General features: G+C 47.4%; 15 protein-coding genes and 1 long non-coding RNA gene across 23 annotated transcripts in view; 7 read left to right on the forward strand and 9 right to left on the reverse strand.

The window, feature by feature from the left end:
• The first annotated feature begins 11,583 nt into the window (after positions 1-11,583).
• Positions 11,584-13,355, forward strand: LOC120951802 (suppressor of fused homolog). Its single transcript, XM_040370732.2, has 2 exons — positions 11,584-11,829; positions 11,905-13,355. The coding sequence occupies exons 1-2, from the start codon at positions 11,687-11,689 to the stop codon at positions 13,157-13,159; spliced, it is 1,398 nt and encodes a 465-aa protein (XP_040226666.1). The 5' UTR covers positions 11,584-11,686; the 3' UTR covers positions 13,160-13,355.
• A 107-nt stretch (positions 13,356-13,462) lies between these two features.
• LOC120951852 (uncharacterized) lies at positions 13,463-19,450 on the reverse strand. Its single transcript, XM_040370826.2, has 4 exons — positions 19,250-19,450; positions 15,909-19,097; positions 15,620-15,832; positions 13,463-15,550 (listed from the first exon to the last, which is right to left on the reverse strand). The coding sequence occupies exons 2-4, from the start codon at positions 19,062-19,064 to the stop codon at positions 13,655-13,657; spliced, it is 5,265 nt and encodes a 1,754-aa protein (XP_040226760.2). The 5' UTR covers positions 19,065-19,097; positions 19,250-19,450; the 3' UTR covers positions 13,463-13,654.
• Positions 19,451-19,762: 312 nt separating this feature from the next.
• LOC120950348 (membrane-associated tyrosine- and threonine-specific cdc2-inhibitory kinase) lies at positions 19,763-23,698 on the forward strand. 2 transcript variants are annotated; one of them, XM_040368322.2, is made up of 4 exons: positions 19,763-20,400; positions 20,492-22,053; positions 22,128-22,639; positions 22,709-23,698. In XM_040368322.2, exons 1-3 carry the CDS (start codon positions 20,335-20,337, stop codon positions 22,558-22,560), a joined length of 2,061 nt encoding a protein of 686 aa, XP_040224256.2. In that variant the 5' UTR covers positions 19,763-20,334; the 3' UTR covers positions 22,561-22,639; positions 22,709-23,698. The 2 variants fall into 2 exon arrangements, with proteins under 2 accessions (XP_040224256.2, XP_040224257.2); XM_040368323.2 differs by having other exon boundaries at positions 22,128-22,634.
• Positions 23,699-23,749: 51 nt separating this feature from the next.
• Positions 23,750-25,387, reverse strand: LOC120950349 (short-chain specific acyl-CoA dehydrogenase, mitochondrial). The gene is made up of 2 exons (XM_040368324.2): positions 25,199-25,387; positions 23,750-25,056 (listed from the first exon to the last, which is right to left on the reverse strand). Exons 1-2 carry the CDS (start codon positions 25,230-25,232, stop codon positions 23,876-23,878), a joined length of 1,215 nt encoding a protein of 404 aa, XP_040224258.2. The 5' UTR covers positions 25,233-25,387; the 3' UTR covers positions 23,750-23,875.
• A 98-nt stretch (positions 25,388-25,485) lies between these two features.
• Positions 25,486-27,457, reverse strand: LOC120947679 (cytosol aminopeptidase-like). The gene is made up of 2 exons (XM_040363219.2): positions 27,082-27,457; positions 25,486-26,999 (listed from the first exon to the last, which is right to left on the reverse strand). The coding sequence occupies exons 1-2, from the start codon at positions 27,289-27,291 to the stop codon at positions 25,551-25,553; spliced, it is 1,659 nt and encodes a 552-aa protein (XP_040219153.2). The 5' UTR covers positions 27,292-27,457; the 3' UTR covers positions 25,486-25,550.
• A 176-nt stretch (positions 27,458-27,633) lies between these two features.
• On the forward strand, positions 27,634-37,915 carry LOC120947681 (TBC1 domain family member whacked). 2 transcript variants are annotated; one of them, XM_049607605.1, is made up of 5 exons: positions 27,634-28,597; positions 34,424-34,508; positions 34,544-34,867; positions 34,982-35,346; positions 35,440-37,915. In XM_049607605.1, exons 3-5 carry the CDS (start codon positions 34,577-34,579, stop codon positions 35,972-35,974), a joined length of 1,191 nt encoding a protein of 396 aa, XP_049463562.1. In that variant the 5' UTR covers positions 27,634-28,597; positions 34,424-34,508; positions 34,544-34,576; the 3' UTR covers positions 35,975-37,915. The 2 variants fall into 2 exon arrangements, with proteins under 2 accessions (XP_049463562.1, XP_040219154.1); XM_040363220.2 differs by having other exon boundaries at positions 34,424-34,867.
• Positions 37,916-38,152: 237 nt separating this feature from the next.
• LOC120947678 (phagocyte signaling-impaired protein) lies at positions 38,153-43,010 on the reverse strand. The gene is made up of 8 exons (XM_040363218.2): positions 42,765-43,010; positions 41,615-42,332; positions 41,419-41,539; positions 41,058-41,333; positions 40,789-40,984; positions 39,536-40,716; positions 39,204-39,456; positions 38,153-39,131 (listed from the first exon to the last, which is right to left on the reverse strand). Exons 1-8 carry the CDS (start codon positions 42,811-42,813, stop codon positions 38,953-38,955), a joined length of 2,973 nt encoding a protein of 990 aa, XP_040219152.2. The 5' UTR covers positions 42,814-43,010; the 3' UTR covers positions 38,153-38,952.
• A 321-nt stretch (positions 43,011-43,331) lies between these two features.
• LOC125906489 (uncharacterized) lies at positions 43,332-43,771 on the reverse strand. The gene is made up of 2 exons (XR_007451860.1): positions 43,681-43,771; positions 43,332-43,558 (listed from the first exon to the last, which is right to left on the reverse strand). It is a non-coding gene; the product is annotated as an uncharacterized LOC125906489 (long non-coding RNA).
• Positions 43,772-43,989: 218 nt separating this feature from the next.
• On the forward strand, positions 43,990-49,609 carry LOC120949637 (N-acetylglucosaminyl-phosphatidylinositol de-N-acetylase). Its single transcript, XM_040367058.2, has 3 exons — positions 43,990-44,750; positions 44,814-44,907; positions 48,769-49,609. The coding sequence occupies exons 1-3, from the start codon at positions 44,000-44,002 to the stop codon at positions 48,938-48,940; spliced, it is 1,017 nt and encodes a 338-aa protein (XP_040222992.2). The 5' UTR covers positions 43,990-43,999; the 3' UTR covers positions 48,941-49,609.
• Positions 45,034-46,184, reverse strand: LOC120949639 (uncharacterized). The gene is made up of 2 exons (XM_040367063.2): positions 45,579-46,184; positions 45,034-45,496 (listed from the first exon to the last, which is right to left on the reverse strand). The coding sequence occupies exons 1-2, from the start codon at positions 45,646-45,648 to the stop codon at positions 45,108-45,110; spliced, it is 459 nt and encodes a 152-aa protein (XP_040222997.2). The 5' UTR covers positions 45,649-46,184; the 3' UTR covers positions 45,034-45,107.
• LOC120949638 (uncharacterized) lies at positions 47,349-48,062 on the reverse strand. Its single transcript, XM_040367060.2, has 2 exons — positions 47,943-48,062; positions 47,349-47,825 (listed from the first exon to the last, which is right to left on the reverse strand). Exons 1-2 carry the CDS (start codon positions 48,010-48,012, stop codon positions 47,437-47,439), a joined length of 459 nt encoding a protein of 152 aa, XP_040222994.1. The 5' UTR covers positions 48,013-48,062; the 3' UTR covers positions 47,349-47,436.
• Positions 49,610-51,224: 1,615 nt separating the features above from the next.
• On the forward strand, positions 51,225-71,888 carry LOC120961488 (phosphatidylinositol transfer protein alpha isoform). Of its 3 annotated transcripts, none has more exons than XM_040385212.2 (9): positions 51,225-51,319; positions 52,922-53,114; positions 60,523-60,553; positions 66,077-66,188; positions 66,292-66,443; positions 67,414-67,491; positions 69,711-69,820; positions 69,883-70,062; positions 70,169-71,888. In XM_040385212.2, the coding sequence occupies exons 2-9, from the start codon at positions 53,098-53,100 to the stop codon at positions 70,305-70,307; spliced, it is 819 nt and encodes a 272-aa protein (XP_040241146.1). In that variant the 5' UTR covers positions 51,225-51,319; positions 52,922-53,097; the 3' UTR covers positions 70,308-71,888. The 3 variants fall into 3 exon arrangements, with proteins under 3 accessions (XP_040241146.1, XP_040241144.1, XP_040241145.1); XM_040385210.2 differs by having other exon boundaries at positions 51,243-51,426; XM_040385211.2 differs by lacking the exon at positions 67,414-67,491 and adding an exon at positions 68,546-68,623 and having other exon boundaries at positions 51,243-51,426.
• Positions 71,889-74,209: 2,321 nt separating this feature from the next.
• Positions 74,210-77,963, reverse strand: LOC120961487 (cryptochrome-1). The gene is made up of 5 exons (XM_040385209.2): positions 77,460-77,963; positions 77,020-77,354; positions 76,280-76,941; positions 75,210-75,458; positions 74,210-75,123 (listed from the first exon to the last, which is right to left on the reverse strand). The coding sequence occupies exons 1-5, from the start codon at positions 77,608-77,610 to the stop codon at positions 74,883-74,885; spliced, it is 1,638 nt and encodes a 545-aa protein (XP_040241143.1). The 5' UTR covers positions 77,611-77,963; the 3' UTR covers positions 74,210-74,882.
• Positions 77,964-78,883: 920 nt separating this feature from the next.
• LOC120950066 (secernin-1) lies at positions 78,884-81,736 on the forward strand. The gene has a single exon (XM_040367804.2). The coding sequence runs from the start codon at positions 79,025-79,027 to the stop codon at positions 80,138-80,140; it is 1,116 nt and encodes a 371-aa protein (XP_040223738.2). The 5' UTR covers positions 78,884-79,024; the 3' UTR covers positions 80,141-81,736.
• Positions 81,737-92,777: 11,041 nt separating this feature from the next.
• The window catches only part of LOC120948986 (cardioacceleratory peptide receptor-like), a 52,052-nt gene continuing 6,700 nt past the window's right edge, over positions 92,778-138,129 (forward strand). The window contains exons 1-4 of one of the 4 annotated variants that reach the window (XM_049605195.1): positions 92,778-93,193; positions 95,612-96,123; positions 118,210-118,974; positions 119,868-119,975. In XM_049605195.1, coding sequence (XP_049461152.1) covers positions 118,810-118,974; positions 119,868-119,975 — 273 coding nt within the window. In that variant the 5' untranslated portion in view covers positions 92,778-93,193; positions 95,612-96,123; positions 118,210-118,809. The remainder of the gene's footprint in view (positions 93,194-95,611; positions 96,124-118,209; positions 118,975-119,867; positions 119,976-138,129) is intronic. The other 3 variants (XM_040365899.2, XM_040365900.2, XM_040365901.2) reach the window with 3 other exon arrangements.
• LOC120948987 (procathepsin L-like) lies at positions 99,824-103,926 on the reverse strand. The gene is made up of 4 exons (XM_049605196.1): positions 103,244-103,926; positions 102,989-103,141; positions 101,342-101,632; positions 99,824-101,180 (listed from the first exon to the last, which is right to left on the reverse strand). The coding sequence occupies exons 1-4, from the start codon at positions 103,580-103,582 to the stop codon at positions 101,004-101,006; spliced, it is 960 nt and encodes a 319-aa protein (XP_049461153.1). The 5' UTR covers positions 103,583-103,926; the 3' UTR covers positions 99,824-101,003.

The raw sequence follows: 138,129 nt of genomic DNA on the forward strand, positions 1-138,129 counted from the left end.
ACAAGCGCTCTCCTCTCGGTGTAGGGTGGTGGTATCGTTGGTAACGTGTATTGCGCTACCATGGATTGTGCTTTGGGTTTGCAGTATGGGCTAGAGTGGATTCAAAATGGTCTCTAAACATTTACTGATGTAATATCGATGTTACTTAAACGGACACTATATATAGTTAAAGTTACTTGTCATGTTTACTTTTACTCTTATTTTAATTTAACCTCAATTTAAACTACGGATATTTAAATCTATACAAAGATTCGTACAGCTCGTAACCATTTTCCTCGAAAATTTATAATATTTTCCTTATTAATTTGCAAAGAAGTGGCTTCCTTTCACTTCATACCGAGCATCGCTAATGTAATAATCCGTTTCATTGCTTTGCAGCCCTAACCTAATCATATCAAAACGTCAGCCACCGCCGGACACCACCGGACACTGCACTGCACACTTCGGTCGGTACGCATAGCAACCGCACGGGCTACCTGGAATGCAGCTCAACCGTCCACAGCGACTAACGAAGCTTGCCCGAAAGGAGACGCTTTGCTGTCGCTTTGCTCGCAGGACGGCCAACACATACACGACACGCGATTATGATAACATCTAATAATCCTCTTTGGCCAGTCTCTCCAGCAACAAAGCTGACCAATGTCCACCAGATGCTGTCCAGTGTCCATGTCATACTGGCCGGGGTCCTGGCGACCAGCGGTTTGCAAATGAGTAAAACGGTACGTTTTTAATGAATTCATTAGAGAGCGCTCGTTAGAGAGGATAGCAAACTGTGTACATTCCACATGATTTACCGTGCTCCAAACACTCCTTCACAGTTTAATCCTGCAGAGTTGCTTTTTCTTCCTCGCAGCTACCTACACAGCATTTCTTTGACCGGTGAAGGCAAAATAACGTGGTCGCAAAATATTTAATATGTTTGTTCAGCAATGAATGCTCGCAGTACAGCGCAAATTGAACAACAATTGAGAGACCAATCGTTTCCGCGCTTTACCAATGTTCGGGACTTGCTGTATTGAAGTATTTTCCCTCGAATGAGCTCCCTAGCAGTGATACAAACGTTGGAATTATTTTGCAAAATACGCTTTTGCTGAGCATTTTCTTCGCTGGCATTTTATATCGCTCAATGCAAATGAATGGAATGCAACGGGATGGGAGAGTGAATCAAAATGCCGGCCTATTGGCATCACGATGGCTCGAGTTTGCTTATTTTTTTTATCGATTTGAGTTGGATTACACAATAAATACCAGAAAGGAATAATTATAATGCATCTGGTATACGTTACGCGTTACTTTATGAGTAACCTTAACTCATCCCGTAATTATACCCTTTGGCTGTACTGGTATAATGCTAAAAAACCTGGCTGAGATCTGAAAGAATCAATAGAAAAACCAAACATAGCCGTTTTTTTAATTTTCTGAAATAGTGTTCTGACTTTAAGTTGTTTAATATGCATATGAAGAATACAATTGAGAGCTACAGACTAAAACTATTGACTAATGGGAATTATCATTCAATGTCAGCACCATAATGGTCAATATCGTCAAGCTACATGGTATTTTTTTTAAAGAAATAAAGACCGAATTTCAGTAAACCTCATGTTTTTCATGTCTGTTCTTATATTTAAGGATGATTTTCCCGAGGTTTTTCTCAGACATCGGCCTGATTTTGTTTTTCAGGGGCATAGTACAATCAACGATGTGTAAAGACATTGCCCCTATAAGTAGATGATGATGAGTCCCGCCTCTTATCTCGATATAGCATTGAGTGGTACAATCGTTCCTTATCGAGGATATCGCAGCAATAAATCTGATCGATTATTGTGTTATCATAAGTTAGTAATTTGTTTATTTGTTTAAACAAAATAAATAAAACAAATAATCAAATAATAAGTGGTCAGGGTCAGTCGCAACGCATGGTGCTTTCGCTTCTCTTGTATAAGAAGTCTAAGAAACTGTTCAGAAAGTCGCAAAGTTTGAAAGTAGGTGGAAATTAGGCATTTGACTATGTATGTATATTACATTATACTTAGTTCTTCATTAAACTAGCAATCTGTCATTCAGAGCTCCAAACAAACAGATTTGAACCAACAAATTGTAGCGAACCTATCCTAAAGTGAGCCCTCCGACACGACGCCATAATTTTGCTGCCTGATGTTTGAATGAAATAGTGGACATTCCCAGCAACGATTATCCTTTTTTTTCGTCACGCATGACACAAAAAAATGCCCATAAACGGCAATGCCACAATACTCAAAGCACTAAAATAACTTTTCAATTAGTGAATCCTCGCCCCAAGTTCTGTTCCCAGGTTGAACGTTTTTGGCATTTATGTATGCCATTGCCATTGCCGCTTACCCCACGCATACCCGTAGATGATCGCGCGCAAGTAATTGGACACCATACCGAAAGGGAGCAGTGAAATTATTAATAAAATTTCAATTTTTGGACCAACCCCCCACCTCAAAACTCTCTTCTCTCCGATCATCCCCCGTAACAGGCTGCCCTCATGCCAGATTTGTTGATTCTCAGTGTAATAACAGATTGGGGGGCGTTTTTTTTTCGGGAGTAAAACAATATCGCTTCATGCCATCGCATCTCGGGTCAAAGTCAGGTTGAGTAGCCACAAAATTGCCATTTTCTCCAAGCCCTCCACCCCACCCCCGTTTCAACCATTGTTTTTCCGTTTTTGTTTGAGGATACACACACACAGCGGGCAACGTTTTCCCCCTTTTTTGCCCGCTCGGTTTCATTTGTGGGTGCCCCCCGTCCAATTGGGATGAATTGTATGCCCGTTTGATATTTCATCCATCGAAATGGTATTCATCTCGTTAAGAGAGATAGAGAGATCAACACAGAGAGAGAGAGAGAGAGAGAGAGAGAGAGACCAAAACATGTACATAGATTAAAGGATCTGCCCGAATCTGGGAGTAAGGTAGACTGAAGCGTGGAAAATCGGGCACCATTTAGAACGCCATCCAAATGATGATGATCCGGGAAATATTTCCCCATCCATCCCTCTGTTTCATCCTTTTCTCTTTCGTCCCACAAATAGACAATGATTGTTTTTGTGCGGCGTTCCAAAGTTTTGCTCTCCCCTTGGTGCCCTGAAAATCCTCGTCCTCGTCACCGTCTTCCTCCTTCTCCTCCTGATCCACCTCCTGATTCGTCGGGTGTGTATGGGATTTTATTGCAATTATTATTACCATAGCAAGCCATGGAGAAAATCTTTCCGCTCTCCCCTGGTTCACCAACGAAGAGCGAGAGCGAGTGAGAGAAAGAGGGGAAGAGACGGAGAGTGTACGCCAACCACACACTAACGAGATGGAAATGAAAATGTTTCTTTTGATTCATTTGTTAATTTTTCTCTTTGATATTTTAACTGAGCACTTTGGCACTGGTTCGGGGCGGCTACTGCTGGACGAGGGCCATCGTACCTTTGCTTGCTCGTTGGTATCATTTTCGTAGGCAAGGCAAGGCACTCGGCAATGTCCTAGCTGCCCCGGCAGATGGGGAGCCCGGGGAAAATGGTTATTATTATTGCAACGACCCACGAGCGGGGGGGGTGGGGCGGGGGGGGAGCAGAGATACTGTTGCTGGGCCCCATCGTTGTTCATCAGAGGGAAAATAACAATTGTTTGAAGTGGTTTGAAGTGACCTCTTCGGGGGGGGATTTGTAAACGATCGTTAGATGGGATGGGCTAGAGTAATTCGTTTGCTGCTATGAGGATTATGAAATAAAAACCCGCCAACCGGACCGAAGCCCTGTCCGAGGCTTGTCCTAATTGGTAATTGAATGCAATTTATACACAGCATTGTTTGAAGGCAATTATAATGCTTATACAAGAGTTTTGATATTGCATTCTCTCTGTATAATGACTAATCACTGTTGGAATTGATGGTGAAGCTAATAGGAAAGCAATGGGCGCATGACGATCGACCTTTGCTTTGGCAAGTAATTAGAGACAATTTTAAAACGAAATTTCAAATCACATCAATGGCATACGTTGTTAATAACGAAACCTTCGGGATAAATCTAACACGCAAGAATAGATAAACAAATGTTGGTTCCACTATATCCATTGCAGCCCGTTACGCATAGTTTTCTGATCGGAATCGACCATCGAATCATCTGCTCCCCACCGGGACTTAATCAGTATGGATGGAGAGGGGGGGGGGGGGGAGGCTGATAATAATATTGCGCCCACTCAATATCGCTCAAGCAAGTGAAAATTGGCGGAAAACTGGCTTCACTCTGCCCATTATCATGCTTTCGTGCATCGTTCGCTCACGGAAAAGGTGGAGCCTGCTGCTTGCTACCATCATGCGCGCAATTTTCGCCCTGAAATCTACCCACAGTGTCCCACGGTATCATTATTATCGTTCGCTTATTATGATATAATAAAATCCTCTCCACCTCACACACACACACACAGAGCCACGGTAGCAGAGCTTATTATTATGTGCCGTACCGTTGACTCCATCCCATTAGCGTACACGGAGGGCCAGAGGGTTCCGCGGCCGATGCGGCGAGACCGGGCGATAAGCAAAGCCCTTCCAAAGGCTCAACAAGAACGCTCCGGATGGATGGCGAAAGTTATAAATTATCCATTGATGGTGACATTATGGTTTGGCCGTTTGTTTCGGCAGCACCATTGGCACCTTGCAGGGACAGCTCCCGGAAGTCTCCGGGAAGAGCCACAAGGGAAGGGAACAAGGACCAGGACAGGGTAATTAATTAACGCATTAATTAAAATTTGCTTCCGAGAATGAGCGAGCAAACTCGCGCGCGCACACGGTGATGCGGTGATTATTATTGTTATGGCGATAATCCTGACTATCTCGGGAAGCTCCGTGATAACACCCCCGGGGAAGGGTCACACAAATGGAAGGAGGAGAGGAAAACTCTCTCTCCCTGTACATCTCTCCCGAAAGAGGCTAATAATCAGGCAGCCAGAATAGAGACGGGGAAACGGCCCCCGGTGTCATTCGCGTGTCACCTAGCGGCCGGAGAACCGTTTCGCCTTTGTTTTGGGCCCGGCGTGTTGTTAATACTGCCTGCCAGTGACGGTGGTGGTGGTGATGTTGTTTGAAGCGAAAAATGAATGGCTAAATTCATGGCGGCGAACGGTAGCGAAGCGTAATGGCGTAACGGACCGGCGGGAAGGTGTTGGTTATGTTTTGCCATAATTAATATCGAAAGTTTAATTAAAATTTTATAGATAATTCCCGACCTCCCGGGGTATTGGGGAGGTGGTGGTGGTCTGTGATAGGAAAGTCTACGGGACCGAAAATCAACCGAAAATTTAACAACATGCTAAACGGGAACAATGCGACCCTGCTTTGCCCTGGGTTGAAGAGGAAATTGTGCGGAATTTCCTTGCTAAATGTGCATCATAAATATGTCAATTGATCCTTTTTGACTGATTCTTATTCTACCTTTTCTCTGGAATACAGTACCATTACCAGTTTGTGGTGTAATCTGAGGGTCTTTGTTCAATTAAAATTTTCAGACAACATTATTTGGAATCAAATCGGTGCAAGAATGACGTGGTCAATTTGTACTAAACAGGTTCAACAAATGGGTCATAAATTTGGTGGTTTTGCACACTAAATATTAATTATTAAACAGTAATCGTATAGATAGTAATCATATTTTTATCATTTTTTCTGCTTGAAAGGTTTGAAAAGTTGTTTTGTATTTTAGAACTCATATGACAAATAGACTCAATGTGCTCCGAGCAAAGTCAAATTGGAAAAAAAAGTTTATCTCCCACTATCTCGCATATCTCGTCAATAAACTGTAATTGAAATCAAACAAAAGACAAACTTCACAAATTGCACAAATGCTTCGTCGGCAACAATTCAAATTTGTTCAAAAGTGATTACGATTAATATTTTCGAAAATAAACAACCCCTCCTGCCAGGAAAATGCATCACCGAGAGGAAACTATCGCTGTCCTTCCACAAAAACGCGCTACCACCACCAAACCGGCTCGAGGAGCCACTCGAAACTAATAATGTCAATATAAATTGCCGGGTGAATAATGTCCACCACTCATTGAACAAACCGGCAGCCAGCAATATGTTTAGCGTGATTGTTTGCCTTGTACACCCGCAGTGAACCGTGCGCCCCCGTTAGTTAGCTAACCGACAATCCTGCCAAGCGTCTTCACCATAGCACACTGCGATTGGGTCCCTTTTCACTGTGCGCACACACACACACACACACACATTAAAAAGGACGATGACACCCCTCTCGAACAATAAAACCAGTGCGACCATCCGAGGATACGACGGAACGAGGGACAAAGAACAAGCGGAAATGTCGGTTCCGGTTTGCAAAGCCGAAAGCGAAGGTACCGGAGGCTACCGCAAAAACGCCATCAAGTGTAGCGGGAATGGTAGGGAGAGAAAGAGAGAGAGAGAGAGCTTTGATACAACGCGTGAAGAACGAAGAATGCCGGGGACGGCATCACAGAGGGGTCGTCGTCGTCGTCGTCGCAGAGGGGTTTGTGAAGCGGGGTGAGGTTGGAATGTGCGTTATTAAAATATTTTGTCAACCGAATGTAGCAAATCCAATAATGATGATACGACTAATTTGGCCGTAATAGGCCGTAAATCGTAAATGATCATCCATCCGCGCGGATCAATGGGACACGGGGCAGCAGGGGACTGGTAAGAATGGGTGGGAGGATGGCTGATTGTGTAGAATGGATGGTGAATTTTCTACGCCGCCCGATCGGTAATAAAACGCCACGGCCATTAAGAAAGGTTGACAGCGGTCAGGTGCTGGGAGAGGGTCGCCCCCGGGTCGCACGTCCATTGTTGGGTGCACGGGAGCTGTGGTGGATCGATTTAGGATTTAGGCGTGTTGAATCGATTCGAATTCAGTGCAACGAATCGAATCAATCATTGCACAAGGGAAAAGGGAAATCTCACTATATAACTTGCCTTTCTTATTGAAAGCTTATTGGAAAGCTATGCATGGTTTTCATATAGTATTCCAATTCTGTGAGACGAATGACACAGCTCCAGATGAGTAGAATCGTACATTGGAAACAACAAGTTTCCATGTTTAATTACCTCGTGCGTTACGAATTAAAGATCTAATATCAATAATGTTGTTAAAGTGCTTTGAATCGCACGATCGCACGTGATTAGTTTGATATTAACTGTTTAGATTGCAATAAAAAGACAGCCAACAGTGTAATCAGCACCATCCCAACAGCTTCAAGTGTCTCCAGACACGATTATTAAACGCGAAAATTCCCACCCTATGTTTGGTGCTGTTTGTTTGTCCACCAACACTCCACACTCAATTGTGCCAGAGATTTGTGACATTATTAAAAACAACAGCAGCATGCACAACACGGGCCGTGCCGTGCTGAACAACAGTAACAGGTACACGCCTAATCCGCTACTCGAGTTCGAACATCAAAGTAACCCGCTGCATGCGTCCAAGCGCGCACGGTGTGTGTGCGCGATAAGCGATGGCACGCGTACGCAATAGAACTCTGTTCCGCGTTACGCAAGCGAAAGAAGCGAAAAGTCAGTTCTCTGCTTTCGGAAAACGGTATTAAAGGAAGGACTTTCACAGGATAGAGGAGAGGGGGGTCGGAAGTGAAGTTTAATGGGAAATTTATTGCCCCTTTTGCAGGCTGTGCAGCATTCACGGCGCTAAACGTCGGACACCCCCGGGAACACGTGTTCTCGAGAGAGCGCGATTGTAATCGGGCAGGGGTATCCCGGCACACTTTTCACCCTTGGGTACTAACTATCACTTTCCAGCTGGCTGGTGTGACAGTGAAGATTTCAGTCAAACAAACCTAAAATAAAAAAAGAGGGACAGGTTTCACGCACGTGCATTTTGTCGGCGTGTCTGTGTGTGTGTGTGGGTTGGTTGTGCTAAATCCGAATCAAATTTAAAGCACACAAACATTGCTTACACGCCGGGTGTACCTTCTGCGAAGGAAGGTGCTTGCTTGGGTTGGGTGGGCCACTGTTGCTGGTGCGCCGTTTGGGTAGGACACCCATTCCTGCCAGCGGACACACGGCACGACGGTGGAATGTTTCGTTGCCGCGCTTCGTTCTCCCGGACAAAGGAAGGATGCACGTCATACGGATTGCCGGATCCATGCCCGTTCACATTCTTTTCCCGATTCCGGTCCAACGAAGGGCTGTAACTCTCTCCCCTTCTCCACTTTTTTTTTTATTAAATTTCATTTGCCTGGCCTGTCTAGTGCGAGCCCCTTGCGCGGGCTATTTTCCCTTTTTTATTTGTCGTTGTTGGTTTTTTTCCTTTTTTTCACTTTTGACTTTGTTCCTTCCCTTCGCGTACGGTGGGTGAATTATACACGAGCACCACTGCGCTCATGACTGGAACGGAAGCAAATATTGTCATCATCATCATCATCACTAGCACCACCCATCGTCATGATCATTAGACAGAATTAGATTAAATTTACATCCTTTAAATACCGTTCGCTGCGCAAATTAGCAGACTTGGTGTGGAAAATAGACCCCTTCATGCCTCACAAATGCTAATCGTTCGTGACTTCAGCAGCACACCGCCCAACGGGTGACTTGCTTCTTTATTTTAAGCGTAGATAATCATTATCACTACCACCTCGTTCGAAGGAATGGTGTGATTTGCCCGCTAGATTACTAACATCTACCGCAGGATAGGATGTGTCTCCTCCTTTAAATGGGACATAAATCTCAATCTTCCTCTCCCGATTGCTCGCTCGGCTGTGCCGAGCTTCTTTGTGCAACAACCTGACATTCTGATCATCCATCTAATGCTGGCTAATTGTAAACCACGAGCCACATCAGCCAGAGGCAGCAAACCAGACTGAAGGTAAAGGTGTGAAGGATACATAAGGGGGAGTGTGTTCCTTGCCTTCAACTTGCCCAAACCCAGCAAAACATTCCATTCGGAAACAAATTATTTCTACATTTATTCATTATTAGCTCACATAAATCAACGTGCATTGCCTTCGGTAAGGGATGTGAATTTAAATCACAACAACAAGCCCACTTTATGGTGCCAAAGGCCAGAAACTCCCACAACCAGTACCGGGTGGAGATAGCGCTCTGGTGAAGCATTTCATTTCCATCCAATCTGTCCAATAAACAACTTGAAGGAATCCACTAACGCTAAATAAGCACATCCGTTCGGATGCTGTTGGAATTTTGAATTTCATTCACAGATTTAAATCGTGCAAAAGCAGTATGGCTTACGCTCAATTGGTTCTGGGGGAGCATTTCGATCGGAGCGGTGTTGAAGCAAGTGAATATGTATAATGCATTCCCTGTTTTAAAATAACTTGTTAGTTTTAATATTTTTATTTAACAAAAAAAAAACTTCAAATCTCGTTACATTTTCATCACATTTTGCTTATCAAACTTTGTCTTTTCAGACCTGCTTAGACAGCAAAATAACCTTTCGCGGATAAAAAGAGCGATAAAATCAAAGCCCAACATCATTAGAAGAGAGAGAGAGAGAGAGAGAGAGAGAGAGAGAGAGAGAGAGAGAGAGAGAGGCGGATAAGTGAAAGTCATTGCCAATGTTCGCTAAACACACTCACGTCGCTGATGGACCTACGGGACCACCGCGCAGGATTTCGTTGCCTTCTTTTAGCAAGCCGCAGAAAAACGGGATGCTCCTGCTCTGCCGTCCCCACCCCTCCATGCCACCATGCCACCAGCCCATTCCAGACTAACGGAATTTCACTTTCCACCCGCTGTTTGGCGCAAAATCTCATAACGATAAATCGCTCCCTCTCCCCCAAAGAGGAAAAGCCAACATCCGGGGAAAACCCCTAACGCGCACCAGAAGGTTGTGTGTGTGTGTTACATTGCAGGAAAAGAAGAGTAAAAAAAAGGTATACCAACAAATAAACGGGAGGAATAAGGCGGGAGGTTTTGGGTCGGGAAGTTAAATAGCCATTTTGTGAACGGTTGATGGGCGCTGCGGTTCTTGGATCTGGTTTGTCGGGGCCCGCGATGAACATCGCCCTTCGCAAAGGTACTCGCGCGCACTGTCGGTCGAATCGTTAATAGATTCGCCCGGCTCGCCTCCGGAATGCCTTTCATCTTTGATCCGTGCGCCATCTTTTTCCCCGTTTTTTTTCTCCTCTAGATATGTGTTTTTGTGCCTGCTCCTTGCGCCTCGAGTCGCCGGAGTTTTGGGGGAATTTAGTGTTGTGCTCTAGACCTGGACGATGCACGGGCATGGAGTGCAGCCATAGGGGGAGGGTAAAGGTTTGATGGCTTACAGTGCAGGGAAAGCGGCACGAATAATCCAGCCCTAAAAAAGTAACATCTCCATCGAGTTTGGCAAGGATGTGAACTGTTTGGAGGGAAAGCAGTGATGGGGATGTTTGTAAAATCTGCTTCTTAACTATTAAACTACCATTTTAGTTTGAGTTTATGGCTACTTTTGAGGGCTGCCAAACATAATCGTCAGTGCTGCAATATAAGAGGCCAGCATTTGGATTAGAATCTATGAAACCTGACGAAGCTCTTTGTGATAATCAATGTACAGAGGCCGATTCTTTGGTCTGACGTAGTTCGCTCCCATCTGGATCTTTCAACCGTATCAAGGACGATTACATAGATTCGTTTTATACATTTTTAAAGCCTGTTTAATGTAGGGACAACTGAAAAGATTTCGTTACCTCAACTTCAGGGAACCATTTTCCAATTTATAATGGCTTAGGGTCCATGCAACCAGTCAACTTACGGCTTAAAACCTAATTTGTCTGTCTTGAGTCCAAATCAAGTATCGCAAGTGCCACAAATTCACTAAACGGGATCTAAACGGCTCAAGCACTCATCCTAAAAGGCATCTTAAAAGACTTCGTTTAGCATGACTGATGCATTCTGGTGGCGCCATCTGTTGTTGGGATAGCCACACAAGTGTTGCTTTCCTCGCTTTCTCCTACCTTCTGTACTGTTGTATGGTTTCCCATTGAAGTTATGCATCGCTAGAACTAGAAAGGCGATACAATTGTTTAAATACTAAACTTCAATGCCAACTAACTATCAGAACTGATGCAAGTGAGATTTAAGTTATGGTCGATGGTGTTTATACCCACGTATCTGCCCACACGACCACTCTCACAGCGTTTTAGAAGCTGATGTAAAGGCCAAGATTAGATGAAGTTAGGCAAATATATTGTAAGAACAGGACAGCATAATGATGAGTTATAAAACGCCATCTATTGAGCAAACTAGTGAAGCTATGGAGCATTCGTTTTTTTTTTTGAATGGATTTTTTATTTTCCAGTCAATTAAACTTAATCTGTGGTGCATTTGGTAACAGTTTTTGTGATTGTATTATTGTACCAATCAATTATAGAACAAAATCGATCGGCTTTAGCAACAACCCTATTTGAATCATTCAATTGAAACAAATTATACAAAATACCCTTCCGATAGTGTAAATTTCCCTTCCATATTACCCTTGCTTATTTGACCCCTATTTGATCACAATTGGACGCCTTAAAAATGCTGCTTGGGAACAAATGTGAATTGACGTTTCCGTTGTTGTTTTTTTTTCTCATTGAACGACGCTTGTTTACGTTTAGTTTGCATTCCTTTGCAGCTTTGGTTCCGATTTTAGTTTAGATTTTCCGTTTTCTTTATCTTTCTAATTTGTAATTTCCATCACGCCGCTGCAATGGCAGCAGCCGCTCCAGAAAAGGAAACTGCGCTCAAAAAACGCATCCTACCCCGCGGTTTACAGAAACTCATCGAGCAATGTTTGAAAATTTACCCCGACCAAACGAACCCGCTGCAGGTGACGACCGTGCTGAAGTATTGGTAAGCGTGTGAGGGCGAGACCGGTTGGGGAATGAACGCCACCAACCATTTCTTTCCATTTACTACTACCCACAGGCTCGGCGGACAAGATCCGTTGGATTACATCAGCATGTATCACAATGCCGGCGATCCGGAGCAAAACATCCCGCCCCACTGGCACTACGTAAGCTTCGGTCTGTCCGACCTACACGGCGATGGGCGGGTGCATCTGGCAGACACTTCCGGCGGTCTTGAGCCACGCTCTGGCATGGGCTTTGAACTTACCTTCCGGCTGGTAAAGTCCCCCGACGCGGCGGCCAACGAGCGGCCACCGACCTGGCCCGCGAACCTGCTGCAATCGCTCGCCAAGTACGTGTTCCAGTCGGGCAATCGGCTCTGCACCGGCGACAACATCCCCTGGCGTCGATCGCTCGACGGAAGCAAGGACAGCAACACGGCCATCCAGCACATGCTAATAGCGGAAGACCCTCAGCTCCCGCGGACGGAAACCCCGTTCGGTTGGGTGGACTTCCTGCAGATCGTGGGCGTGACGAGCGAGGAGCTGGAACAAGCGTCCCGCTGGAACGGGAAGGGTATGTTGAATCTGCTGACAAAAGATCCGGCCACGGGCGGCCCCTGGCTGATCACGGATATGGCCCGATCGAGCAGCGTGTTCGAGCAGTTCCCCGAGACGCTCCGCCAGCTCGAGCTAGATCTGGAAAAGGAGGGGTCCGATCTGGCCGGTGTGAATGCGGACTTTACCTTCAAAGAGCTCGCCAAAGGTGCACTCACCGTGGCCGTCAAAAAGGAGGTGCTCGATCCGGACGAAGACCTGTCCCGCTCCATCTCGTCCTGCAACATTGCGGTGAAGGAGGAAGCGCCCGAAAAGGATACGCTGGAACAGTCGACCGGTTCGACGTCCTCGGATATGGTGAATCCGTTCGACAATCCGAACATTCCGTCCCGTGTCTTCCCGCTGACCGGCATCGAGCTGACGCTTGCACCGTACGCCGCCAAATTCCTCATGCTTGCCGTGCGCGATCGCATCCGGCACGGGCGACACTTTACCTTCAAGGCGCAGCATATGGCCGTCACGTTCGTGGCCGAATCGGTGACCGGCTCGATCGTGAACCGCCAAACGCCGTACGCGGTGCTCGGCAGCTGGGTGCAGATACTGATCCCGAACCGGCTGGTGCCGCGCATGGTCGAACGCTTCGGTGAGCTGAGCACGCGCAGCGCGGACGGGCTGAAAATTCCACTAACGTACGAATGGCCGGAACAGAATCTTAAGTTTATCATCGACAATCCGCCACCGGAGCTGCTGAACCAGCAGGGACCGATACTGGCGTAATGGGGATGGCATTTTCCTATCTTTCGAATGGGTATTACTACTTACGAGTGCCTTGATATTGCTGCGCTTCCACCCAACCACAGGATTGGTGGTGCGCAGGTTTAGCTTTAGTTCGTACAAGTGAAACTCTGACAATTTCTTACTCCTTTGAACTCAATAAAAATCTCAGCACTTTAGTTCTGATAATGAAACTTCATTCTGTCTGCGCTTAGTACCTGTGCTTGCATTATTTGCCACTGCCTGCTTCTTTACAAGCCGTTTCCATGGTGATCCTTCAATACCTCATTCAACGACACACAAACACACACACTATCGAGTGGTTTGGAGGTAAATTCATTTTGGTCGTTTATTTCTCTTATCGATTTGCCTTAAAAACGATAGTTTTCAGTTCAGTGATGCTACGAACACTACTTAACAATAAAATACAATAGAAACATTGGTCTCGAGCAGGAAAGTACAACAAGGCTGGCATATAAATAATCTTCCTCATCACTCTCAGATCCGCTTGCGACGCTGTCTGGTGCGCGAAGCGATAGTGCTCATGCGCGGTTCCACCTTTGCCGGTTCGATACTGGTTGGAACTGGTGGATCCATGGCTTTTTTCGTCCGCGAACGTCCGTTGGATTTTTCGTCCAAAGCTGTATCCTTTGCAACGTTATTATTTGCTATTATTTGCTTTTTGCCATCAAGCTCGCTAACTACTACTACGCTGGTCTCTGTCTGGTGCTGCTTCTTCACGCCGTCATTACCACCGCCACAAACGATCCGCTCCGGGCTGGGATCATCAAATCGTAGTTTGGTTTTCGTTGCCAGCAATGGCGTTCTTCGCTTGGCGGCCGCCAACCGGGCAGCCGATGAGGAAGATGCGGACAACGGCCCACCACCACTGCCGAGCAAGCGCTTTCGATCGGAATAGGTTTTGAGCGAAAGCCCCGTTCGCTTGTCTGCCGACACGGCGTGGCTGTGATCGAAGCTGGTTTCGATTGCCTCGTCCGACTGGCGGCCACTATCGTTCGCCGAATCGTCCAGCACGATCACAACGCTGCTGTCGTGCTTTTTCGCCGCATCGCCGAGCACCAGCACATCGCGAAACGATCCATTCAGTGCCGGACTGTCGGAAGTGGGGGGCTTGTGTGTTGTCGCACGGGGCGTTTTCGTAGACGCGTCGGTGTCACTCGATTCGCTTAGGCTGGGAAAATCTTCCACCACCAAGCGGCGAACCTTACGGCCGGCCGTTTTATTACCGGTTTTATTAGGGCGAGTTGATACTAGTGTGCTGGCAGGAGTTCCGATCAGCAAAGCATCCTTATACGAATCCGTTGCCCGTTTCGGTGTCACTGGATCAGTTTCGGGCCGTGGTAGATTGGCCATTTCACGTTTTTCTCCACGCCGACTGCTTTCCGGTAACTTTGCATCTTTGCTACTCTCGCACCCTTCTTCCATCGGATCCGCCAGTTCGGGCTCCAATGCCTTCGACTTAAGCTTCGTACCTGTAGGTTTTATCGCTTTTCCAACCGTCGTCGGAACCGCATTAGCCCTCCCGGGCCGATTCGGTGGAGAATCGACGAAAATGTTCACCGTCTTAGGTTTGCGTGCCGACGCAGAGTACGTCCGACTCGGGATGGTCCCATCCGGTACGAGCAGCGCATCCGGACCGGATGTTTTCAGCTGATGGCGTCGTGAGGCAGCCTGCCGTATCAGCTCATTCACACGATCAACCGTTTTGGGCGGCGCTCGGGCCGCTGCCGTGCGCCCACCATATGCGATCGGATCCGATTTGGGAGTTTTGACCATCAAGTTGCTCAGGTTTGTGGTCAGCAAGGCCATGTCCGGGGAGCTGCTACCGCTACTTGCCTTACCCAACCTGGCAAGCAATTCTGTATAGCGTGCTTCAATCATCGAACGACTTCGCTTTGTACGAACGGGACGATGCATCAGCATTGCTAGCGCATTTGCGTTGTACTGTACATCGGCAGACAGTGCCGGATCGGTGCCTGGTACGGTAAGTTCGGAGGCCCACCGGTACGCTTCCCGGGCTGCCTCGTAATGCTCCTGGCGGACCAAAAACTGTCCCCTCTGCAGAAGCGTCCGTATCATGGTCACGGTCAGATCCGTTCGGTAGGCCGGGACGTTCCAGTGGCGGACAGAGTTTGGATGTATTTGCGTCCGCCAATGCTCGCACAGCGTCGCGTAGGAACGTTCGATATAGTTGGTCGGCTGGGTACGCTGCAGGACGGCGAGTCTCACCGCGAGGGCGGCCGTTTGAAACGCCATCGATTTGTACTGTGGGTAGCTACAGTAGCGGCAATCGCAACCAGGCGCGTGATGGAACATAAGATACTGTTCAACAACTGTTTCGTTCCCGATAGCTACGCCCAATGCAGCGATTTTCTGGAGAAAGAGATTCAATGAAATTAGTTAAAAAAACAAATGAACAAAGCTGACGTTAATAATACGTACGGGAATGATTCTATTTTTGGGGGCCGCTTCTCGCTCCACGTCCACCAAATCCTGAACGACGCTTTGCGTGCCGAGTGGCGCACTGTTGATGGCTTTGTGGTGTCCACCATCTCCTGCCCGTGTTACATGGTCCATCAACATGCCCTTTTCCCTGTTTCCCGCGGATAGAATCGGACGCAACATCAGCAAACGGTCTAGGTAACCCAGTATGACCTTCAAAAGAAAGAATATGCTGAGTATTAGATTGCTCCAGCTTAACGATAACACGATGACGATCCATTATCCTTACCTCGCATCGATCCAGCTTCTGCATATCGGCACACATCTGCCCGTACAGCAGCAGCAATTGCATCACGCGCAACCCGGCTCCCCTGCGCATCACAAACTTTAGCAGCTGCTCCACGTGCGGCTCGATCAGCGGCCCCGTATCGTACCGCACGATCAGATGCTGCAGCACCTCGATCGTCATCTCGACCGTGGCCAGCGAAAGCGTAAACGTGTGCTCGGAGGAAATTTTCTGCAGATCGTTAAAGCTGGCCAGCATGCGCTTCATGAACGCGAGCGGTGGTACGGATTCGGGCCATGGCAGTCCGTGCTCAACCGTCAGGCGGAAGAGAATTTGCGCCGTCCGCCCCTGGAATAGTTGGGCGATCGTATCGACATTGGTTGACTGGTTTACATGATCTAGAGCTCGCTGTATGAGCCGGAGCGCCGGTGCCAGTTCGCCCACGGAAGCGAGGTACACCGCGAGCGCAAGATAGAGATTTAACAGCTGAAATTTACGGTTGGCCGGAACATCGTCGATGCTACCCGGAGGATGCAGCAAGGTTGTGGCCCGCTTTGCCAGGTACTCCACCAATTCCAGCGAGCCTCCGGCATGCTTTTGGACGGCGTTTGGGTTGTTTCGCCTCCTCTCCTTCAGCTGTACGTCCGCCAGTTGGTGCTGTTCCAGCAGAAATGCCAACGAAGCGCACTGATCAAGCGGCCGCACGTCGCGTCGCTGTGAGACAAGCAGCAAATTCAACAGCTGCAACTCTACCGCCCGATGGGGATGATAGTTGAGATGGTACAGGCGGGCCGTATTGTCCAGTATGCTAGAAATCTGCGCTATCGACGGCAGTACCCACAGGGATTGAAAGTTGTCCGCCTCCAGGGCTGCCATCAGCTCGCCGTAGTGCTTCCGTATCGCTTCCAGCCGTCCCACTAGCTGTGCTTCGCGATCGAGCTGATTCTCCAGCAGGATCTCGTCAATTTGACCGTTGCGCAGCTGCTCCACCTTGAATGGGATGTCTCGCCACCGGTTCAACGTCGACCGGCCGGCCAAGGTGAACGTGTGGTAGGAAACGATGGCCAGGGAGGCGCACCGTTTCACGCGTTCGAGTGCGTTTGCCGGCCGGTACTGCTTCAACGCATCGAGCAGCGTATCCATCATCGACTCCGGTAGCTTTGCGGCATCATTCTCGCTAAAACCGTGCAGCGCCATCCCGAAGGTAAGACAGTGTTCGCGAATATCGCCCACCTGGGCCAGCTGCTCCATGTACTCCCAGACCGGCAGCGAGTTGGACGTTTTGTACTTAGACACCAGTGCCATTTCCTCCGCCAGTATGGTGAACTGTTCCGCTCTCGTCGGCACACAGTCGAACGCGAATCCGAACCGATCGAACGACGGATGCTCGAACAGCTGCAAAACGGTAAGCGAACGTATCGGATCCGTCTCCGGTGCGTTGACCTGGTAGCACATAATCGATCGTACGATCGCGCTGACTGATGCTGTGTGCTCCTCGCTCGATGCGGCCGCAGCCGATGAATCACGTAACGTTAGCAGCAGCCGAAGCAAACGAACGCTTACGTTCGGCCAGCAAGAGGCGGACGCATTCGAACCGGCTTGGTCGGTGTGGGTACTATCCAGCAGTCGTACCAGATGCATATCGGACAGGAACTCAAAACGGTAGCGATTCTGCACGCCTATGATTAGCTTCAGCATTTGCACAATTTCTTCCACCTCCTCGGCGACTTGCGCCTCCTGCTTGCACTGGAGCGTTATGACGTACTTCAGCCAGGAGACGCTGTAACGCATCGAGCTCTCGATCAGGGATCGCTTTCGCTCACAGGCAAGCTCTTCGAGCAGGGTTAGCTTACGCTTGATCAGGTCGCACCCGCGACTCACCGAGTAGGACAGCTTGCCCTCGTACGGCTTTTGGTCGGCCGCATCCCTTGCCTGCACGATGTTAAAATGCATCAGCATGCTCAGCAGCTTGATGGCCAGGTGGCGCCGGGAGCTTGTGCACGCGCGACAAATCTCGGGCACCGTGTCCGATGGACAGTGCCGCACGAAGTGCAAGAGTGCTTCAAACAAGCTTATAACTGACTGTGACACGCTCAGCGCTAGCTCCTGCGGCAACCGGCACAAATGGGGAATGGACTGACAGGTGAGGAATATGGCTACCCGTACCACTAGCTGGTGGGAAGCAAACGTTGCGAGCAGTGCGCGAACAGTCGCGGCAATTTCCTCGAGCTGTCGTGCCGTAGGTTGCTCTTGTTTGACGAGCTTCACCGACAGTCGTATCAGCGTGTAACAGTTGGCATACGGTTCGCTACGAATGGCTTCGAATATGGCGAGGAATCCGGCAAACTGACAGTAGTTCGCATTGTCTCCCACGGCGTACGCTAGAATGGTCTCCAGATAGCCAACGGCATCTCCTAGCAAGCTGATCAGCTCCTGCTCGTCCGGCTTAACGATATTCAGCATCGTGTCCATAATGGTTTGGTACAGCTGTTTCGCTTTTGCCAGACTGACGGAATGCAATCGGCAGAGTATGGCCATCCCGTTGTCGAACACTTCCCGGAATAGGTCCAGCGCCGATTGACGGATGCCATCGGCTGTTCGTGGCTTACCCGCCTCGTGTACCAACAGTTTGCGCTGCATTTCTATCAACAAATCGGCACCGTGTTCGATCTCTTCCGCGTTGGCGCTTTTTGCCATCTCGTGTACCGTCTTAAGCACGGCCCGCTTGACCCGTGCGTACAGATCCGCCTGCTCATCCTCGATCGCAAACAAGCTCATTAGCCGAGCGATGTGTAGCTTCGTCCACCGGCAGCTATCTTTCCGGTTGAGCGCCACGAACGCATTGTACAGTCGGGCCACCAGGAAGCACCGTGTCGTTTTCTCCGCATCGTGGCAAGCGTGCAGAAACTCCTCGAACAACGACCGGCAAGCCTTGCCGGCGGCCGTCTCCCAGTCCCGATCTTCCTTAAGCCCAACCCAATCGACTAGCTCCTTTACGAGGTGGGCCACACAGAGCTTGTAGTTGGGCTCGCCCGCCAATCCCTCCAAACAGCGCTGAGTGTCCTTCAATGCCCGCAGCAACGATTTCGAATCGCACGAAAGCTGTATCTCCCGGCGTACTTTCTTGATCTGTTCTTTGAACGCTGTGCCGGAAGACATGATGGCATGGGTTTTCGTGTAATACACACAACACTGAAAAGAAAAGAAATAAAACGTAACATTTCCCGTAAGTTTCTTAAATCGCCATTGCACACACACACCCGGTTGCTTGCAGCTTGAGCGATCAGTGCAGGATGTAAAATGGCGCGTACGCGAGCTCGTGTTTTTATCTTCACATTACTTACGGTTTTGTTACTGGTTCATGTGGCGTGCTGTGGGTATATTGCTGATGCGTTACGTCGGTGAGTAAAATGAATAGAAAATATAATTCAACCACAAATAGACAAGCGTTTTCGGTGCAAAGGTTGAGCTGGTAGCGAGGCGTTGTTGTGCGTTGGAAACCGTCGGCTGCTTTTGTCAGTTGCGATTGTTTCTTCAAAATGCTTCTCCATCTTCCTTCTCGCTCTCGTACGTACAGTGCGTGCTAAAAGTGACACAGACAAAAAAGGCCTTTTCGAAAATAGATCTTTGTGGAAAATTACGTACGTTTTCTCTAAAAGAGCAATTAAAGTACAAGAAGTATCTTATGCTATGAATATTGTTGACCAACATGGAAAACGAGTAAATTTTCGCTTTAAAAGGTTAAACGGTGCCGCATTTGATGCAAATGTTAGCGAAAAACCCTGTCGCACAAAAAGGCCCTTTCCGAAAAGGCTTAACGCAAAACGTCAGTTTTCAAAAAAACGAACGCACTTCAAATCAAAGTGCAAACAACAAAGAGATTGCTTGCCAAAACAGAGACACTTTTGCGGCCTGACCAGCGAATTAACGCCATCATCTGAACGATAATATGTGTTTTGTGTGCCGAAACGATGCATTAACGCATCCAGTGCAAGTGGAGGGAAAAAGGTTTCGCGAAAATTAGCGCTCAAACACGCCCAAACAGTCAGCTGCAAAGCGTCGAACCGTGGCGCTCGATCTCCTAACCTCACAACGGCAACGACTAGCGGTTGACGCAATCTCGGCTGTCCGAAGTAAGCGGTTGCGCCGATTTCCATTTATTGCAATTCGGAATATCACCAAAAACATATCGCAGTGAAGGTCTGCTTCATACGGATATTTTACAAACTGTGCTTGAAAGAACAAAAAGCTGTGCCCGTTAAGGAATAGCACACGGATTATCGAACGCGTGAGAGTGTGAAAGAGAGACAGCGTGTGGGAAAAGGACAAAGGGAACCGGTGACTTGATGTGAACAAAAACAGTGGGGTGGGATTTGTGTTTGGGGTGGTAAGATCGGTAGTGGGTTGTGGCTAAAGGAACCGGTTAAACATGAAGTCTCCGCTGCCGTTGCCCGAACTATTTGAAGAGGATGAATTTTCGTTCTCCTTTAAGAAGGTATGTAGAGGAATCAAAAACGACGCCACGTAAGCGTGCAATAATTTTGTACCGCTTAGTTCAATGCCCCCTTTCCTCTGTCTCATTGTAGCCACGCGGACTGCACGATGCGTTCAGCAGACGACGACCGCCGAAGCTCATGCAGCCGCTGAATCGCAGCATTAATGCTTCGATGGCGAACGTAATCTCGTTCCGGCTCGATGACAGCCGGGCCGAGCTGAGCGCACTGTACAACCGACACAAACCGGAAACGTACTACGAGCAGTGCTTCGAGCAACTGACCAAGGTGGGCGAAGGTTCGTTCGGGGAGGTGTTCAAGGTGCGCAGCCGCACGGACGGTCGGCTGTACGCGGTGAAAAAGTCGAAAACCTACTTCCGCAGCTCGCAGTGCCGCCAGCTGTGCCTGGAGGAGGTGCGCCGGTACGAGCAGTTCTCCGACCACGAGAACTGCGTCAAGCTGTACCAGGCGTGGGAGCAGGATGATCGGCTGTACATGCAGATGGAGCTGTGTCGCGAAAATCTGGAGGTGTACGCACGCGAGCAGCAGCAGCTGCCGGACGAACGCATCTGGTCGATACTGCTCGATCTGCTGCTGGCGCTTAAAAGCCTGCACGATCGCAACCTCATCCATCTGGACATTAAGCTGGACAACATTCTCGTGACGGACGACGGAACCTGCAAGCTGGCCGACTTCGGGATCGTGTTCGATCTGACGAAGAGCAATCCGCGGTACGCCACCGAGGGTGATTCGCGCTACATGGCACCGGAGCTGATGGAGGGCACGTACACGAAGGCGGCCGACATCTTTAGCCTCGGCATAGCGACACTCGAGCTGGCCTGCAATCTCGAGCTGCCACCGAACGGGCGAATGTGGCAGCGTTTGCGCAACGGGCAGCCCCTGCCCGAGCTGTTGGCGCGCAAGGTTTCTCCCACGCTGAAGGACATCATCCACAGCATGATGCGCCCGGTGCCGACCGAGCGACCCACCGTCGACGTGCTACTGAAGCATCCGATGCTTCAAAAGCTGTACGAAGCGCGAAGGCGAAGGCGAATCTTCGAGCGTACCGGGTCCTACCTCTGCCGGAAGCTTTCCAGCCTGGCGCGATTCGTGCTCGTTGCGGTAATGTGGCTGGTAGCGTGCTTTCGACTACAGCACCGGAAAGATTCTCCCGACGCGAAGGTGGAAAGGGGACAGCAGAAGGCGGCGAACAAAACGGCGAGAAGCTGCAACGGTTCGAATCTGTCCGTTGGCAGCTGTTCCCGGACGGGTATCGCATTCGGTGCGTCACGATCGTTCCAGGAGCACTGTTCCAGCCTGCTGGCGGATGATGACAATGAGATGGATTTTAGCGGCACCGGGTTCGATAGTAGCGCATGCACGGCCGCTGGTGACGACTGCGATCGTACGGCCGGTACGCAGGATGGTGGCGGCACGGACAAGGACAGTGTGCAAATTACTCCGACGCTCAACAACTCCATGCCACCGACCCGCACACCGACGGTACGGATCGTTAACTCGACGCCCCTCAACCACCACCACCACCACAACGACCATCTGCACAGGCACCATCTACAGTTTCAGCAGACGCAGCAGAGCCATTCCGGTTCGCGGCACGCAAGCCGTGTCTTCTGTTCCCCGTTGCGCATTTTGTGGTATGTTTTTGAACGTAATTTGCAAAAAAAAAAAGAAAAAGTTTTGTTAACAACTTTTCACCTCCCTCGGATAGGTTTGAGGACGATGCGGACGATCTGTCGATATTGAACGATTCGCGCCGCAACCTGAAGGCGTCCTTCTCCAACTCACCCACCGCCGCATCATCGCTAAACGATAGTGACAACGATTTCCGTCCCCTCGGCTCACTGTCACAGGATTTGGACGCATCGGGCGGTGGAAAGGGCGATGGAGAAGAAGCACCAGCGCCGGCGGGAAAAAACGGCACAACGCCGGCACATTCGTCGTTGTCGTCCCTGGCCGTTGGCGAACAATCGATTACGAGCACTCCGAACAGTTCCTTATTCAAAGCGCTAAGAACGAACGTTAGCGTAGCGAACGGTGTGACTGCATCAGCAGGCTGTGATACTCCGCTGTCCACTGGGCATTCGTCGTTTCTGATTAAGAAAAAGCTTCGATTCAACGCCGAAGATGAGGATTCCGACTGAGAAGCGTTGTACGGCAGTGTACGGTGTACAGGTACGACCAGGGAGGCCGGAGTCAACGAGTAGAAGTAGGCAAAGTAAGGTAAGCACTCAACACACTTTGAAAAGGAAGCAACACTCACCCGGTCACTGTCTCTTTCTCTCTTTCCAGTGTGTGAATTGGATAACATCCAACATGCAAGCTAACCGTATCTAATCATGAACAGATCTCAGTGCATTAGTGACAAAAAAACGGTGGACGGAAAACGAACCGTCGCTAACATTCATTCGCTCTCTTTTGCGCTGCGGCTTCCGCACATTTCATCAGTTCCAGGTTCGAGTCATACGGAGGAAACAGATGCGTCTGTTTTCTCGTTTTTTTTATTTAAGCAGTAAATAACGAAACGCAAGATGAGAATAATAGAGCAAGGGGGCGCATTATTAGTATAGTAGAATGCTTCTAGATCAGCACAAAGAGAAAAGAAAAAAAGGGAACAAATGATGCACCCGAAGTGCATTGCACTAAACAAGCGCGGTTTGGGCGTAAAACCAATGTGATATCGTTTGTAAAAAAAAAACCCAGCAAACAAACAAACAGTGAAACGTTTTTGTTCCCTCCTGTCTAATCACTAATGCTTAACGTTTCTAATGTGCTAAACTCAATTTCGTACCCATTTACGAAAGCAAAAAACAACGCGTGAGCGCATTTAAAATGCTCCGGCATGTAACAAGCTCTCGGTACTAATTAATCTATTAGTATGAGCCAAGCAAACGAACATTATTGTATTAGTCGCTGCAAAAAGCGTACAAGGAAACGCTTGTACGCCACCCAATGTCGTGATTCGATTATTCATCCCGTCTTTAACCTGCTATAGGTTTTACTTGGGGTAGGTCCAAAAATCCTTCTAGTTCATAGTGGCGGTGTAGTTTTATAATAATCTGCGGGCAACTTTTAAAGCAGTTTGAGTCAGTTGGCTTCATCCTATCCAAAGGCAATAGTAGATGTGTGCGCGCGAGCCAGGTTGTCCATGTGTCCGAGCAATTTGTGTCCTTTTCAAAAGAGGACTTTTTCTATACTGTGCGGCGGGGATGGACAGGGAAATAGTATATTAAAGCTTATGGTTTTGAGTGTTTATGCATGAATGAATATAGAGAGTCAATAATAAAAAAGAAAAAAAAGTGTATGGTATTTTGTTCACATATAATTAATAGCTTAGTTTTTTTTTATAATTTAAATTTTATTTTTACACATCTTCTACTCAAACAAAAAAACTTCCAAAAGGAGAAAGAAAAACTTTCAACACTGATTGCACACTCACTCAACACATTCCCACTCCGCCTACGCCGTCAGCTCCTTGATAACGGCACCCGCAATGACGAGTCGCTGAATTTCGGACGTGCCTTCGTAAATTTCCGTAATGCGCGCATCGCGATAGTGCCGCTCGGCCGGCATATCCGACACGTATCCCATGCCGCCCAGCACCTGGATCGATTGGTGCGCGCAGTACGTGGCCGCCTCGGAAGCGGCCAGCTTCGCCTGTGCTGCCTCCTTCGTGAACGGTTTCTTGTTGTCCTTCAGCCAAGCCGCTCGCCACGTTAGCAGGCGTGCCGCCTCGAGCCGGGTGGCCATATCCGCGATCTTCGTCTGGATGGCCTGCAGCTTCGCGATCGGCTTGCCGAACGCGATGCGCTTGTTGGCATAATCGACGGCACACTCCAGGGACGCTTGCGCAATGCCGAGCGCCTGGCTCGCGATTCCGATCCGTCCGGCGTCGAGCGTTTGCATCGCGATTTTGAACCCGAAACCCGGCTCGCCGAGCAGATTCTCCCTCGGGATCGCACAGTCCTCGAAGATGAGCGAGCAGGTGGAGGAGCCCCGGATGCCCAGCTTGTCCTCCTTCTTGCCGAGCGAAAAGCCGGGCGTCTCCTTCGGCACGATGAACGCGGAAATGCCCTTGTGCTTGAGCGATTTGTCCGTGGTGGCAAACACGACGGCCGCACCGGCCTCGTACCCGTTCGTGATCCAACACTTCGTACCGTTCAGCACCCAGTGGTCGCCCTTGAGCGTGGCCGTCGTGGAGGCGGCACCCGCATCCGATCCGTTGCCCGGCTCGGACAGGGCAAAGCAACCGACCCGCGACCCATCGGTGTACTCGGCGACGTATTTTTGTTGTTGCTGTTCGTTGCCGAAATGCGTCAGCGGTCCCAGGTACAGTGAATTGTTTACCGACATGATGACACCGGCCGAGGCGCATCCGCGCGAAATTTCCTCCATCGCGATGGCGTACGCGACGTAGTCCAGACCGGTACCGCCGTACTCTTCCTTCACCGAGATTGCCATCAGCCCGAGCTCACCCATCTTGCGGATCTGCTCGGCCGGGTAAAGGTGCTCCCGATCGAACCGGGCCGCATTCGGCACCAGCTCATTGTCCGCAAAATCGCGGCAGGTTTTCTGCAGCATCTGGTGCGTATCCGGAAGTGCCGACAGGCTGGCGATGGAACGCGATCGGACGCGCTGGCCTGGAAGAGGCGGCAAACGGGAAGAACATTAACCGGTTAGTCCAAAGGTCAAGGTCCATCGCTGCGTGTCGTGTAGATACTGTTTTGATCTGTGCGAGATGAGAGCGACATACAGCATCCCAAAGGAATTTGCTCTACTTACCCATTCGGGAGGCAATTCGAACGGCGAACATCATGTGGGCAGTGATGAGGTAGTTCTGCAAGTTATACTAAAAGCTTACTAGTTGAGATTGTTTCGTTGCTTGCGGTAGAAATGCAAATTGACTAAAAGTATGAACGGAAGGACTTTGATCGAGCTGATTGTTTTGATTCCCTTCTTTCAGCTGAAGTCAAATGAAATCGCTTGTCAACTGCAACACAGTTTTACTGCAGTTTCAAATTCAAGCGTGCTCCACCCGTCCGTTAAGTTCTCCTCTCTCAAAGTCAGCGAGGTATTATTTTAAGATAAATTTATTTGCATCTTAGCGTACACCTTTTAACAAAATACTCAAATCCTATCGCATCTGCTGACTCGAAAGGGCTGACTCCGTTTTGGTACCGCCACTGCCACTGTCCGTGCACTGCACAACGCTCTGGGCGATGAACTCGATCAGCGTTCGCGTCGGCCGCCCGGCCATACCGCGCCGAATGTACGGAAAGTCGGTGCCCTTCGTTTTCATCACGTTTAGCGCATCGATGTGCATCCACTTTCCGCACGGCAGGAACTCGCGCAAGAAGGCGGCCGCCTTGCAACTGTTCGCCCCCTCGCCCTTGCCAATGTTCTGCACATCCACGTGCTCGGCCGAACAGATTTGCTGCGTGTAGTAGTTCCACAGCGGCAGGCGCCACACACGATCGCCCGTGTGAATGCTGGCATTTTGCATGCGCTGCCAGAGATCTTCCGAGTTGGTAAAAACGGCCGCGCACACCTTTCCGAACGATTCGATCGTTGCCTTTGAGATGGTGGACACGTCCACAATGTACTTCGGTCCAAAGTGTTCCGCGTACAGAAGCGCATCCACCAGCGCCAACGGTGCCTCGTTGCTCGTCTTCACGATCTCGATGCTCTTCCCATTCTTGACCGTAATCACGTCGCCCGGCTTCATCGCATTGCAGCCCAGCATATTCTCGCACAGTGGAATCAGGGCGCGTATGTTAACCGGCAGCTTCAGTGCGGCAATCGCCCGGCTGGCGGCCACGACACATGCCGCACCCGTCATATCCGCCCGCATGTCCGTCAAAGCCTCCAGCGTCTTCAGGCAGAGACCGCCACTGTCGAAGGTGTTGCCCTGGCCGATCAGCACGATCGGTCGCTCCTTCGTGTTGGTGCCGTAGTAGCTTAGCTCGAGAAATATCGGAGGTTCGCAGGATCCCTTAGCCACCGTCAGGAAGGAGGTCATCTCCTCATTCTCCGCCCATCCGCGCACCTTCACCTCCACGTTCACGCCAGAGTTGCACAGTATCTGGACGACGTTCTGCGCAAAGGTTGTCGGGGTCATCAAATTCGAGGGCGTTTCCTGCAGCTGGCGGGCAAGATTCTGTGCCTCTGCCTTCGCCAGCCCGATGCGCCATCCGTTGGAGTCGCAGGGCAGCTCGGGCTCGTAGTACAGCTGCAGCTGTGGGACAAACTTCCGCTGGTCCGGGCTTCGCAGCTCCTGGTTCACCCACAGTCCCATGTGCGCTCCCTCCGCAGCCGACTCAGCATGCCCAAAGTCTTCCACGTAGATACGGCTCGTTTCTAGCTGCTGTAGCTCCTGGCAACCGCGGGCAGCAGCGATGCGTATTGCTTCCTTCGAAATGTCCATCTTTTCTACATCGTCATACCCGAGACACTCGCTACCCAGACCGCAGACGGCCACAGCGGAGTAAGTGGGTTCGAGATTGTACAGGACCCGCACCTCACCCCGCTTAGGCATCGGTCCGGCTAATCGAAGCATCTCTAGAAGCCGCCCACTGGTGTATGACTGCAATTTGGGCATATGTTACAAGGACATCTTTACTGGAACTTTTGCTTCCATATAGATCCCGCGAATTCCCGCTACTTACCTCATTGTATTTGGCCGCCGTTGGCGTTAGTACGCCAATGTCCAACCGGTCATTCTCATCGGCATACACGCCTAGCACGAGACCACGGGAGGCCGGATTCGAGCATTGTTCCGCTACCTTTCCTTTATGCTGCATGTACCGCGATGCTTGATACTGAAGAGATTTTAAGGACGATGGCCGTATAATTTTTCTCAACACCGCTAGCGACATTTTTTCCGTTGGGTTCTTTTGGGCTGATTCCAGTAGAAGAAAAAGAAAATCGAAAGCAAATTTCCAAAGTACTCCGTCCGTCCGACCTCTGCGAAAGACTGAAATCAAATGTTTCGTAGTATGGTTCAGGCGCACATACTGCTCCTGCTCGATCAATGTGTACTGCGATTGAATAATTTCGTACCGGGTTTATTTTACACCCCGGCAACGGCTCTGCACCGAACCGAAATGATTGGCCCCTACGTTCGGCGCAGACAGTGCGAACCGAGCGAAGCTGTTACTCCTCAACCCGAGCGTATATACGCACGCATTCGGAGCAGACCTGTCATTCCGCCACATACCTGAAAAAACGGGAAATGCTCAGAAAACACAGAGAGGAAGCAAATTTGGGAAGTGTTTTTGTTGCCATTCCGCAGCAGGAGGGCATCTGGGCAGGAAAAATCGATAAAACTATTTGTAAATACAGTGCGACGACAGCGACCACGGTGGTACGTGTGTGATTTGTGCTTCTGTGCCGTTCCTTCCAAAATCAAAACATATTCAAGGTGTAGTGCAGTACGAAGAACAAAATTTGGTTGTGTGCTTCTCCCTCTGTGGCTCGGGCCCGTACCGAGGAATGTGATTGTTGCTGCTGCTGGTTGTGCTGGGAAAGCTATAAAATTTATAATCCATCGGCGATAGTGGGCGTCAGTAACCGATGAACCGGTGGTGATGTGCCAATCCGTTCGTGTGTGTGATAAAATGTGGCCCTGGTCTCTGGGGTACCACCCACAAATTCGACCAATTTAGTGAAATCGTGAAATTGCGCCCTGCTGTCGCAAGGCGAAAAGCAAACAATAGTGACCAGCAATAGCAGTGCAGTGCGCCGTAAGTCACGCACAAACCCACCGACGAGTGTGTGCAATGTGCAGTGGTGTGCGGTGATCCAATTCGTACGCGGGTGCATTTGTGCGTTGGGCTCTTGGCTCAAGTGCTACCTTCCGGTCGGTGCATTACTACCCCAGCCAGCCCGAGAAGGCCATCAACTCGCTCCCAACCGACGGTACGACGGACGGGAAAGCACAGCGTTGAAAACAACGTCACCCCTGCATCGTATGATAACGCCGTCACTCGCTGCGACAGTCGCTTTACAGTTTTGTGCTAACGTGTACAAAAGGGGCAAACGCATCGAATTTGCACACCGTTTTGGGTGCCTCGACCGAGGCTTTCACCGACTAGCCCGGGCGCGGGGACGAGACGAAACGGGCACCGATTCGAGATGAGCTGATAGTGGCCGGGGTTGGTCCGCGTGTTTGTTTATGATAATGTAAGTAACTGTACTGCAAATTTCCGTGACAAAGTTAAGCTGTCTCTTTGTAGGGTGTGTTTGTGTGTGAAGAGCTCGCGAAGACGGCAGAGGAGGCACAATTCCATGCAACACAGGGGGAAAAGGGTGGTGCGTATTGCTCACCGGGCGTTGGAAAAGCTACACAACACACAATCATGCGCCGTACCCGAGCTGATAAGAGAAGTTGGCGCGATAAAGCGACAAGATAATGGGATAGAACGAAGCAATTTGGAGTTCTACGCCGCACCCTTGGTGGAATGTTTCCCTCGCTGAATGGCACTTTAGAGTGCAAAACGTAAACTTTCCCTTTTCGATCATCCACTCGGATTGCACTTCGGATGGTTCATACCTTTGTTTTCTGCGACGTTAGAAAACCATGTTTCTACCTAAACACGGAAAGCTTCTTAACCGTGTCGTGGATTCGCCCCCCGTGGGGAGGGGTGGGGAGAGTTGGTCCGTCCATGCGTCCCGGAACGTGTGCTACAAGCAGTCCACAATCCAAGGCCTTTCCATTGTACACATTCCTTACACGGGGAGGGCGTAATAGAAAACAAAAGGAAGGCGGTTTGAAGCGAGCTAGACAAAACATACCAAATCAAACGTGTGCAGCTCAATTCGCATTACAACTTCGTGCCGTCACAGCCACACACACACGGCATGTACACACTCACACCACACGAAGAAGAGCCCCCAGGAGTACGATTTATTAGCTTTACAAGCGAAAATCGGACGCAAAGTGTCTCCAAATGTGTGCCTGTTTATGTGTCTCTGCGGCTGTGATCGTGTGTCTGCGATCGCGACACTTACCAACAATGAGTAGCGGGCGTTGTTGTAATGCTTGGGTGGGGGGTGCGGGCCGACCCACTATGTAAATATAACCCGTCCGACCCTTCTGCAACCAGTTCCCCTTCGCCCTGATGGGATACCCTTGTCCTCGCGTCACTCGTGCGCACTCTCGCGCATACCAGCAACAACGTGTTTGTTTGCTTTTCATTCTCGCCGTTTCGTGCCGGACTGACCGCCCGCCGTATGACTGACGCGGCAACAACTGACGCGGTTGCTCGCTTTTGGCCGGGGGCCGTTTTGGTGGACTTTTCCCCATGTCGCCAAACCCCCCTCCCACCGTCAATCTTGTAGTATGTGCTAGGTTTGGATTGATTTGCATAATGTTGCAGCGGGCCCAAAACAATGCCTTCACCACTTGTTGATTTGGTGGTGCGAATGGTATGGGCTGTTGTGGTAAAGGAAATCCCCCCATTCAATGTGCTCTCCTGTGTGACACATCGGATGGCGACAGGGACAGGTGTTTTTGTCAAACCATTTCAGCAACGCGTTGTAATTTTTAACAACTTTCTATGAGAATACGTTAAAAAAAGCTAATAGCCACCATTGCTTGGTTCACACTTCGAAAGCATTTGAATTTAGTTGTAATTGATGATACTTGGAGTGGCGAATGGATATGTATTTTTCTCACTTCTGATCGATGATGGCCTCAAGACAGTCGTATGAGATGGTAAACTAAGAACATTGCCTTGCCTTGCTCGATGTTCGCTGCACTCTTTCGTTATACACTGACTGTTGATGTCATAGCTCCTGTCGTTCGGGTTTGAAGTATGCCGCATCGTGCCTGGACCCTGACTCACCCACCCAGCGGCTTGTTGATAGTGTGACGTGGACAGATAAGATCATACAAAACCCTAAACGCTCTACTTCCCTTTACTTGCGCAATCAATGTTTCAAATAGTCCACAAGTTCTTACTACACTACATACTAATTAAACGATGCATAATTTTTTTCTTTGTTTCAAGGCCTTTCAAAAAACGTTAGAAAATGAAGCGAGCAAATCAAATTTAAACACAACACAAATAGAAGCGTCGCACATGTTCGCAATTGAAATAACCTTCGGTTTTGGACAAAATGTGTACATCCAACCAGTTGCATTGCACTTCTCTTTACCGAGAGAGACAGAGAGAGAGAGAGAAAAAGAGAAAGAGATAGAGATAGAGAGCTGCTCGCCCAATTCGTCGATGGGTGCGTGTACACCGTTTGCCCAGGCCGAGCAAAACACACACCAGAGTCGTACAATTAATTAATTTACCCATACCAACGATAAACCGCGGTTGATTGGTCGGATGGGTCGGTGATGGGTGTTCGCCCGGCCACCTTGTTGGGGGTGGTGTAGCCGTGCTGGCCAACCTCGGTACGTTTTTTTTTTTACATTCAGCTGGGTATTTCCAATTTTGCACTTGCACTTGCGAAGATACCCGTGTAAGTCATTGGTGGACTTAAACGGACTTCGGTTTATTAGCGGGCACAATTATTTTGTCTTTTTATAGTCATCGGGGGAGGACGAGGAGGAGACACGGTTGGTTATGCTAATTTTAACCCGATCGGGAATTGTTACACAAACTTTGTTTTGCTTCGATCCGAATCTAAATAAGGTCTGTATGTAGGAAGAGAACGGTTAGCTTCGAATTGTAACTCCTGGCGGCTGGTAAACAAATTATCTTCTCGAAAGTACAAATTGTATCACCATGTGAAAATGCGCCACTACTGAGCCATTGGCCAAATTGCGAGAGGGAAACTAATTCGACTTAAAGGTGCTCGGATGTGTGTGTGTGCATGCTCGTCCGTGTCCACTTGGTTGGCGTTCCGTTAGTTTGGCGCGTACTGCGCTGGGAGGAGAGGAGGCTTCTCTTAAATTTGCGCATCGTTGCACGTGAAAAGACGAACGAGTGCGCGAACGACGATTAGAAATGGTCCAGGGGAGGCAACCGTCCGCCCCAACACCACTTCCCGTGAGATGGTGAGTGGTGATCCGGTGTAAGGGAGAACGGACCGAAAATGAGATTGTTTGTACGGGAATGGCATAGCCCCGTCCGTTACTTGCTGTGCGAATAATTAGGGCACGGTCTGCCGGTGTGTTAAATCGATTGTGAACGACTTTACAATCCAGTGCTGTGAGTGCGGGGCGGTGGTGCACACACAACAGTGGTTGATGAGCTTTGTGTGTGCGTGTGCACTGGGCGCAGCAGCACATTGTAGCAAAGTAACGCAAAGTAAACATGTCTCACATCGCAGTTGGCGTCGCATGTGCCATGCGAATGGTGCAAACTGTGTTCAAACTAGTGATGGGAAAAATGATTTTTTTGTGGAATCGATTCCGGCTCGCTCCGGATAGTAGGTTCGGAATCAGTTTCCGGATTCGATTCTGGAATTGAAATCAGCTCCGAAAATGGAATCGGTTCTGTAATTGGTTCCGGAATCGGCTTCGGAATCGGAATCGGCTCCGGAATCGGTATTGACTGCGAAATCAGAATCTGATGCTACGTATCGATAGCCGCAAAGAATCCAAATTTACTTGCAAACGATCCATTGTCATGAAGATTTCCGGACTGATTTCGCTCCTGAAACGTCTTATTTCAATTCAATCACTGATTCTCATTCCGGAACTAATTCTATTTCTGGAGTCAATCCTGATTCCGTTACTAGGGCAATTTGCGATTACGAGGTCAATTCCGATTCCAGCGCCGATCGCTTAATTGGCACCGGAGTCAACTCCGGAATCGTCTTCGGAATCGACTCCGGAATCGAAATCGATTCCAACATCGGAATCGAAATCGATTTCAGCATCGGAATCGACTCCAGAATTGATTCCGAACACGGAATAGGAATCGGGTAGGTCCGATTCCGAGCTCCCATCACTAGTTAAAACGCTTAACATGTCGTGCTGCCGCTTATTGTAAGCAGTGTTTTGAGCATATGTTATTGCAATTTGGCGCTTTACACTTAGCTGGAGTTTGAACAATTTAAAATGAAATCAATATTTGATGTTTTCTAAGCCACTCCAACTGCTAACTCTAAAACACAAGCGAAAAAAAGTTCAATTCAGTCCGAATGTGTTAAAAACATATGCCCTACACTGTGTTGTACACTGCAAGCATCAATTTTACGATGGTTTACATCTCAAACACCGGAACACTCTCTGGTGGACTGGTTGGCCCAGTAGTGTGGCAAATGCACGCGAGCATCTCCAATCGCCCACATCGCATCGGTTCACCGTCGTCTACCACCGACCATCAATCACATGAGTGCCGTTTTACACATTCCGTTTCTCAACCCAATCACACACTAAACGAATCAACCCTTCCGACGGCCACACACACACACACGCACTCTGTATTTCGTTCGCGATCTTCTGGAGGGAAAAGAAGTGTTGTCCGTTTGCACAAACAGCTTCCCCAAAAGCATGATCGCGAACGACGAGCGCCTTCTGATGTTTACCGGATCTTGTTCGGATGATGTGGATGAGGGACACACGATGTATGGGTGTTGATTCAATTGAAACAAATGAACATTATGCGAGCCAATGGGGGGAGTGATTGAACGTGTTTCTTTAGTCATTCTTTAAAGCTTTATCTTCACACCAACCGATGCGCTATTAATCGAAGAAGTAAACGAAGCAAAACTAATGCGCTGTCTTTGCACTTTCAAGCCCTTTAGCCCCTTTGTTCGAGCAAAAACTAACCCGTAGGAATGTTATGTTGACCCCCAATGGATGCTAAAAGACGCAACGGAAATGTTTTGCAACGGGAACGAGCCTTAGTTTTGTGCCGGATGTGTGTCATCGTGAGGGGAAGGATTTTATTTTTTGGAACCATTCTTGATATTCTATTTCCGGACGGGGCGCGCAGGAAGACCCTCCGGTTGGAATCTTCGCTGCAAGAAACTGAAGCCCTCTACCCGGCTCAATTTCGGCTTCGGCACGGCCGTCGAGCCCCAGCAGCAAACGCAGCCAATCCCCGGAGGGAGAACTCCCCTCGGAACTCGGACGCGGGAGTTACTGATTCGTTCGTGGGGTTGGACCTAGTTGGATAGTTTATATTTAGACGCACGCACACACACACACTTTCCACGGCGGTAAGTTTCGGCCGCCCCGTGGCGCACAACTACAACACTACAGTTTTTGCCAACTGCACGGGAATTTCCTCTACCCTTCGAAAGGGAACAGATTTCCATTCCACAGGCGCGATCTTCTTCCGTGCGTGTAGCTTAGATCTTTCGCCCTCACCCCCCAAAAACCACAACCTACGACACAAAGCGGCGCGGGTACCAAAAATATCACCCTCCCTCGGTTGTTGTGGAAATAGATTTACGGCGGCGCGCGCTGGGTTTCGCATTTGACGGAAACGATCGATAGTTCGATCTCGTCTGATACACGGGCAAGATGCACGCTTCCCTTAGTGTTGCACGTGCGCTTGAGTTGGCAACAGTCACGTGGTTCGTGTTTCTTTACCCGGTGAAGTGATAACTAGCATTACTGTTAAGAGGACTTCCACATCCAATTCTTCCACTATCTCGCATCTCCCCCTGTACTAAGCGGTGAGTTAGGTCAGACGCAGTTGCGGTGTGGATGCGTTAAATGCAGATTTTTCCATTTTCTTTGCAATCTGCTTCCACTTTCGATTGCGGACGAGGCAGCACTTTCACTCCATCCCGTGGCTGAGTTTGGGCAATAATGCATAACATAATGCGTGGGAATGTTCATCTTAACGAGCCGTTGTTTTGGCTGCGATTGTGTTGTGACAAGTAGAAAGACGGTTGAAATATGGTCGCGCGGCACAATCCAAGTGACCTAAGCGTCCAAAAACCCGGCACAGGGTGTGAGGGTGTGTGCAAATTATGAAACAAGATCATCGTACACACTACTATTCCCAGACAACTTTCATTCCACCGTCCCGCTTGAGCTTTGTGACAGCGTTTAAGCTAACGTTTTTTGTTGTTCTCTTTTTCCCTCCCCGACAGAGAGTTTTTGTTTTATGTGTTATCATACTGCAACATATCATCGAAAAAAAAAAACGACAAGAAGAAACATTTCACTCCGTGTTCTCATACCGGAAAGGCGAGGAAACAATCATCACATCACACGACTTAACATTCGGACGCTAGGCGACGGTCATGGCCACCATCACCATGGCAGCGTCACCGACCTCGAACAGTAGCGCGTCGACCACGTCCGTGTCGCTGCTGCAGCGCCAGTCGAGCAAAAATGCCGACACCGTGTCGGTGTGTTCAACCACCAGTGCCTTCTCGACGTGCCCCGACCGGCACGGGTTCTACGGTGGCAACCAGTTTTCGGAAAAGCCGAAGAAAGAAACGCTTACGCGGGAGCAGATCATCGCACGCGAAAAGAAGTGGATCCACATGACGGCGCACTGGGCAGAATATATGAACACGAACTACAAAAAGGTAATTCCATGTGTGTGTGTGTGTGTGTGTGTGTGTGTGTGTGTGTGTGTATGCAGCAATCCGGAAACCCTGCTCCTCTAATACTTTGTCCCTTTTTACCCCATTTTTCCACAGGTCCGTGAGCGCTGCCGAAAAGGCATCCCGGACGCGCTGCGACAGAAGGCATGGTTTCTGCTGACCGGCGCAAACCATCTGATGGCCAAGTTTCCCGACTGGTACCAGCATCTGCTCGACCAGCCCGGCAATCCGCAGATCATCGACGAAATACGCAAAGATCAGCATCGCCAGTTCCCGCACCACGAGATGTTCATCGACGACGACAAGCCGGGCCAGAAGGAGCTGTTCAACGTGCTGAAAGCGTACTCGGTGTACAATCCGACCGTGGGCTACTGTCAGGCACAGGCCCCGATCGCCGCCTTCCTGCTGATGCAGCTGCCCTCCGAGCAGGCGTTCTGGTGCTTCGTCGCTATCTGTGACAAGTAGGTTACCCTCCGTCATTGTCATTGCTCCATCCAGCCACAGAGCAGCGCCGCTTACACTAAGCCTTTGTTTCCAAAACCACTCCTTTCCAGATACCTCGAAAACTACTTCACACCCGGGCTCGAGATGTTGCAGCGCGACGCAGGCATGCTGAACCGGCTGCTAAAGAAAACGTCCCCGGCCGCTTACCGCCACCTGCAGAAGCACAACGTCGATCCGCTGCTGTACATGACCGACTGGTTTCTGTGTGCGATGACGCGCACGCTGCCCTGGGACACGCTGCTGCGCGTGTGGGACTGCTTCCTTTGCGAAGGGGTGCGAATCTTTTTCAAGGTGGCGCTCGTCATCATCGGGGCCACGCTTGGGCCGCAGAAGGTGCGGTCCCAGTGCAACGGGCTGTGCGAAACGCTGGCCGTGCTGCGCTCACCGCCGAAGAAGTTTCTCGAGGAGGATTTCATCATGCACCACATCTTTCGGCTGAACATCACGATCGACGACTTCCACCGGGAGCACAAGAAGCAGGAGATGCTGCACCGGAAGGCAAAGCTGGAACAGCAGAAGGCAGCACAGCAGCAGAACGGTGGTGGTGGTGGTGGATCTTCCAACGGGGCTGGCAGGAGCTCGTAGCTTTCGGCAACCCGTGGCCAATAAGGACCGCATGGAGAAGGGACGGCAGCTAGTCTAACATGGAGAAACTGCTCCGGAAGGTGGGAGAAGCAGTGTATCATCATACCGGCCCCCCCAAAGGGACAGAGTGGGACCTGAGGGGGGCAATAATGTTTGCAATTACGGGCGCTATTCGTCTCATTCGTTTCTTCCACATTTAGCGTGAAATAAGCGCAGACCGATTCGGAAACTATTCAGATGTGTTTGCTATGTTTAAAAGAACCGTTTATACAAGTAAGTATCTAGCTAAGTAAGATTTGCGATCAACATGGCACCAAAATTTAACATCGCCACGGCGAAATATGTTTAGGAACAAAACAATGCAAAAAGAAAAAAACAAATGATTCGATCGATAACCGAATTGGCACGGATTCGAAGCCGTGTGCCCAATTTATGAAGCTAATTTCACTTGAAAGGCGCGAATGAAGCAAAAATTGTGAAACAAAAACCCCAAGTGCAACGCACGCGGACGTTGCAATGCAGATTTATAGTACAATTTTATATCTATTTAAAAAAGAAAGGAACGTAAAACACTCGTATTCTAAAGCACCTAAACACACACACAAACAGTCCAGCTATAAAGGCGTTAGGCGTTAATTATTAGCACGAAGGTACGAAACGCCCGTCGAACGTTTGAGAGGGAAACAGTTCCAAAAACAGAACGGCAATCGAGACACACACACACCGGACAGCTTGGGGTGTGTGTGTTGTGTGTCCTTTCTTCATTCCATCTTAAGCATCGTAACGAACCGTTTTCTATCGCAAGTTTTGCACAGATGTTTAACATTACTACGTTTGAATGCAATAAGATCAGTTAACCGGATAGGAGGTGTATAAAGTTTATGCACGGATCATTTGTAGCGTATCATCTACACACCCGGTTTTGTTGTAGCAACTGAAAAGTTTAACAAAAGAGAATCAATAGGGAACACAACCTCTCTTCCCTCCCCCGCAGCAGCAGTATGTGCAAGCAAAAAAAAAACAGTGTTGAATGTATTCGTTTCTATATTGCGCGTATATCAACGTATATTTAACATTTATCATCGTTTAGCAAATCGCACAAAGTTAGAGTTGTTAAGTCAAGCGTACCGTTCACCACACCGCAACTGTAAAGCCACTCTACTACTACTACCACTACTACTACTTCTTGATAGCTCTCGAATGAAGAAGAAGGCGTAGAGCTTTAGTCAGGTTAGTGAACAATTACCTACCAAGATTATGCTGTGCGCGATGCCGGAAGGGTGCGAATCGAAGCCAACAAATGTCAACAACACGACGGTGCCTTTCTTTCCCTTCGATAAGAGAATTAGCGCATCCACCCCAAGCACGCCCAGCACAGACAGCATAGGCGTGCATTAGCGAAACGCCGGAAAACCGCCAGTTCGATGGAGAGATTGTTACAGAAAATTAATTTCCCTTTCGTTTGATCGACACTTCTCGCTGTGCTAAGCGTTATTGTTTGATACCCATGAAAAGGAAAAAAACACACACACACACACACCGATTCGAATTAAGAATTCGCAATAACTGGTGGAGTAGTAAAATTCACCCCTTTTAATCACTTATTTAAATGCACTGTTGAGTGTGTATAGAGTGCATCTTGTGCAATTCGTTCATCGTCTTCGTTGTCGTCGAGCAAATGTTGTAAACGTTCGTAATGGCGTATTATATTATTGTTTAAATTAAGAAGCATTAGTGTAAATTTCATCACCTACAATTGACCATAGTCCCCCTCCCACCCTCCCCCCTCCTTGTTCTCCTCGTTTATTTATTACTCTCGAACAATCACAGGCGCAAAGGAAGAAAGAGAGAGAGAGAGAGATGGTGGCAGCTGATGGTTAAAGCGTATGTCTGTATCTTCCTGTTCAAAACGAGATAATAAACTCAACATTGGAAAGTGCATTTAAAATGTGTTCCTTTTGCTTAGGGTTGCAAGCGGCAGTGCAAGTTGTCCATGCCTAACAATCGACTCACTGATGACAGTAGCCACCATCTCACTATAGTGAGCAAGGTAACGCTCTCACAATACTGAGAGACGGAAAGCGTGAGCATGAGGTCTGTGTTTTCGGACCCAAAAACTTAAAAGAAATGAAAAAAAAAGAAAAAATCGGATCGCGTTCTAAACGATCACTAATAAAATCACCGATTATTTACTTTTCCTTATTTTATTAATCTCTTCCAGGTTCACCATCTACAACCCCATTCGGCTCTTTTCTTTGCAACGCGTGGAAGCTACACTGGTAATTTAATCGTTACTGTACTTTCATTGCAAACCACATTTTGATTCTACTGCTGCCCCATCTTACACCCCCATCTGCCCACCGGTACACGCGATCGTGTATGCTGAAGTGCTTTCCTCCCATTACATCATTACACAATGCCCTGTCGTCAATGGGTGTCTTACGTGTGAATTGTATCTTTGTTTTTTACTTTAGACGCTATCTAAATTTGAAAAAAATGCTTGCCTGTACACGCTTGTTTTTGAATGACTTTCGGAAAAAAGGGACTCCTTCAGAAAACGGGAAGGGAGTCCATATGAATGTGTATTGCCGATGGTGCCGAACCATCATACTAGTATAAAAATAGTATGCACTGTACTATTCTATTTTGTATCGATAAAATGAACAATTGGCTGTAGACAACGGGAAATAGGGCCTACTTGCATCGTCCCCCCCAGAAAATGGGGCACCAGCACTTAAAAAGCTAGAAACTTAATACACACAATGTTGTTCAACAATCAACGAAACAGGACTGAACGAAAGATGCTCCTATTGACGCGCCCCTACTGCTCACGAACTCTAAACACGATCATCCCGGGGCATGAGAACCTGTGCCGTCTGAGTCTGTGTGCCGCCGTAGGTTAGACCTCAGTGGGCGTCACTGTTGATGGATTGTGGCTAGGAGACTGGTTGGATGCGCGGAACTTGAAGTGGCCGCTCTTAAATCGCTTTGCTCATCAGCTTTAGCTTGTCCTTTAGCAGCTTGCGCAGTTCCCGCACCTCCGTCAAGGCGTTCTCCGCTATCGTTGACTGTACGGTGGAGGCGCACTTGGGATTCAGTGACATCCGCTCGATGGCGGCCGACAGGGAGTCCTCGACTAAGGGTGGCTTCCAGGATGCTGCAGAACCCCAAAAAAAAGCAATTTAAGTTAAAGGAAACGTTGTTGAACGTGCAAAACCGTTCGTCTTACCCAGCAACAGATCCATGGCGTTGATGGTTTGCTTCAACTCGCGCAGCACCTTCGTAACCAGCACGAGCCGCTCCCGTTCCGGGACGACGGAAGAAGCATCGTTGCTCGCATTGGTGGTTGTGGCAGTATTCGGTGCACTGTTTTCGGGTCCCTTTTTCACCTTCTTTCCGGCGCTTGGTTGTGCTTGGGACGTGGGGGCATGCAGGTACTTGTCGTAACAGACTGCCAGCAGGAATACCATCAGTGAGATCATCTGGAAAAAAACAAAGGTAACGCAGGCAGGATTAGCAGAACTAGCCCAGCAACGAGCGCCTCAATCGCCTCGACCTTACCTCGATACAACCGTTTACGAGCTCGTGCGTCATCTTCCAGTGCCATAGCAAATCGGCCGACTGGTGGTACGTCTCGATCGCTCGCTTCATCGTCTCGTGTATGGCCGTTACGTCGCCGGAACACTTGTCCGCCGCCAGTGTAAGCTGCTCGATGCTGTAACCCTTCCACAAGTCCAGCACAAAGTCAGCCAGCTGCGTAAAGACACGCTCGTAGGGCAGGCTCAGGTAAAGGTGAAGGCGCGAGGGCAACAGATTGACTAGATAGCGACCGCTGATCGGTGCGTGCTGCTTGCTGCGGATGTCGGCCGCGACCGTCACCCAGTCGTCGCGCAGCTGCTGGGCCGCCGAACACTCCACCGACGTACGGCTGAGATGGAGCTCCACCAGCGAGAACAGCATCTTCGAAAGGCCGGTGCGCAACCGCAACAGATCGTAGTCCTGCTCGTAGCTGCGCTTTTGCAATCGTTCCCGACGTTCCTCCAGCGTAGCACCGACCGGTTTCGTTACAGCTGCTACTACCGGCGCTTCCTTCTCTCCTCCGGTGCCATTATCCATTGGCTTGTCCTTCTTCTCCTCCTGCTCCTCCTCATCGCTCGGTGGATCCCAGCTGACAAAGATCGTAAGATCGCGATTATCGTGCAGCTTGTCCCACCGTATACGATCCTCGGCCGGTTTGCGGCGTGTTTGCCGGTACGCCGCCAGCAGCTGTGACAGCGTGCCACCAGAGCTGACCACCATCAGCAGCAACGTTTCGACCGTCACCAGCATAAAGTGGTAGCTGTTCGCGAGCCGGCTGCGAAAGTCGACAATTTCAACCAGCTTCGAGAACGTGCCAAAGTTGTACAGCGCCTTCGGGAACTCGGAGTTGGCGTCGATGTCGTTCAGGAAGAAGTAGAGCGTTTGCTCGTACGTCGCCTTGGCCAGTGCCGGGAAGCCGGCATTTGCCAGCTGTGCACAGTGCAGGTAGCCAAGCGAATCCAGCTGAATGTGCTTAATGTCCAGCGTTTCGTAGGCACTTTGGGCGGCTTGCGTGAGACCGAGACGGTGGTACAGCTGCAGCGCCAACAGCTTACCGTGGAAGTTGTTCACGCTGTTCCCCAGCAGGTGGTTCAGCAGACACAGCGCTTCGATCGCCGGCTCGGAGCGTTGCATTCGATAGGCACGTTCGTACATAATTTGCGCTGCGAAAGATAAATGCTTGCTTTAGTGTTGGGTGGACAATTGAGCCTTTCCCTCCCCGCATGTGAGCGTACCAGCTAACAAGGCGTACGCATCCGATGGTCCCATGTCCGTCACCAGCAGACCCTGCCCATACGCATTGTACCCGTGCTCGTAGTGAAGGCTTAGCGAGGTATAGATAGCGTGCAGCAGCTCCTCGCTAACGATCGCGTGCGCCCCGCTGTACCGGGCGATCTGCAGCGTACAGATGTGTCGTTGCATTTGCTCTTTCTGCAAATAGAGAATGCAAAAATCCCATTGTTAAACGAATGCATATAAATCGACGAGCGGCGACAATACTGACACTGGCCGGTAGCGTTGCTGAGCTGAGCCCCAGACCGTTCATAAGCTTGGTAGCGAGTGTTCTCCGCTCGTGGGCCGGTTTGACAAATTCGAGAAACAGCTTCATATCGAGCGCACAGCACGGTTTGTCCGCAAACAGCTCGAAGTACTCCGCCAGCATATCGGACATTTTGCCAAACAGCTGTTCCTCAGCGTACCGCTGCTCCACCATGCGGCGGTTCAGCTCCAACCGAGCCAGGTATGGACCGCGGAACTTTTTCGGCTGCGCTTCGATAATCTAGAAAGGGGCCAACGGGAAGGACAAGATGTAAAATTTCGCTGCTGGTGCAATGGCTAATACTTCCAGCCCTGCATACACATACATCGCACAGGAATTCGTGGCACATTTCCACCGTGTAATCGGCACCGTCCGGTTTCTCGCCAGCCCTTATAAGCTCGAACGTAGAGTTGATGTAATCCTGATAGTAATCCCAGCGGTCTTGTCTAGGAAAGGAACGCAGTGTTCGAAATTGAAATTAATAGCACTGCCACAGCTACTCGCCAACAGCTTGCACTTACTCCTGTAGCAGCAGCTCCTTGAGCAGTCGGTTCAGCTCGCCCCACTTGTTCAGCTGCTTCAGCAGATCGATCCTCAGATAAACCGGCGCACCCGGGTACAGCTTCTGGCATAAGGCACCCTGCAGAAAGTCGTACGCCTCGCTGTACTTGTGCTGCTCCTGCAGTATCTGCAGATACAGCTGCGCCTCCTGCGCACCCTCGAGCTTGTTCTCCGCAATGAACTTGTCCACCATGCGCTGGGCGAGCACCAGCAGCAGCTGCGCCTTTTGCGCATTGTGCGCGTCCGGGCCGCGGAGCGCCTGCAGCACCACGCTCATCACGGCCCAGAAGTAGTAGGAGTTGCGGGGCCGCAGCTTGTACAGCTGCAGCGCGACCGACTGCAGCGCCTTGAAGTCGTCGATGCGCATGTAGGCGATGAACAGCTGGGACAGCAGCTCCTCGCTGCCCGGCACCTGCCGCACCGCGTTGCTAAACAGCGTGCAGATCTTGTCCAGCCGCTGCGTTTCCTTGTAGTACAGCGTGAGCGCGTGCAGTGTCGTCGCCTCGATCGGTTGCTCCTCCTCGAGCGCGGCGATCAGCGGCGCACTGTCCTCCGTGCGGCCGAGCCGCTGGTACGCCCAGGCTTTCAGCGCACGGGCACACTGTAGGGTGGGTTTCTTCTTCAGCATCTTCTCGACATCCTGCAGCGCCTTTTTGTAGTTACCGATTTCAATCGATTCTAAAAATAGAGACACGGACAATTGGTTAAGCGGGGCGATTCGGTGTGTGTGTGTTTGCGTGGATGGTGGATGTTTCTAAGATTGGAATGGTGCAGCGCACGGCAAACGCACAATTGAAGATAGCGATGAGAGATGTGGAGAGTGAAGAGATGCCGGCCGGTAACCATTCGGAGCCGGAGCAGAGCAGCGCCTTTATCTTATAGGAAACAGCACACGCGTCTGGTGCGCGTTTAGTTCCAAAAAGATATAATTATTGGCATGATGTAGAAGGGCCATCGCCTCTATAGCGTCATTAAAGACACTTTGCGACCACGACTAGCTAATAGTCCAACCGGCCATCGCAGCCGCAGCCGGTCTCCGTGCGATTGCTATTGATGCTGCCATGCGGAGACAGTCGTGGTGCACCCCACCATACCCCAGCTGCTACCTACCCCAGATTGGCCGCAATTTCCGCTCGTACGCTAGATCCTCTTGCTGCATCGTGCCGTGGGTGGTTTGAAGGATGGTAAGCGAATCCTTGGAGGCTTGAAAGTGAATGTTTTCGTTCACAAATTCGATCCCTAAAATCCCGAATTCTCGCTCGGACTGCGCGCACACTCACACACACACTGCACATACACATGCACCAGTCGATATTTTGACAGTCGGGAGAAAATTGACTTTTTCAAATGTGCAAACTACCAGGCTCTATCACAACAGCACAGCTTGACATTGTACCACCGGGCTCGGTGTTTTTATATCGCAGAAATGATAATATTTGTGCTATTTACATAATTGCTACCTGTCCCTGGCATACAATAAAAGTAATTGGATATAATCATATCCTTTCCTAAAAATTAAATACTCTAAAAAGATTTTTAAAGTGTTATTTAAATATGCAAAGAATGGACCATCGTTTCCTTCATTGCCTGACCTGGCCACGTTCGTTTGTTTATATTCCCTTCAACTTACAGTGGCCGGCCAAAATGGCGAGATGGAAGTGGAACTACAATATAGAGTAAATTAAAATATTGAATGCTTTATTATTGGTTGGAGATAAAATCGTTTGGTCAAATGGTTATTTAAAAATAAGATATTGCACCAAAAGCATATTTTTGATGGCCATTTAGAACAAAAGTTTGCATTTCAATCGGTATTAGATGAGAAGTAGTGCTGTTTAAAATTAGTCAGCACTGTCCCTGTACAAATTTTCCCTCACTGCGCGCGTGTGTGTGTGTCCGGGTGCCTATACATTGGTAGAGAAAAACAAAAGGTAAACAAACACATCATATCGGCGAAAAATTGTATGTAACCATAAAAGATAATAAATTAACAGACAGCACTTTCCAGTTTTACCTGACCACGTACATCTATTTCGCCATTTTGCTTGCAGTTGCACGCATAAACCCACTGGCAGTGCCGTTGCTGTGCGAACCAGGACGGCGGCGATTGTGCTCACTGTGGTTGTATGATATTCCCACGGAAATCACACACCGTCAGAGAGAGTGCACTACCCGGGCCCTGCATTTTGCGAAACTGCTGCGTAATCGACTTTCGTTTGTGCAATCGAGATAAAGCGAAGCTCCTTTCCTCTGTCTCGATTACGGTACCGTTCCGGGCGCCAGCGCTTCACCAACCACCCACCCCCCTGCCGGTACACATCAGGTCCGGGTGACGTGATGAGGAAATGATTCATGCTTCCTCGAACATCGATCCGCACGGCAGTGACACTATCATCCGCTCGGTTCCATCGCCCGTGCCATCATCACTGCTCGCGTGGTGGTTCCAGTGCGGAAAGACGGAAGCACAGCAGGAACAGCAGCAGCAGGATCCGCTCGGACCGACCGGCTGCCTGGAGGTGATTTACGGTATCGCGCTGCACTACCTACACGAAACGCTGGATCACATTGCGCTAGTGCTGCTGGCCTACAGTGTACTATGCGTCGTCCTGTACCGGGTGATGTTTCACCGTGCGACCGGTGGCTCGCGCTTAGGTCGATGGTTGGTGCGCCGAAGCCATCTGCCACCGTGCAGCCGGGCCCTGCTCGTGACCGCTCATCCCGATGACGAGGTGATGTTCTTCGGCCCGACCATACTGGAGCTGCGGCGCCGCCAGTGCCGCGTGTTTGTGCTGTGCCTGTCCGAGGGCAATCACGACCGTAAGGGCGCCGTGCGGAGGCAGGAGCTGTGGGATGCGTGCGAAAGCATGGGCGTGCGGCCCGAGGACATAACGCTCGTTAATGCGACACATTTGCAGGACGATCCGACCGCGGAATGGAGGGCGGTCACGATCGCGAACCAGCTGCTCCGCCAGCTGGAATCGCTCGACGCGGAGCTGCTGATCACGTTCGACAAGGAAGGTATCAGCGGCCATCCGAACCATAGTGCAATTTACTACGCGACCGCTTCGCTGTGTCTTTCCGGCATGATACCGAACAGTAAGTAGTCGAGGCCGGGTGGTAGGCGATTGTTTTACGCTAAACGTCCTTTGTCTTTCGCAGATTGTAAAGTATTAACATTAGAAACGGTGAATCTGTGCCGAAAGTATTTGTCGATATTTGATCTGCCGGCGACGCTGCTGCTATCTACCAATTGGTAAGTGAATTCTTGGCACAAACTTACCTTCCACGATTAGGATTAAAAAAGCGTATTGGTTCAACACCACAACATTGCCAGATTGTCGGTCGGCCTCTTAAATGCACAATGAAAACAAATTCCTGCTTACTGTGATGGCTCAGAAAGGTTTATTACGGAGGAAAGTAGTGTTAATAATGGAGAACTGGGTTTGCTTTGCTTTAACCGACGATCGCTGCATCGATTTCGACGCAGGTCACGGCACTGCCGTCAGCAGCGGTCAGACCAACCTCAACCTGCACGGTAATGCCGACCAGCGGCAGCTCCATGGCATAGTTCAGCTCGTAGTCGAACGACTGGCCGGCGGCGATCGGGCAGGAAGCACCCGAAATGCCAACGGCGCAAGCGTCCCGCAGCTCCTCCGGGATGTCGAAACCGACGTCCAATCCGAGCAGGCGGGCAGTCAGATGAGCCGTCAGGGTGGGGGTGGCGACCGGCGACACGATGCCGATGCCGCGGGCAACCAGCGGAGCTCCGGACGTGATCGTGCAGGGCAGAGCCGTGCATCCTTCAATGTTGAGCGAAGCCGGAGTTGGCCTGCCACCCGAGCCTAGGGCGAAAGAGCGAAGAGGCAACGTAAGACATCTTCCTAGCTGCTAGCAAGCGAGCACCGCGCGAGGCGTCACACTTACATGGTCGGAACGGGGTCTGGCCGAAGACGATGGCCGGCAGCAGGGCAGCAATGAGCAGGAACTTGTACATGGTTGTGGTACTAAGGGAAACGTCAAGGATCTGACTACCTTGTCCCGTATCGGTAGCGCTTTTTAAATACCGAGCCCCCGGCGAAGGTCACCGCAGCGGTGTGGGTTGAAACCGAACCGGCACCTGCAATTGGACGTTGCAATAGATTAGCCAAAATCGTTTCTTATCCGCCTATCGGAGCTACTTATCAGCGCAGGTTAGGTAAAGGGTGGGTGCCACAATAGCGCCTGTAGGTGTTTGGAGACCTTTCTTGTCCGGATTTCTTTCCCCCAGTGCGCACGCACGCACACACACATACACGGAAATACACTCAACACGCTGCATTACTCGATTGTGAAGGGTTTATTCGAACCATTGGTGGTAGTTTTATCACGATTCGAGTTCAAAGTTTATGCACCTCCGATGTGTATTTTGATGGCGATGTTGTTGGAAGTCCAAAAATTGCTCAAAAGGCTTATCGTACCTAAACATAAGCAAGCAACTTACTTATCAATGTTTCTTTCCGCCCGGTATCTTGCCCACTTTATGGGAAATTACTTAATGGATAAGATTACCGTAGAAAAGTGTTACCTGCGTCAAGAATAAGGGGATTACCTATATGAACTGTGGCGTCACCATGGGTCACTGCGATTATTGTTTCCCCTCTCTTCGATAATGCATCGTTTTCGGTGGTTTCAACCCAGATCCGTTGGTTAACAGCAATGATCTTCGAATTGCTTTTTTAGCCATCTATCGGACCACCCTATTACTCTACCCGGGGGGTCAGTACAATTAGTGGCCAGGCTCCAAGCTAGCAAATTTTTCACTTCTTCGATAAGATAGAATTGCACTGTAGGTGGAAGGATGAAACGTAACGGTCCCAGGAAGAAGTTGGATTGATATCGGTGGCTTTTTTTCATTTTCTCTATCGGCTAAAAAACAACAAACTGGCTATTGACATACCACTTGTGGTCGGGCGCAGGGTACTAGATAGGCATGAAGTCGATTAATGATTGTGTAACAACACCTCTCGCTTCGAGTAAAGGGAGAAAAGGGTGGTGTACCTTTTGTTAAGTGCATTTTTTTTAATCACATGAATCAGAATCTGCTCCGGAATCGAAACCGGCTCCGGAATCGGAATTGGCTCCGAAATAGGAATCGGCTCCGGGATCAGAATCGGCTCCGGAATCAGAATCGGCTCCGAAGTCAGAGTCGATTTCGGCATATCCATGTGAACAGGCGTTTGGGTCATATGTTGCTACGATTGTATTACAAGCCGCAAAGAATCCAAATTTACTTGTTAACGATAACGAGTCCCATGAAGATTCCGGGACAGATTTTGCTTCCGATACGTCTGATTTTAATTCCAGAAAAGATTTTGATGTCGGAGTTAATTCGGTTTCCGATTCCGGAGCAAATTGCGATTCCCGGGTGGATTGCGATTCTGGACCCAATTCTAGTTCCGAAGTCGATTTCGATTCTGGCATCGATTCTGGAAGAGGAGTCTTCTCCGGAATCTAAAAAGGAGTCGGCTCCAGAGTATGAAACGATTCTAGAATCGGAATCGGCTCCGGAATAGGTCTGATTCCGAGCTCCCACCACTGGTTTGACATGAGAATGAAGTTTGACAGCACTGCCATTCCCAAGGCCTGCTTTACCTGCAGTTCGGTGAAATCTCCATGGAATCAACCCCCTTTTTACCAGTGAAATTTACTGACATGTTTAGTTGCTTAACATACGATCACATCACTAGATGTGGTTTTATTGCTTTATTGCTCAGGAGAAATTGGAGAAGAAAGGAGTGGAAGCTTAGGCCACGATTTGGGCATCAATCTCAATGCACGTGATCCTGGTACCGTCAGCCGCCGTAAGACCGACCTCGACCTGCGCGGTAATGCCGGTCAGTGGCAGTGTCATAGCGTAGTTGAGCGTGTAGTCGAACTGCTGGCCAGCGGCGAGCGGGCACGAGGCTCCCGAAATGCCCACGGCACAGGCGTCGCGTAGCTCCTCCGGAATCCTGAACCCAACATCCAGTCCCAGCACGCGGGCGACGATGTGTGCCTCAACGGTCGGTGTGGCCACCGGCGAGCGAATACCGGTCGCACGTGCAATCAGCGGGCTGCCGGACACGATCGTGCAAGGAAGGGCCGCACATCCTTCGATCGCAACCGAATCTGGAACCGGACCTCCACCACGGCCTGTGGGCAGCGGGAAGCGGATTAATAGGATGTACTTTCACACAGCTTAAAAGGCACTTTAACCACACTACACCCCCACTAGCTGGCATGCCCACATGCCTTCTCGCTGCTACTTACACGGACGGAACGGGGTCTGGCCGAAGGCGATGGCCGGCAGGATGGCAACAATCAGCAGGAACTTGTACATTTTCAGTGACGGAGCTTGCAAACACTTCTGAACTATCCCACTCCACGGCGACGGTGTTTAAATAGTGGTGGTAGCGGCAGCATTCGGCGACAATTCCCATGGTTTACTCGTTACGCATTAGCTCAGTATCTTGCCCAGACGTGCGTCAGCTGTCGATAAAATTCGCACGCTATTTTACGTTCGTAGATAACTATCGCCTGCGATAGTCTGCCAGGAGTACAAATGTCCCCCGTGGACCACTAAGCCTTTGCCGCTTAGTGCGTGGGGTCCAGCGTTGTTTGCATTATCTTGCCTGAGCTGACCAAAGATTCTTATTGTTATTTGCTTTGCGTCTTTTGGAATGCTTATCAAACGTGTGTATGTTGTTTTTATTTCTTCTATGCCGGTTGCAGCACATACCCACCATTCGATTGCTCTCCGTGGGCCTGGTGGTCGTATAGGCTGCTATTTTATTGTGTCGATCGCCGATTATGGTTATCGTTTTACATCAATTACCAGTTAGCCACCGATAATTACCAAAAAGCAACCGGTGGTAAATGATGCAGGAGGGCAAGAAGGTAGGGAAGAATTTTGTCCACCAAAAACCTGTCGGCCAACGACTCGGAACGGGTGCATTGCATTCGATAAGTTGTTGGGGGAGATTAGAAGCGCACTTCGGAGCAGTGCAATTAATTGTTTTTTTTTTTTATTGAATGCTTGTTGGTATGGAGAATCAATTATTTATTAAAATTTCAACTCTCGTTCCAATCGTTTTAGGGTCATCCTCAGCTGGAAAGCGCGGCGCGCTGTGCAGAATGCGATGCGCTTGCACAACTCCCAGATGGTGTGGTTTCGCAAGCTGTACATAATATTCTCCCGCTACATGGTGATCAATTCGTTGCGCGAAATTAACAAATCCGACGTAGAGTTTGAAATTTTGGATACCTAAGTGGTGTGACAGACGCGCAAACAGGTTGCGAGCGCCAACCAAAACAAAACTGTGCACCGAAACAGCTTCCAGATGCTTCTTCCATCAGCTGGGACCACCAAATCACGCACTCCGTCTTGTAGTAAACACCCACAAGAGCACATCCACCCAGAACGAATGAAAGCGACGAAGAACAAGAACACGTTCCTAGGATCCAAATAATGCTAACTGATAAGTACGATGCGCTTTCGCTAGTCTTCAACTTTATGTTGTTTTACCCCATAAGTAGTTGAATGCAAGAATTTATTCAATAGCCCGAGAGATAGAGTTATCGGTCAGGCAGAAACGTGGCCAGTCGGACAAAATTTGTCCGTATATGAAGGCATTTTTGAGTTGAACTCTGTATGTTGAGCTTTGCGGTATTGGGTTCAAATTGTTTGAATGTTGTTCAAAATAATATTGGTTGAGAAGCGGGTGAAAAGGTTGAAATTGTTGTATGTTTAGAGAAAAATTTGCTCTAGCTCTAGTCCTTTCCTTCCATTCGCGTAGGTTCTGTAAATAGATCGCTTTCTTCGGGGAGCAGTCGCCTTTCCTATTGTTTTAGTTTTTTTTCTCTCTCTTCTGTTGCTTAAATTTAAAACTAAAACCTTTATGAACTTTTGGAAAATAAAGCTAACATAAAAAAATGCACATCAGGGCTCAATTTTCACTGTGGTTAATATAAGAAAATGCATGAATATAATACCAACAAGTACAATTACCGTTAGCGGCATTTCGTTTAGTTTGAAATTTTGGCACGTGGCCCGACGGTTGCGTCCTTCCGAGTACTGAACAGTAAGTCATAAACAAAAGAGTATATTTTGACCAGAGTGACCAGAAATTCCCGATTTATCTGTATTCTTAAGGCTGGAAATAGACGAATCGAGATCGTCGCGGTACCGCGAAAATCGCGTATGACTTGAGCTGTCAATTCTGTTATAAAATCTGACTGATAGGCGAGATAATCGCGGTTCGTGTATGGAACCATCCGAGGTCTGGTGACGATTGAATGTGCCAAGAAGAAATAATGTTTATCAATTTTCGAATCAAATTGGTTATTTCACATAGTTTATGCAAAATAAAATACAAAACTCTTTCCCCTACACGTTTTTTCCCCTACAAGTTGGGTATCTCTCAAGGTGTTATAAATGACAAGGTGAAGTTGTTCAGAACAAAATGACATTTCTCGACTTGACATTTCTCTTCCGTGGGCTCCGGTATAAAAATCGGTAAGGGCTGGTGCGGGGTAATGAAATTTGTATGCAGATAATGACAGATGTCCCCCACAATGTCGCCCAGCAAAAGCGATAAAAATCAACCTTCTAAATACATTATCCTTGGTATCTCTGCGAAACAGCAGGCGCGATCGGAGGCGCGGAAGATTTGACAGCCCAACTGTTCTACAACTGTTATAAACAAGGCGCGAATTTCGCGGTACCGCGACGATCTCGGTTCGTCTGTTTCCAGCCTAACGATTCACATATGAACACCATAAAACTACCTATTTTTCATTTATCCTACCGGAAGACACAGATTTTCTCATAATACTGTCCGAAAAGTCCTAAAACCATTTCCCAAATGATTTAATGCAGTAAACTCGATATAAAGTATGGAATTCAATAGGAACCAGAACCAAAAGTTCAACACAGACAACCAAGGCCCGTGTCTGTAGTTTTTGAGATGCGGTGAAATTGGACGTGCTGGATACAAATTGAAACTCCTACCGAAAATTACCGATAAAATTTTGACGCTCCTACCGAAAACCGCCAAAAAATCTGGCCACACTGATATTGACATCAATTTCAAATTGTCTCTGACAGAAAACTGACGTTTCGACTCGGCGAAGGGAAGGTTGAGCCAAAAAGTGTTACCTCAGTCGTCACACTGATGATCGATCAGCTTCGTTGGAAAAACAAACTTGCTTGTGCAATGCAACCGATTAGTTAATTTCCGCCACTGAAGGATGATTCATACAGGAATCGGACTAGGTGGGAACTTTACTCAGACTGACGTCCATATAAAGTTTTAAATTTTGATCTTTTGTTGTCTGTTTGCCTGTTAGTTTGATAAGGCCATCTTCAAAAAAATGAACTAACTGTGCAGCTGTGTAAAATTCATTCAATTTTGAATAAAATGCATACAAAAAAGTCTACTTTTTGCTATTACCAACGAACAGTGCCTGTTCCAATCGGTACCGTATGTATGACAAATCACATCTCCTTCGGGTACCGCAATTGTCAAATCGTTCCGAATGTAGCAACCTCTCCCCACGACCTCTAGTTGCCGTGTTCAATGCTTGGAAAACCCTCTGCGAGAAGAGAGAGAGCCATATCTCGCGTTTCCGCGGAATCAGACAAAAGTGTAGGCAAAAATCTTATTTAATTTCGTCGCATCGTGCCGTGCGGTTAGAGATTTCGTGCCGTGTCGTGTTCGTTCTTTTTGCCCAAGCGAAAAGACAACTCCCCCGAGTAAGTGTGTTGGCGTGTACTTTTTCGGGGGGCGACAGCAACCAAGTGCTGCGCCTAGTGAGTGGCAAAATCCGCATTGCTTCCCCTGTTCACCTTCGCGACACCGAAGAAAATACAACATTGCTCGCTCCTTACCTCCCCTCCCTTTCCCCGGGTGATTGGTCGGCGAGGCCACAGGTTCACGCCGACTGGAGTGAAGTCGCCCAGCAGGAAAATAATCAAGTGGGAAAGTAAAGAAGAACGGGGTTGGCAAAAATTGCGTGAGTCACCGCCACCTCAGATCCTCCAGTAACCAGCCCAACAGCAGCAGCAGTAGCAATCGTGAAATTCGAACCGGTGGAGTGTTTTTTTTCTAGGTTAAGTTCAACGCAAAGGGTGTTTCGGGATCGAGTACTCCTGAAGCCCCCCTGTCCCCGGAAAGGAGTAATGAATCAGAAAGCTGATGAATAATCGATTGCAAACCACATCCGGGAACGCCTGCGAATGAATGGAAAAAATGGCCTTAAGTCATCGATTCCGGAGCGTGTGAAAAAGAGAAGTTGAAATGGACGGACGATGGGGCGAACAGTGTTGTCATTGTCCCCGGTATATCCTTCCTACCAGTCGTGGGGGGCTACTACGTGTTCAAGTGTTCTGCTGCTGCTGCTGCTGACGACAGCAACAAAACAGCAGCCAACAACAGCAACAACAACACGCCGACGACACATGTCGTTCGATGTTGCAAATCGTGTGTGTGTGCGGTCGCGCGCGCGAGTTGACCGAGAAAAAGACGACAAAGAACGGTTCGGATTGGGCGCGTGGTGTGTATTGGTGTGTGTGTGTGTGTGTGTGTGTGCGGTGTGTGAGGTCACGTATGTGTAGAGTCGAACTGCCAACAGAAAGGGGCGAGCAGAGACCGTCCGGTTTCATCTGTTCGATCTATCGACGTACCTTTGCATCCACCTCACACATCGCAAACATCTTCATTAGCGTTAGCAGTGCTGGCAAGGAGGCTCCTCTTGATTATGCCCCTCCCCATGTGATGATGATGCGTCTGTTGCCATAGTACCGCGAGACCGAGCCCAGGATTTGCACGAGCGAAAGTAGTAGACAAACGAAGGACAGTAGCACGCACTCTTGCGTGGCCTTTGCTCGATCGAAGGGAAGGGTTTCGAGGGTAACGAGCATCATCAGCTCATCCAGGAAGGCTGTGTGGTGTGTTCTTGCACCGATTAGCTTTATCTCGCTACGCCCGAGTGTGTAGCAGTTACACAATTCGATGGAAACGTGCGCGAGAATGTGCTGCTGCTGCTGGTGTGGTTTAATTGTTTAGATTTAGCAACAGCAGCAGCAGCAGCAACAACGTTAGTGTGTTTATTTGCGGTATCACCTCACCGTGTCTTGAAAAGCCAAGATCGAACTTCCCCCCCCCCCCCCCTTTCTTCGCTTCCTTCCCGTTGTGCCGATGCTTCTCAGTTGCGAGTACATGTGTTTTCCCTTTTTGCCGGTTTGTTAGCATTAGCAGATTTCCACAGATCCGTGTGCTTCCCCCTGTGTGTCGCCCCACCACCACCTTCGGCAGACCACAAGTGAAGTTAATCCAAAAGTGACATTCGCTGTAAAGGATTGGTGCAGAAAGGAAAGGCCGTATTTTTGTGTGGCGAAGATAAACCCGTTCCGAGGAGGTGCAAAATGTTGATCAAAGAATTGTAAGTATACGTAGCGTCGATTTAGAATCCTGTCGGTTGTGTGTTTGTGTTTCGAGACAACCCGCCCACCCTAATGTCCGAGTTGCTTAAGGGGAGCTAGAAGATTATTTATTCGTGGAATGGGCCAACGCCTCATAACCACCACTGATTTGTGGCCCCGGAGAGTGTGAGCCGTTGGTGTCTCCGCCATTCAAAGCAGCAGTCGGCAAATGTTTCCAGCCAGCCCCCGCTACCACACACATCGATTTTTGCGAGGATATGGTGCGGGGTGCCGCAAAAAGTGGGCAAAAGAAAATGCTGGGTAAAAATTGATTTTTCGCCGCCAATAAATTTTGACACATGCCCTAGCGGCGAGCGAAGGAAAATTGAGAGAAGGAAACCCGAAACAACGCGCGCGAAAGAGAGAGAGAGAGCGCAAACACTCAGCGGTGAGAGCAGAAGTGGTTGATTGGTGAGAGAGGCTTTGCAGACTCGCCTGGGTGAGATGAAATTTCTCACCAGTGAGCTTGGGGTAAAAGTTAAAAGGGAATGAATGGAAAACTACAAGGGAATGAATGGAAAAGTTTTGATAGAAAATTTAGAAAAAATAAATAAAATCTGTAACAGAAAAACAGTTATGAATTACTCACCGCCCGCGATGATGGGGATGATGGGCTCATGATCATTTCCAACCTATACCTACATAATAAGATTCAAATAGGAATACTGTTTCTACCAATTGCTAAATGTATTATTGTAACATGAAAACTACTGAAAGTAAAGCACCAATCTGTCCCAGTAACAAGCCAAGCATGTGCTTGTTTGCAATGGCGTTCAATGTAAAGCACCATTTCCGATAAGCTGTAATAGCTTGGCCCACACACATTCCTGGCACCTCGCGCTGATAAGCGATAGTACAGCCACGACCACGACACCATCGGTGGTAGTTCGGTTTTACCCAATACTTTCCCCTTCACTGCGCTAGAAAACTGTGGTGTTCAATATGTGGTGTTCAAAGCCAGCATTCGATGGACATTTTGCCCTGAACCATCATTCCGCCACATTGATTTGACGATCGACGAGCATATGCCGCTTCAATGCATCGTCGATCCGTCAATTGCTCAAAAGAAAAAGAGCACTTCACACGCCAATAATGCCGAGGGACGAGCACCTTCCTCCAAACGTGGAGTTAACACGTTGGTGTATGTGTTGATTGTCCATTTTTCCCTGTACGCTCGATTTTGTTGGCAATTCATTATGCAGTCACGTTTATTGCAATCTTCTGCCGTATCGCTGAGCTTTGGCTCATTTGCGATTACACGAGGCTTATTAAGCGAGGTGCAATTAGAGCTATTGTTTTCTGGGTCGAAGAGAAAAGTCGCTATAAACTTTGCTATAAGACTGAGAGTGCATTTGCCCCTAGATAGGAAGGCGCTATTTCCAGCTCGAAATAGTGATATTATTATCCTCACACAAACACACACACACACATGCCCATTTCCAACACCCTCTGACCAGAGTCGATCAAATTAAATCCAATTGTGCGGGGAGGCGATGTATTATTCGAGGGGTCGTGCATCTTAGAATCGACCGGCAGCGCGCGCAACCTTGTCCCGGGGTCGTATTCTCGCACCATAATTGACATTAATTAGTGTGATACGAATAATGGAATCCACCAATAATCCATCGCACCCATCTCACTCACCCTGCACGTATCTCACAAGCATCATCAAGTCGGCCTTGGCCGGTGTCAAGGCAATGTACAAACGCAATTTTCGAGATCGATAATAATTCCGGCGGGGGGCGCCGTGGGGTGCGTTTACCCGATCGTGGAATCGATGTTTCGGAATTGGTTCCACTGCTCTTTTCCACGCGGAAATATTGCCAAACCAATCAGCATCAATTGCAGCAGCAGCAACACATCCGGCGAAAAATGGATAAAATTGTAGTATTGGCAGAGGCACAAAAATGTTCACTAATTTTAGACTGCACGCTGGTGTTCGTGTTTATTGCTCCGAGAGCTACATTTTGGAGACGTGAGGGAGGAGAGCAGAATGGAAAATTAAATTTAAATAATACCCTCCATAATGAGCGTCACTTAAAAAAGGGTGCTTTTTCCCCCCCTCCAGTTGTACATAAAGACGTGTGCGTGATGGATGGAAAATTTTGGAAATGAATATTAAGCATTGCTCTTTTGCTTGGTATTGCTGTGATATAAAAAATATTATAATAATTAAGATAGTCCTTTAATAGCGATATTGCGGATGAAATGAAATACGATGCTTAATGGCTTTTTTAGTGCAATGTACTACACGTAATGCACCGAATATTGTTGCAATCGGACCGCACTTGTCTTGTTATCAGTTTGGGGAAGAATTTGGAAAAAAAAAACATTAAATGATTCATTGGCCGTCACTATAGTTCTGTTGTCAAGGATACTCTTGAATAATGAATGATTTGCTTCAGTTTAAAACAATCCACCATTAGTTTGATAAATCGTCTCGCCTCCTAATCGATTAGCTCCGAGTGCCCTAGGAACTTCATCCAAGAAGGCGGCATACGTGTGTCTTCAATTTGGGCTTTATCAGTGCGTAGAGAAGGGGGGGCTGGCGTAGACCAAGTTGGTCCAAGTTTGTCATCGTGGCATGGTTTATTTTGCGATAAAGCCACCAATAATGCTAACATGCCGGTTTCTTGGTGCAAACGCATTTATCTCGGCACCGGTGGTGTCGTGGCCCTTGTGACGGCGCTGTGCGACGACTTAAAGATTGATAAGTTCGAACCGGATTTGCTGACTAATTTGAGAGAAGTGTAACTTGTGGGTAAGGCTTGACGGTACGTTTGAGCGGGAGGCAAGTGCGTGTTTTATGGGGAATACGTTGTATATGGCACGTTGCACTGAAAATGAGGTTCGGGTTCGGGTTGGAGGTATCATCATCTGAAAATCAATTTAAAATTATCAATTGCGTGGCCTTTATTGGTTCCACCGGGTTTCAACGTGACGTTGACGTGCGTTGTGTGGTTAGAAGGGCGTGAATACACAACGTATTCATTCTATGTTCAAATATAGAATTATAGGAAATAGAGGAAGTCTTTATCTGGGATGTATTGTAATGTAGTATTCAATTATCAATAGACCAATAATAGAGTCAATATAGAAATTTCCATACGTGTGGCTAGCTGACAAAGTACCAAAGAAGCCCCTGTAAATAGATCATTCGCTATTGACTTTGCCAAGTGTCGGCATCGCTTGGACAGCGAAAGTTTAGTGTCGAAAGCCATCCAGTTACAATCCCTTGTTTGTTCATGGTAATCGCAAGCAAATCGAGATGCACCTTATCATCTGTACCCAGAGATATGTCTGCAGAGGGCTCCAGCACGCTCACTATCGTTTCAAGAGCATCATCCAGTGTGCGCTGATCGTCAATGACGACTTCCAGCAACTGGATGTACAGGGTTTCTCTCGAGTCAGCTTTCAGCCCAACTGTCACTAGGGCTTCATGCACCCATGCAACGATGTAAGTAACGAAACTTCACTGACACAAAAGTAAAGGTTAACACCTTGTAAAACAACTCGCACGCTCGCAGCATCCGATCGTACACGCTCACCTTCCGGTCGAACGTGAACGTAATCAGAACCGTTTTTGCTTAATAAGATGGTGCGGAGTCAGTGAGCATAAAGCTGCCGGAAGAGCGCTTGCTTTGCAAATGATAAAGCTTTTCAGACAGGCAGCCGGTTTCATGCGTCGTTTTCAGTACCACCACAACGATAGCATCGGCCACAGCTCTGTGTGTGTGTGTGTGTGTGTGTGGTCAGAGCAAGCCGCGATCGATTAATCGTCATCGTGCCTAACGTGCGCAGCCTCTTCTAGGAAGGTTAATTGGCTTCAGTTGGCTCCGGTTGTGGGGATTATATTTACATATCGCCCGTACACCGTCTCTACCTCTGGTGAGTAGTCAGGGCCTACGGTGTTGCCCGCTACTATTGCTGTGTGCGTATAATGTTGCTCTAATCGTTGGTTTTCGGCTTGGTTTGTGTTCGCTTGATGGGGCCAACCGCGTGTATATCCCGCTTTATCCGACCGACGATTAATTATTCAATTCGGTGGTGGTGGTGAAAAACTTTTCCTTCTTGAACCTATAATTCCTCTGGGGGATATTTTTAGAGGAAAAAGATTAGTACGCTATGTGCTACGCTAACTTTTCCGTTTGAACGTTTTTGCAAGCCATGTTTTCATATCCGATTTCAATGCTTTCCCTTCAATTTTCGTGCGACCTTCATGCCGGGCATGCAACATCATTTGTAATTGTAGAGACACTTGAGGACGCACGCGTATTACCGGAGGTCTTGTGTGTTTGTGTGTTTCGGTCAATGTAAAGCATGCGGCAAGAGTTGGAAGAAAATGCAATTATCTCTATACAACCCCCGAGGGAAGGGGGGGCCGGTCGGTAGGCCACTTCGAGGATGGCGGTGTCGAGAAGAGGGAAAAACTGTTCACCTTGTGCCACTGGCCCTCCATCGTATCCATGCGCGCTTTTTTTATATAAGACCGGCTCGCTTCTTGCTCTGCAAAGACCATAAACTCTTTCTCGATCGGTGCCTTAATGAAGATGAATAAGTGGTTAGCGGGTGATAAAAAACGGAAGTAACAGTTTCAGCACACTCCGTGAAACATTTTGTTAGAACGCGATAGAGGTGGCACAGCCGTTGTGTGACCCGTTCCCGGGGAGCAATAATTCGCGAGCTTAACGACAACGACGCTTTTCGAGGATAACGTGGCCGTCCATGAACCAAACCTACCAACCGACCATTCCCTTGAACGTCGTTATTCGCGCTGCCGGGGTTCGGGGAGGAGGGTATTGAGGGTAAAACACGCAGCGCACACAGTTGTATGGCATCGTCGTGCGTCGGACTAGGCGAGCATTATTAGCACGGCGGCACATGTGGGCCACCGGGAAGCTAACCATTGCTGCCGGTGTGCCCTCTCGCGAGGACAACACGGCACAACGAACGTCATAAAGCTGAGGTCGTGATTTTTTGCCTCACTCACTGTGGCTCTACATTTGCGCTGGTTGTGCCAGTTCGGTTTAGTGTTTGCTGCTTTGGCGAAGCATACATTATTGAGGCACGTTTAAACGATTCGTTTGATTCGTTTTTTTTATGTGGCACAAGCTTAATACTGTTGCATGTTGCTGCCGCAGCTCTTGACTCTGTTAAGTGTAAGCGATGAAACAATCTCGATGACGCAGGAAACCAGTAACTGGGAGAGGAGCACACAATGAAACAATTACTAATGGAGTGTGCTTAGTTCTCACCCAGTAAGTAGTGTACGTTTTTTTTACATTACTTCTCCTTCGCTTTTACTTATGCATGAAGCGATGCAATGTTCTATTCATAGCCAGGTCATGATTCAATCTTGAAGCTTAATTGTTGTGCTGGAGAACATTTGTATCGCGAGCTGTTTGAAAGTAGTAGCACTGCGGGCGAAGAGTATTTGTGCTGTCTCTTTATGTGTTAGTGCACACTGTAGTAAAGTTTTAAAAATATTTTAGATTCAATCGAGTAGTTGCAAAATCATGGCACTTTTTTGTATGGCTGTGTGAAACCTTCCACGATCCATTTTGGATCATTTCCCAAACCGTTAACCTCGGAGCGTACCATGTTACGCAACACATGCTAGCCGGATAAGTGTGTTGGATATTGATAACACGAAATCGTAATAAAAAATCCCTCCCAATACACACACTGGCTCACAACACCCTTAAGGGTACGAATACATCGCGCCCAGCAGCATTATTACTATCGATTCGAAGCCCCACGTGAGGAGGGGGAGGGGTGTTGATGATGATTTTCACTTTTTTGTTATTGTTGTTACTCCTATTCTTGCACCAAATTTCGGTAGGGAAAAGGGGTGGCAGAATGGTTAAGGGTATTTGGTGTGCTGCTCCCAAAGGAAACCCCGCTTTTGCCGCGCCGTACAGCCGGTACCGTACGCGTGTTATCTTTTTCGCTGTTCACTGTCGTGTTGTGAGGGCTTTGGTCGAATGACTTTTTGGTTTGCTCGCTTGATTGCGACCACCGGGTAGTGTTGGACCAGAAATCGGGCTGAGCAAAAAAAAAAAAACACCTTTCCGGCTCTGTGCTGAAACCGATAATTGCAATTTCATTGTCACTCCTTATCGGGAACGATGCCATACGAGCTTAATAGACAGGTCGCTTTTTTTTGGGCGCAAACATGTGCAAACGCAACAAACTCTAAAAGTTCATCTTTTCTGTGTCAATATTTAATTTCGTTTTAGTAGCAGTATATGCTTTTCGGCGCGTATACTGCCAAATAGTGTCGCTGATCTCTAATTCGATAGAATAAACTCCGCATCTAGTGGGAAATAAACGTACAGCGCGGGAAGCGTTGCCACAGTGCAGTGGTAATGTCATCGGTCTTACGCACTACAGATCGACGGTTCAAATCATGAGCGGGACTTTGTTAGGTCGATTCTAGCAAATAAAAATAATTGTTAATTAAACATTACATGTTATTATTGTTGTTCCCTTGTTAGAAAAATTTAAACTCCCCACTTGTGCACCGCGCGAGCACGTGGTGGTGGTTTTCCATTATGACACGTTTTCCACAAGCACAGGTGTCAATGCTCACTGCAGCATCTCACCTCTCACCGTTGGACGCCGTGCTTTTGCGTATGTGAGCAGCAGCAGCAGCGTTCATTCACGGCCGTGGTGTTGTGTACTACCGTTGGAGTATTCATCTCACGTTTGTGATTCATTTTCTCTCTCACTCTCTCTCACTTCGTTGCCCTTTGTGTGCTCTGTGTGTGTGTGTAATCCGCTGAAGAAGGCGGCAGCAGCCTTGGTATGTGCTGTTGGAGCGGTTCTATAGTTTTGCTCCTTGGCGTAGGATGTGTTTTCCATTTCACAACACACCGCCGTCGTACAGAAACAGCAGCAAACACCACAACGACGTCACTGTTGGAGAGGCCAAGAGTGCGCATACAAACACACGCACCATCGCCTCTCTGAGTGAACCTGCGATGTGTTATGTAATGGGTGTTTTGTTGTTGTTTTTTCCTTCGCGTTTAGCTGATCAATTTCAATCGATGATGATGATGTTGATGACGATGTTGGTGATGGGAGCCCAAGATTTGATTATGATACCGTGGCAGCTCTTTGCACGGGGCGAAGAAGCTGCAGGGTGGTTGGGCCGTTTATGATGTAATTTATCGATTATCAGCAGCTCAGCATGGGGGTGGATTTTTATTCTCGGCATGTAATTTGGCGCTAATTATGAGTGGGTGGGAATGAGTATGTTTCAAATACTAACCACAATATACGGCAAACAGTACGTTTGTTTAACATACATACACATAGAATGGCAGTATTTATTAAACGTGTATCCTTTGCTTCCTTTCATTTCAGTCGAGTTACGCTGCCATTGACGGTCGAAGAGGTAAGCAGTCAGCTAGTTTAAAGATTCAGTAAAACTAACACTACCAAGAACAAGAACCAAGAACAAGAACAAGAAGCAAGAACCTGGTACACGTGATGTAGAAGACCGCCCCTCCCCCTCCCCTGAGGTCTACCACAAATCTCTCCCAATCACATTAAAACCACCACTATCAAGAGTCGGAAACTTTTGACTGCATCATTCCACCGCGCCGCACTCACAGTTTGGTCCTTCGAACCGGATTCGTACTGCTGCTGAACCAAAGGAAATGAAACGGTTTTCACCGTCATTATTTCACGATGTTTTGCTCCGAATCGTTGGTGGTGATGGTGGGGATATGCTGATGACATGTGACCATTTAATCTTTCGGCTGCCCGGGACTACTCCCACGCAAGCACATTTCTGCTTACTGTGCGGTGTAGAAGAAGTTATGCCACCACCCACCATCAGCAGAAGAACCCGTGTGTGTGTGTGTGTGTGTGCGTGTTCGTGCGCGTGGGTTTTTGGTTAGTGCTGCTGGCCTGCCTGAAGTTTTGCGTCCTTTCGCTTTCGGCAGAATTCACTCAGCAGCAGCAGCAGTAGCGGTAGAAGCGAATTATGATACCCTTGAACAGCTCGTTACGCTCCCAGGAAAGCTGAATTTCAATCACATGCAGCAACGGTGGTTGAAAGTTTGTTGGAGCTTTAATGATTAATCACTTTCTTGTTTATTTTTTTAAACTGGCACAGGAAAAAGAGTGTTACATAAAGCGAAGAATGTGTTTTTTTTTATGAAACTCTTTTCACTGGGAGTAGTTTTACCATTTTACCACACGCCGATGTACACAGCAGTTGAGAAACTGCTTTGGCTTTTCATACATGGGGATGTCCGCTTCCGGATAAAATCCCCAAACTCTTTTGGGTGGACTTCTTTTGGCAAAGGAACGCAGTCTTCTAGAAATTGTGGCACCAGCAGCAGCCAAAGGGGGACGCGCGTGCCTGCACCCACTGAACGGGAAATGTTGCGTGGGAGATGAAGAAGTGTATGCGTGTTGTTTTTTCCATAAATTTCACAATTCACGGTAGGGTTTTAGGGGGGATTGTTGCTGTTGTTGTGGAGTTATCTAGAATCGCCCAAGCATCTCGAGCCCGGTGCCGAAGTTGAAACTATGATGTATCAAACGAAATCATCATCATGTCTCATGGGTGGAAAATTCCCTTATGTACGCTCCGTTTGCAATGGGGAGGGATATAGTGTATCTGACTTTTGGTGTTTGGGTTGTTTTCTCTTCATTACGTATTTGCTCTTTGCAAATTGGAATGCTCTTTGAGCTTTGGAACAGAGGTAGAGAAGCATCCTTTTTTGCTCCCGAAAGTGGCAAGCCCAAAAGAGAACTTGTTGTTATCGTGCAATATGTGTATGCACCTCATAACTCAAGCAAAAGCAATCTTTACCGGAACACCCACCGCGTTGCACACTGAGCTCGCACATACGGCAAGTTCCATCAGCAGCTGCTAGGGCGTTAATATTTACGCTTTCTCCAATGCACCCAGTACGTAGTATGTGCAGAACGTCTAAATCTCAGCAATTAGGCACGTTGGCGTGAAACCCCGAAGGAGGGAGAATCAGTATGGCGAAATCACCTTGCAATAATTCGTTCCTCCTTGCCACGCTTGGGATCGCTTTGAACAAGAACACATCCTCATCCCCTCCCAACCTGTAATCTAACTCGCCTCGGGGCCTCTACAAAGAAGGAAACAAATTGTAAAAAAAGAGTACGGTTGTTTGAATCGTCCTACTACGTAGGAAAGGGACTGATGACGACTTGCTATTGAGTGTGAGCTGCTGGTGCCGATGGTGAAGTATCTGTCTTTAGAGTAGGGTATGGAAAAGTTCGCGAAAATGAAAGCATAAAGCATGCTGCTGCCTCCTGTTCACGCCCCCCCCCCCCCCAACTCCCCCTTGGACGTGATGAAATATTTAATTCATGTTCGTACTTTCAGTTCTTTCTCCCTGCAAGAAAAAGAAGCAAGCGAGCAAGGCAAAAGGGACGTGCAGCAGGAACGAGCGAGCCGAGAAATCATAATAAAACGCACCGGCAAACACAATATTTCATCCGCAAGTCAAACAAAACGGAACCGAGAAGACTCCGGCGGCAGCGTGTGCTTTATATTGTGCTCCGTTGGTTTGGAAGGAAGGCGGCCAGGTCCTGCCGATCGTGTGTAATATTCTCTCTACCCAAACATTGCGAAGGACGGTGCGAAGGCTTATCGTGGCCGAGCCGAGATACTGACCCGCGATACTGATTTCAGTCAATGAAAGTCACTGCAAGACTTGGAAAAGGGGCGATTGTTTGCGTAAAAAAAAAACATCTCGCCTTTCCTGATTTGCTTGTTTTGGTGCTATCAGTTTGATGGTTTGTCGAAACGAAAATGGAATCGTTTTCTCTACCAAAACGCTTTTACTTTTACAAGTGCCCGCACGGTTGAGTGCTAACCGCCTGGTGCACGAATTATGTTCGGTAATGTTAACACCTTTTACGTGTTCCTGTTGTGCCGTTTTTTGTGGTTCATGGATGAAAGGAAAAATCAAATCCATCCCCATTGGTATTCTCTTGCGAGGGCGAAGCATGGACGAGAGCTGCCTACATTTGAATCGTCCCATAGGAAATTCCGTTTTTTCCCCCTTGGGCGAAAAGAAAACAGGGCAGAAGGTAGGGAGAAACAAATCAATAATATACTGAAATTGTCCTCTCCGCTCCTCTTGTATTTTTTCGTTCTTCATCTCTCCTCCGCCTGAGTTTGCGTGAGTTGCCTTTCTTGCCTTTTAAATACGGCATTCTAGGTGCTGCGTCTGATTTTTCTTGCCTCCTTTTCAATGCCGAATTTCTTCGCTTCACCAACCTTCGGAAGCTTTCAGATGGAAGCGTGTTTCCCCCCCCCCCCCCCTCCCCCTCTCCCTTGGTGTGTACAGTGTATGCGCACCGTTGCGGTGTAGATTGACCACGTGGTCTGCGTTTCTCGGGGGTGCGCAGGTTAGAGGCAAGCTAGCGGATGATGGTGTGGTGTCGCTTCGTTTACAAACTGCAAAACCCGAGTCCGGAAGCGTGGGAAGGGAATTGTCGTGATTTGTCTATAAATATCACACTTCCCTTGGGAGAGCTTTGGCGGGAGGGAGGAAGGATGATGGGGGTTTTCTTTAGACGGAGCCGGAAAAAGCTTTTCCAGGAAAGTGGAAGGAGGAGGGCCCTCCACACTTTGCCGCTCGCTATCCTGCCCCTTGCCTGGGGTAGATGTGTAGCATTACGTCACTACGCTAGGAGGGAAATACATAGCCTTACAGTAAAAATCAGCGTATAATGTAGACAATCAGGGACACGTCAACCGAACGACGCGTTGTGTATGGGTGCACACCCGGGCTGGGGCTGTGCCGTCACGACACTTTGGCCGAGAAGTAAGGCGAGTCCTGTTTTAAATGGGCCACGGTGAGGAAAATCCTCAAGATCGTTAGTGTTTAGTGTAGTGCATAATATACTTTGTTTTTCTTTCCGTCTCCTTCCCTGTTTACTGCCACGACGTTTGCAGCAGTCCTTCCGACGTTTGACGTTCGCTTGGAGATCTGAATAAAACAACACCCGATGAGGATGGGGGGTAGTTCTCTTCAATGAAAGCTCAGTTCTATTTTTAGCCTGATTAACACCACCGAGAGACGTGGATGTTTGGTTTTAAACGTTTAAACGTACGATGGCGATATTAAAGGCTACTCTTTTCCAACTTAAAAGCTATATATTTTTTCTCCTTCTGCTACATTCATGCTGTTATTTACCGAATAAGCCATGATAATCTGAAAAGCATCAGTGAGTGCATAGAAAGTCTGAAATGAGTGCTTCTATGTTTGTCCATTGGCATTATCCCATCTTGATCCCCTGAAGTTTGTGCAGTGAAGTGCTTCCCGAAGCGGAAGCAGGATATTGGATTTAAAAGGCGACAGAGAGCAATAGAGGCGACAGAGAGTAATATATTGTTGCAGACGGCAAAACAGAGAAAACGGAAGAACCGCCGGGTGTAGCCAAAGGCCGGCGCCAGCCTTCTTCCAATGTCCAATTTAAAATGGGATCAATTGACGCATGGAGGTTGCCAAACGGGAAGAGGGAGCACAGATTGCACGCATTTTACACATTTTACTGCTTATTGATTTGAGCTTAAATAGTGTTGGTGTGTCTTCCTTAAAGTTGGAATTGGTGTTTTCCTCTACTGCTTTGTAGCTTTTTCCATTACAGCTAGCGGCACAACGCTGCTCCGGAGCAGCCCAGTCCGAGAATAGTAGAAGTTTATTAATTGTTGGATTTTGCTGTGCATGGACACGTTTAATTTGAAACTTTTATTACCTTTCTTATGGTTCGAGCTAGTAGCAGAAAGGGTTAACGCTAGTTTTCGCAAGAGGCGAGCGGTGCTGAAGCGTGTTTCATTATAATGGCATCATGCAGCCAACTAGTGTCACTAGCAGAAACTTTTCCCGTGCCCTTTGCACAGTTCGGGTGCAGTGTAGAAAGGGCCCGGCATGGTTACATGTAATCTTCTCGTTCTACAAAACTTTAGACCGTGCTCTCAGATGTTAAGCGGGGAAAGAAGTGATGAGAAAATGTGGAAATAATGCTTAAAGTGATTGAAACTTGATTTCCGAGATGTGCTAAACGAGTTTGCATACGTAGGAGCTCCCATATCCTGTATGGTTATTGCATTTGAAACAAATTAAACAACAAACAATGTAATAAAAACATCTCTTCCAGCTTTACTTCTTAAATTAAAGTGGTTTCTCGGTGCGTTTGACCTTGCAGTACAGCCGACGATCGTAAGGGATTAAGTGGTTGTGCTCCATTTAAACTTTGACTCCATTAAGTGAATCTCGCTTTGTGTGTGTGCGTGTGTGCGTCGGTACGTTCCAGGGCCGCCCCATAAACGTCCATTTAGGGCTACTGCTGCATATTTGGCCCGACACTTTTTGTGTGTCTGCAGTGTGTGTGTGTGTATGTTTTTTTGTGTATGCTTCCTTTTTTTCGGCTCCGGTTTTGCGTCAATGTTTTATGGCGTTTGCCCCCTTGTGGCCCACTCTCAGTAAAATCGGTTTATAATGGGAAATTGGCTTGGCTGTAGGATGATGATGACGTGTGTGTGTGTGCAGAGGGTGGAGGTGATGTTTTGCACAGTTCATTTGATAATTGTTCATAAATCATGCTGTCTTCATGCTGATGACGATGATGATGCTGATAGCAAAACTGGAACATCCTTTTCGGTGTTATGATGCTGTGGGGGTGTTTTTGCGCGCGTGTGTGTGTTAAAAAAGGACAAACATTGAGAAAAATAGATTTATTATTTCTCATTCCATGGACCGGATAACGCTTTAGTGGTTAATGTTATAGAAATCCTAACGAAGATTGATGCATAACAATGGTTGGGTTAACGATGCAGATTTAATTCACCTACAGCGAACAAATAGATTATCTTAATCGTATTTTTCTCTCTCTTTTTTCTCATTTATTTACACAGTACCAAGTAGCACAGCTGTACTGCGTGGCGGAAGTGTCCAAAAACGAAACCGGTGGCGGCGAAGGTATTGAGGTGCTGAAAAATGAACCCTTTGACAACTATCCACTGCTCGGTAAGAGGAGGAAAAAGAGTGAATGAAACCAGCTAGCAAATGTGTCTAATTTTTACTAATCGTTTTCGGTCACCGGCACCGACCAAAACCATTTGACTTTTAGGTGGAAAGTACAATTCCGGCCAGTATACGTACAAAATCTATCATTTGGCCTCGAAGGTACCGGCCTTCATCCGGCTGCTCGCACCCAAGGGATCGCTAGAAGTGCACGAGGAAGCCTGGAATGCATATCCGTACTGCCGGACAGTCATAACCGTAAGTTAAAGCGTAGACAAGCGAAACGAACGAACGAACGGAGGATACTTCTCTATCCGGTTTAAGCATCGCTTACAGTCGATAAAGCATTATGCTGGGGTAGTGTCCTCGCGAGGCTGAGAGAGAACGCAACTGTCGCTCTAATATCGTCGTACCGGCAGCAAACGCGACTCGAACATCAATCGAACCACACACGTGGCGCAGTGTGAACGAGCGAAAATGGTTTGATAGAATTGCAGGCTAAAAGTTTACTGCAGAAAGAAGAAAAGCAAATTTGAACACGAACTGCTTAATTTTATGTCTTTGAAAACGGTATACTGGCACAAAGTTATCGCCATCCAGTTGTTCGCTCTGTTTTTTTTTTTTGTTGTTTCCCAAACGATCCGTTTGGGGTAAGCATTCGAGTGAAGTTCGATGATGATGATGATGATAGTACTGTTTTCAGCCCGAAAGGATATGGACGACGCTCCCGGAAATTGAGCCAATGTGTGTGTTTCGATTCGATTTCGATATTCGATGCTACCCTGCCGTGCCCCTACTGGTCGTCATCGTCGTTGCCGTACCGTTGTCGTTATCCTTCAGCCAATAAGCTATCCTGTTTGTTTTGTTTTTTTACCTTCGGTGGTATGATTGGGAATAGTTTGAACCTGCGCTTCCACAGAAAAGAACGATCAGGCAAAAAAGTAGAAAAGGGATAATGTTTCCAATTAAGTTAGAGCTATTTTTAAAACCTAATCTGAAATGGTTTGTCTATTCACGCAAGGAAACAGAGAGAGATGTGGCCTTTGACACGGTTTCGGTCATCTCGTTTTACACGGCTCGTGTGTTAAGCATTTGTTGATAGGTGTTGTGCCGTGGACGTTACAACGTATTCAGTATACAATCAAACAGCTTTAGTCAGTAGAGTATGGATAATTTCGTGTAATGTTCTATAATCTATAATGATTTACCAACATCAAAATCCCTGTAGAATCCCAATTGGATGAAGGAGAAGATGACCATCACGATCGACACGTACAGTATCGATGGTGACGACGATCTCGAGAACGTAAGTGCAGCTGGATATGGTGTGAACTAATGTTATGCTCTTTTTGTTCTTTTTATTTTATTTTATTTATTTCTCACCATCACCTCTTTCCACCATTCATCTTTTTCCCGGTTCCATCATACTCATTCCATCATGCCTATGTTTGGTTTGTTCGGATTGGCTTTCGTTTGTTTGTTTGATTGATTGTGTTGTTATATTTTCGTTCCGTTCGTTTATTTTATTATTTTTGCACGGTCCATGTTTTGCTTTCGTTTTGCCGTTTGTTTTGTTTCGGTTCGTTCTTCAATCTCTCTTTCCATGCTGCTGTCGTTGCTGTCGTGACGGCCATGTTTGCTGCCTGCCCGTTTGACGATGGACTAAAACATGTGGGCAATGATGATGTCTGTTATACGAACTAACGAACGAACGAAACGCATGGCCATATAAACTTGCAATTTTCGGCGACAAAATGTTAAACTTGGAAACACGGACCACCTGTATTTTCTTTGATAATATTGTTACGCGCTGTATGTACACTCTATCCGGTGGATTGCAATGCATTAAAACCTGATATCATTACCATCGCGCCCACATCACGTGTTGGATCTCTGGGTGTGATCCGTTCCGATCGCTTTTTGCTTGCCCCCCACCTCTCCCCACACTGGGTGACTATCACGATGATTCGGATTAACCTTTCGTCCGATGAGCCAATTCGTTCACATACAATATTCGCACTTTCACATCCTTTCCCCTCCCATCTTTCCCACTATCATCCATTTAAATCTACCTACGATATCGCTTCGCCCGCCTTCAAACATGCCGCCCGTTGATGCGCCTTTGGCCGTCCACCTGCTCCCTTCTCCCAACGACACCTGTGTGATGTGCTTCCCACACGTGCGCCGGAATGATCGTCCCGTGCGTGGCACACGATGCGTCCCCCGCAAACCGCACACCCACACACACACCCACACATACGCACTCACATCGTCATCTGCGCTACCACCGCTGCTGCTGGCATTATCCCCCACTGCCACCACCCGACTCTGCATTTACACGTGGGCCCACCCGGCTTCAGAATCCCGGCTACATGAAGGATAATTTCATCATCTGTATCGAATCATTACACGTCGCCGATGCCGGCGATCAACCTAATGTGAGTGTTGTCCGTACGCTTCAATTTTCGCACTTAGGTAGTAGTAGTACTTGTGGTAAATCGTTCAGCGGTCCTTTCAAAGTATTCTTCAAAGAAATACAACACACTCTTTACTTTTTATTGGAAAATGAAATCGCGTTCGCTTGAATGCATTACTTTAAGTGAAGGAAGTTGATTATGCATTGATTCGTTAAAAGATTAATTTTCTGCCAAAATAAGCTAAAGTTGTAGTGTCTTTTGTATACAATAAGGGCAAATGCACTCATCAAATCATAAAACTTTTGAATGACCTTAAATACCTATAGTAAATGACAAAGTATAATCCAAGTATTCAAACACCGGTAGTGTCAGTCAGTACCTACTTGCTTTAAATATAAAAACCTACTACTAGTAGTCAGTACCTACTTGCAGAAATATGACATAGAATAACAGGCAGGGTACAAACAGCTTAAACAAACAAACAAAAACTGTTTACTCTATTTACTTCTATCGCTGTAATCAATCTAAAATTATATTAGAAAGTTTGTTTGGAATGTTTTGAAACAATTAACTTACATCTTTAGAGCTGCTGTTTATAGCTTTTTTTAAATATTGAGTGATATTGTTAGACTAAAGCAACCAATAGTGTGTCTGTGTGTGTGTGTGTTTGTTAGGACTATCAGATTTACATTTACATGTGCTGTAAAAACAAACAGCCTTTTCGATCGTCTGTGTGCGTCTTAATGTTTGTAACGCTTCTTTCTTCGCAGCAGCTGTAAGTGCTTTTTCGATACTAACGTACTTTTTCTTTCTCCTCCCCGCTGTACACTCAACACCGCCACCATGTGCCGTTATATACCCTATGCTGCGTACATATATATATATTCGCGTCACAACACACCCTCCACCACCCGTACGCGTGTATTGTACGTGCTTTCTTAAATATCTCACGTCCTTCTACTGCCGCCAATCAATGTGTCACCGTGGATGTTGTGTACGTCGTGTTCGGCTGCTAACCACATCAACCAATACCAAACCAACCAACCGTCGCGTGCGTCCAAAACCGCAATGGTTTCTCTGGGTACGTTTGTTACGAATCCGCCAAAAGGCCCATGAGTTGACGCCGGAAAAGCTAAAGCAGCGCGACGTGGTGCACATCGACATTGCAAACGATCCCGTCTCGCAGACGGACTACAGAGAGACGGAGGATCCCACGAAGTAAGTGTGAAAGTAGCAAAACAATCCTGCAACTGGTCCTAATTCTTTCCCGCTTCCGTTAGGTTCAAGTCGAAGAAAACTGGCCGTGGCCCGCTGGTCGGCCCGGACTGGAAGAAGAGCGTGTCGCCGGTAATGACCTGCTATAAGCTGGTCACCTGCGAGTTTAAATGGTTCGGGCTGCAGTCCAGAATAGAGAACTTCATCCAGAAGTCGGAGCGGAGACTGTTCACCATATTCCACCGGTAAGGCGGAAGATTTGCCTGCCATCCTACTACATCATCTATGTTGCCACCTGTGTACTAATGCACTACTTTCATTCCATGTTCTCCGTTCCTGGTTTCTGTTTAGGCAAGTGTTCTGCTGGATGGACAGCTGGCACGGACTGACGATGCAGGACATCCGTGAGCTGGAGGACAAAACCAAAGAGGAGCTGGACAAACAGCGCCATGTCGGTGAGGTGCGCGGTATGCGTGCCGAAAGTGACTAGATCATCCCATTTGCCTCCCCCCTCCCGGGTACCGATCAACCGTTTGCTATAAGCTGTGAGCAGAAAACAATGAAGAAAACAACCGAACCGGGCGTAGGAATGTGTTGGCTTGGCGAATGCGACGTTTGGGGTGTCCACCATTCGGCCCCATGCTCATTCTCCTTCTGAGAGCCGTGCGTGGCCTGTTGCTCCGTTGTGAGGGGGTTATTTTTTCCGGAAGGGCGTCTGATAAAACGGAATCGAAGCTGGGGATATATAGGAGGAGGAGGAGGAGGAGGAGTGTGTTTATTATTATTTTTTCAGTTTTTGCTCGGTTTTTGTCGTAAGCTTTGTTTTGATTTATCATTTTTGTTTCGTTTTTCTTCATCTCTGTTTTACCGGCAAAGCAAACGCATGTTTGGTGGAAAAGAGACAGAGCGAAAAGAAGATAGAAAAGTGTAAGAAGAAGTGGCAGGGTTAAACGGGAAGTATAATTATGGTGGTGTTATAAATGCAACTAGGCAACACGGGACAAAAACATAAACTATCAGTAGGATCGAAAGCATGAATTAGTACAGAGAGTGTGTGTGTGCGCGCGTGTTGTCGGTGAGTGAGCAGGTTCACCGTGTGAGTGCAGCAGGATCGCCAGACAAGAGTCAGATAAAAATAGTGCAAAACACACATTGCAATAGCGTAAGCAAAACCAGTAGACAATTACTGAACTCACACGCATGTGCACAGCAGCACCCAAGCTCGAGTAGAGGATGGCCGCAGGACGTAACATTCGCAAACGTTAAACCATTTACCCCCTCCCATAACTGAAAAAAAAACACACATAGAATGGGTGAATTCCGAATAAATTGCAATAGTGTGAATAGAGCAAGAGATAATATTGCGCATCCATCGCTGGTGTGCGTTCAGAGAAGAGGTCAGATTTAAAAATGTGATGTGCGCATGTGGATCTGTGTGTGAAAACATGTAAGAAACACAACAACTAATCTTCAACCATTGTGTGTAGCATCGTCGTGCAACCACAGTGCGGCGATTGGCGGACGGAAATCGTCTACTGAAAGTAGATATCCGATAAACTACTCACAGCTACATACTGTTTGGCGATGCAAGCTGCAAAGAAAACTACTACACAAACAAACATACCTTGACATAGCAAACAAGCAATATTAGTTGTGGGCTGCTACACTTACTGCCCTTCCCGATGTCTTGCGGGGCGACAACTTGAGCTAGTGATAAATAAGTAGAGCAGACTAACACGCGCATTGCAATTGCAAAACAAACAAACAACCGCTATATACATATATCTACTAACTACTGGGCACATAACGGCTGCTAACCCTTACAATGGCGCTTTCCCCAATAATAGCAAAGCCTATTTTCCATTTGCAAAAGCACACTAGTACACGCGAGCGAACGAGAAATGCCATGGAAGAATATAGAGAGAGCATAAAGGGAATGGAAGACAGGAAGCAAATATACAGACAAACGTACATTGGAAGCGGAAGAGAAAGTGACAAAAAATGCTAGAGAAAAGAAGAAAGGGAAAAGGAAAAAAAGCGAAGAGTTCAATAAAACACCACTTGAAAAATATCTGTACGAGACTGGGGCGCATCTATGCGCATGTGTGTGTGTGTGTGTGTGTGTGCACCAACTATGAAGCGAAAGAAACATGCATAATGCACCATCCAACCAAAGAAGTATGACGTTGTTGCACTCGTTATTGTTTTTGCAAAACGTTAGAAGGGAAAAAGGGAAGAGTGGGAATGCCTAGGACAGCTGTGATGGAGTTGTATATTACTTATTGTAACTTCTGTGGCCGAAGTGAATCCGAAGAGGTCGTGCGGTGAAGAGAAACTTGATTATTCAAAACAACACCACCATGCGCCTCCATTTGCCGGGCGTAATTCATTTGGTATCTCTCCTGTTGCATTCACAGGCAAGGCTCGCTGTTTGTGTGTATGTATGTATGCATAGTTTATGACAAACAGTACAAAGTGCATTCTTTTATAGCATTTGTTATTTCATCTCTTTTTAGATTGTTATTTGTTGTCACGTAGTAGTGGAAGTGCAAGGTAAGTTCCTTTTTTTATTTTAATTTCATTTGATTTATTTGTATTATTGAATAGATTGTGTAACCATTCTTTTGTTGTTGCAAATAACTTAAAACTTTTCTGTTAAAATAAATCCCAAATAGGGGGAAAGTTGCTCAACAGCAACCGGTTTAGTCACAGTGTACACACATACACACGAAAGTAGCAAAGTTGTACTACATTCAAAACTGCAATTAACAGTGCAAAGTGTTCATTACCAAATCGTATATCAATGTTACCGACACCTGCGTAAGTAAATGAACAAGTGAACGAACGAACGACAAAAATACAGCCGAGCAACACGTATTAACGTAATAGAGTGAATAGTACATGAACAAACAAACAGCAAATAAAAGTTGCATTAAACAACAAGGCTCCCGACAACAAGGCTCCCGACAACAAGGCTATAGCGAGATTCAAAGCGCAAGACAATACTTACAAATGAGAAACATACAGTTCAGCATCCATTGGTACCATCTTTGAATTAACTGTAACGAGGGGGGAGCTAAACGTGAGAGAGTAAACGGTGCAACAATGGTATATTATACACATAACGTTACGCGCCAGCTGATGCAGAGCTAGTAAATACTATCTAATAGCGAATTAAAACGCTGCGGATGCTCACTCGTACGCCTAGTGGCAAGTTCCTCCAACATGTATGTGGTTGGTTTCAATTGGAAGATGGACGGTACGGAAGCGTAGGCTTTTCCGTATACCTGACTCACGCGTGGACTAGCATTGCGGCCTCGTGGCGGCTTGTTTGGCCACCAAATGTACAACGGTTCTCTTTTGTCAGTTCTCAGTATTGTAACCACATTGCATTGCCCCGAAGCCGTCCTTTTCTAGCCCGACACCTGTGTACACATGTTTCCATCTAGCGACAGAACGGGAGCGATTTTCTCTGACGTAAAGCAGAAGGTACTGATTTTACTGCATATGTAATGCGTTCTAACAGACCCTTTTGAATACTTAGCGGCCGCAACACAGCAAAAGCGCCACTCGAAAGCGCTTCGGTTCTCGATACAGAGTAAAAAAAAAACTCACGAACAATACAAATCCCTAGTATACACGCAAACAAACACTTGAACTTTACAGTTTTAACAGTGTATTTACCCAACCTTGAAGAAATTGATCGGCATAGATACAGAACGCCTAATTTGATGAAGTATTCGCAAAAATTTGCTAGGACACAGGCTGTTGTTTGCCTCCTGCATCAACTCTTCGCTAACCATAACCAAAAGTACTGTTTTACAATCGAACATGCAAAAGGCAAAAAAGAAAATCTAGTGGAAGGAGGGATCATCGAATTGTAAATGATCGTTCGGTAAAGTGATCGTATCGAAAGGTAAATGAAATTTGCCGAATTACATACATTGAACGAAAAAAAAAAACAACAGTTCAAGAGGAAGCGACGGAGAGAGTAAGCAAATGAAACTCAGCAAAATATTTATTGAAAATGGTAGTACAGTGAGTATCATAGCTCATGTTGTTAACTTCTAGAATCAAATGCATCAGAACAGAAGACAAAACGAACGGAAAAAAAGGAATGGGAAAGCAAGCAAAACGTAGTTATTAGATCGAGAAAAATTCGAAGCAAAAAAACTATATTAATGACGAAACACTGATGTTCTTGTTCAGTATATGTGTAAAATATTTAAAAACAACAAACAAACTATTGAATGAAAAAAGCACTAAAATATTCCAGAAAAAAAAATCCCAAAACCCGAATTCGCCCATTATAGTTGGGCGCCTTTTGGCACTTTTTAGTTTTCTTTACTAAACCATTCTCATCCAAAAACTCTCTCACTCACTCCCCGTACATTACATTACATTAACAATGCATCTGCTTTATTGTTTTTTTTTCACGATTATACATTTGGTATACATGTTTAATTGAGAACAGTTCCGCCTCCGCTGCATTGCTACGAACGGCGGCATCGTCGTTGGCTGCTGACCTCGAATGGGACACTGCTTTCAACTCCGGACCCGGAGCGTTAGCTGTCCGGCTATTGTATTGTAAATGTATCGCATATTTACACATACACACACGCTTACGCACACATACATAAACAATCTTCTTATACCTAAAACATGGATGCATTTACGCAAAAACGGAGCTCTTGGAGAACAGCCAGGATGCGGCAATGGAGAGCATCATCCTGTTTGCTTTTTTGCGTTGCATGGAATTAAAACAAACTCTACACCACACGTATGTTGCTATGTTTTAAGAAAAATATCCCACTGTCACCGATCGATAAACATCTTCATATGAATAACAGACGAAAGCTCACCGTTTCATGGTTCAAAAGCTTCCCCTTCCCTTAGTTGGCTTCTTCAATCCGTTTCCTACCTACAAGGCTCGCGTTAACTTTAGGCTCGTTTCTGTTCCGTCCTCTCTATCGCGCACAGCAGCGGTTGTTACTCAGTGCACGTCCCTGTATTATCGGTTTACGGTACGGAGGCAGGCAGTCCTCGCACACACTTCTCCGGGCTCTTATGCCTCCGTAGCGGCATCATCCGCCAGCCAGAAGAACTGGCGAATTTCTTCAATGTCTGACGGACGGCAATGGGGCGGTGTGGAACCACCATCGACCAGCTTCTCCCTGAGCGAGGCCATGGTGTGCGCGTTTCGCTTCGACACGATCGCCAGATCGACCATCGGTGCCGGATACTTTTCGCCGATCACGCATCCGTACTCGATCTGCTGCTCACGGGAAGCTTTCCACGGTTCGTGCCTTAAAACGAAAGAAAAAAGAAGCGCCATTAGCACAGGGGGGTCTCTCACACACACACATTTGCGAACGTTCATTCCTATACTTACACAAACTGTGCCGGATAGTTGGCCAGTTCTGGCAGGTAGCGCTTCACGTAGTCACCCTTGGGGTCGAGCCGGCGGGCAAGCGCGATCGGGCATGTGCACTTGGAAGAGTCGAGCAGCCGCTCGAACGCGGACGAAGACACCCACATCCAGTTGCCGGCACACACGGACCAGTCTGCATCCAGCAGATACTTGAGGAAGTGTTGCAACCCTTCCTCCCAGCTGAGCCACAGTCCACCGCGCGTCAGGAAGCTGTGTCGCCGTCGTCATCGACGGGGGTGAAAGAGAGGGAGAACATGCTATATTTATTAAAATTTCAAAAAGGGGCCACCACTTGCTGCATTTTCTATTCTTGTTCTACACACTTTTGAACATTCCCGCAGAACGAACGAGAGCAGTGCGATCGACAGATGCGCGTCACACGGTGAACAATCAATTCGATCTACGTTCTGTTTACGCTTCCGATCTATGCTGTGCCATTTCTTCTCGAACCATTGGCAAGAGCATCCAAAGCAGAAGATATGCATAAATGAATACGCAATCGATTGCATCGCGATGATCGCGGATGACATTCTCGCAAACTGGCTCGTTAGCATAGCAAAAAAAAAGGAGGAAGCAAGAATGAATCTCTCCAATTTGATTCTTTTTCCTTTTTTCCCGCACGTGCTGCGATTAATTTGAATAATCCTAAGCTGCGATCGAAGAAGATGCTTTTTTAATGTTTCTTCTTTTACGACAATCAGGCGATCCTATCGCAGAATGAAGTTCCATTTTTTGTGCTAAACAATCGCCCACTTCGGGCTCCGGATAGCGTGGTGGACGCTTCCTTATCGCACAGTTGTTAATAATCAGGCCAGCGCACAGCTTTTAGCACTGGTATATGGTTCCATCCACCGAAGCTCCCCGTTCCTATTGCTTCGCCCACTTCCAAGATGTCCAGAGTATGATAAGACCCCAACAGGGACGAAACCATTTGGACCGAATCGCCACAACCCGCCGATAGACGATTGCGTTGCATTCATCCTCCCTCTTTCCCTGGTCCCCCCCTTATCCGCCATTTGCACCCCACTTACGTCGCGGTTATGTTGCGCAATATGTGGTGCAGCCAACCTTCCGCCAAAAGCTGTCTCATCGCCGCATCAATCATTGGGAAGCCCGTCCGGCCCTCCTTCCAGCGGGTAAGCGAGTCGTCCTCCGGCTTGTACCACGGAATGTTCAGGCAGATCGGATTGCGCTCCATCTCGCCGTAGTGCGGGTTCTGTACCGACATCGTGTAGAAGTACTCGCGCCAGATCAGCTGCCCGGTGATGTGGTGCCCGCCCGGATACTTGAACTGGCTGTTCGACTGCACCTTGGCGAACAGATCGTGCACGCACCAGTAGAACATGCGCACGGAGAGGCAGCCGAATCGCAGCGCCGCACTCATGGACGTGGCAGGGCCGAGAATTTCCGGCTTCGCCTGCGTCGGCAGATAGTAGCCCTCGCGGAACGCTTCCTCCTCCTGCTTTAGCCGAGCGCCGAGCGCTTCCAGGGCACGCGTCTCACCACCGATCCACTTCTGGAAGGCAATTCTAGCGTTGCCGTCGTAGTGGATGCCAAAATCGTCCGGCGCTGGCATCTGCTGGCAGAGCTTCAGCTCGGAGGCGAGCAGGGCCGGAACGCGTCCAAACTCCACGTACTCGAAGTTCGGTGCGCCGACCGGGCGCGGTGGATCCCCGATGATGTTCACCGTATGCTGCCAAAGTCAAACAGATGGGACAAATGAGCCTGCGCCCTCAAAAGACTGTACCTTGCTGGCCGGGTGCATTCTTACCAGAAACATCTGATACGTGAGTGGTGGGATGTCACCATTCGTCTGTATCACCTCGATCGGGTTCCACAGCGTGTGCGACACGTTCTCCACGCAGCGCACGTCCATCGTTCGGCACAGCTTGGCCACCGCATCGTCGCGCTCCTTCCAGATCGGTTCGCAGTCCTGCTCGTAGCACAGCTTCTTAATGTTCAGCTCCTCGAACAGACGGCGCAGCACGGTGACGCTGTCGCCCCGGAACACCAGCAGCTGTCCGCCAAGATCACGGAACTGTCGGTCAAGGTCGGCCAACGATTCCAGCAGGAACTTCATCCGATTGTAGCCGACGATGCGCGTGCCTGTTTCGGAAACGAAACGCGTGAACCCGTGTCATTGGAAGCCAAATCGATAACATCAAGGTAGCCCGAGGGCCATGGCGGCACGTGCGGGGCCCTTTCACTTACCAGCACTTTCGCCATCGAATATGAAGATCGGGAACAGCTTCACCGCCTCACTGGACTGGTTAACGCAGTCGCTTTTGAGCGCTTCCAGCAGGCTCGGATTATCGTGCAATCGTAACCCATGGCGAAACCACAATATGTTATTGATCGTCATCGTTTTGCACGCACCTTGCGCCTCCTAGCGGACCTCCAGCCGAACCACAGCGAGCAACTGCGTATTTATTTGCACAGGTAGAAACCCTTCCACGGGAAGCTGTACAAGCGCGAAAAGGCGATAACCTGCCTGCAACCTGTCGGAACGATGAGCTGACTGACACGCAAATAGTTCACCGGATATTCGGGCGCTGCTTTGACGGGCGGTCTAATGCGCCTGAGGTACGGTGTGGTGGGAAAAAAAATGCGAAAACGGCTCACATAATGTGGTGCCCAACGTGAACTGGTTTATCAAATGGTGCGTGTTGTTTTTTTCACTATCTGCTGGTGTTGTTGTTTGTGTTGCTGTTGTTACTCACGCACACTGTCGCCTGTTTTCCTGTTTGCTGTCACGCTGACAGCTGTTCGCAACCCAGCAGACAACAGCTGCGTGTCTCGCTTGATCTTTTGCTTGAAATAATCGATTAAATTTTAATTAATCTTTCAGCATTCTGTTTATATTCGTAATTGTTTTTACGAAGCCAATTTAATACATAAAACAGAATGTAATTTTCGGTAAAGTATTCGAATGAATGATGAAAGGCGGCCACTGTGTAAACAGTTCGTTCAGGGCTGCTTCAATTGAATATTGCAAAGTGCACTGATCTCCTGCTGCTTATCATTAGACTAATGCATCGCGTTATTAATTGGTTGTAATTACACTCATTATAATAATCTCAAGCGTTTATACAATTATCAAAATATCAGTTTCACACAAAGCAACCTTCCAAAAATAGCGTAGAAAATGGCCGCACGTGCTCTCTGTGTGAGCTGTGACAGGTCGGGATGCTGTCAGTCGCTTTTCCGAGAAAAAGAAATCATCTGCGAGTGAAAATTGCTGATTTGTCCCGGTGTCTGCAATTGAGCGTGTCTGTGTCTCGCAAAACAACCAGAAACTTCTCGTCTGCTGCGGCCAGATCCAAGATTTAATATTCGTTTTTTGGTGTCCTCATCAATCTATTGCTGCGCTCTGATTTAATCGTAAATCAACCGGTGTGCTTTACGGCAGTCAACATCCCGTAGGAGTGAAAACACCACCCTTCACGGAAAGCTCTTGCATTGTTTCAGGCAAGTAACATTTTCATTTCTTTCCAATCATTTTTCTCATGCCCTGTCATGAAGGAAAGCGTCAGGGTGTGGAAAACTGCTCCACTCGTGCGAAAATCCTTCCACGCGTATCGCGTATTTGCGATGAGTGAAAAAAACTTTCACCCCTTTATTGATTTGTTGGCAGGAGTGAGAAAGAGAGCGACTTCGAAAGCGCACTGCGGCGGTGCAGTAGTCTGAGCGAGACAGCGAACGGTATCGGCACACACACACGAGCACACGCAGGCCGACGGGACAGGCAGCCGCAGCAGAGCCGCAGAGACTGCAAAATGTCTGGCAACGGTGGTGAAACGTTCGTCGTGCTTCCGCCTTGCACGGAATCCAACCGGAAGCAGATCATCTACGGGCGCAACGGAACGGGATCGGCTGAGCAGGTTACCGAGGTCGTTTACCTACCCACCGCGGACGGAAGCGAGCCGGTCACGTTGCCCAGCGGTTGCGAGATTGCCGGAGCCGCCAGCTTCGGGGTCATTCTGAACAAACCGGCCGGCAGCTGGGGTGCGGAGAGCGGATCCAACGAGAAGGCAGTCACGATCGGCCTGTCGTACAGCGAGCAGGGAGCAGGTGGAGATGGCAAAGTGTCTGCGTTGGATCTGGTTCGATTGGGACTGGAGCGGGGCGAGAGTGCGTCCGACGCCGTCGATAAACTGGTAGCGCTCGTCGAGCAACACGCACCGGAAGACCGTAACGCACTGAAGGCAGCCTTTGTAGTGTGTGACCCGGCAGCCGTTTGGTTGCTAAACGTAGCAGGCCAGTTCTGGGCGGCAAAGCAAATCCAAGAAAGTAGCGTAGCGTTAGCGGCGACGGGTTTCACCATCGGCGCCAGCTTCGATCGTAGCACGGACGATCTGGCATCGAAGGCGCAGGCAGCCGGTGCTTGGGACGGTACTGGTGAGTTTAGCTTTAGTGAGGCATTTGGGGGCAGCCCGGCAACGGACGCCGTGCGTTCCTGGCCGGCCAATGAGCCGGGCGTGGAGGGTGCGTTCGGGTTGAAGCATATGTTTGAATGTCTGCGAGCGGTCGGAACGGATCCACCGACCGGCCCGAGCCATGTGTCCGTCTTGAGTGGTGAGGGCGAGCTCGCTTGCCACTGGTTCACGGCTACGCCGCAGGTGAGTGAGTCAGTCTTTAAACCGTTCATCTTTACTGCCGGGGCAAAGATTTCGCCCCTCACCCGGGTGCCGGAGGGCGAAGCCCAGACGTTGCTACATCGGCTGCACAGCAACCGGAAGTGGGAGCTGGTCGGCAGCTTGCTTAGCTCGCTGGAAGCCACCTGCGTGGATGAGGTGAACCGCTTCCTGAGCGAACACTCGGGCGAAGCTAGCCACGAGCTGGACGAACTCATGAAAGACTGCGTCGAGGCGGAGGTGAAGTTCTATCGCTAGATGCTGCGAACCGGAACGTGTACACCCGATTGCGTGCTCGAACAAACTGGCAACTTGATGAAGCAAAACGGAAAGGGCGACCGAATCCCTCGATGCCGCGGGTGTGTCTCAGTGGTACGAGAGGTACAGTTTGGGGGTAACTATATTTGCTTGTAAGCTGCGTTTCGTGCGGGAAGGTGTGCTAATCGTTCTCCTATTTCTCAACTTCCCAATGATGCCTAGTAGGAACTGAGACTAAAACTGGCACGAAACTCATTACTCTTGTAGGACAGTACTGCACTGCTGCGATATATTAACATTTACGAAAAACGAAACGGTAAGCCTTACGGACCACCGCTCTCCCGGTTAATCGAATCGTAAGGAGACCGTTTTTACATCATGTGATTATCTTTTGTTTGCTCTTGTGTGTACGTTTTGTATGTGTGAGTGTGTGTGTTTTTTTTGTATGTTTTGTTGTATTGTTGAACATTAATTTTATGTGCGCTCATGCTTTTGCTAAAGGTCCGCATTATTTTACAGATCTCCAGGGCTTAATTTGCATTTTTTGCCTTATTGCCGTGTTAATGATTTGCTCTCAAACTGCAGTTTATGACAATTTTTGCACTGTATTGTAAAGAAACAGTATTGTACTTGTGACATCGTGAGGTGAGAGAAAATCACTCAAGTCACTGTTTGTCAAATTGCAAAACCAAAACTGTGACCGAAGTTGCTATTTTAGTAAGAAAACCAGATTTCCTTAAACAAGTATTCATCGCATTCTAAACTGAAATTGCATTCCAAGATAGAGCTTGCTCGTTATTATTTGCATGACGTGTTATATGTTTAGTTATCCTAAAAGGATGTTATTATCTGTGTGTATTTTCGCTGCAAATGGCGCTAACAACATCGAAATGTATGGCTCCGTTCTTTCTCGTGTTTTGAGTGGCAAAAACGAAAATCTAGCGCGTGTCTCTCAGTTGTAACATTGTAACCCCACTTTTCGAGCATGAATGCCATTCCATTTGAATAGGCTGTAGGAGTAGCAGATTATATTTGAATTTAGCATCCATTGTTTGAGCATTTGATTTCAGCCAAATAATCAATACTAGACTGCAGATCATCCCCGGTGTAGTGGTGCAAAGGCACGCCCATTCCAACCTCTATTGACTCGTAGTAATCGAAAACGAAACAAACCCTAGTTATTCGCATAATAATATTCTCAAACTCGTAAACGAAAAATGGCTTGAACAACAGTTTAACGAATCGCGCAAAGTCCGCAAAGCAAAGCAAAATAAAAGACGATAAACAGTGGAGCTCGAAACTATTAGACGAAAAGAATGTGCTGAGAAAAGCTGGCATACAATAGGAACCAATATAATAGCGATGAAATCGGATGTTTTCTTCGGCTTTGAAAGATTTCAATACGAGACAGGCAAGGCAATGTGGATGATAATGCATAAACTACATATACATTTATCAATAATATACCCAAATGCGAAAACCTATGTCGGCCGAATGCGCCAAATGTGATCGTGTGAAGCAACAACAAGATCGTCTTCGTAATGAACCAAATAATAATAAAAAAAAAACATGAAAACTATGTTTACCAAGAATGAATTGAAGCGATGCGTGTGTCGTGCTGCGAATAGTGTGGATAGTTGTCGAGAAAAAGCAAAGAAAGTATTTCCGTAGCAAATATCACAAAGCACATACAAACACCGTCGCGCCGCTCTCGCCCAACGAAGTATATGAACGGTGGTGAAGAAATTAATCATCTTCAAGAAAACCCTAGCAAACACCTGCTGCTGTACCTTTCCTCCATTCTGGTACAACTATCTGCGATCATTTATCATTGAAATCAAGTGGTGTGTGGATCGTCGGGCACTGCGGGCGAGAAGAAGGATCGCCACGGTTTGGCTTCGGTGCCCCTTTGAATGGTGTGTTTAATCGTTGTGAGATTACCCGAAATTCAAGCTCCGAGATTTTAAAGATCCATAAATTGTCTGCCTTTATTTTAGCTGAGCGCAAAGAATGATGTCATTGTCTGAAATCCGGATAGTCGGATTTTGTAGTGAGCCCTTCTGACGTGTGCAAGCGTTTGTTTGTTTTATTCCTGAGAATGATTTAAGTACGTCTTCTCATGCTCCCATTCCTTTAGGCTGCTCTTTTGCTTGCGACTGGTGTCTTGAAACGTTAGACGTGTGTGTTTAGTGTTTATGTTAAAGTTCGCGTGGATATAAATGCATTTTGGCGAGGGGTCAGTGAACCGCCTGGCATATACATCATAACATTTTTATGGACAGTGTATGAGCAGTGAGTTTGCTTTGGTTGCGTAAGCTATTCGTGAAAGGCATAAAGCAATTCTAAGTACTGTTAAACATCATCTAAACCCCTCGATCTTCGTTAGGTTCATGAAGATCTTCGTTTGACTCATCACTTTAAAAAGATGACTAGAATAATCAGCATGCATGCATGTCTAACTGAAAAGGTACTGATGCACTCACAGTAAGTCAGACTAACCAGACCAGCTATCCGGGTCAAACATGTGTGTCTTCCGGTGAGAAATGGTGGCAGCAGGTGTGCAGGGAGATGGGCGTTGTGAAAAAATGGCTATAAATAACAAACCCATCAAAAATGGTTCACTTTCGCTAGAATCGGTTTTTCTTTAACCCTACGGTGCTATTCTTTCGGGAGATATTGTTTTGGCCGTAATGCTTGGGTACGCTGCTGGCGATTGTAAAACACTCCAACACCCCGGGGAGTAAGCATAGGGACGAAAAATTATTTATAAGCATTTAACAAAACAACCTCATTCACAATCGTGTAAAACATCGTCCGGCAATGTGGCAAGTGGCAAATTGATGGTCTGCGCCACCATGTTGGACACTTCATTCGCCGGGAGAACTAGATACGGGAGATCGGTAAAAATCACTGTGGGAAGTCAGTTGCTTAGTGCGGACTGTCGTAATGATGTTTGTTTACTCTTTCGCTTGACAACCACTCGTAAAACTCCACATCCTGCATGTGCCGATTATCATGTAAACAGACGATAAACGTCGGGCGCCAAATAAACTTCCAATAAACGCTTAATATTTAGGTTTATTAATTGCACGCTTTGGTGTGGAGTTTAGAGGGACAGAGCCGCTTTTTATCGGTTAGTATAAACACTAATTTCGTGATAAATATAGATTTTCATTCAACTTTGGAGATACGATCTAATGAAGGAGATTAGGATTGAGTTGTTTCACTAATTGATAGATGATGTGAGTTCTTTATACATTAAATTAGAGTTGAAAAAGATACATTGTTACAGTTTATAAAAGTTACCGGTTTTCTATGAGCGTGGGCTATAGATGACGACATCTTTGGAAAATCATTGTTTCTCTTGTGAAGAAGCAAATTGAATGAATCATAGAAATTGTTCGATAAAAATGCTGGTTAAATCATCAATAATCTATGTATATTCTAAGAAGGAACACAATTCAACAAAACTATGCTTAATGATCGTATCAATGCAAGTTCATTCGTTTCCAATCTTATTTACGATCCTTCTTTAATTTTCACTCATCTTAATCTTATCAGAAAACAACAACAACAGCAACAACAACAAAATACACTTGCATCAATAATATGCAGCATTTCCCACCCTTAATTAAAATAATTAAAGCACTTTGTAGATCAGTCCCACTGCCATGATTATGCGTCAGATAAAGTTGCGGTATGGCTCATTAACAAAATTGAGTGTACACACAAGTTAGCATCCAACGGCCACCTTTCTCCCAAAGAAAAAAAGAAAAAAAAAACACGATGTGCGACAAAACCCGGGGTCCACGCGAACCACTTTATCTCGCCCAGAACAGTGTGTTTAATGTCAGAGCAAACTTTACAGCACCATAAAGTAAGCAAACCCACTGGCAAACCCACCCCAATCAGTGTGCTGCTGCGGGTTCGCTGTCTGTCGCCGTACAAATGGCTGCGTGCAGTTGATTTGGCTTCGGAACGGAACGGAATCCTGCAGGAGGTGCACCCAAATCTCTGCCGTGTGGTCGAAAGGCAACAACGGCATGAAAACACGCCCAAATGATTCCCCCCACCCCCCCCCCCAAAAAAAAAGGAACAGCAAAGAAATTAATATCTTTCAACACTCCCTACCCCAGATCCCTAATTGGAGCAGCATGATCAACGATCCTCACACGATCCTCCAGCCGGTTGGAAGCGTTTTTTTTTTGGAAGTTTCAGGATACAAACACATCGGGTACACAAAAACCCACAGAGACGGTCCCCAAATCAGTAATAATATGCATGCGAGAAAACAAAATGATAATCATAAAACAGCAAACTGGAACGGAATGCCTTCATCAAAGGTGTTTAATTTAATGCGTACCGAGTACAGACAGGTTCAGTTAACTTTACGACCAATTCGCTGATAATGACACCTCAGCCTGTAAAAGACAGAGAGAGAGAGAGAGGATGGAATGTGCGTGTGCGGACGGTTCGGGGTCGGTTTTATGCTTCCAGTATACTTTCCGAGGAATGTATTTTCTTTCGCGCTTCGTTTCGATTCGTTACGCTGCCCGCTTTTGTCAGGTCGTCTTTTGAAGCGCGAAATTAAATTTGTCGATCGTCGATTTTGCGCACTTGCGCACACATCCGGTGCGCGAGCTGCAGTTGAAGCGCCACCACGATCAACTACATTCCTCACGCTTTTGCAGACAGGCAGGCGAATTCTGGTGAAACGATTGGTGCGATCTTTTTTCTTTTTGCCACTGCAGGGACAGATGGCATCTTTAATATTCGCGAAGCCGCGAAAGAGGCTTCCTGTTTGGGCTGGTGTGGCCTTTCGCTACCGAGAATTCGGTACCCCTGCGCCCGTTCGAATTGCAGCCGTGTTTTAAACGGGCTGGGAAAGCCCGTCGGGAAGATGCATCGTGTATCGCCGCGGTTTGTACAATAAATTTCAATTTGCATACAATGGAACCATTTATGGGCATGCTTTTGGCACCCAGTGTCTGTTCTGCGTTCTGCGCGATAGTTGCATGGAAATAAATCGTGTGTGTATGTTGTGAAGTTAATTCAAAGCTGGTTTGGTTGCAAAAAAATGGAACGAAAGTATCGCTTATTGGGTGGCGGCCGCAGTCGTGGACGAGAGTTTCCCATTTTCCCAAATTTATTGCCAAACGGGGGTTTGAGCCGGCCTTTGAGAAATGTGTGTCAACTTCATTGGGCCTGAAATTCACTTGCGAAGAGGGAGTAGACAGTCAGACATTTAGTTTAAATTATGCGTTGCATTTTTCCGTCACATGCTTTAGATAAGGCAGGTGGCCCCCCAACCTTTGTGGACAAAAACCTGTGTACGAATCCAAGTGAATTGAGCAGTTTAAACCACCCTTAATCAGCGTGCTGCAAGTATGTGTATTCTGTTATTTTCGTTTTAAATTAGGCACTACCTTTCTCGAACCAGTTTATTTCAAAGGCGTTTTGTGCTGAAGACGCCATTGAACTCGGTGGAGGAAAGCATTTTCCCCCCTCTCTATTCCACAAAACCGCCTCTCAGTCAGTCTGGTCACCGTCGCGTAACCTGATCTTCAGCCGTCGGCTGATTAAGTGATAGTAATCTTGTCGCAAGCCGCGAAAAACTGCTACAAATCCTTCGAAGTTACGAGATATAGCGCAGGGACTGCAGGTTCGGGGTTCCGCAGGAACGGTGCCGTCCGCGATGCACCCCGACGACGACCTTGGCAGGCCGTGCGGGACGGGTTTTTTGGTATCTTAATTATCCAAATTCAACCCTCCCCCCCTCCCACCAACTCACTCACACACCGGCATGACCCTTCCCGCCTGGAGGTTCGATGCGTTTGATTCCCAACCCAAGTGCCCAAGTCACGGGTTTCGGTTACTTTCACCCCGAAGCACATTACCGTTCCTCGTGTACCTTTTTTTTACGCACCCGGTACACGATGAAATGGTTCAATCAAGGTTTTTTTGGTCCTCCTTCCAACACACTCCATTTTTATCCAATCAGTTGTGGTGGAAGAAATCGGCAACGTCAACGCCAAAACGAGAAGCGTTGGAGGGTATGATCGTGCGAGGGGTTTTTAAATTTTTATTTGCCGAAATATAACAATCAGAAACTAATAATATTTCTGACGATACCCGTGGCGGCGGGTTTCTCCCCCTTTCGGGTCGTGATATTGGGCTGGTTGGGCGAATGGGTGATTACGGTTGAGTCGCAGTCTGTTGGCTCAATTATGATTGAGGCTTTTTTTTTTCTTCAGTTTTGTGCTTTTATATTGTAAAGTTGTCTTCTTTTCTTCTTCTTCAATTGATTTGTTTGGCAACGCACAGTAAATGCTAAAATGGTGTAGTGTATGTGCTGTTAACTGCTGTTCAATTGTAGGGAGTTTAGTAGTAGCATGTGTAATGATTCTTTTGCTATGCGAATTGCATACATTTAGGCGAGTTTTAAAGCAATGATCGTTTCTATCCACAAAGTGCTAACAAAATGTGCAACACACTGTCCACATCCGCAAGGCGCTGCCTGTACACCACGAAAGTAATCGCGATCCGTTACGGGTGACGATTTTCCCTCGCCCCACCGGTGCACACCGCACAGCGCCTACACCAGGGCAACGAAGATTGATTAAGTACGCAAGGTTTTCGGTACAACAGCAACAGCAACGACAAAAAAGAAGGTAAATTTCTGTCACTCATTTGCATAAAGTAGTGTAGTTTACGATAATAGCCCGTCACGCATCAGGGGTCCCAGATGAAGCCGGCGTGGTGCTGGTACGATTGAGCGATACCTGATGCCTTCATTTGCGGGCTCCCAAAACCAACGACTGCACTGCACTCCACAGAGCGTAGGAACCTTTCGATTGGGGCGTTTTCGGTGCGCACGCTTATCCTTGTTGCGGGTCCGAGGTGCGATGCGACAGCCGTTTAGGCACGCAAACTGAATCCGGCTGCTAATCGTTGCCATCAGCCGTGGTTCTGTGTATAGAATAACACGCACGGCTACGATCTGTTGTGCCGAAGGAGGCAGCGTGAAAGTGTGTGACGCGCGAAAAAAGCGCACCAGCCGGCTATTTGACTGTGTCGTAAAACATTTTACGACATTTTAATTACCGATCAATTGAATAAAGCGATCCGGTGCAGCCTTCTCGAGGGCGTTTCGAAAGATGAGCACCGGGAGAGAGGGTAATGCCAGGACACAGGATCCGGTTGCAGTTTCGGTGCAAGCGCATTAAACTGCAAATTGCACGGGCATGGTTGTTGAAACCTTTCTTTCGTCGGTGCCTTTTTTTGTTTACAATTCGTTATATTGTCTGACCCCCCAAAATGCGCTCCAGATTCGCCGGTGCGCAGCGGCAGCCAGCCAGCATTAATAATCTCCGTGCGAAAAGCTTGCCTTGGAACGCCCTCGCTTGCGCCGACATCTCTGCGGAGGCGTAATCGTTCGGCCGATATTCGAATGGTAACAGAATCCAACAGCCACCACCGGCGACGACGACCGTCGATGCTGTAGATCACCGGGCGATACTGGAAACGAGATCACTTCCATTGCGTGCTCCCGGGGAAGGATGACTGTGGCGTCGAATCACTGTGAACGGGAAGGGAGGGAATTCCGCCCACACCGCAACCCACACCCATCGGTGTCCGAGCGATCGTTCGCAACCGTGTACGGACATGTTGTAAAGCCCGCGCTACGATCGGGCGAACACTGATTTGTGTTCCGGTCTGCGGAGCGCGAGCATCCAGGGTCGAGAGCGTGTATGGATGGTTGTTTTATCAGCATTTGATGCAGCTGACTCCCTTCCGAAACGATCGGTGTCGGTAGGTTTTGGGAGCGATGGTGGGATGCTTGTTTTTGCGTGTGACATCCGATCGATCCGAGCCGAGATGTAGGTCGAAGCGAGCTGTTTAGCTCTTCCGATGTTGTCACAGTCACACAAGTAGGACGGTTAATTATGGGTTTGTTTTGGTGCATAATTTACGCTGCTCCAATATCAGGCGATCGTGGTTGGAATATCATGTAAGAGCGAACAGGAGGAAATGCTTCGATGTCGATGAAGGTTATGGGTTAAATAAAACGACTTTTAAGAGTCTAAATGCCGGAAGACGTTGTGTTGCTATGGAACAGTCCTACAAGTGTTAAACCATGGAAGGATTATCACAAAAAGTTTAGTATAAAATTGAAGATGAGTTGTAACATACAGGGTTTTCCTCGGGTGTTCATAGTTGTGGGACACTTCCTAGACTCTTTCTTATTGGAAGTGAACTTCATATGTTGGAAATTGGACTCTATGTCACCCTTTTTGGGACAGGCTCGTTGGAAATTCCTATTGCATTTGTCCAACAAGGATGCTAGAGAGTCCAATTCCCATTACAATAAGTTCATTTCTTGTAAGAAAGAGTCAATAAAATGTCCCACAGCTATGAGGACTCCTGGAAAACCCTGTAATGTATCATGACTTATTGGAGAAATGTGACAATTATTCTTTGATCATTGAGGAATCTCATCCCGTACTGATTTTCCTTTCTCGCTTCAATTTACGAACCTGAGATCGGATCTTGTTAAGTGCATCCCGGGCGGATATCGCCATAATCATTACCGACAGACAGCAGCAGCATCATTATCATTACCGAGGGTGCTAAGCTGGGCGGAAATTACCTCAAATGGCCTCCCTAACCAAGCGCACCCATTGCAATGAAAGCAAATCGTACACGATCGCCCATATGATCATGATCATACACAGTTAGTGCACAAATTAATTGACTCCCAGAGCTACCACCACGGAGCCGGGTCCATCAAACGGGGCCGGTCCAACACGCATACCTACAAAGGCTGCGCGTCTCCTGGGTGCAGTTCTTTTGCGCTTTCCACACGCCACCATAAACACATCAAAGGCGCAAAGGGCTTGCGAGCGGGGAGTTTTTGTGTGTGTGTTGTTGCTCGCTTTCCGTTTTTCTTTCTCCCCGTGTGTGATTTGCTGCATTCATTTTCCCACCAACCCCCACTAGCTGCCACTAGTTAGCACCTGGTTGGCTGGCCAGCCCGGTCGTGTCACTTGCATGGCACCACTAATAGGTAGCACTAATGCTGCTCAATTTGCTGTGTGCATTAAAGTTACACTTGTTTTGCGTGTTTAGCTGTCCGCTCGCCAGCCGCCGCCTGCGGTGCCAGCCTCTCGTGTCCACTTTTGGGGCCGTTTGTTTTTTTTTTGCTATTTGGACCGCTTCCAAATGCACTTCAAACGCTGGTCAGGGGGGGTTTGCTGTGCACTAACAGGCGTAACGAGCCTGGCTGCAGCATGTTCGACCTAGGTGGACAAACGCGACGGGTTTCCAAATTTGTCGAGCGCGCGCTCAGAGCTCGTGCAGCTGATAATTGGCTGTGGAGGTGGTGGTGGTGGTGTTGTTGCTGCCAACGCCTATGCCTATGCACACGAAAGAGTGGAGTCCGGTGGCTTAAGAGATGTGCTCCGAAACGGTGGCGGTTCCCCTAAGGATGGAAGGAATTTAGCACTCGCCCGTTCGCTTCGGTTTCTTTGGCCTTTTTTCTCTTTAAAGAAACATAGAAAAAAACGAGGAAGAAAAGAGTGGCAGAAATTAATGAACCATGCAATTGGCACAACCGGGCTTCACCGCGGTAGGGAGGCCCGTTTTGGATAAACAATGTCGAGTGACTATTAATTTGACGCAGGCGAAGCCCGCGTGCGTGTTGCGTGGTGATGCTGGCAAGGGGTCAAACTCTTTCTTTTTCCTTCTAACTGACCGTCACTGTTTAGCCAGCCAGATAATTTGACGCCGTACGATGTGAATGTGAATAAATAATATGTGTCAGAGCGCGCCCGCTCGCGTGAAGTTCCCACTCAATGCGGATGTCACGCTGCCGGTGCGTATGTGGCGCGGAAAGTGCAGTGGCGCGTGGCAACGGCTCGCACACGGTGTCACGGTGCATTGAGTGAGCGAGCGCTTGGAGGTGACGAATGGAATGGCACCCGGTTCCGCTTCTCCCGCTTTTTGTTGTCCGATCCGAGGGGCTTAATTGTGGATTAGCTGTCATGTTGAATAATTTATGCTCACTTTGGGAGGGAGGGATGGCACACGGTGTAGTTGTGCTCGCTTCTAGTAAACACGCAGCTGTGTTGACGGATTTTGTTTACCCAATTGGGAACTTAATCATTGTTGGAGTTGGAAGTTACAAAAAAAAAGGAAAAAAAGCACAGGCCTGTTGTTGATTTGGTTTTGATTGAGCGCACAGCTATGAAACGCATAATTAGCACTCAAGGACGGATGGTTTGTACGATATGTTTTATTCAACAATGGGATGATATGTATGTGATAAACAGAAGCTGTGATTTCATGGAAAATTAGAGAGGTTTTTTTTACATCTAATTGAATGCATGCAAAATGCATAACATGCTCGAATGCAAATCTGTTTATATTGTACAATATTTAAATAGGAAGAAAACAGATCAGAATTGCGGTCTAAAATGACTTAATTAATGTTGCTGTGGGTAATGGGATAAAAGTGTTAAATGTATTATTTGTTTGCATCACTACTTTGCAACGAGGCTTTCATGTTCGACCTTTCATCTTAAAAAAAAATAAAATAAAAAAATGCACCAAAAGCCTATCCAGCCACAGTAAGGTTGTGAAGGGGAATATAAGCAACAAGCAACCAATTCCCGTGACACATTCATTTTACTTAAAGTCCGCCGCGAACGTTAAAAAGTGCACGTATTTCCCGCCTGGCATCTCCCTGTTCGATGCTGAAGCAAAAGATGCAAAAGCCAGGGAACAGGGAACGAAACTCCATTCCCTCTGTCTCTCTCTCTCTTTCCTTAACCCATCCACCGAGGTTTCTGAATGCTGGTCACTTTCGTGCCGCCCCATTCGCTCGCCCCGCCGCACAAGTTTTACACTAATCAAGTGCACGACGCAAGTGCCTCTAATCCGGATTATCGAAAATTTATGTCCCTGTCAGTTGGGGATGGGGAAGGCCTCCGCGGTAGACAAGGCACACAGGCTGAAGGCGTCGTTGTATGGTGGTAGGGCGGTCGTGTTGCTGCTGTTCCTCTCTCTGGGTTATCGTTTTCCCTGTTTTACGCGTGATGACTTATTCCATCCGTTTCCTTTCCACCGGAGAATGACGGTGGTGTGGAGTGTGGGGGAACGATAGCAGGAGGAGCATGGTTGCACAGATGCAAACCCGAGCGGACCATGATCTAGGCCAGAAGCGGTAGCGATATTGGGACGACTTCCGAAACAACCGTGTGCCGCTCTTCCGCAGTGCTCCCGCGGTGCTGTTTATTTGCATTTAATCAACAACATCAACAACAGTGCCAGCCAGGGGGCGAGAGGTGCAAATGGGGAGAGAGAGAGAAAAAAAAACACACACAACAAATTAAAGACACGCGGTGTCTCGACACCTCTTCGGGTCGCGTGTGGAATTTGCGCCCTTTTTTTGCGCGCGAACCCGCGCGGTGCGTTTCCGAGAAGAAGCAACAGGTGAGTGTGAGCTGCGAAAGAGAGTGAGAGAGTGAAACGCGAACGCGAAGTCGCGCGAGGGAGAGAGAGAGAGAGAGAGAGAGAGAGCGAAAGTGGCAGTGAGAGTAACAGTGAGAGTGGAAAGGAATAGCAAGGGTGTCGAACTCCGGAATTTTGATGTGCGTGAGCGATGGAGGGCGATCCAGATTTTGAATGACTGTTTGGCAGGTAATGATGTGTGAGCGTTCCTATTAATGGATGTAATTGTTTTAAATGTATATAAAGTGCACAAAAAATAAGGTAATCAACATGTGAAGATATATAAAAAAAATTACCAGGCAAACTATAAAATGCAAACTGTACCACGTTGTTTCGAAGATGCAAAGTCAAATGTAGGATGCAAATGCACTTATACAGTTTCGTTTTAATTTTTAATGGAGTATTTGAAATATTTTAAATAAAAACCATGCGCAGCATTTTTGAAATATGTTTGGCTTTAAATGAACTATTTGAATGTTTCAGGTTGCACTTCCTTCAAACTGATATGATGTTTGAAGTTTGTATTTCGTTTTAATCATCTTGTAAAAGCATCTTGCTTGTCTTTGGAGTATTACAAAATTTATTTCAATTTCGCTGAACTGGTTTTCGAACAGCGCATTGGAAAGAAACGCGCAGAAACTTCGTCAGAAATCATTTCCATTCATTTCCATTTGTTCCCACGCAGCGGTTGTTTCAGAATCCGAACGAATTTTATCATGAATTAACATTTGAAACTGAAAATTGAAACAAACAAATCATTTCATCAGACATTGTACGGATAAATTACACACACTTACACAGCTCCATATCTATCTTGTCCTGTTCAACAGGACTGACACACTGAGGACACTGTACCCTGGACCAGTTCTCCTGGAACCGACCTACCTATTCGCCTCAAGCCATCTGCTTCAGCAAAAAGGTTGCGTTCTGGAGCGTCTGCTAAAATTTACATTCACCAACACCGGGGAGCGCTCTGTATAATCGCTAGAAAACAATCCCCTCAAAACAGAAGTAATGGGCTTCTAATGCTTAACCAACCAACCAACCGACAAAATGCTCCCATCTTTCTGCCGCAAGCAAGCGAGCGGCTTTTGTTTTCAAACAACCACAGGCAGCAGCAGCAGCAGCAGCTCCGTCCTTTCGAGCCGGATCGAGTGATCAATCGGAGAGAGAGTGATTGAGAGAGCACTAAGAAACCTACCGACGCCCGCACGACCCGAAAACGCCAGAGAAAGCATCCGCACCGAAAGAGCATCCATCCGGCAAGGGCAGCGCGCGCGCCACGAGCTCCGAGCTTCTTGCTTTTGCCGGTGGCCTCCCCCAAAACCGGGCGCACCGTGGGGTTGTGCGGACCCGCTTATTCGCTCGCCAGTACCAGCCAGTCAGTCCGAATCCGTTGGTCGTACCGGTCGGTTCGGTTGTTCGGTTGTGCGTTCGGGTTAGAGTTAGGTGTCGCTGGAGATAACGCCTTTCGGTAACGCTTCACCATTCGCGGTTTCGACGTAAATTGTGGCACACGCTAAAAAACACTCCGCTAAGCCGGTAAGGAAGCGAACGACTCACCAACGTGTGTGTGTGTGTGTGTGTGTGTGTGTGTTTGGGGTTTATTGTTGCTAGTGATGTTAAACGGCATGTTTTTCGTTCTTCTCTGAGTGTGGGCTGAGTTTTGGTTTCCGCTAGGGAACGTATCCGTTTTATTATCCTGTAATGTCGCGTGCGATGGTTGCTATGGGGCAGCTCCGTTCGGTTTGGGGCGGTGGCAAATGGGAACCCCCCAGATCACTCATATCCGGGCGCACAGTAGTACCCACTCGACGTACGGGCGAACCCGAAAAGCGATGTAATTTAATAATCTCGGTGCCAAATCGGTGCGCCCAGTGTGGCAAGCAAACATCGGGGGTTGACGAAGTAAAAACATAATGACATGCCGAAAAAAGGGGGTAGGGGTGTTAGGCCGGCCTCCGGCTGTGCCACGACACGGGTAGCAACGGCTGGTGGGTAATTTATGAGCTTAAAGGTGACATTTGTTACATCCTAGTAGACGCTGCCGGGTTTTCGTTTTCCTTCACTGCGACCACACCACACCGTAGTTGGTCATGTTTGCACATTGGTGTCAAATTTTTGAAGTTCCTCTCTGTTTCGGTACTGCGTGTGTGTGTGTGTTTGAGGGGGGGGGGGGGGCGGGAGGGTTAAAGTGAGTGTAGAAAATTAGAATATAAAGTGTTCAACATTTCTTCGCCGAACACGTAAGGGAAGGGCGAGCAGGAAAATAAGAACCAACCATAAAGCATGAACCGGCGCTTCTTGACCTAGCGCAAGTGCACGAAGTTCCAGTTGGTGGTTGACTTGGGTATCGCCCCCTCCGGCTGAAATAAACGATGCTTTCGGGGCAATGTTTTTTTTTGTTTTTTGTTGCTGTTTTTGTGGAAAAATAAATTTCCTGATTCTTTCATCGGATTAGATTTCGAAGTGTGCGCGAACAATGTAGCGAAAGAGAGAGAGAGAGAGAGAGAGGGCGTGGAGTGAATCGTGCTTAGCATGCCCGCCCGGCAGCTACTACTCTACTACTGCAGCAGCAGCAGCAGCTCTCCATCGACGAGCAAACCCCGCAGCCAGTTGAAACAATAACGAGCAAAAGCCACTCTTCATGGTCCGGTTTTGGCGGGCGGTGAAAGATGAAAGCGAAAGTGTAGTGTGTGAGCTGGTGAACTTTTATTGCACGACGGGATACTCTCTGCGTGGGGGTCTGTGTGTGTGTGTGTGTGTGCGTGTGTTTAAAGCGATGCGATTTTCTGCGATGCCAGCAGAGCGCTCGGTGATGATGTGGAATGAATTTAGCGGCTTGGCTACGTGTACTTTGTTTTTTTTTTGGTTGTTGTGTTTTTGCCAGCGGGAAAATGTTTCTATTGCTGCTGCTTCGCAGATCATATCCTCCGCGGCGATTCTTGGAATCCGTGTCCATGGTAACGCGCTGCGTTGGATGGAATGAATTGGTACTTCTTTTAAAAATGGATCCATGACGAAGGGTTCTTTATTGAGCGATTTCTTGCCCCCCAAGGGGTGGTGTTGAAGCAGATCAGATGCGCTGCGACACAGTAGTGTGCTTTATTTATATTCTATACTGCCTGGAGTGAGGGTCGCAAAAAAGTGCCGAAAATTGTCACACTGTTTTTTTGGCGGAAGGTGTCGATGGCCGCGCAGAAATTTATGTACCCAGGCCGTAGAACTGACACACTGACGAGCTGATTAAATAAACACACTGCCCATATAGAAGCAACACTTTGGAAGGGGGGCTGTAAAATGTGACAGCGGTAAACATTAGACCCGCGCTTGTGGCAGGGAAATTAAATGAAGCAAAATGTCGGCAACGCGCCCGCTTAATGGAGGCGCCCGGTAAGATGTGACGACTTCAATCATTTTCTTCTTCCTTTGTCACTTTTCTTTTGTTTCCTCTTACATCCTTTTATACGGACATATGCACTTTTTGGATTTGTCGCGGATGTGTCGGTGTGTGTGTGTGTGTGCGTCGAGTTTTACAATTTATGGTTATTTATAACCACGGTGCAATGGCGGGGTCCGCGATGGTTGGTTTAAATTTACAACCCTTATAAAACACCTCGATCGAATTTAAAAACGCATTCTTAATTATATCAACATTTTTCGTTGTTGCTGTTGTTTCTGCTTTGGGGGAAACAGGGAACCACAGGGGGAAACCCGCAGGGAAGGGCAAGGGGAATCACATTCTTCTCTCCTCGCGGGCGACATACTTGACGTGCGCGCTATTTATAATGTGTTCCATATTTTATTTTTGTCTTTGTTTGTGTGTACATTTTGATTGTTTTTTTGTTGTTGCTGTTGTTGCACTCTCTTCTGCAGCAAGATTGTTTTTGATGCACTTTTTGCCCGATTGATTTCTTTACATATTTGCTCCTTCAATGCGTCCTCTTTCTCCCTTATCAGTGCTATCATCTCTGTAAAGGTACAAAACAAAAGAAAAACGACAAAAAACGCACCTTGCAACAAGGTGACAACAAAAGAAAACCGTGCGTGTGTTTGTGCGGGTGCGTGTGTGTGCGCCATGTGCAGTAAAAATGATATTTATATTCCGGCAACTGCTTGATGCACAGTCGGCAGTAACGTGCTGTGAGGTGCGCTGGTGTAACGCAGTGCAGTAGTGCACAGTTCTCCCCACCCGAAAACGGGCACGGGTGGGTTTGCGAAGAGCGGACGGGCGCGCCATTCCGTTCGGCGGGCGTTGATGTGCTTTCCCTGTTAGCATTATTTATAAACAAGTGTGTGCCGTAGTGGTGGGGTGTGGTGTTACATGCCAGTGGCTCCGGGACAAAGCGTCACACTTTTATGATCGTACCACGCCTCGTCCCAACCCCAACGTCCCAAGCGTAAACAGCGTATGCTGCATATGGATGCTGCCTTTCGGCGACGAGCTGTTTTGCTGTGAGTTTGTCAGGAAGGTAAGTGTTAGTGTCAATTAGTGAGGCAGCTGATTCAGGCGAGGGTTTGTTGGTACACGCGATTAGCGATCGCTTTTAGTGCATAACTTAGAATTTTTGTAAAAATGTCTTTACACATTGAATTTGACTATTTGACAGGGTAGAACATACAGGGTTCCCCACGATTTATTGGTTGGTTCCCATCAATTTTTCGTTTCCCAGAAATGTTTGGTCCAATTGTATTGATATCCAATCGGAAAATACCAATAAATTATGGGAACGAACCAAAAATCTGTGGGATACGATCAAAAGATCGTGGGAACGCACCAAAAAATCATGGGAACTGACCAATGAATCGTGGGAAACCCTGCAGGAAAAACATGTACAAAATCGTAGAGACAAGATTTTTTTGTATTATATTTCTCATGAGTTTTCGATTTCATCAAAACTCGTCACAAAAAAAAACGGTATGAACACGAAAAAAAACCTCCATATTTAATGGCTATTGCCCGCATAGTTTGCCTGAGATAAAATTTTTCCCTGAAAACATAGCTTGCATTCGCAACATTTCAAATGTATGACAGGATTTTCTGCGAATAATTTGCCACTAACAATCCGGGATAATACAGGGATGTGTCGCATTCCGTGTAAATGTGTTCTAATTAGCAGCCATCAGCTGGTTCTATTCAAATGAACTAATTTAATGATTGGCAATCAGCATGAAATGGTCAAGCGAAAATGCGTCAGACACAAACGACTTACAATCTGAAGTTCTCATCTCCTCGCAAACCCAAACCTGTAAACAGCGATTGCTGGAAGCGATAATAACGACGCCGCTTCGCTTGCACGTGATACACATCGGGACGTCTTTAAAAGTACTATCAGAACCGCTTTTTTCCACCCATTCCGACTTGTTTTCGTCGAGTCTTGATACAATAACCAGCAGTACAACGGGAAAAAAGCAACGACAGAAGCACACAATATGTTGTTTTCCGAACCATCCATTCTGGTATTGTAAACTTCCTCCTTGCTTTCCCTGCTATGTTCCTGCTATGTGCCGCACCGGTTCCGGGCGTAACGAAGCATTATAGCACTTAGAGCAGTAGATTCACTTTAATGTGAATACGCGCACACACACAAACACTCTCTTTGCTCCGTGAGCATCAATACCGAACCGTTCAGATTGACCTTGGCTTCCCTTGGCCACAGGGAGGGGACCGGACGAGGGGACGAGGTGGAGTCATGCTCAAACAGTGCAACGTCGTCACATCGCACTTGCCTCGCACTTCTGCAGAAACTTTCCGTTAGGTGCAGTTTTACCCCGGCGTGCAGTTGCACGCAAGGCAAGCGCATGCTGTTTTCCAGGAAATTTGAGCAATCCGATCCTACGCTGGATCCTTTAAACGGGGCAGTGGCGCACGTAAGAAGCCCGCGGTACAGCCCGCTGTACCGGTGCTTTTGCAGCGTTTTTCCGCCAGAGACACGTGCCCTGCAGCATGCTCGCTGGTGGGGATGCCATTTCCTTGCCATTTTTTTCGTTGCTGTTGCTTTCAACAAAGTTTGCTTTCCCACTTCCTTGCCGTTTGCTCTTGGTATCCGCTCTTTTTGCATTTTTCTTTTTGCTGTCGTGCCCGTATCATTTATATTAATGAAAGTTTCTACGAGTCGTGAACGTCGGTTATAAAGGAAACGCCTTCCCAACGCTGCGCAGACTTGAAAGGTTTGGTGACCCGTTTGGGCTTCAAAGGCATCATCACCGTGCGTTGACAATTGATTTCTTGCAAAACTTGCGCCGCACAGTTAAGCTTAAGAGGTGAAGCTTTTACGCCTTTGCTTTGGATGGTTCGAGTCGGGCGCGGGAAAGGTCGCTGCTGCCTTTGATCGTGGGGGTGGAAATCAACGTGCAATGGCACGTGCGTTTGGCACAGGCAGAAAAAGCCAATCAATAGTTGCTCCTGGGCATACACAAAAAAAACTGATCCGAGCGAAAGTTGGCCAGACCCGGTCTAGACAGGCTGAAACGACACGAGCACACCGAAAATGGATAAGTGATCAGTGGGAAATGGTTGCAAATTGTGGTGGTTCTATCTTTAAATTGCAATACCACACATCCCTTTACCGCAACCACAGCCAGAAAGGCGGCCATCCTTCCAGGAACTTCAACGCATTGCGGTCAAGCAAGGGCACGCAAATCCATCATCTTCCAGCTCATTAGGAAACGGCTCTTAAATTACGTTACATTTTAACCGGGGGCGTGCTCATGCACGTGCCACTGTGGGGAATCGTTTGATCGTTTGATTACGGTGCCACCAAAGGGACGGCAACGGAACGGGGATAGGGGGATGGTTGTGCTAAAATATGTCTCATTGCGCACCATTTTTCCCCCTTTTTTTCATACAAATCTCGGCCTTCATATCTACCCCGGCTTGTTCTGCGTGTGGGTCTGCTTCCTGCTGATCGTGCACTTAGCAGCAGAGTGTACCAGCACCAGAGCGGCTAAGTAAGGATGACATTTTTTTGTTGTGAGCCCACCCGTCCTGATCAAACAAAAGGAAGCTTTTATTTTTCTGCCAACTCTCTCGCTACTGCTCGTGATATGCCTATGATAAGCTTCACAGTACAATTTCATGCTTTCATCGCTATATTTTTGGGATCACACAGGGTGCTTTAGATTTTTTTGTTATTTTTTGGGGCAGAGTTTCATGGCGTTCCATTTCGTAGAATATGTTGCCGGGCCGGAGGGTGCATTTTTATCTGCCTAGTCCTTCCGGCCGCAAAATGGAAGGCCGCGGGACAGCGCCCAAGCGCCCAAGCGCTGGGAATCGGAGCATTTGTTTATCAGCGCAGATCTCTTTATTCGCCATCAAGCATGAAGCTGACGATTTCATACTCTATTTATTTTCATACTCTTGTGGCTGGCTCTCTCCTCGGGCTGTCTGTGTCGATGCTGTTTGGCGCGGGAATTATGAGGGTCGCTTGTTGCTGTAGGCGTTTTTACGATGCGTTTTTGCAGGTCGAGTGATGCTCATTGCTTGCGGGTTCCACCGTAAGACGATTTTCTATGGTCGAAAGTGAATTGTGTGTGTGTGTGATCATTAGACGCGCGAGTAAACAGAAAGTAATCCATTGCGATTTATTCTTTTTTAGATGATATTACAAGGCAATTATGTTGTAGACGAGCATATGTCCCCATTCAGTATTGAGAAAGTTCGCTAAAGCTTTTGTTTTACCAAACATTCGTTTTATGACTCCTATCCTACTACTACTCCTATTGGGTAGATCGAATCGAACATTTTCAATCTGTAATCTAATAAGAAAGGAGCAAGATAACACCTTTTTTCCAAAAACATCTCACAAAGAACGTTTAAATGGATTTGTTTCACTGGAACCTACATCAGCGAGGATTATGGCAAAGCTGCTTATACCCACATTGCAAGCTCATTAAAATGCATACATCCTTGGATTCTTCCCTTTTTTGTTATTTCACCTCAAACATAATGCTCTAATGAAGTCCGACAAACGGCCCACAGCAACACATGGCTTAATGGGCATGTCTTTCACCAGCAACGGGAACACCAGCCTGCCGCCGCCCACTGATAAGCGGGGGAACTGTTTATTGAGGTTTAATTGGAATGCCAAACCATCTTCCCCCGGGGGCCTTCTGGAATTGATTTCCCTTCTCCTCACGTGGGTGGGTGGGGGGGGGGGGGGGTGGGCAGCTTTGATGGCGTGACACTGATTGTTATCAGTCATCCCGGTGACGGTGCTCGGTTGTGTTGCTGTTCCGAGACGCCCGTCAACTTATTTATAGATCCCGCCACGACCGATTGGTAGACCGATAGGTAGGTAGGCGTAAACTGCAACAATGCACTCAGCGTCAGCGTGTTGTCTGGCTGGGGCTTTGTGTTTTCGATGCAGCTGCAGGTGCATTAAATTATGTACGTCAGGCAAGCAGGTTGGCGGGCGTCGCTGTCGGTAGAGTAACGGGTCGTAACGGTCGTACACGTTCAGCTCGGGCGATTGCAGCAAGGCACCGGCACCATATTGTTGCATTTCCGCCGCATTTGCTGGTAGCGCTTAAAGCAAGCAAGGCGTCCGAAATGGAAGTAAAAGCGAAAAACAGACAAAAGTAAAATGGGCCAATAAATTCATCCAAAACGGGCAGGAAGCTGCATAAGCGTTGCAATCACCTCGAGAAGCATCCCCGTCCCCGTTTTTGTCTCCCGTTTGGTGTGTTTGTCGTTCGTTGATGCCGTTCGGGATGGCAATGATGAGAACTTCGGGTTCATAATTTACCCCGTTGCTACGCCACAACTCTCTGTCTCTCTCTCTCACCCTGCAAAGTGTTTAAGATATATTTATAAGTGTGCGTGTGTGTGTGTGTGTGGGTTATTGTCTCGCGCAAGATCATGTCGAAGGAAAGTACTTACGAATATCATCAATTACGATAAGCGACACAATGATGCAATTCGGTGGAATCGGTACGGCCATAACTCTTTGTCTCTTTCCGTTGTTTCCGTCGCAGCCCTCGGTTTGCTTTGCTGCTTTTGTCCCGCTGCAGTCGTTCATCTTAAAGTGCAGCTTCACGTCCTCCACCACCCATCACTACCGAGCCCATCCTCAGCGGTGGATGGTGTGGTCAGTACAGTCAAGTGGGCAATTAGCACTCGACAAAAAATGCAGTAAATAAATGATGCGCTCATTTGTTGTTTGCCCCTTTGCATCGGGCGCCACCACTTGCGTGAAGTGCATTCAGGTAGGTTGCTGTCCAACCGCGACATAGGCAAATTAGCTGAAAAGTGTTACTTTTGCCCCCCCCAGGGTGTGTGTTGTGTTGACGAGGAACCTCTTCTTCAGCACAGCACAACAACACACCAAAACTGAGCAAATGTTTTCTGATTTCAAATACAATGATGACCCCGTTTTGATATACCACCTTTACCCCGGCCTCTGCTTACGGCCTCTGTGGGGTAAACAACACTTACCGAAGACGTGTACGGATAGTCCACCTCGCGCATCACCCCGCCCGCCTGCTCCAGATACTTTAGCGTGTTTCGCAGCGAACCACCACCGCAGCCCTGCGCAAGGAAATCAAAGGTTCAAGCAAAGCTTCAGGTGCAGCAAACGAAACACGGGCTTCTGGGAAGGCCCATGGGTAAAGCAACACCTTTGGCTACCAAGCAAAAGCTTTGTCTTGGAGGTCTTGTCTACTCCTACGCACACACACCCACACGCTTACCAAGTTGCCGTTCGCGGTGGAACAGTCCACCATCTGCTGCTCGCTCACCAGCTCCACCCGGCCGATGTGTTTCATTAGCTGGGCCGATATGGCGTACGCCACGCTGAAGGCGTAACAGGAGCCGCAGGTCTTTTGATTGGCCGGTGCCGTTTTGAAGCCCTTCTCGCGCCAGTCGAGCTCCGCCGGCAGCTCGTTGCTGCTGCTGACGATCTCGTCCGCGACCGCCGGCTCCACCTTCCGGTGCGGGTCCGTCTTCAGCCGTACCAGGCGCTTGCGGTACTCGCTGTTGTGCTGTGGCGAAGAAGCGTTGAAAACTGGATTAGGAGTTTGAAGAAGCGCAGGAGAACGTTATTTACGGTTTGACAGGACGCGTGTGTTTGATGATACGTCCGATACATTCGATTAGCCGTTTGGTGCTTTTCCGTCTCATTTGCGGCACGGCATGACGGCAGGACACGGGTGTCGGGTGTAATAATCGGTTCTCTGACGGACCGCAAACCACGCAACATTTGTAATCAAACCTCGCTTTCTCACATGCTTTGGGATAGTAAATACCGTACCGAGGAAACATTAGATCGCCGCCCTGTGGCGGTGCGCTCATCTCGTAATGGTTCATTTGTGCAGGGAACTGACTGACCAACGTTCGGAACGTGTGAATTTCTCCTCCCATCGGTGATGCTCCATCCCGAGCATGGAGCATCGATAGAATGTTGCGGTAAGCGAAGCGCAAGTTGTGCAACAGTTGCTGGGGTTTAATTTACGCGCAAGCAGTTACGGAATATGACCACAAGGACTTCCCTTCGGGTTACGTTTCGTGGCGATGGTGAATCCTAGCAACTACTAGTGATAGATGTAGCTTGTAGATAGAGTGTCTATCATGCTGAGTGAGGAATATAACAATTCGCATGAACATTTTGATCGAGAAGTTCATTAGAGAGCTGCCGATGGTGGGCGGATTGAGGAACTTTCACCTTATATTGCCCTTTTTCAATGTCGGTGTGAATTGCAAATAAGGAATGATCTGTACTATGATTGTCATGCTTGAACAGTTAAACAGATTATAAATAAAAAAATACGATATTTGCTATAATTTAGTTCGTCAGCACAATACATTTCCAAAACATCGTACTACAAAACACACGCACCTTAAAGCGCCTAAATGTATGCACCCGTAACGACATTACGGTGTTATTAGCATTACTGCCGACGGCGAGCAAGGTCTGGCTGGCTGGATTAGAAAATATAGAACACCATCAAACGTGCAAGGTCGGTATCCATTGTCATAACAACCCACCGACACAACGTCGCAAACACACCCACGCCTCTTATCTCGCGGCCTGTCTGGTAATGTAATGCTAATCAGTTTCCCGTACCTGCCCCAAAATATGGTAAACCATCCGTTAATTCGGCGTGCACACCCACACGCGGACGGCGGCTTCCTACGGAAGGTTTTAAATTTTCCGCCCCCTGGTTAGGGTTGCCATTTGCTGTGCACACACACACACACACATTTCCACTAGCATTCGCTGGTATTATTTGCTGTTAACCCGTCGTCCTCGTCACTCGCAGTTCTGACTTTTATGATTCGTTCGCTGGATTCGGTGAGCCGAGCATAATTGATTGCCAGCGGAGTAGTAGTATGCTTACCATGTCGGCGAACGCGTTCGGTGCCATGCGGAATCGATTGCTGCCGGCCTCGTACGCTTTGTTGTGCTCCTGGATCTCCTGCATGTTTTCCATCAGCGCGGACCGTCTCCGGTCGGCCCGATACTTGGCGTAGTACTTCTTGCGGTGCGTTTGCTGAGGATGTAAAGGACGTGGTGTACACGGATGGGGATGGTTAGGTAATGGATAATGCTACTCGTGTGGGCGATTGGAGTGCGCCTCATCCTCCCGCCTTACCATGTACGACCGAAACAAATCACTTTCCGTTGTGGTCGTGATGACAGGTGCTGCTGCTGCTGCGGTGGCATTCCCGGGCGTTGCAACCGCCGCTGGCGATGCTTTCTTGCTGGAGACGGTCGTCGCTTCTGCGGCAGCCACCATCTCCAGCTCCTCGGACAGCGAAACCAACGCGTCTCGGTTACCGTGCGATCGCTTACCGACCGATTGCAGGATCGCGGTTTGCGATTGCTTCCGAGCGCGTTTCGGGCTGTGCCGCTGGGGTGGAAAATCCGCGGCAACCACAAACCCACCAACAACGGTAAGGTACAGGATTAAATGACTGTGGCGAATGTGCATGATGCGAACTGTCGGCCCGATGCCCGGCTTCACTGGTCTGGGCGGGCGCGCGACGTTTAACGAGCTATTAAGCCGGCGAGCAACTGGCAAATTAATAAACCCAACTGTGGTCACCGCAGTACTGACCGCCCGCTGCCAAGGGAAGCATTGGGTGCGAGTGTTTGCTTTTGTCAGCGAAATTAGTCGTCTGAATGTAAGTTGCTTTTGTTTTGCACTTTATTACCGGTCGCCCCTATTTTGCGTTCTCATTTTCGTTCCGTTCGATTGGCTACGTAGCGCCAGTCTTTGCAATATAATATGTTGTTGTTTTTCCCCACTCACGTACACCTTTTGGTGGGGGTTTGTCTCGTCGTGCTTGTTTGTAATCGTCGTCAGCGGAAGGATTGTTTTGTTTGTTTTTTTGTCGTCTCGTCTCCGTCGGGCAAGGCCGAGGGTTAGTTTAGTGGGTTTTACTTCTTTACAAACTCATAACCGGAACAATAACGCCAATTGGTATTTGTGACCGTTTTTTCTCGTGTGTTTCATTACGCATTGACTTTGTTCGTTTTATCGCGTAGCCTAGTTTTTACGACACAATTCTAGATTTTTTTGTAGAAAAAGTAGCTCAGGACGGAAGTATGTTAATTGTCAATTAGTCAGAAATGTTTTTGGACGATATTGAAAACAATTTCAAAATCTCATCACTCTAGCTAGTGAAAGATGACTAATGAACGGTTTCACCTCTCCAATATGTTGCTATTCTGTCATCTGAACTGACAGAATAAGAATAGTTTTTTTCACAAAAAAGAAGAGTAACAGTATAGAAATTGGAAAGGTTTATTGTTTTTTAGGAATTTTATAAACCCCAAGCAAAAAGCAGTATCACTAAGCAGTGATAAAAGTTTCCTGGTACAGGCAACAGTTAGTGGGAATTTCGTAAGCATTTGTTTGTTAGTCCTGTTTTTAGTTTAATTACACTATATGTAATGTTTCCAATTTTCATTTCCATTCTCAAGGGTAGCTTTCATAACAATTCATTTGAATTTTTCGCTTGCCCAACTGGGTGAGTTGTTGTCCCCAATTCCACGGCCACACCAACACAACGCTAGCATCGGTTTCATCTGAAGATGTAATTTATTACAACAAGAATGTTTCAACCATAATTAGCCGGCAGTGCGTAGGTGGTCAGAGCGACCCGCTACTCACACCCTCGCACACTTTTATTTTAATTATGTTTCTGGCTTGCCTACTAACTACGAGTTCCGTAACGAGTTCCGTAGCACGATTGCATCGACGTCCTCCGTGCTCTTCGGGGCCAGTGTTTTCGCTCCTGTCACCCACATCAGCCATCCAACCAGCGAGGGGCCTCTCTGTGCCAAAAATAAACTCATCGAACGGCTTACAGTCACTACTAACACTTCGGCTCATAATGCATGGAGGGAAAATATTAAAAACAAAAAACAAACCGCATCCCTGTTTCACATCCAGCTCGCCGGCTTATTCTCGCAGCATAATTAGAGGCACGTGCCCGTCATTCAGCAAACAATGAGTGCCGCCGGCTTTCCGCCCGGAGCGCATTTTCCTGTGGCACATTTCCCAATACCAGTCATACAGGTTTTGACAGGTCGTTTAGGTTGGGTGTGTGTGTGTGTGTGTTGCTTTCCTCCCCCCCCCCCATTTGGCTTTCATCCATCTTGCATCCTTCTCGCGTGGCGCAGAATGGGTTGATGCTACACGAATTGCGAAAAGTGTATGTTGATGGATAGGTGGATTTTAGGTAAGGGTAGTAGGGGGGAGGGGGGGTGGGGCAGATGGTTGAACACAACAAAAAAAAAACAGTATGCGACGAAACGGAAACCATTCAACGGTGTGAACAAACGTGTCCACCGCTTCGATTCCATCGGAACAATGGCGCGAGCGCGCGCCCGCGTGAATGCTTAGCGAAACCTCTTGTAGAGGGCGGGAAAGCACGCACAATTGGGGGTTGCATTTCCCGGAAAGGAACGCGCTGGTTTCGACAACTCGAAACGTCGTCCTTTTCAAGCTGAAAGCTGATGTGCGGCCAGTGTGACATACCGGCGAGGAAAACGTACACGCGGGCCCCATTGTTTACTGGCTGGCTGGAGGAAGCCGTCACGTGGAGAAGCTGCAACCAGCTGGCAGTTGGCAGTTGGAGGAAAGGAAAGGAGGGGGCAGTGGGGGGGGGGAGGTGTAGCTTTATGGAACGGTTGGCTGGATGTTTCAACAATGTAATAAAGGGTTTATTGCAGTTTGACGAACTTCTATTATGAGCTAACTAGCCGTTGCAAGGTGAAAAGATGAAAATTAATTAAAAAATACACCCAAAGGTGCCTGCTTTGTGGAGGGTTTTTATTGAAACTGCTTGAAAAATAGGTTCTGTTAACGTTTTCTATGAAGTTCCTGCAGCGTTTTCAAATAAGCTGCATACATGCCAGTCTATTTTGTCTCCCGAAAGCAGCCTGCGTAATTGATGGCGCTTGAGCAATAATCATTGGCGTACGGGCTGTTCTATTTAACACTGAATGCCACAGAATGTGTGCAGTTTAGCAGTTTGCGGTAGGCACGTTATTAAAAGAAGATTTATGAAGCGCCATTTGCACACTGTGGAGTAAATTGAGTAGCTGCGTTAGGGAATGTTCTACTCGTGGCTGAAATGAACCGTTTACTGGCACTCACCACACTGAACGGCGGCTCCATCGATGGAACCGTTTGTGAGGAGTGCATGACAAGTAAATAGATACATTAAATAACACAGCATTAAAATAAATAGTTCATGCAGTAAAAACAAGCACAGTAGAATAGTCCCTTGCAATTGATGTGTTTAAAAAAATGAAATAAAACACTTCGAAATCGTGCAAAAAGCGCGCAAAAAAAGTCCCACACTGGCGCTGCTGTCCCATGCCTAGAGCGGGCGTGGGGGTGGGCCGGCGATGGGTGTGAAAATAAATAATACAATATTTATTTGCCGTCCGCAATCGTTTGCATGCGCAACGCGGTTATATAGGGCCGGGTGGGCCCATTTTTTCCCCGCCCCCTCTGCGCAATCCAGTGGCAGGGCGGGGGGATAATAAATTCGCTTAATGATCAATCGATCAACCGCATCAAGTACACATTTGGTGTTTGGATGTTTGGAAATTTGTTGGAGTGCTTCTTGTTTTTTTCTTCTCCGTTTCCATTTTTCGCTCTTCTCCTTTTGCCCGCGTGTTTATTTTATCTTGCTTTAATCGAACCACAGCACTGCGTGTTGTTGCGGGGGAGGGGAGGTGATAAATGGAACACACAAATGAAGCCGAAGCACAAACACAAACATACACAGACTGTGTGGCTTTTTGGTTGTTTTTTTGCTGCCTCTGGCTGGTGTTAAAAAATCAATCGTGGTAATTGAAATCAACCAAATGCAATTTATTAAGCGCCGCTTGCTGAATACGAAATTAAACGCATGTTTCCGCGACGGAGGGATGGCGCCAAGCGCGGTATGGACGATGACACGATTTTGGAGCTATTGCTGGTTTTTTTTTGTCTCTCTCGAACGGGAACCAAACCCAGCCATCACGTTGCTTTGGTGACAAATAAAATAAAAAGAGCAACAATAAACACACTCAACGGAGTCGATGCACGTTTTCGTCGGTGTGCTGCTAATTGGGAGTAATTTATGAACTTCTTCGCATTCGGTAGCACTTGCACGCACCTTCTCCCGGATGCCCAATAGAGGTGGATCTCTGTTTGGTGGGAGGGACAGTCTTTTTTAAAGTTATTCGTAATTTGAAGAATAATGGTGAGCACGATGACTTGTTCTTCGGCTCGGTTCATTATTGTGTATTTTTGATGAGATGATTTAAAACGCATTTTTTACATTTACTTCAACAATCAAGCCTATCCAACTAAGGCACTTGGGGAGACTGGGAACTCATGACCAGTGCTGTAAAATATCATGAGTATCACGAGATTTTCACCAACGAAAACAATAAACATATCCGTGATAGCTTGATGCTCATTGCTGATAGTCAATAAAAGTGCGCCATGACATGCTGAACACGACATGTGAATTCTTGAGTCCAACGCGATACTCTGACTGACAAGCTTAGCTTAATGCCGGCGCAAGCATAATCATGATTTTTTTCTGGCTGTGAACAGTCCTGCCCAATGCCACTGTTTCAGTCGCCAACACTCATGACTGAAACGAAGCTCAAATCAGCTCACGTACACAACTGAGATGATCAGTGACTATACTCAAACAGTTAGAGGATCAATCACATGCTTGGTGACATTTTGATTAGCACCCAACTCATGGTCACTCACTTGGACACGACATTTTTGTCGGCGATAATCACGACATTCTTGGAATATGCTTAGCATGAGGGCTCAAGCAACAAAATGAGCATGCTTTCTCCTTTCTGTCTGTTTTGATTCTCTGTCAGGTCAAACAGAACAAGCAAACATGCTCATTATGTTTCTTGGAGCCACTCGCAAGCACCGTATATCTCCCAGATCAAAAGTTTGTTGCACACAATGTCACCAAGCATGTGATGGTCGCACCAACCTCTGATCATCACAGTAGAGCTCGTGACGCTCAAATGATTTTGTTTCAGCCGGAATTTGTCATGACTATGTTAGTGACATTGTGCCAAACTGATCACAGCAAAAAAAAAGTCGTGACATAGTGACTGCCCAAGCAATGGTTGCAAAGATGTCATGAGCATGTATTAGTCACACCAACCGTTCTGAGTATCACCTCTGATTATCATAATTGAGAACGTGACGTTGATATGGATTTTGTTTCAATCAAATTTTTTATGACATTTGTAGGGGATTTGGGGTTAGATGTGATATGCACTTTGAATTGTTCGAACACTGTATATGTTTGCAAGATGTTAATTCACAAGTTTATTTCACTTTATAACTGATTGGTCAGAACGCAACTTTTTGGGTCTGAGGTCAAAACGCGACTTGTTGGTACGGGGATCAGAACGCTACTGTTTGGTATGGGGATCAGAACGCTACTGATCGGGTCAGAGTTCAGAACGCGACTGATTAAGCTGATAAGAATTCTCTCGGTCAGCGCGTAGCGCTCTCTCGTCGAGCAGCGCACGGCAACAACGATTAAGTTCCCTCTCTCTCTCCTTCTCTCTCTCTCGCGCGCACGTATGCTAAACGGAATACGATTTCCTCAACAACATTGACATTTTGCAGCACTGCTCATGACCGCTCAACAGCCTTTTCCTGAATCAAACTATTTCAATTAATGATCCAAAGTACTCTTCAAGATTGCTTTAGTTTAATAGCATTTACTTTTAACACACTCTCTGATAGTCTGGCATCAAGCATTAACCAGATCCGATTACGGATGCAGGAAAGAGAAGCAATTCTGTACATACTTCACCCCGGGACGGGACCGAGATTGTTCCTCCCCGCCCGTAGAGCGAAGGATTATGTCACTTCTGTTTGTTTGCGTTGCTGCCACTTCAAAAGGAGCCAGTGCGGGGCTTCCGGATAAATAATGTGAAATGAAGTTTTCCGTCTCCGCCGCCACCGTCATGCGGACACGGGTTTGCTTTGCACCGGAACCGGATCGAGCCGGTCTAATGGTAAGGTAAATAAACGTGAAAATTATTCAACACAATTTGTACAATGTGAGTGTGCCCACGATCTCCAACCGACGGATGAAAGTGGATCGTGGGGGAGGACAAACTTCCGGGCCGGGATCGGTTGGCAATAGCGCGGCAATTTAACGTGCTGGCTGTCTTGCTGGCTTCGATCTTGCAGCACACTTTGCCCAAACAGTGGTTTAAAGATTCTTGAGTGAAAGGAAAACTCTTTCTGCGCGTGAAGTTTTCTCGTTGCAATTGCTACATCAATAGTACCCCTATTCCAAATACTAATTGAGCTGAAACGGAAATCCGTACCTGCTTTAATGCACGGCATGAGAAAGACAAAATTACACCGTAAATATATCTCTTCTGTTTCCAAAACAAAAACGGCTCATAAGTAAATGCATTTTTGTTTCACACGCTATGCATACCCGATCGCCCGATGCAACCATGCTTTCCAAATGCCGCCAACACACACGCCAGTGTGGTCGTAGCGCCTGCAAACATACATCATGCACCGCTGGTTGACATTTGAATAGCTGTTAAAAGGTACATATTTTCAACCTCCCAGGCCAGCGCAGCGAACACGCAAGGGAAGAGCTCGGGGCCGGGAAATAAATCACTGTCTCACGTCGCACGAAAACGTCTCGGGGCCGGAGCAGATTTCGTGTCGCGCTTGCCGTACCATCTTTGGTTGCCGGGAGGCTGAGCAGAATTTATTCTTGTCGTTTCTGTGTGTGTGTTTTTATATTCGTTTTGCCTTTTAAGTATGGAATTGTTCCGGTTTTTTCGGGGGAACAATAGCGCTCGGACCCGGTTGCGGTTGGATGGAGAGTGCATTGCCTGCGATCATCGCTACTTAACATGCTCGAACCGTACCGGGCTTAATGAAGACGTGCAGTTCCTCCCCAAAAAAGAGGCACATTTCGCCGTAAAAGAAGGTATGGATATCTGTTTTTTGTTTGTTGGTTGGGTCGGACTGCACTTCTATAAATCATATCAGCTTGACCCTGCTGCACCTTCTGAAGAGGCGTTGACGTTGCACACGCATTGCGCCGTGTTTTGGTGCGCTCCAGCAATATCACTCTGTGATGCTGTCGTCTCCCGCCAAGAGAGTCACCGTGTCATTTCCGCTGGCGTCCCATTTATCTTGGCGTGCGTCCACACCGTATTTCAAACTTCATCACTTTTGCTGTTGCTGCCGTTGGCTTTGCTGCGTCGGAAGGGAAATCGCTTCGGTCACGATAATATTGTAGTGGGAGGGACGACGCCGCGGGGACATAATTTCTCCCACGAATCGACAAAAGTTGATTGAAACATTCATTTAAATTGTTCGGTAGGTTTGCTACCGGTAATAGGCAGGACTGGGGCTGCATCTTCGAGATGCAGCTCTGAGATTGGTAGCGTTGCACTGGAGCGAATAATTTGGAGCGGTAGTAGTGCAGCGGCGACGGCGCAGTGCAAGATGGGGGAGGAATAATTGAAGCTGTTCGGTTCGGTGCGTTGGCGGATAGTGATCGAAAGATGGTTCGTTAGGGTTGGGATATTTTTAGCAGTAATGCTGTAGGCCCTGGGTAGGCCAGTCGAAAGACTGGGGGAATGATGAGTAGTGCTGATTTATTGTAGTGGAAATGGAAACGAATATGCTCGTGCAGCTGGAATTCTCACGATATTGGATATCGGCCTGGGTACCAGGCTGGGAAGAGTGGATATAAACGGAATCAAACGGTTGGGCTGTTGGGAATTTGTGCAATCATGAAGAATAGTATTTTTTCGCTTGATCAGTATCAAGTTCCGATGATATTTGTTTTCCTGTTCGTTTTCAATGGCTTTGATTTGTCTAGAAAAGAACTGTGTTGAGTTTTTTTGCAAAAAAAAAAACTCATTTGTTAGGGTTTTGTAAGCACTATTTCATATCTAACAAGCGTGACAACTGTGTAAATAATTAGTAAAAAAATACAACACAACATAAATCACTTCCCAGCAGGAGCTGAGGAATAGTTTTGCTTACAACAAACTGCCCCCTCCCCCCTAAAACAACGAAACATATGTTCAAGAGCAGGCCAACACATCAACGCCTACGTCATGAAATACCACTGTGACAGGGCCGGTGGGGTGACTTGCTTTCCGGGGCGACCAATGGCCATCGATCGACAGCAAAAAAATCGGCCCCACGGTACTAGAAAAAGGGTCAGCTTGTTGTTTTTGCCCGTCTGCCCGTTTGACAGCGACCATTTTCTTCTAAGAATGCGGAGGAAATATCATTTTGGGTGTACATTTCTTGCTCACAGTTTGCCTCGCTTCCAACGACATCACATCAACACCGCAACACAAAACAACACACCACGGCTAAAACCGATCTCAAGATGTCATGCCGTTGGCTACGCTTTACCGGGGTTTTTCATTTTCATAGAAACGACGGAGTTTTTCCCCCGCTAATCGTCTTAACAATCTCGCTAGATCACGTACACACATCGTGTGATCGAGGGCGGAAAATGAGGAAAAATTGTTTAGTCGAAAAAAAAAACACGCACACACACACTCAAACAGCACTGAATGCTGACGGGCAAAACCCCCGATGCCGAGCTACAGCTTACAGCAGATTGGCATTCGTTTCTATGCTGTGCCTTTCTGTCGTCTTGGAATGAAGGAGTTTCTAAGAAATAATAAAACAACTACCGTGCGGCAAAAAACAACATTCTGCCCTAATTCACGGCTACATGAGAACAAAATCAGGAAGCAGTAAGGAGGGGAGGGGGAGGGGGGGAAATAACTCCCAAAAGCGGTCACGTTGTGATGAGTATAGTGCGAAAGCGCGGTGCCACGTTCAACTATGATTAATGGGCGGGAAATGTTGTAAGCACAGCCCCTGGCAGCCCTTTTTACGCTAGAAACAGCCAGTAAGATTGGTGACGGTGGAGGTGGAAGAAGAAGCAGCAGCGGTAAAGCCCATTTCGGGTGGTTCCGAGCGACCAAATGCGCGACCCTGCGACACACGAAACAATCATTCCAATTGACTGAACTGGTGGTGGTTACATTGTGGTCGTGCGAGCGACTTCACTAGCGAGAGTTTGCGTCCCCGCGAGCATTTCCCCCGTGGCGGTCTGTACCTGCCGCCAGCACGAGCATCACGCCGGAAGCAGCAGGGAATTACCTTAATAGGAAAATTGATTATAAGTATCAATCAATCCCGGCGTGCACCGTACTGACATTTGCAAGTCGAAGACGTCACGCTCGGCTTAACCGGTGTGTCGTTCGGCGAACGGCGAAGTTTGGGCCAGGCGTACGGCTGCTCGCAGCTGTAGCTGCCATGCATTTCCCATGCAGCCACGGATCATGTGCTGGCGATGTCTTCGAGTCGCAGTGGTAGAATCTCCCGGTACCCGATACCTTGCCCGCCCCAACGCAATCCCCAGCCGCATGACATATTGCCGTATGAATTATTCAATCTTGAAAGCAAATCCGTCACGCCGGTTTCGGGCTCGCCTAATCTATGCATGCTGATCAGCTTTTTGGGGGTGTTGAGGTTACAAACTGTGACCATAAAAAAAGTGCTGAGTTGGGTTACATGTGCTTTCCTATGTTGTCCGGCGATGAAGCGATGAAGCACAATGACACTTTGCATGACAGCTGGAACAACTGCATTAGCATTCACGGGTCGTGCATCCGTGCTGGATGTTGTAGTATGATTGGTTATGCGGCGGAGGGTACTGGGCTATGGGGGGCTGCAATAAATGCTTGTTTTTGTCCCCGCAAGCACCTTATGTTGCCAGAAAATGAAATCATGCTGCATGTATTACACCTTCTTTTTTTGCATTTTGCACACCCTAAGCGACGAGCCCTTTGCCTTTTTCGGACGAAGCTATTCCGAAGAGCTGTGGTTTGGTGCATGGCACTAAAGAAACTGGGCTTGTGTGTGTGTGAAAAGAAAAGAAGGTATGAAGGGCTACGCATTCCAATTTTTTCCCACCATATTTCTCAATCGGTCCACAATCGATGCCCATAGTAACTGCGGTCCCAGAAGACGCCGGACCCACACAAAAAGGGCTGAAGTGTTGGTTTCTTTGTGGTAAACGGATGATGAAGGCTATCCACGATTCATTTATCATTGGCAGGAAAACGGAAAAAAGCCCACTTCAATGTTGGGCTGAGAAAGCTCAGGACAGGTTGAGCTGGATTATGAACCATAACTCCGTTTAATCACATTTGGCGCTTTTTGCCCTCCTACGCTCATGATTTGGTCGTGTGGCTCAGTAAATGGTATTAATCAATAACAACAAAAAATTAGTTCACAAGTGGAGTCTTGCAAATGACAGTTTTCTAGGGCAGAGAATGAGAGAGAGAGAGATAGAGAGAGAGATGAATGTTTGTTTTAGCCGCCAATTTTGCCTGGATTGTGGTGACGACGTGGTTTGATAATTAATCACGTTAAATCGGCTTACAAACGTCCCGCGTTGCCTAGTTAAATCTGTATCAGTTAGCGAAGAAGGACTGCACGTGGGAGAAGAGATTGAGATGAGTTAGGTTCTATATGGATTTTTACCTTATTTTTTTTGGTTTCATGCATTACTTCCGGTTAAAATGGGACAATCTAGTTCTAGAAGAAGCAAATAAACGATTTGACTCTGTGTCTGCGTAAATCCTCGCGCGTATTAACTCGCACATCCTAAGTGACATTTGCTCGAAATTGTTTTTCCATATCTGCTCGATCAGTACTCGATACACCTGAAATTATTGATTTGTGTGTGATCAAGTGTGTTCAAAGCGCCAAGATTTGGTGTGTTCGTAAATTAAACTTTCTTCTATCGATGAACGATGCCGTCGAGCTCATTTTTCATTCATAGCTATGGTTTTTGATGAAAACAAAAGCTCATTTTGTGTGACGTCATTCTATAAAAAATTGGTATTATTTAAGTATAAATGGGTATACGACCAACTATAACGATAGGAAACATCATTTCCGAGCGAATCTAGAAGAAAGCAACGATTAAGCCGTATCACTGATGATTTTAAAGGACTTTTTCTAAATTCTCTGAAACTGGTGCAGTTTAAGGGAAATTTAAGGCTCCAGTTTAAGGGAATTTGCTCGAATTCCCGATTATTCGTGCTCGAAAATGTCAATTAGGAAGTTTACCAAATCTCGTTTGGTAAAAACTCGTTTTATTATTTTGTAAATATTCAATGTGTAAAATGTTATACGATGCACTGCACAATACAGAAATGCCACACTGACATTTCCCATTGATGATTTCGTTTCGTTTTGCTCCACATTTGACATTTTGCTTCGCGTGCGTTTGCGTAAAATTTTATCACGCAGCGAGCTGCATTTATAAGCACAAAAATACGCTCGATTGAACTGAACGACCCTTGCAAAAGTGTCAATTGCTTCAAAAGCACCTATGGTCGATTGGCTAGGGACAGGTTGTTTTTTGCGTATGCCTTTGTATGCTTCTTAACTACCAGCCACATTTGGGCGCCCACTGCACACTGAACACGATGCAAAGAAGACCCTTTCCCGAGGTGAAAAGTAAATAACTTACCACCACTTTAGTCACATGGTTTCACTCGACGCTCGTGTCAGTGAACGGGGCAGGGATGGGATGCGATGGAGTGTTTTAATTGCCATTGACATTCCCACCCCGAAACGATCGAACGTTTCGCCCGAAAATGTACGCCAATTCACCCATAAGTGCATAAACGCTTTGATCGGAACATAAAAGTCACACCGCCGCCTGGGACAGGTTCCGGGTTCGGTCCGGGAAAGGACAGGTCGTGCCAATGCTTTTCTGCTGCGGGCAATAGCAAATTCCTCATTTACGCGTGTGCCCGGTGGAGGAAAAGTCGAGGACGAGGGGAGTGTGGTTCACGACCTTCTCCTGCCACAAAATTCGTCGTTGCCTACGACAACGACGACGGCGACGACGACGTTGCCGAATCAGTGTCAAGATCGTGAAGGTGACGATAATTGCTTTATTGGCGGAACAAATGCCGCACACCGGTGGAATGGCCAGCTGGGTTGGGTGGGTTTATTTCCCCCCCCCCCCACCCTCTTACCTCATACCTCATAGCTGGAACGCACGAAACTTTTGTGCCGAAAGCAGCATAAGCTATCGGTTTCCAATTCCATTCGCATTCCGAATGTTTGCGGCTTTGGCTGCGATGGTACGATTTGTGTGATTCCCTCGTTCCACTTAATTTGTACCTTTTATCGCGCGAGCGTGTGTTTCTGTGTGTAGGTTCTTCTTTACCGGCCTCCCCAAAACATACCGGTACATGTTATCGTTTCCTCTTCATCAAAGCCGCTTACATCGGCTGCGCCTGTAAGCACATAAATAAACATTTTGCGCCGTACATGGGTGCCCGATTCCGAGATCTGCTGCTTATGCTCTAGCGAGAGCCGTATCATGTTTATGCTTTTTTATGGTTGATGAATTTGTTTCAGCTTAACGATTGTTTTCGTTTCTGTGTGTGTGTGTGTGCCTTCAAGGCGTAATCCTCATTGCGAAGATGCTGCCTGCCCGATCCGCTTCAGCAGGTCGTCATCGTACGCGACACACCGGGCTTGCGGTGCCTCGAGTGCCACGAGACCGTCGTAAATCTTGTTGCTCCGTTGCTTCCAACCGGCCGGAAGTTGTCCCAGCAAAGGGGGGAGGGGGGGGGAACGGCCACAAAAAAGGGTGGCATTAAATTAATGTACGAATTATGTAAACGGTGTCGATCGCTCGGAGAGGCCGGAATCGGTTACACAGGCTGGGGGGGCTTTTTTGGGGCCAGTTTGGAGCCGTTTATTTGTGATGTGTGCAGCTTCTCGGTAAATGGGCCTTTGGTCACGAGGTCAAAAGGCGAACCACCCACCAAGAACCCCTGGCACGGAAAAGGTGTTTTGTTGGGTAAGAAAAACGACAAAAAACCATCAAACACTCTCCTCTTGTCAATTCGGTTCGGTTGTTTTGGACTGCCCGTGGGAGGTTTTTTTATCTTCTTTCTTCCAAAATTGTTTTCCCACACATCTTTATCGTGCTTTTTTCTGTGTGTGTCCCACCCAAACCCCTGCCCCCGACCGTGGCAATGTGTCAAAGCCGGTGTTTGCTTAAGTCGATGCCCGCTACCTGCCACTCCAAACGCGATCGGGTTCGATTAATCTCGCTGACAGATGAATGGGGCCGGGGCCCGGGTATTGATTTATGGGCACGAATTGAACTAAATGACACGCTGGCGCTGGGGCGTCCAACACCACCACCTGTCCCCGAGAGGCCCTGACGGTACGGTGGCCCCAGGGTGAGAAATGGTACTGAATTTGGAAAGTTAATTTGTTTGTTGACGTTACGCGGACGGGCGCGGTGTGTGTTGCTGCCGGTGAGATCGTGTTGTTGTGGTTCGTACGAAACAAAAACAGAAAAACACACACACACACACACACACACACACACACACACACACACACACACACACACACATACTGACCGGAGGGTATAAAATAATCAATCGGTTTGATATCTGGGAATTAATATCAATTTGTTGCAGCGTTTCATCGCTGCAGGGTTGGCATATTAAATTAAAAACCAATTTTGCCTCCGGTAGCTTTTGATTAAGGTAGCATAATTCCTTATTGCAGACGGGTAAATTGTAATGCTGCTCAACGGATTGTTTATCATTGGTTATTTATTGCCAAATGATGCAAAGATGATTTTTGGATTTGATCACTTGCGTTTTAATTGCTTTTGTAATTACTTCTACTTCCCTGGCGCAACACAAAACGGCTCAGTGGTTACAAAATATTGTCTTTGCAGTTACTTCAACTGCAAGCAGAATCCTTAGCATAATTTCCATTCATAATCAGAGAAAACGATTGCAATGGGCTTGGGCTAAAATTAGAGACACACCGGGGAAGAGCATCTCAATTAGCACAAGTGCTACTTCTACCCCGCGCGCTGCTAAATTTAGACTTTAAATGATGACCCTTCCGAACTGTAAACTGGCAGGCGACAAGTAATTAAGCACTTACTCTAATGAGCATTTGCACGTGGAAAGTAATTTGTTTACTGAGCCTGCTGGTCTCCACTTTTTTGCACTCCACTGACCACTTGCCCGGCCATCGTACACTGTCTGGCACTGTTGCTAAATATGTACACCGGAAGCAAAAGCGCGCGCTGCTGGCCGGCCAAGCTACTGTAGCTACCTTCCATTTCACCGCCACACGCCCAGAACCCGCGTTGGGGGCGGAGAGCCACGGGAGGCATACGCCGGGTTTATGGGTCGTTAAAATTTACAGCCACAGCCATAAACAGAAAATCTGGATCATCGCTAATCCCGCGCGGAATCAAAACCGGTAATTACCGGAGCCGGTAGCGCGAGATAAATCCCTCCCGTGGGAGTCCATTTCATGCCGCCCCCGGGTAGGGAGCAGCCGCCAGGCCTTTAGACCTTTTGAGGGTGGCGTACCACACGCTGAGGTAAAACTCGAAACGGACCGGAGCGCTTTAAGCTTCAGTTTTTGAAAGCTTTTCTAACGCGCCTTTTTTGCTGGACGTCTTTCTACTTTTCTTACTTCCGTCGGTTAACATAATTGATTTCATTTGAACGTGACATTCGATCAATCTTTCCGCCCGAAACGCGGGGGATCGTGTGGATCGATCGAAATTGCTGTTGTGTTTATGTCTTTTCATCGTGTGTTTTTTTTTCTTTAGTTCATTTACATCTTTTTCTCTCATTTCTTTGCATCCCAAAGGGCTACCATGGTTTTCACGTACAAATCAGATTTGTGCTCAAAAGCGCACAAAGAAAAACTGTGGGAGAAATTGATTGATTGGGCTTTTAGCTTCGGCCGTGGAACCTCGTGACCTGTCAAACTTGATTGAGTGCCAGATCAAACGGACTTAAAAATGAAACACTTGCAATTTGAGTAAATTTTCAACGATTTGCTTGCGTTGAAAAGCAAGAATGTTATTTAATTTTAATGTTTTTTTTTTATAAAATGATTATAGGTTGAATGAACTTAATTAATTATTCCACTTTTTGGTGCTTTCTTTTTCCTTACAGCACATTACACATGCTAATGAAACGTCTAGTGGAAGGTCGCAGCAGCATTGTCCTACGATCAACAGTTTCTGTGTTGCGCTACACCGTGACCCCTGCCAGACGAACCCATTTCATCTAACGCGTATTGTGAGAGTGTTATCTAGTGCTTTGCTATCATCATCCGCCACCAAACCGCCCCGCTTTCCGTTGATTCTCATTAGCGTGTGTGTGGCGTGGCGTCGGTGTTGCGGCCCAGCGGTAGAGTGTCGAGCGATGCAACGATGGCCACCAGTGCGACGGTTGACGATGCAAAATGTGACGTCGAAACCAACGGTGACGAGATTGCCAACGGCGATGAAGATGATGATGACGACAAAGCGCTGAACAGTGGTAGTGGCAACAGCATCACCACCCCACACTATCCGGAACTTTTGCGAGAACAAGCGCGTTACATTAAAGTTTAGTGTCCTGCGCGTGTGCAGTACAGTGCGGAAACAGCATTCGTAGCAGACGTCGCTGCACCAGTGTCTGACATACACTTGATACTGCAGCAACAGCAGCTCAACGATCTCGATCGGTCGATTGGATTGAAAATCAGTTTTGGCTTCGAGAGGTGGCACGATGGGCGAATCGACGGTTGGCGGCAATGAGCAGGATAAGGAAACGCTGCTAACGGCCGGACGGAACGGGGCGGTCGTACGCTTCCCCCGGGAAACCAATATCGAAGACATTGGCCCACAGTGGTTGACGCTGAACGGAAGCGAACTGGACACGGAGTACAAGCAAGTAAGTGTAGCGTGCGGACGTCTGGTTTGCACCTTGATTGCAGGGCATCCAACGCCGTGCACAATCGGAAAATGGAAACAATTTCGTTTGACGCGGGAAATGCAGTTTTCACGGAATTGAAAATTGTAAATTTGTAATTGAATGTGTTTGTGTGGTAGGTAGGAAAGCGTATTGCCAAATGTACAAAGGTTTTCAATTTGCCCTCACTGAATTTGCCCGCGCTGAAGAACATAAAATGTTCAATGTAATACTTTTTCTCCTTTTTCTGTGGGTTTGAATGTCTTTAAAACCCTTTGTTTCCAATTAGTGATTGAATATATGCCCTTTAATAACCACCAAAGTGTGGCAATACCCTGTTTTACATAACTTCAGGCGTTTAGCTTGTCATGATGACGGGGATATATCTACATTACTAACATATTTGCATACATGTAGGCGCTTCGGACCTTTCAAATTAGATTTCGTTATTCATTCTCTTTCCTCCGTAGATATTATCGTTATTTCAAAGAGGTCAATCAAGCTCAAAGCCTATAAAAAATTCAGCCAACAATTTAACAACAACTTCGTAAAACAAAACATCAGATATAATTACTCGTTGCGAATCAAAACTCTTTGTAGACCAAAACATTCAGAAAACCCCTGCTCTTTGCTAGTGTGGCCAATTAAAGTTGGAAGTTTTATCGTACAACGTTCATAACTGGACGATACATACCAGCTCGCTGGAAAATAAACACACAAACCAAAATTGCTATTGTATGTATCGAACGTTTCAATTTGCTCACTGATTGATTGACTTTCTCATGGCTTTTTGCCAACCGCAACCAGCCGTTTTAAATTGCATTCAACTTCAAATGACATTTTACCCCTTTTGTTTCTTTCGCTCAAACACCCAGCACCTTGGACTGCTCGAGCAGCTCGAGAACGTTGGCAACATGTCGAACGGTACGTCCGGAGCGACGGAAGATCTGGAGCAACAAATCAACAGCTTTTACTTCTATGAGGTAGGTACTGTGATCCACGTGACTAGAATGGGAAATGGAATGGTACTTTAATTAAAATTAGGAGAGCTGTGGATGCACGGGTCAGATGTTAGCTATACACTGTTGCAATAAGGTTAGAGCGGTGAGTAGACAGTAAGCAAAATGTAACAAAAAAAAACTTAAAAGAAAATGAGAGAAAAATGACGGAAACATAGCCGGATGGACTTGATAATAAAAAAAACCCAAACCCTTAGATAAAGTGCTGTCATCGAGCTGTCAGACACCGGAAATGGATGTCACGGCGTCGTTTGCATACCGGTTGCTTTGATAGGAGCAAACGGCAACGAGGGAGACACACAATGAAAGCTTCCAGCGGGTGAATCGGTCGTCGGCAAACGGTAAGCCGACTGAGGGTGGAAAAGTTCGCGAGCGTCCCTAAATTTATCGCCCCAACCGTCTAGACCGGTTGATGTGATTTTTATCGAGCTGCATCCATTTCTACCCGATCATTTCTAGCTGCCGTGCACGTGTGGCACCACTCAGAACGAGACCGACCGAGTGTGTGCTTCAGGGTTGTGTGCTTTGGCAGCTTTTTGATCTGCTCTCGGGACAGCAGGTGCGCTCGTTAGCTGCAGCTGAAATACATTCGGTTCGGAGTTTATGCTCGAAGGGTGGGATTGGGACTGGTTTTGAACGAGCAAATGGTTAAGTGGAGCGGTTGCTAGCTGCAGTGTGCAGTGAGCCTTACCGTTGAAGCTTTGCGAAGGATGCTGAGCACTCCTGTAAGCAGTCAGCTCTAATAAGGGGCGGTCAATAGATTCGAACGAGCTTTTAATTGGTTTACAGTGAGATGCAACCGTGCTCAAGCTGTTTTTTGATAGGGGAAAAAGTTACTGTAGAGAGGAAGAAAACAACGTTGTTACATTTGAAAAAGAGGGGTTTTTTACTAATTGTTCCATGAAATCGCAAAAAAAAACAGTGATTACGGCAACGCGCTCTTGTGAGAATGTAACAGATTTAAGAATTAACCATTTCGTCTGCAAATCCTCGTAATTCTATTCTTCAAGCGAGACGGTATTTTTCCACGATTCTCTTATACACGGGAAAGAAAACGGAAGAAAATCCTGCCCAGAAAGCAGATCGCATTTCGCACATTTGCAGCAAACGCTTTACTCTAATGAGAACATCCTGCTTACAAATTCCAGCTTCAAGGAAGCAGCCATAATGAGCACAGTTAATTTACTTTTTCACCTCCTTCGTAGCAGAGTCACACGATTTAAATCCCGCACTTGAGCGACGACGAATTGGCAGCTTGTGCCGTTGCAGTTCGAGTAGGAGAGGGGTGGAAAGCAAACTTTTTCCACTCGAGTTCAAAGTTGCACTACCAAGTAAAGTGATTTTGACACGGGAACACTCCTTCCTCGGGGAAAATCTCATTTGAAGTAGCGAACAAGGAATTGCAATCGGTCCGGGATTTTTCAGTTTCCTTTTCGCGTGAGTTTTTATTGAAAGAAAAATGCCACTTTTTTGGTGTTTTCTTTCGGGCTGCCCGCCGAATGGGCAGCATACAGTCGCTGTCCGACCGGTTGAAGGCATCGCCAACTGGAGCGCGAAATTAAACCGAAAACCATCGCTCAAGTGGGGATGTGCCGAAGCGCCAAAAGAAAATTAAATCTATAGGAAACTGAAACAAAAAAAAACACACACACACAAACACCACTAACCCGGGTGCCAATGTGCGTTGCTTTCGGAAAGATGTGGCTTCCGAAAAGGGTTAAGCCGAGCGACATCGGCTCGGTGGAAAAATGAGTATTATCTTATCGGTAGGATTTTTTGGGGTGGCGACATTTTCACAATTTTCTTTGCCTTCCCTTTTTATTCACCCGAGTCGTACAAGTGGCATAAAATGTGGATTGGACGCGAAAGAATTCGTAAATAAAACAACAAAAAACACACACAGCGACACAAGGACACAGCGAAACGCATCGGAGCCGCAGACAATGTGTGCCAAAAGACAACAATGTTCTTCTTCCTCGTTGGGTGCCGAGGGCTTGGCAAAGTCGAACAGCATCAAGGCTACGTTGAGCTTTATAGTCTCAAGTCTCTTTTCTTGCTGTTTCTTCTGGTCGTAATCGAATATGGATGAATGAATGGACGACGCATCCAAGTGGGTGTGGGGAGAGCAATGAATGAAGCCGCCGGTACGTGCCGTGGCAAGTGGCAGCCAAATTTGAAGTGTGAATGCGTCCTTCCGGTGTCCTTTTGCACGACGATACCCGGCAGGGTGCTAACGCAAGAAAGTTTCTATTTTTATAAGACGCTTCGTTCAGAGCGTTTGGTGGGAATTCATGTTTTTGGTTGTTTTGTTTCACGCTCGCTTTCGCGCTTCCTTTCGCGTGTACGAACCATAAAAGGATCCCCGCTGGGAAAGGGCACGGCATGAGGTCGAGCAAAACACACACAAAAAGCACGAGAAACTAATTTACGAACATCGATGCTATCGACACCCCAAAAGTGCGGAATGCAGCAGTGACGTTCGCAGCAGCGGGAACGCACCGACACACGCTTGGCACAGCTACTGTGCAGAAATTGTTTTCTAATTTGTGACCTGCGGAAGCTGTGGTCAACCATGCAAGCAGGCGTCTAAGCACTTTTTACTGTTCTTTCACTTCGACTTTTCACCCCGTCGATTAGGGCATGTCGGTTGGCGAGTGTAGAAACCGAAGTAAAAACGTACAAACTTGGCGATGAAAATGGGCCACCAATATATTCTGGGGAATACTGAGCATTCCCACGGGCACGCGGAAATTGGAACGAATGATGCGCAAAACTGTGAAAGGATCACGGTGTCGATGCGGGCAAGCGGAAACAATACTATCGCGTGTCGGTATTGAGTGCCAAAAAGTGGGGGAACGGTGCTGCTACCAGGCAACAATTGTGGGACGTCAACGGTCCAATGGTGCGATTTCTCAACACTGTGAACCGAGTGTGAATGGCGTGAACTTTGGGTGTATGCAAGCGGAAAACTATCGTCCCCATTTCGGTGTTGAAATGGAACCGTTTTGTAGGGAAAAACATAAACATTTTCTCTGCTTCCCTGCTATCATCATGAGCAAAGGGTGGGTTGGATGATTCTTTCTTTTTTTTTTCGTTTTATTTCCCTGCACACTTTGGACACCCGGAAACCCGTTCCCGTGTGTTTGTGTGCGGTGTTATGCTACGCTACCAAGTGTTGTGCTTTCTTTTTCTGTTGTTTTCTTGTACCGTAAACGAACGTGTGTTCCAAAAACGTGCTCGCGTAGGAGCGAATCTTTAATGCATCGAACGTCGATCAGATCTCGCACATTAGTGTCACACATTGACACGTTCGATCAATCATCTGCCTGGTTACTTCATTGTAGCGGGCGTATGCTCATTGTTTCTTTTCTTGCGAGATAGATGATGAGCGTTAGATGTAATCGATTACCGATCAGGCTTATGACAAATAAACAGGCTTTGTCCGTATAGTGATATTAATCATTCGAGCCTATCAGTGTCAAGCTGTTGGGAAAAAGTACTAAATGACAAACAATGTGTGAACATAAAACTGAAATTGGGGCCCTTCACGATTCTAGTCAGTTTTTTGTAAGGAGTTTGACATTTGGAGGCTGAAATCATGTAAACACTCCATACAAAAACCACACACAAAACTAGCCTGCAATTTTCAGTCTAGATTATTCTAGCCTCAAAGCTAGAATTAGATTCGAGGTCCGGATCGAAAACACGGTGTTGTTTACATTTACCCCAAGGTGCATTAAAGAGGTCAGGTAATGGAATCTAGAATCAAAGTGTATGTAGTACAGGTGGTTTCATAGCATTTTTTATAACAAATTTTGAATATCACTTTTTGACAGAACGAGTGAAAACTTTTGCTCCAACGAGCTTTCTGGAGGCTTGACGAATACTCAAAATACTCTTAAAATCTTCATTCAGAAGCAGAAGCGATAAAAATCAGCTTTCTAAATTCATACACCTTGAGATAAGTCCACCTGTATATTATACCCACTAAGATAGCTGCTCGAAAACTGCTGTACAATGCAAACAGCTGACAGGCTGAAATGTCAACCTACGAACTTAAAACGGAAAGGGCCCCATTATTGTATTCATTGACAGTCAACGCAGAACTTTCATCACACTGACAGCTGAATGTTAAATACGCCTGAAAGTATGCAGCTGATGTGCAAACTTAATTTATTAACGCACAACCATCGCTTACTTAAGCGTTTTAAATCGCAAGTTATACATTTTTTCTCTTAATTTGTTAGCTAGTCGTTATCAATTTAATAGCTTTAATTTCATCCTGGAAATCATCAGCAAACTACTTCTATGCTGCATAACCTTCCTGTAACTGTAGGGCAAAATTGAGATCGCACAGCCACGGTCGCTCATTATGCCACGGCGGAACAATAAATCACCGTAAATTGATTTACAATCTCGGCTTCGCCAACTCTGCAGCTGTGTGCCAATGACCCACAAGGGAACACCAAAGTAAAAACAGCAAAGTGCAAAGGAAAGTGCAATCTCAGCTCCGATGCTGAGCGCTTGTTGCCATTTTTAAAAGTACCGCCAGTGGGACGAGTGCGCAAGATGAAAGCGAAAAGCGTTCACCCAGTTCGATTCGGTAGCTTGGGCGTGGGCTAAAATCGATCGCAATATCGGATGATGGATGTCGATGAATTGCGATTGCGAAGCAATAGTAGTGGCTGTTGTTGCTGTTGTAGTTTCGCTTTCCTCCCTCTAACCTTCAATAATAATCGTCCGGTTTGGTTTTGGGAGCTTCGGTCGAAATGTGGCCAGCGCTTGAAACGGTTCTCCATAAAGTTCTCCAAACTTACTTACCAAACCCGGGATGTAGTTGCAATCGAACGCCACAAACCCTCGCTCGCACCAGCAAGCGTGATCACGTATTCGTTTGCCCTCCCGACACTCACGCACACACGGGCACTCTGATTTATGTTGTGTAGCCACCGGGAAAAGGGAAGTGACCGGACGTGGTCTGCACGTTAAGCGCTTAAAACTATCCCAGCGTCACACACATAAGTCCCACGTGTGCTGCATGCTTGTGCGGGTTGGTTCTGTTGCTTGGCGCTGGTAGGAATCGTTCAAGAAGCATCTCGCACTGACCAACTCAGACAACAGCAAAACACATCGTGCTGTGGCGTGGTGACAAAGACCATCGTACATCATCATGCCGGAGCGTCTCGTCGACACATAGCGCAACGGTTCGTAAGAATTGCAAAAGAAATGCCAACTCCCATCCCTTCCAAACGCTCTCCAAACCAACCGGGCCAACAGGGTGGAGGACGACGAAACATTCCATTGCTTTGAATGCAACAATCCGTTGCATTTAATCGTCATTCATGCAGAGCGTTGAGAATGTGCAACATGTTGCCTCGAGGCACACACCCGGGACTGGTTGGCCCTTTTATGTTAATGGTTATGTTAATGCTACCAATACTAGGAGATGCTAATTTCCAATTTCGAGCACTGCATCGGGAGTTGTTTTTCGTATACTTTTGTTTATCAGCTGTCGGGTTTTTTTGCATCTTTCCCACCCTTTCTCCCCGTTGCTATGAACTTCCCAATTTTCCCAAACGGCCCAGAGCTGGACGAGACTAAGGCGGAGCTAGACATCTGGAGACATGGATGAATAATTGACAGCAAATGAATCGACAGCGACTGCTCGGCGTGCTCAGACCGGAATCGGAATCGGGCGGACGGTAATTGAATTCGACCATCGAACACCGTTACCGATTAAATGGTGCATAATTGCAGTGGGAAGATTGCAAGATGCAATGAGACATTTCGCCACCGTGCAGGACAGTAACGACCGGACGGGACTGCAACGTGTAATTGCAGTCTGCATATAATTGAATTCATTTGCACTGCTCTGGTCCAGCGCGGGTTGACGGGATTCGTAATCGTCCGTTTGTCGTTCGAAATGAGTGTCCTGTCAAATGTCACGGACGCTGTTCCCGGCGGGTCGACAAAAAGGTAACGTTCGCTCGTCACGCCAAAGCCTCGCGACCGTGCTTGGGATGAATAGGCCATACTAGGAATGGTAAGCGTTCCCGTACCGAATGGCTGCCAGTTTGTTGGGTTGGCACCGGATGGCTGCGTGATATTTCACCCTTAACCTCGGTTTTTGATTGCGAGTTTGAACCGTCAGACTGTTTTATTGGTCCTGTGATGATGACTTTATTAACAGGTTTGGATAATGTAAAGGAAGAGTTACATCGTTTGTGTAACGAATGCTGTAAAAGTGTTTTCAAGGACAAATGTGGTTTTCGTAGTATGGTTTTCTTCATTGCTTGGGTAGGTTATTTTGCGCATAATTCCCTAAACTTTCGATTAATGGGGGCACAGGAATTTGTGTACGAATTATGTATATTCCACAAAACACTAACCGTACCCAAACGACCTTCCCAGAATTCCAGACCCAACGTTGCTGTGGCCTTCGCAATGCGGAGCGTTCAGAAATTCAATTTCTCCGACCAAATTTTGCACGGGGATACATCACCCTTCGTGCATTTTTGTTTTACAAAAACACAACCCAAAAACAGACAAACAAAATAAACGCGCCTTCTTCCCACCACCAACCTGGCAAGTTTGGCAGCAACAAATCATTAGCAGCTTAATATCTCTCTCTCTGGCGATAAGATATGCATGTCTGGTCGCATGTCTGGCGAACATTTTACGAGCGGGACAATATTTTACAGCCCCGCTACACCATTCCCATTGCTGAAGTTCGCTTCATTCGGATTGATTTTACCATTTTCGATTGACATATTTTATTGCACCGGCAATTTATTAGCTTTCCCACCCGTTCGCTTTTCTGCGACGCGCAATCGAAATTGAAATGTTTGCCCGCGTGTCCCCAGTGCTGTGTGGTGTCATAAATCAGGATGCATTCAAAATCTAATACCATAAATCGCGGGTGCTGTTTTGGTTGTTATTAAGAGATGCTTTTTTGTCTTCTCCCCCAATCCAGCGTGCAATGTGGAAGGTTGTAATATAATATTAATAAGCATTCATCAATGATAGATGGTCTGTCATAATAGATTGGTTGTCTTTTACTGTAAAGGTTGGCAATAGCTGGCCAGTCAAAAGCGCTTAGATTAATTAATAATTTACGATTATGTGTGACAGGGAAGCCGGCGTCTTTGAAGAGACGAGTACCAATTTGCATGACAAACATGGTGCTGAACGCGAAGCGGGTTTATTGCTTGAAGCCAAGCAGATGTTAAAGGCGACATGGAACGAGTTTTCACGTTATAAATGGGAAAAAGGTCTTACAAAAACCACCTAATTAAAGTCATTTAGCTAAACCTTGCAATGTGGGTTGCATATTTGAAGGCAAATTTATCTACCGGGTCATGGAAAGTATGCAATCTGCAAGACAAAATTAACAAAAATAGCAGCAGTACCAATTTGTTAGCTTGTTCCTATGTTGGAGTACATACATTCCAATAGGAATATAACATTGCATTACGTTTGTACAAAGCGTTATTTGTTTGTGCAGATAGCGCAGTTTATTGTTGCATATCGACAGGCGTACACGAACCAGATGGTTTAAGAGTTCATAAAACTGACTTCTTTTTTTGCTGTCATCAAACGAATTAATACCAACGATAGATCATCACAAGCAGAAACAGACCGGAGAAGAATCTGGAAGGTTCAAATCTTCCGCCCGGTAGTCAGAGCACGAATCGCTCTATTATTGTAATCCCTCCCGCTAATGTAGCGTACGATCTGGATAGGTCAGTGCCATCATCTGTGCGCTTATGGCTAGTCCGTCGCCGATACAAATCATCGCGAATTCGAACACCACCAGATAGGCCACACTTCTTCCAGCCACTGCCAACACACCCGCTTGACCGCGGTTTGCCGTAAATAATGCACATAAAACTGCCAGCTTAGAAACAGCGTGCTGTGTTTGCCCAGAATAGAAGAAATAGGGGAAGGGAGTGTGGTGAGATTCCACCGCCTTTTTCTTGCTACAACCACCGATTCGTCGACCCGGCACCGAACACCGGCAGTAACCCTTTGGCAATTAAAAGCAAGCTCCGTTCGATTCCGGTTACCGCACGATTCCCCGGCCCATCAGGTCACATAAGCCGAGGCCTTTCGGGTGCAAAATTATTTGGTCGTAATCGCACCGGGCGATGGATACGGGGATACAGGATGGCAGGAACGACACAAGCATAGGCGCAGGCGCGTTCGCTCAGTGCTTAAGTGTATTATTTAGTGGCCGTAAATCGATTTGTTTAATCGTAAACTAACGCTGGGTCGAGAACGCGGCGAAACACGCCGCCGGGTTTCGTTCGATCTGCCAGCGGGAAAAATGATCCTCAACCGATGCGCTTCGTTTTATCGTCGCATCAATTTCGCGGAAAGAATCTAATGGCCGCCTACACATAGACGTTACCATACTGGCCCCTCGTGGTTTAGTGCGATGGTGTTGGCGATAGTGGTAGCGCTGGCCTACTGGGAAAAGGTTAATCGAAGAATGTGCCCGCGCGCTTGAGGACTAGGTTTGCGTCAGCATGTGTGTAGCTATTTATCACCGGGCCGGCATCAATTAACCGCAAGCAAAGCATCATTTTCTCGTGTTTTCATTCGAGGCCGGGTTTGTTGATGTAATAGCGGTAAGACACCGAGTCGCCCAGTAGTGAGCCGGTTTGGAGAGCTCATCAGGGTTTTGATGGAGACGTGAAATCGTGCTTAATTTCGTTGAACCTTGCCGCAGCTCTTGCGCAATGCACGAATGAAATAGCGATGTGTGTGCGATGGAAAATGATTTTCCTGTTTAAGTTCGTTTCGTTTTAAAACATTGCTTGCTAATATTTTCACACGATAGCTAAGCACTTTCAACTCAACAACAGTCTGTGCCGATGCTCCAACAAAGTATACGATCAGAACGATCACTTGAAGTAGCTCGTGCTCCCATGTTCTATATCCCCACGATCCGCGAGGCACAATGTATCACATTTGCCAGCAATTACCGTCAGCTTCATGGCGCCGAAGACATCGCCGGCCGATAGATTATCCATCCGCAGCCAGCCGCACTAGTTCAAAGACCCGACCGACTCGACCGCTTCCCACGACGATGACGACGACGACCCGTTTAACGGACCGATTCCTACTGTCAGACGCACGACGGCTAAAGTATGTGCCTGTGCTCGATAGAAAATGATAATTATGATCATCATCGTCCCATCTGTTGGTTATACTATCGACCCGTTTATCCCGGTGGGCCCTTCACTTATCCCCTCCGGTCCCCCTTCGCCCCGGCTGGGGGCAGACAAGTACTTAAGCCAACTAAAGAACGGTCCGCACGGAGCATGATGCGAAAATGGTTTGCAAATGTTCGGCCCGCTACGAAAGGGCACGCGGTTTGACCTACTATCGGCACAATGGTAAATGCGAGGTCGGTACAATGCTGGAACTTGCTGCATCAAACCGTCTCCCGTTGTTGAACTTTCACCCGCCAGGCAGGAAAATGGCGCACGCAACCATAGCGAAGGACCATATGTTTTCTGGAACCGTTCGCACCCTCCCCTCGTTAGTACGCCCGAAGCAGCACTGTGGTAAGCACTTTTGCTCCGTTTTGCTAGCGTCAGGTCGGTGGAGCAGCAACAAGGACTTATGGACATCATCATCTCCGCGCTCCCTATCAGGGAAATGGCGATAATCAGTCGTAGAACGTGGTCGTGGTCGTGGGAAGGGAGAGCCACGAAAGGGACCTACTGCTAAACAGTGGCAGAGTTAGTGGTAACATGGGCATGGGAGACACATAAAGACACACGACAACTGTTGCAGCGAAGGCGGAATGTAACTTTAGTGTCTTGGGGAAACGAGCAACTAATTACGGATCGGTTGGTAAGACGGAGCGGTAACCCATAATTTGGAACTTTAAAATGTGTGTGTGTGTTAACTTTAGCGATATCGATAGATGCCTTGTGCGTCTTGCGTCTGGTCTGGGGTTGCCTGTGAATCGTAACGTCTTCATGTAGTTTTGCGTTTAAGCGTCCGGTGGGTTGGCTAGTCCACTGAGACTGCCCTGGCAAGTGATCCATCGCAGCTGGGGCAATGTTGTTTGAAGTTATCTTCAACAGTTTAAACCCGCCAATAGCAGCAAGCGACAACAAAAAGGGTTACGACGCTTTCCCCTTTTATCCCGTGCTTGCGTGCCTTCCCGCTTGCAGAGGCCACGTTTATCAGCGAAAGTAATCATTTTGTGCTTCAATAAGCACGAAATTAAACGCATCTGATTCACATTCAGCTGCTCGCTTTTTTGTGCTGCTGCTGCTGCTGCTACCCATTGAACGATGAGACGATGTATTGAGACGGTGTCTTTTTTTCCCCTAACTCGCTGCTAAAGCCCCATGCTGCCCTATTGTGGATGGAAGATATCGCATACGCGCCACCAAGGAGCGGCACGTGGCGGGTCGCTTCCACTTCCGATAATTCGTTTAGATAGAGAGCTTTATTTAGGATGCCATTAAATTAAATGACCTTACGCGATCTTTTTTTCCCTTTGGCCGATGCATCCTTTTTTTGTTAGATCCATTTTCCCTTTCGCGTTACTTTAATGGGTTGGGATAGGGCGTTCCGGTCTGTTTGGTTGCACTTTTTGCGTGTCTCAAATTTTCCCGCAAGAAAGGATATCCTGCAGCAGCTTAACGAAGGAGAGAAATTGTATTTCAGAGATAAAATATTTCTACGTCGCTTCTGGGCGAATATTGGATTGCACGATGAAGCGTGCAACAGGTTTTTGCACTTTCTGCCTTGCAAAATCGTTAGCACTGTTTTACTATTTGTGTGCTGAGTAAAGCGCCCATTTACTCGGCCCTTGTGTAAGCTCTGTTGCTCTGAAAAATCCGGTACATCGCGCTTCGCTCCATCGGTACGTGCTCTAATGCACGTGTCCGGATGCCAACGCTACGGGTGGATCGGGATGGGGCGGGCGTGCGTGCAAGACAGCCCGTACATAATCACTACATTAAGCACCAACAGCACCGTGGATTTACAAGTAAATCAAGCTGATTATCGTATAATAACTCAATAAAATTGCTCGTTCTTTCGTTTTTTTTTCTTGCACTTCCCCGCTCGCCAATGCTCGCTGCAGCGATGCAATGAGCGGTCAATCCTGTCGACGGCTTGGAGACGTGCCTTAACGTCCGGTATGGTGTCGTACATGTGTTGCAATCCATGGCTGATCGGTTGCCGTGCATTGATAGGTGCGTGGGAAATGCGGGGCCTCAGTTGGCTCTGTTTTTGTTGTGGGGAAAAAGCGTTTCAAACCATGTTGAAGCAAACTGAGCGCAATGCCCTAGAAAGTGAGCTTATGTCAAGCGGATCGCATACTTTCCGGATGATCGAAGGCGCCTGAAAGTATGCAACCACTTAAACTCCAAACATTTTTTAGATCTACAAAACACAAAAAAATCAATTTTAGAATATTGTTACAGGGTTAGTAAAGATATCTTATAGCAAGGTAGATCAATGCCAGTAACTTATCAGGCAACGGTACCGCCCAAGTGCAAACCACCGTTTCGTAGGTATGTGCATCGTGCTCGTAATGGGCATAACGCATCTAATGTGCTGTACTTGCCCGCGTATGGGCAAACGGTGTTTGAAGCAACTTCTGTATCCGAAAAGCGTGAACCATCCGCTGCACAACCCGGTACCACCTTTGGTCAGCCTCGGGCACCACGAGCGGACCGATAATAGTGCACCGCTTGTCCAGCAACGGTAAAATACGACCATAGAGACGGAGGAGGGATGGAAGGAAAAAGCAGCCCTTATCTGATAGCTAGTCAATCAATTTGTCATAACCTTACCGCTGCACACGACGTGCGCACACGGGCGAACCGCGATGAACGAACGTGTACGTGGCCGGGCCCAGGCGCACAAGAATCGTCCCAAAACTGCTCGCTTTTCTTGCCCCGTACGATCGATCCTCATAAATCTGCGTCGCTCACTAGAGGTGGAGGGGTTTTTTTTTGCTTCCTCTCTCCCCGTGTTCGTGTTGTGTCTCTGGATACACCTTGTACGATCGTGTACGTACCGGTGTGATAGTGTGGCGAATTTCCTTCCCTCGCCGGGCTTTGACTGGTGTTGATGGTTCTCGCCTCTTTTTCCCACGACTTTAACACATTGGCGTATCTGTGTTTGATGTTTGTTCGTGTGTTTTTTTTTTTGTTGGGTTTGTTTTGCTGTTGTGACAACGTACGGCTCTCGGATTCGGATGCTGCCAGTGCCCGGGGGATGGGAATGGTCGCTGGAATGAGCTGATAAGCAAAACTGCACACAGCTAATGGTTTCCTTCGAGTGGAATTTCATCGCAAACGCCTCGCGAGCGGACGTGGCCGTGTGGTTGGAAAATATGAGCCACTTTCGATGTGACCCGTCCGCATCGTCGACGAGATAAATAGCGTTTGTGCATTCAGCCAGCATAGAGCTGTGTGAATGTGTGTGTGTGTGTGTGTGTGTGTTTGTGAGACAAATAATCATTTGTGAGCGATGGAATGGTTGGCTGGCAAAGTAAGTAAGCATTTGTGTTATAGGTCTCGTAAAACTATTTGCCAAATGGGGGTGGCAGAATTGTTGAACCTTACTTTTTTGTGGGGTAATTTTGAGCAATGTGGCAACCGAGGCATGCAGTTAGAGGTAATGGAGGGGATGGAAATGAAATAGAATTTAAAGCAATGGTAGCCATAAAGCTTCGTATGTTCTTGTTTATTTTGCATTGGAATTCTACACAAAAAAGAGCAAATGGGGTTTTGGTTGCTGCTGTTTTTGTGTTTTCTTATTTGAAACCGCGAAAGCAACCATGTGATCGAAATTCGCTCTCAACAAGATATGACGTGTATCGCGCGATTCGCATCGATTCGATCTCGTTTAGCACGATGAATACAGCAGTAAAGTGCACAAGTTTTCACATGCATCAATAAACCGAAAACCACAAAACCTAAGTTATTGAATTTGAACGCCGCACAGCCCAGCCGTAGCAAAAGCCGTTCGAAAGAATGTCGAAAGATGGCAGCGGATGAGCAGAAAGGCACCAGCTAACGATATCAAATAATAAAACTTGCCCCTTCGGAATAGAAGGGCTTGATGATTGGGGCATACCGCTGGCAAAACCATTTCCATGCATTCCGACCACCGCCGAGCTAGCTCGCCAAAACGGCCCAGCCAGTAGGCTGGCAGCCCTTGTCTAGCAGTGTCTTCAAATACTTTGACCTACATTTTGTATGTGTATGTGTATGTGTGTTTATTTTCCTCCTCCTTGGCCATCACTCCTTGGTGTGCGAGTGTTGATGCGTAGAAAGGATCTGTCCGGTTTTGCAAACAACGCCTATTTCCTTCTCGCTCGCTCTCACACGCTCTCGTGACGCGTCCTCCCAAATGGGCCGAAGTTTTACGGCAATTCTTTGTTAGCGCCAGCCAGCATGTCCTCGTTTTGTGCTCAAATGTGCGATTTTTTTGTTGCGATCAAAACAAAAAAAAGGAGACATTAAATTTATGATTATATTTAGCGGCACGCTAAGGCGCAGTTTGATGCAATGTCATTTTTTTTTCTTCTATTTTTTGCGTTGCGAACTTTCCTCATAATGATCGCCCTCTGCCCCGCTTGTGCCGTATTTTCTCACTTTAACTGTCCCTCTGGTTTGTGTATGTGTGCCTGGGTGTGTGTGCGACTCCCATCCATTTCCCGTGCGCGCCCGTGCGCGACCCATTTCCAAGGGGAAGTCTTATCAAACATTTGGCCTGCTCCCGAGGGACGTCTTCCGTGGGTTTGTTTGGTGTTCCACATCCGGTGGGGTGATGATTGTACTGTTTTCTCTGTTATTCTTCTTCTCCCCGTTACAATATACGCAGCTTCACGTACGAAATTGCATGCGAATGGGAATTGAAGTCATCACACACACACACACATACCGCTTTTCCATCATTGCTTCCGGTTCTGATGAATCGTATCGGTTGCGTTGACAAATGGGTCACAGTTAGGGATGAATTCCTGTTGTACTGTTTTTTTTTTTTTTTGGTTGGAGCTGGTTGGTTGGTTTTCCTGGACCACATTCAGCAGGAATGATTACTGGTGGCTGGCGCCGGAGGATATTGCTGGTTGAATCGTTGGGGCTTTTGGGTGGTTCTGCGTTCGAACTCAACAAGCCATGACGAATGACCCAGAGAGAAGTAGGCTGTGAAGGGGCCATGGCCGTCCCAGATCCCTGGCATGGCAGGCGTTGGAAAGTTAAGTTGACGTGAAAAATTACTGGGGAAACGGTCCGGTACGCCTTCGAAAGGTTTGGAGCATATTTTTGAAGGACCGCAAGGTTAAATGTAGGCCACATAAAACGGACAAACGCGCAGAGTTTATTGGTAGAAGTTATGCAGAACATTTGCAGCCTGCCGTTCCAATGGTACGTTAAATTGGAACATTAAAACGGGCATTGCAATGCACTTACTTATACTCATTCGAGCTTTTCAAAACACTCAAACCAGAGTATTTGCCCATCATCAGACGTCCTTTCGTGCCGGCTGTTGTTCGAAAGTCAAAGGTCACGTGCTTAGAGTGATATAGAGTAAACAAACGCTTTTCCCAGTAATAGACAATATCCCGGTCTACTGGCAAAAATATTCCTCTCCCCCTCCTGGCAATATTTTCCCCCGATTGAGGCCACGGCGGAACTTGTCCCGTCATTTCAGCAATATCATTCCTGCACGATACAATCATACGAATGTTGTTGCAAAGCATCCACCATCTTCAGACACTGCTCTCATTACATTTCGTAGAATGTGCTTGTGTTGTGTTGTGCTTGAGCTGCCCAAACCTATGGGGATGGGGAACGAGCAAACCAGGCAAGTAAATAAATGGCTCAACATATCCGAGAAATCCTTCCCGAAAGCCTACATTCTCCCAGGGAAGAGCGGGATTCTTTGTGATGTGCGCGTGCTTTTGCAATACGCCAAACGAGGATTTCCCCCAACATCTTACGGAATCTTAGTGTACGGAGAGTTCCTGGAAGTCGTTCCGCCGATCCCAAAAAAAAAAACGGGAGTATCGGAAAAGGTCCTGTTCTGAGTTTCACTTACACACCGTGCCGCTTAATTCGACCGCTCCGGGTGGCGAGGCGTGTTCGCCCGCCCGCGCGGGAATTGCTTCTAATCGGTCGCACGAAAGCGATCGGATGTCAAGTATCGCCTGGAATCGCCTTTGATTTATGAACGATGTGAGATGAGACACATAAAAAAGGGAACACAACGCAACAGAGCATACTCTTCCTGGGAGCAGAGCACAATGTTTGTTATGATAGCTTGTTTCGTTTGTTTTTTTGCTTGTCTTGGTGGGCTTGCCTATCCGAACCATTGCTCGAACGGACGGACCAGGAAGTTGGCATAGCGAAAAAAGGTTTGTGAGCAAAAGCATGTTTGGACGTTTTATGTGTTATCGTACGCATAAAATTGATTTCACTCCCAAGGGAACGGAAGCGTAATTGCCCGTCCCCTGCATTCCGTGCAGGGGTTTTCATTCTATACCCCGACAGAATGAGGTTGACGTTTATAGGCGGGCTTTGTTTTCTCCCTCCGAAACGAAGCAGAAAGTGCCATAAAAATGAGCGATGAAAGTGAAAGAGCTGTACCCGATACAAAGCACTCATCTCTCCGCTCGCTCGATCGATCCACGCCAGGATCGACTCCATAAACGATTGGCTACTTGTGGGTACAGTTTATGGAGTTCGAGCAAACCTTTTATGCTGGAAATACATCGACAGAAATTACACCTCTGACAGGCTGTGTCCCATACTGAGTACAACAATTTGTCCGTCATCAGTACCGCTTCGCATCGCGTTTTTCAACCTTGGCTGTGTATTGTTTTGGACGTAAAAATGATCTAATTGTACGCCGTGTACGGCAGGCAGGTGTCATTTCGTACGACGCTTATGGACAGCCTCTGTCCCCTCTGCTCGCCATCCAATGTGTCGGCGTTCGGGAGGATACATTTTAGTAGCAGCAGAAGCAGCAGCCGCACCGCCCCAAAACCAAAACCGATGATGCATCACCGATCTAACCGTCGCTGCGTGCGTGTAGATTCATTCGCGTTATGTAAACGGTTTTGCGCCATCCGCGGAGAGTGACGGATAAACAGCACCCGACCACAATGTTCGGCCGGGTGTGGTGTAATTCGTGTCGAGCCTGACATCTGTAAATTTCGCTCCGCTGACGAACTTCCTAATTGGTGCTGGACATTCTGCTCCTCACCCCATGCCGGTGGTCGTTCAAAAACGGGCCAGCATTATCCCCTTTTTGGACAGCAGCACGTGCCAGCAAGCACGCCATGTTTTTCCGAAAGCGTTCGAGCGCGCCGCGTAACCAAGAGCGCCCCAAGCCGCCACCGCTCAGTCTGTCGGCATTCTATGGCAGAATCGAATGCAACCCTAGGGCCTAGAGCCTCTAAGAGCTGCACTATTGCGTGCTTTACCGTGGCGTATGGCACCATTACTCCCTGCAGCATACGGAACCCACCCCGGACTCGTGCTGCACGGCGAAGGAGCGTTAAAGTATGGCTCCCGAGCTAAATGGTACAATTATTGCCAATTAATTGATAAAGTTTGGCTCATTAGTAAATGGTCCGTTTTCGGGCGGGAGGTGCAGAAAGGAGGGTGCACTGATGGGTGTGCTAAAAGCTTGCAGAGTCAAACACTGCACACGAGCGCCCTGAACCCCAACGTCTTAGATTGATCGGTCGGTAAATTGATGCACCTTTGTACCTTTGCCTCCCCTCACTGTACAGACCGGGTCCCGGGTGTACCGATATGGGGATTGGGGCGGCCATACGCCAATGACGGATGCTCGCGACGCTGCCCAACTGCTCGCACCGGGGTGCCCCAGCCCAAAGGGGCAGCAACGATCAGGTATTTTGATTCGATTAATTATTTATGAGAATGCGAAGTGCCCATGTATGGGGACTGCTCTGCTGCAGTGAGTTGCAGTTACAGTTACATGTCTTCACCTGTCACCGTTACATGCTACTGCTCCCGTGCGCCACCCGCTCCCCCCGGCTCGCACGGCGGGTGGCCAAACGGGGCGGGCCCACCAGATGCGTCGATATGATCGGGCCAGATCGGTGCGGTGCGCACTCCACCACCCTTTTTGACGGTAGCTTCCCTCGCTCCCCGTGCACTCCCCGTCGGCCTTGCATATGTATGCTCGTCCGACGAAACCAATCGACAAGTGTAGGCTTGCTACCGTGCTCGTTTGCGAAACCGTTTCATCCGACCCTCTCCGCGCGCGCGCGAGGTGTGAGGCACGTCGTTTTGACTGGGAATTAAATTAAACTCCAGCTCGCGGCGTCGAGCCGTGCACTATCGTGTAGTGAACCATCGACATCATCCATATGGATGTGGTGGAGTTGGTGATACGGGGTGGGGGAGGTGGTAGGAGGACAAACACGAAATTGATACAGAAAAAAGAGAGAGAGCGACAAATAATCTTTTAATTGCTTTGAATTTGATTTTCAAACTGTTGGCTTTTTTTCTACAACTGCTTGCTCGTGGTGTGCAAAATTACTCACAGATGGCGTTAATGGTCAAATTAGTGATTGGTGGCTACGACACAAACATCGCAAGTCATCGAATCTTTCCGAGCTCAATCATGGAAAACTGATTTATGACTGTGTGTATTTTAGAAAAGTATTGCAGTAAATTGTAATTATGGATTTAATGTTACACAGGTTATAAGGTTATATATAAGCTTCAAATTAGAAGACTGATTGGCTTTATCTATTTTCCAGACCTTTTCTTGTTGATCAAGCACTGAATTGTTCTTGCTTTTGTGCTGCGAGAAGAATTCCAGCGACGAACGGTCATGCACTGGGAAAAGTTCTTAATGATCAATTTTTGATTAAAAAAGTTGAAGCAACGCCAAGTCGAGTGAAGAGCATTGGTTCTGACCAAGCATATTGAACGATAAAGAGTACTTTTATTGTCTTCCAGGAGATTTAATTACTGCTACATCCGACCGCAACTAAGCAACACGCAAAACTTCTTGTGGAACATTGTGGGCATATTCCAAAAATTTCTATTAAAATCAGTGAAACGCCGTGAAACTTTTATCCTGTATTATA

Source organism: Anopheles coluzzii, chromosome 2 (assembly GCF_943734685.1).
Source record: "Anopheles coluzzii chromosome 2, AcolN3, whole genome shotgun sequence".
In the NCBI taxonomy this organism is placed as follows: Eukaryota; Metazoa; Arthropoda; class Insecta; order Diptera; family Culicidae; genus Anopheles; species Anopheles coluzzii.

Excerpts from the sequence above, each read along its gene's own strand:
- LOC120951802 (XM_040370732.2), top strand. The coding sequence starts at position 11,687 with ATGGCAGCAGCCGCTCCAGAAAAGGAAACTGCGCTCAAAAAACGCATC. Across the intron at positions 11,830-11,904 it reads ACGACCGTGCTGAAGTATTG|GCTCGGCGGACAAGATCCGT; the intron begins GTAAGCGTGTGA and ends TACTACCCACAG.
- LOC120951852 (XM_040370826.2), bottom strand. The coding sequence starts at position 19,064 with ATGTCTTCCGGCACAGCGTTCAAAGAACAGATCAAGAAAGTACGCCGG. Across the intron at positions 15,833-15,908 it reads AGAAGCTGGATCGATGCGAG|GTCATACTGGGTTACCTAGA; the intron begins GTAAGGATAATG and ends TTTCTTTTGAAG. Across the intron at positions 15,551-15,619 it reads CCAAAAATAGAATCATTCCC|AAAATCGCTGCATTGGGCGT; the intron begins GTACGTATTATT and ends CTCTTTCTCCAG.
- LOC120950348 (XM_040368322.2), top strand. The coding sequence starts at position 20,335 with ATGAAGTCTCCGCTGCCGTTGCCCGAACTATTTGAAGAGGATGAATTT. Across the intron at positions 20,401-20,491 it reads TTTCGTTCTCCTTTAAGAAG|CCACGCGGACTGCACGATGC; the intron begins GTATGTAGAGGA and ends GTCTCATTGTAG. Across the intron at positions 22,054-22,127 it reads TCCCCGTTGCGCATTTTGTG|GTTTGAGGACGATGCGGACG; the intron begins GTATGTTTTTGA and ends TCCCTCGGATAG.
- LOC120950349 (XM_040368324.2), bottom strand. The coding sequence starts at position 25,232 with ATGATGTTCGCCGTTCGAATTGCCTCCCGAATGG. Across the intron at positions 25,057-25,198 it reads TCGAATTGCCTCCCGAATGG|GCCAGCGCGTCCGATCGCGT; the intron begins GTAAGTAGAGCA and ends CGCCTCTTCCAG.
- LOC120947679 (XM_040363219.2), bottom strand. The coding sequence starts at position 27,291 with ATGTCGCTAGCGGTGTTGAGAAAAATTATACGGCCATCGTCCTTAAAA. Across the intron at positions 27,000-27,081 it reads CGGCGGCCAAATACAATGAG|TCATACACCAGTGGGCGGCT; the intron begins GTAAGTAGCGGG and ends CCCAAATTGCAG.
- LOC120947681 (XM_040363220.2), top strand. The coding sequence starts at position 34,577 with ATGGCCACCATCACCATGGCAGCGTCACCGACCTCGAACAGTAGCGCG. Across the intron at positions 34,868-34,981 it reads TGAACACGAACTACAAAAAG|GTCCGTGAGCGCTGCCGAAA; the intron begins GTAATTCCATGT and ends ATTTTTCCACAG. Across the intron at positions 35,347-35,439 it reads TTCGTCGCTATCTGTGACAA|ATACCTCGAAAACTACTTCA; the intron begins GTAGGTTACCCT and ends ACTCCTTTCCAG.
- LOC120947678 (XM_040363218.2), bottom strand. The coding sequence starts at position 42,813 with ATGCAGCAAGAGGATCTAGCGTACGAGCGGAAATTGCGGCCAATCTGG. Across the intron at positions 40,985-41,057 it reads CAGCAACGCTACCGGCCAGT|AAAGAGCAAATGCAACGACA; the intron begins GTCAGTATTGTC and ends CTCTATTTGCAG. Across the intron at positions 39,132-39,203 it reads CGCCATGGATCTGTTGCTGG|CATCCTGGAAGCCACCCTTA; the intron begins GTAAGACGAACG and ends GGGGTTCTGCAG.
- LOC120949637 (XM_040367058.2), top strand. The coding sequence starts at position 44,000 with ATGATTCATGCTTCCTCGAACATCGATCCGCACGGCAGTGACACTATC. Across the intron at positions 44,751-44,813 it reads TTCCGGCATGATACCGAACA|ATTGTAAAGTATTAACATTA; the intron begins GTAAGTAGTCGA and ends TGTCTTTCGCAG. Across the intron at positions 44,908-48,768 it reads CTGCTGCTATCTACCAATTG|GGTCATCCTCAGCTGGAAAG; the intron begins GTAAGTGAATTC and ends CAATCGTTTTAG.
- LOC120949639 (XM_040367063.2), bottom strand. The coding sequence starts at position 45,648 with ATGTACAAGTTCCTGCTCATTGCTGCCCTGCTGCCGGCCATCGTCTTC. Across the intron at positions 45,497-45,578 it reads CCAGACCCCGTTCCGACCAT|GCTCGGGTGGCAGGCCAACT; the intron begins GTAAGTGTGACG and ends CTTTCGCCCTAG.
- LOC120949638 (XM_040367060.2), bottom strand. The coding sequence starts at position 48,012 with ATGTACAAGTTCCTGCTGATTGTTGCCATCCTGCCGGCCATCGCCTTC. Across the intron at positions 47,826-47,942 it reads CCAGACCCCGTTCCGTCCGT|GCCGTGGTGGAGGTCCGGTT; the intron begins GTAAGTAGCAGC and ends CGCTGCCCACAG.
- LOC120961488 (XM_040385212.2), top strand. Across the intron at positions 66,444-67,413 it reads ACTGCCGGACAGTCATAACC|AATCCCAATTGGATGAAGGA; the intron begins GTAAGTTAAAGC and ends AAATCCCTGTAG. Across the intron at positions 69,821-69,882 it reads GAGACGGAGGATCCCACGAA|GTTCAAGTCGAAGAAAACTG; the intron begins GTAAGTGTGAAA and ends CGCTTCCGTTAG.
- LOC120961487 (XM_040385209.2), bottom strand. The coding sequence starts at position 77,610 with ATGACGATCAATAACATATTGTGGTTTCGCCATGGGTTACGATTGCAC. Across the intron at positions 77,355-77,459 it reads ATTCGATGGCGAAAGTGCTG|GCACGCGCATCGTCGGCTAC; the intron begins GTAAGTGAAAGG and ends TTTCCGAAACAG. Across the intron at positions 75,459-76,279 it reads TTGCGCAACATAACCGCGAC|CTTCCTGACGCGCGGTGGAC; the intron begins GTAAGTGGGGTG and ends ACGGCGACACAG.
- LOC120950066 (XM_040367804.2), top strand. The coding sequence starts at position 79,025 with ATGTCTGGCAACGGTGGTGAAACGTTCGTCGTGCTTCCGCCTTGCACG.
- LOC120948987 (XM_049605196.1), bottom strand. The coding sequence starts at position 103,582 with ATGCACATTCGCCACAGTCATTTAATCCTGTACCTTACCGTTGTTGGT. Across the intron at positions 103,142-103,243 it reads ATTTGTTTCGGTCGTACATG|CAAACGCACCGCAAGAAGTA; the intron begins GTAAGGCGGGAG and ends TTACATCCTCAG. Across the intron at positions 101,633-102,988 it reads CGAACGCGTTCGCCGACATG|CACAACAGCGAGTACCGCAA; the intron begins GTAAGCATACTA and ends TCTTCGCCACAG.